The sequence below is a fragment of the Salmo salar genome, chromosome 13 (assembly GCF_965601325.2).
Source record: "Salmo salar chromosome 13, fSalSal1, whole genome shotgun sequence".
Lineage (NCBI taxonomy): Eukaryota > Metazoa > Chordata > Actinopteri > Salmoniformes > Salmonidae > Salmo > Salmo salar.
Genome location: NC_138303.1, coordinates 85,904,363 through 86,048,541, shown reverse-complemented (window position 1 = coordinate 86,048,541; position 144,179 = coordinate 85,904,363). Strand labels below are relative to the sequence as shown.

The window sequence follows — 144,179 nt, the reverse complement described above, 5'->3', positions numbered from 1 at the left end:
GGGCCACGTCGGTGGCACTGTATTATCCTCAAAGGCGGCAAATAAGGTGTTTAGTTTGTCTGGAAGCAAGACGTTGGTGTCTGTGACGTGGCTGGTTTTCCTTTTGTAGTCCGTGATTGTCTGTAGACCTGCCACATACGTCTCGTGTCTGAGCCGTTGAAGTGCGACTCCACTTTGTCTCTATACTGACATTTCGCCAGTTTGTGTAACGGTTGTCGTCGGATTGAGACCAAAACGCAGCGGGTATATGTGTACTCATCTTCTTTTATTATGGAAAGAAGGAAAAAACAAAATAAACACGTACACCAAATGAAACACAACGACGAATAAACATTCCTGTAAGGCCATAAGCTATACATGGAACAATCTCCCACAAACACTAAACCAAACACATACCCATATATAGGACTCTCAATCAGAGGCAACGAGAAAACACCTGCCTCCAATTGAGAGTCCAACCCCAATAAACAAAACATAGAAATACAAAAGACTAGACAGAACATAGAAATACACTAACATAGAACAGTACCCAAAAACCCGGAAATAATAAATCAAACACCCTACTAAATAAACCACCACCCCGAACCACATAAAACAAATACCCTCTGCCATGTCCTGACCAAACTACAATAACAAATAACCCTTATACTGGTCAGGACGTGACAGTCCCCCCCCCTAAAGGTGCAGACCCCGGATGCACCTCATAAATTTTTAAAAAAAAAACAACAAAATAAATCACCCTAAACTAAAGGGAGGGAAGGGAGGGTGGCTGCCGTCACTGACGGCACTTGTGCTACATCCCCCCTCCCCAACCCACCTATACAGGAGGTGGTTCTGGCTCCGGCCTACTGTCCTCCAGAATGCAGACAGACTTGATCAGTTTCGGGCCGTAGGCAGACTCCCCTCGTTCCGGATCGTAGGCAGACCTCTTCCGTTCCACACTGTAGGCAGACTCATTTGATACACAGTTACTCATATTTAGTTCCGGATCATCAACAGACTTACTCAGTTCCGGGTTGCTGATAGACTCCCTTGGTTCCGGGTCATAGTCAGACTCACCCGGTTCTGGGTCGCAGGCAGACCCCTTCGGTTCCGGGTCGCAGGCAGACTCCCTCGGTTCCGGGTCGCAGGCAGACTCCCTCGGTTCCGGGTCGCAGGCAGACTCCCTCGGTTCCGGGTCGCAGGCAGACTCACTCGGTTCCGGGTCGCAGGCAGACTCACTCGGTTCCGGACTGCACACTATTGCCGGATACTCTGGACTGGACACTGTTGCCGGATACTCTGGACTGGACACTGTTGCCGGATACTCTGGACTGGACACTGTTGCCGGATACTCTGGACTGAGCTGACGCACTGGAAGCCTGATGCGTGGTGCTGGTACTGGAGGTATCAGCCTGGGAACACGCACCTCAGGGCTAGTGCGGGGAGCGGGAACAGGCCGAGTCGGACGGACTGGGTTGACGCACTGGAAGCCTGATGCGTGGTGCTGGTACTGGAGGTATCAGCCTGGGAACACGCACCTCAGGGCTAGTGCGGGGAGCGGGAACAGGCCGAGTCGGACTGGGTTGACGCACTGGAAGCCTGATGTGTGGTGCTGGTACTGGAGGTATCAGCCTGGGGACACGCACCTCAGGGCTAGTGCGGGGAGCGGGAACAGGCCGAGTCGGACTGGGTTGACTCACTGGAAGCCTGATGCGTGGTGCTGGTACTGGAGGTATCAGCCTGGGAACACGCACCTCAGGGCTAGTGCGGGGAGCGGGAACAGGACGAGTCGGACTGGGTTGACGCACTGGAAGCCTGATGCGTGGTGCTGGTACTGGAGGTATCAGCCTGGGAACACGCACCTCAGGGCTAGTGCGGGGAGCGGGAACAGGACGAGTCGGACTGGGCTGACGCACTGGAAGCCTGATGCGTGGTGCTGGTACTGGAGGTATCAGCCTGGGAACACGCACCTCAGGGCTAGTGCGGGGAGCGGGAATAGGACGAGTCGGACAGGGCTGACGCACTGGACCGTAGAGGCGTACTGGCGGTCTCGAGTGCAGGACTGACATCCCCCATATTGGCTGGATGCCCACTTTCCCCTGGCAAATGCGGGGCGCTGGTACTGCGCGTACCGGCCTGAAAATACCCGGCCTCGCCACAGCACCCATCACCCCAAAACATGGGACCTGTCCAGTTAGTCTCTGCCCAAAAAAGGTACGGGGAGTTGGCCTGGGGCTCCATATTCACCCAGCCAAACTACCCGTGTGCCCCCCCCAAAAAAATTATTGGGGCTGCCTCTCAGGCTTAAACGCCAGTCGTGTTCCCCTGTAGCGTTCCCTGTCTTCGCTCCACTTCCTCCATGGACCTTCTCCGGCCATAATCTCCTCCCACGTCCACTTCTCACGATCATTCCTCCGTTGCTCCTTCCTCCGCTGCTTGGTCCTTATTTGGTGGGAGATTCTGTAACGGTTGTCGTCGGATTGAGACCAAAACGCAGCGGGTATATGTGTACTCATCTTCTTTTATTATGGAAAGAAGGAAAAAACAAAATAAACACGTACACCAAATGAAACACAACGACGAATAAACATTCCTGTAAGGCCATAAGCTATACATGGAACAATCTCCCACAAACACTAAACCAAACACATACCCATATATAGGACTCTCAATCAGAGGCAACGAGAAAACACCTGCCTCCAATTGAGAGTCCAACCCCAATAAACAAAACATAGAAATACAAAAGACTAGACAGAACATAGAATTACACTAACATAGAACAGTACCCCAAAACCCGGAAATAATAAATCAAACACCCTACTAAATAAACCACCACCCCGAACCACATAAAACAAATACCCTCTGCCACGTCCTGACCAAACTACAATAACAAATAACCCTTATACTGGTCAGGACGTGACAGTTTGATTGCCTAACTACACTGTTTGTATTCGGCCATATTCCCAGACATCTTTCCATGGTTAAATGCGATGGTTCGCGCTTTCAGTTTTGTGCGAATGCCGCCATCTATCCATGGTTTCTGGTTAGGGTAGGTTTTAGTGACCAAGTGAGCAGTCACGATACCATGGAACACCAAAATGTTTGCTCTTCTCTGCTCTTTTGCACCTGACCCCAGCAATCCATTTCCTTATATCTGTACCATATTATTTTCACTAGAGAAGCCCTAAAGACAGTTAAAAGCATAAACTGTCAATATTAAACCAGATAGTAATTCTGTTCCTTCTCCTGGGGTCTTTGTCACTGTGAGAAATGTATTGGGGATAAGTGCTAACAAATCAAATTGGATTGATTGCCTCAGTTTCTATCAGTTCAGGGACCAAATGCTGAAAAACAGTTCAGTGTTAGTCTAGATCCGCTTGGGGGAGTGCTAGCCTAAAACCATTTCAGTGTGATTACAAGCCTATGTGCACTAAGATGAGCTCTCCTTGTCCGAGAACTTATTTTTGGGATGTGATCCTGTCTCTCTCTGTATGCCAGGGTCCGAATTTTTCATCGACAGTACTGTCTGGATTTGTATCTTGTGTAAACTTCGAACATGTGCATATTTTACTAACTGGGCCCGTCCACCAATTCGGTGCCTTTTGAGATGTGTTACTTGGTGAAAGAAAACCTTTGATTTGCACCTAATTTTAACATTCTGTCATAAAGAGCACATGTTCAACTTCATAAAAAGCGTGTTTTCCCATCTAAAGAGGTTAAATTAAAAAAATACTATCGTAAGTGCCTATTAAGTGTAGGGTTCAAGATTTAATCTTAAATCAGCCATAAATCCCCTCGTGACAGGGGAAATGGAAGCTGGCAAGCTTCACATAAAACATTTCTATCCTGTCTATGTGTCACGTTTGACTTGGACTGGTGGATGTGTGGAATCAAGTGCAGGAGACAGAGGTGCTGGAGGTGAGTGTCTTTAATGATCCTACTCACACACACGCCGAAAAGCACAGGGTGCTATACAAAGTTCCAGTAATTGGTTAACTGCGCCCATACAGCACAAACAAAATACACTTTCTAAGGCAAGGAGCGCAGCCCGGTAAATCCTTTCACAAAAAACAAACTATCGATCACACAACGTGGACAATAAACAATCCCGCACAAAATCCCAACTGAAAACACACATTAAATAAGTCCCCACTAATGACATACACAAAACAGGTGCGGAACAGACAGACAAAACTAAACGACACAGAAACAACGATCGGTGGCAGCTAATAGGCCGGCGACGACGACCGGCGAGCGCCGCCCGACCGAGGAGGGGCGCCACTTTCGTTGGATCCTGTGACACTATGGTGTTAGATTCTGGGTTAAACTTGGAATATTGTTAAACTAGAGACATGATACATCAGGAGTAATACTATAGTATATGAGGAGTGATAGAAACTGTTTTTTTTACATCAGAAGTTAATGGTTATCTATAGGAGCCAGATGGCTTTGGAATGTGCTGGGTAGAGGGGAGGCAGTCACGGGAGTGCTATAGGTGATACGGGTGGAGAGCTTTGGATTAGGCATCAAGGGGGTTGAGGTCAGGTCACCTTAATGGAGGAGGAGCGGTTTATTACCCCATCACTTCGTCTTCCTGTCGAACCATAACAGATGTAGGGGTTGGAGAGAAGGAGGAGTGCATCTAAATTGGAGTATATATACACTTGTGTTGGTGGAAACATGTTTTGTCTAATGCAGCTGTATTGATCCTCTGGGAAGGATAAACTTGGTTAAGCTTTCATAGTGTCCGGTGACTTTTTTACTCGGAGAATTAGAACCTAACAATGGGTAAGAAGGTTGGAGTGTCACGCTCGACCCAGTCAGTTTTCCACAACAAATACCTTAAAATGGCCAAGAAGAGTAGAACCAGCTGACCTGCTTTTACATTATGAATTGACTATTAGATGTTGAATGTTTCTTCAGAATTTTAAATTTTTATAATAGTTTCATCTTATTAAAATGAGAGTTCAGTTCACGTTACAGGGTTGACCTTAAAATGAGGTTTTTTTTTAACCTTCAAATGAATCACTAAAACATGAAATAAATAATAATCTTCAGAAATGACTGTCAAATCAATCAAAATAATTAGGACTTTACAATCATGGTGTAAACTTGGAGAATGTTGGAGTTAAGTGGGTTAAAATCTCCCTTGAAGTCACAGAGGGTGCACTTAGAGACTTGTCAAAATGCTGAATTTTGTCAATTTAGCAAGTCATCATTTATATAAAAAAATGGATATATCGAATTCTCCACTCCATTGAATATAACAGGCTTTTAACATTAAATATTGGTGCACTATTTGTACTTAAAATATCAAAAGGATGCCAAAGGCACTCATTTCGTGGAACAACTCAACTATTACAGTGTTTGGATTGTGTCTATTACAGTGTATCCAGATTTGAATCCTGAAGCATGTGGATGTCCATGCATGTCTGATCACTGATTATAGACCAGTCAACATGCTGTGTTACCTGAGCTGTGGAGCAGTGAAATATGATGTATATCAAGGTAATTGTCACACCCTGACCATAGAGAGCCCTTGGTTCTCTATGGTGTAGTAGGTCAGGGCGTGACTAGGGGGTGTTCTAGTTCAATATTTCTATGTTGGTGTTTTGTATGGTTCCCAATTAGAGGCAGCTGGTAATCGTTGCCTCTAATTGGGGATCATATTTAGGTAGCCATTTCGCCCACTTGTGTTTGTGGGATAGTGTTTGTTTTGGTGCTTGTGTCACCATGTAGTCACGTTGTGTTTATTGTTTTGGTTAAGGAAGTTTCACTTTAAATAAATATGTGGAACTCAACAAACGCTGCGCCTTGGTCCGTCTCTTACAACAACCGTGACAGTAATATGTCAAAAATGTACCACTTTTTCAACAAATCCCTTTTAAGTTGAAGATTTAGTGGCATGTAACCTATTCAGCAATGTGACCATATTCATCCGCTCAAAGGAAAAACAAATCTGTTGTCTTATAGAGTTTGCTGTAGAGCAACAGAGGACAGACAGCAGAAGACAGTGGGCCAACCTCATTTCACTCCTACAGAAAGTGAGTCAATGCCTCGATGCCTGTCTGCCACATAAGTTACTGTTCGATTGAACGTTAGAATGGGCAAAACAAGTGACCTAAGCAACTTTGAGTGTGGTATGATCGTCAGTGCCAGGAGCGCCGGTTCCAGTATCTCAGAAACGGCTGGCATCCTAGGCTTTTCACGCACGAGCACGACAGTGTCAAATCACACACATGACTCACCAGTAGAGCTACCCTCATTCTGTTTGAAGGAACACTGACAGAGATTCCCCTGTCTCGGTCACTTTTAGTTTCAATACATCTGTTTTAGTTTCATTTGCTTTCCTTCCCATTTTTGGTAAGCAAGAGAGCACTGACGATACCATGGAACACCAAAACGCTTGCTCTGCTCTTTTGCAATGTACGGACAGTACCTGACCCCAGCAATCCCTTTACTTATATCTCTATCTCCCACTGTACATCTATACCCTGCCATATTATTTGCACTAGAAAAGCCCTAAAGACAGTGTGATTACATACCTGTAGTAGCGGTGATCTATAGTACCAGTCAAAAGTTTGGACACACCTACTCATTCAAGGATTTTTCTTTATTTTTACTATTTTCTACATTGTAGAATAACAGTGAAGACATCAAAATGATAAAATACCACATATGTAGTATCCAAAAAAGTGTTTAACAAATCTAAATATATTTTATATTTCAGCCACCTTTTGCCTTGATGACAGCTTTGCACACTCTTGGCATTCTCTCAACCAGCTTCATGAGGTAGTCACCTGGAATGCATTTCAATTAACCCATCTCAATTGGGTTGAGGTCGGGTGATTGTGGAGACCAGGTCATTTGATACAGCACTCCATCACTCTCCTTGGTCAAATTGCCCTTACACAGCCTGGAGGTGTGTTTTGGGTCATTGTCCTATTGAAAAACCAATGATAGTCCCACTAAGCCCAAACCAGATGCGATGGCGTATCACTGCAGAAGGCTGTGGTAGCCTTTGCTGGTTAAGTGTGCCTTGAATTCTAAATAAATCACAGACAGTGTCACCAGCAAAGCACCCCCACATCATCACACCTCCTCCTCCATGCTTCACGGTGGGAACCACACATGCAGAGATAATTCGTTCACCTACTCTGCGTCTCACAAAGATACGGCGGTTGGAACCAAAAATCTCAAATTTGGACTTGTCAGACCAAAGGACATATTTCCACCATGTCCATTGCTCGTGTTGCTTGGACCAAGCAAGTCTCTACTTCTTATTGGTGTCCTTTAGTAGTGGTTTCTTTGCAGCAATTAGACCATGAAGGCCTGATTCACACAGTCTCCTCTGAACAGTTGATGTTGAGATGTGTCTGTTACTTAAACAAGACAGCTGATAGGAACAAACGCATTAAGAAGGAAATAAATTCCCCAAGTTAAAAAAAAAAAAAATCTTCCTTTTTCGTGGTATCCAATTGGTAGTTACAGTCTTGTCTCATTGTTGCAACTCCCATATGGACTCGGGAGAGGCGAAGGTCGAGAGCCATGCGTCCTCCGAAACACAACCCAACCAAGTAGCACTGCTTCTTGACACAATGCCCACTTAACACGGAAGCCAGCCGCCCCAATGTGTTGGAGGAAACACCATACACCTACTTGGCCACCGTATCACTGCGCCCGGCCCGCCACAGGAGTCGCTAGTGCGCGATGGGACAAGGATATACCTGCCGGCCAAGCCTCTCCCCTAACCCGGACGACACTGGGCCAATTGTGCGTCGCCCCATGGGTCTTCCGGTTGCGGCCAGCCGACAGAACCTGGACTCGAACCCAGAATCTCTAGTGGCACCGCTATCACTGCGATGCAGTGCCTTAGACCACTGCACCACTCAGGAGGCCCAAATTAACTTAAATTCCACACATTAACTTTTAAGGAACACCTGTTAAATGGAATGCATTCCAGGTTACTACCTCGTGATGCTGGTTGTGAGAATGCAAAGAGTGTGCAAAGCTGTCATCAAGGCAAAGGGTGGCTACTTTGAAGAATCTCAAATATAAAATATACTTTGATTTGTTTAACACTTTTTTGGTTACTACATAATTCCATGTGTTATTTCATAGTGTTGATGTCTTCACTATGATTCTACAATGTAGAAAATAATAAAAAAGAAGAAAAAACCTTGAATAAGTTGGTGTGTCCAAACTTTTGACTGATACTGTATGTCTGCCTATATTAGTTACTATGCTGTTACTAAGCAGTAATGTATTACGGTAGTGTTATGTTATGACACCTAATAGGAAATGCACATGCTACTAATGTAGGGCACGAGATGTTTTAACTCAACAGCACTAAACTGTACTCCCGTCTCCCGCCTGGTAATTTTCTCCACAACACAAATATTACAGTGGCGATGAGGTGATTAAGCTTCTTAAACGGACATTGCTTGATGGGAAGAATGTTGCGTGAGTAATTAAACTCAATATAATGATGTAAATCGTCAGTTTTTTCCTACAGTAGCAGGAACAGTGTTCAAGAGCTGCCAAATAGCAAGCCTATGGGAGTCCAGAATAGCGACACTGCCCTCTGGTGGTGATAACTGTCGTTGAACCCATTGAAAATAGACGATCTCAGTGGAGAAATAGTGTAAAAAAAATAAAGATTAAACTTAACAGTGTGCACATTATTACAAATGAGTGCAGATAATGAAAAAAATTCAGAAACTACTGAAATGGAGAAAGTAAAGAATTAGATGACATTTCTGAAAATGAAGGAATACAAGCAATGTGGAAACTGAACAATTAACAGTGAAAATTGCAACCATTGGTCGAGTACCAGAGTTTGAGGCTACAAAAGAGCATTTTGATTCCTATTTAGAGTGTTTTGGGCGTTGGCTGGCTGCAAATGAATTTAACCTGTTAGGGCTAGGGGGCAGTATTTACACGGCCAGATAAAAAACGTACCCGATTTAATCTGGTTATTACTACTGCTCAGAAACTAGAATATGCATATAATTATTGGCTTTGGATAGAAAACACCCTAAAGTTTCTAAAACTGTTTGAATGGTGTCTGTGAATATAACAGAACTCATATGGCAGGCAAAAACCTGAGAAGATTCTGTACAGGAAGTGCCCTCTCTGACCATTCCTTGGGCTTCTTGGCTCTGTTTATTGAAAACTTAGGATCTTTGCTGTAACGTGACACTTCCTACGGCTCCCATAGGCTCTCAGAACCCGGGAAAAAGCTGAATGATGTAATTCCAGCCGCTGGCTAAAAAACTTTAGCGCCTTTGGTAAGTGGTCTATCAGAGGACCATCAGACTGAGGCGCATGCACGGGGCGACACCATGTTTTTATTTTCTCTCTCTTTGTACCAAAACACAATTTCCCGGTCGGAATATTATCGCTTTTTTACAAGAAAAATTGCATAAAAATTGATTTTAAACAGCGGTTGACATGCTTCGAAGTCCAGTAATGGAATATTTAGATTTTTTTTGTCACGAAACGCGTCGGGCGCGTCACCCTTCTTTACCCTTTCGGATAGTGTCTTGAACGCACGAACAAAACGCCGATATTTGGATATAACTATGGATTATTTTGAACCAAACCAACATTTGTTATTGAAGTAGAAGTCCTGGGAGTGCATTCTGACGAAGAACACCAAAGGTAATAACATTTTTCTTATAGTAAATCTGACTTTGGTGAGGGCTAAACTTGCTGGGTGTCTAAATAGCTAGCCCTGTGATGCCGGGCTATCTACTTAGAATATTGCAAAATGTGCTTTCACCAAAAAGCTATTTTAAAATCGGACATAGCGAGTGCATAGAGGAGTTCTGTATCTATAATTCTTAAAATAATTGTTATGTTTTTTGTGAACGTTTATCGTGAGTAATTTAGTAAATTCACCGGAAGTTTGCGGGGGGTATGCTAGTTCTGAACGTCACATGCTAATGTAAAAAGCTGGTTTTTGATATAAATATGAACTTGATTGAACAAAACATGCATGTATTGTATAACATAATGTCCTAAGATTGTCATCTGATGAAGATCATCAAAGGTTAGTGCTGCATTTAGCTGTGGTTTGGGTTTATGTGACATTCTATGCTAGCTTGAAAAATGGGTGTCTGATTATTTCTGGCTGGGTACTCTGCTGACATAATCTAATGTTTTGCTTTCGTTGTAAAGCCTTTTTGAAATCGGACAGTGTGGTTAGATTAACGAGAGTCTTTAAAATGGTGTAAAATAGTCATATGTTTGAGAAATTGAAGTAATAGCATTTCTAAGGTATTTGAATAACGCGCCACGGGATTCCACTGGCTGTTACGTAGGTGGGACGAAATCATCCCACTGGCCCTAGAGAAGTTAGATGAAAAGAAAGCAGATGTATTTCTCAGTGTTTTGGGTCCAAATGAGTATGGATTGCTGGAAGGTCTCATTGAACCAATAAAAGCAGTAGAGTTGACCTTCAGATTCTACCAATGTTACCAGAGTCAAGGGGAAACCGTGGCTGACTACATCCTTGCTTTGAAACAGCTGGCAAGTACATGTGAGTTTGTACAATTTCTTGATGACGCTCTCCAAGTTTGTATGTAGTCTCACAGGTGAAGCATATCACAGACGGCTTCTGTCAGTGAAGAACTTGACTTTCAAGAAAGCCTGTGGTATCGCACTTGGACTCGAGCTTGTCCACAGGGATAGTATTGAGCTATCGGGACATACAGATCATCAGAAAGGAGTTCACAAGGTGACACAGTGACACACGTGAAGGAAAATGCTCACATAAGTCACACTTTTCTCAGTCCCATCCTCAAGGCAACATAAGAGCACAGCAGCCCACATCACAAAAGTCTAAGCCAAGTTGGTACAGATGTGGGGGAGATTATCATCAGCACAGTGCATATCGATTCCAAAATAAAAAGTGCTACAATTTTGGAAATGTTGGACATTTACAGAGAGTATGTAAAGCTCCAAAACTCACAGCAAGAGAACACAAGGTGTCAGACGCAGCACAAGAAGAGGAAGGTACATCTGAAACAGTATTGGAACTGTTCACAGTGTACACAGCTCAATAACAAAAATATGAAATCTATCTCAGCATGGAGTTAGCTGGAAAACCAGTAAAAATGCAGCTGGACACTGGAGCATCTGTATCTTTTGTTCCAGAGTGCCCTCTTCAGCCAACATCCATCCGCCTTTCATAATACACTGGTGACACTATTCCTGTGTTAGGGCAGATCCAGGTACCAGTTGTCGTGACTTTAATACTTTATTTACTCTGATAACTGTTATTTATCTAATCAACTAACTATGTTCAATTGTCACCCGATTGAATTCATCATGTAACAATTAACTCATTAGGATTTGGGGAGCCATGGGGGCTCTTTAAAGGGGGCTCTTTAAAGAGTTAACATCTCCCGAAATAAACTATAAAGGGTCTTTACCTATCACATCCATAAACAGTCAACTTATTAATCATAACCTCGTATCATATCATCATTCTGAACAGTCTTAACATCCTGCATTTGCAAAAACCCCAGCCTTACTTATGATTCAGTACTACAAAAATTGGTTTAATTATTTATTTACTAGCTAACTAAATGGTAACACAGGATAAACATACACACTTAATACATTAGAAACAGGTCCCTAGCGGACTGACACAATATGGCAGCTTGTTACAAAAGAGATGGGGGGGCAGAGAAGGACAGAGATATAATACTTTGGTACATTTTGAAACTACTCTCACAGTAATCGTATACTTTGCACATATACCGCTGCCCGTTTGGAGTAAGAAATCATGAATGTATTTACATGGAAATGCCTTGTTGTTTTTGTGTATTTCTCCTAACCGAGCATTCTTGGAAAGGGGTTGGTTGGGCCTTTCCACGGCACGATTGTAAGGCTCTGATTGTCCAAATGGGGTCCCCACCCGTCTTCTACTGTTGCTCTCCTCTGCCGTTGCCCAGCATCCGGCGACCCATCGTGCAGTCCTGAACAGAACTACAAAGCTCACTACTTCCACTCGCTCTGGAAGAGGATTATTTGAAGATAGGCTAGCCAGCCGTGTCGATGGTTCTCAGTGGGGTGATGAGAGTAGCGTACTACGGTGATTTGAGAAGAGTAGGAGAATGGTCCCACTTAAATTCGCTTTTCTAGATACTTTACTTAGGACAGCTAATCAGCCGTACCAGTGATTGTCTGGGAGGTGACTTCATCGTCTCTACCTCGTGTTGAGATTTCAGAGTTCGAACAACTTTGGATGTGAGCTGCAGCTACACGCCTCTCTGGTCTGATATGTTAATTTTTAACCCATCGTTTTATACAGTTCGTTCAGAAAGGCCTGTTCGTGAGGCTGACACGCTCTCTGACCTCACTCAAGGGGGCGGTGACTACTTACTTGTACAAAGTTATAGAAACAATTTCCTCTTATAGTTTGTAAAATCACATCCTTCTCTTAATAACAAAAACACTTTAAAAAAAAACATTTTTCATGCACAATGCATCGGATGTACACTTCACACACATAGTGTGTATACTTTTCAAGTTACAGTATTTTCTTTATAACACCATTAATGACATCACAAAATTACACCCAAAATGTCATTAGTGGTCTTTGGGTTGGCTCTGACAAATCCCCACGTTCTATGTTAGAAATATTGTTCCAGTGTTCGCTAACGTGTTAGAGTTTTGTCTGGAAAATGTCTGTGAAACAAAGGCACATTCCTGTGTAAATTTGGAGTGGGAGATAGCTGAAAGTTATTGTCCTTGATTTACAACAGGGTGTGAGCTGTCAACCCCTCACCAGCTCCCTTCTCTCCCATCTGCGGGTGAGAGGGGGTCTGGCTGAAGTTATTTATTTCAAAGCTGATCTGACCTATTTGAATCCTTACAGGACAGTCATGACACAGTCCACTATGAGAGAAGGAGTGGATGCTACCGCTTATCATTGTTAAAGGAGAGAAACCAGCTTTGCTAGGCAGAAACCGGGTACAGAAGATCAAGCTGAACTGGGGAGAAATCTTCAGTCTGAGAAATGACAAACCAGTGAGTCAGGCTACACTCACTAACATGCTGGAGAAGCACAAATAACTTTTCAAAGATGCATATGGTGAGATACAAGAAGGAACCAAGCCTATCTTTCACAAACCACGTCCACTTTCCTATGCTCTTAAGGAAGCAGTAGAGAAAGAACTGGAGTACTTACAGAAGAATAACATCATCACGAAAGGGGAGAGTATCGACTGGGCCGCTCCTATCTCTGTAGTCCCAAAGAAATAAAAAGACAGTCAGAATGTGAGGAGACTTCAAGGTCACAGTAAATTGCTGCATACTACCAGAGGAAAATCCACTACTAAACGCTGAAGATCTGTTTGCCACTCTAGCTTGCGGGAAGGTTTTCAGTAAGCTGGACCTGTCTTTCACTTAACAGCAACTGAAGCTGAATCCGGAGTCAGAACAGTATCTGACCATCAATACACACAATGGGCTATTCAGATTCAATCGCTTGGCGTATGGGATCTCGACAGCTCCAGCGATATTCCAACATGCAATGGATCAGATCTTGGATGGATAGACAATGTTGTGTGCTTCATGGACAACATCTTTGTCAGCACCAACCATTGAAAAGCACCTTGTCCTGAACGATTACAGAAAGTTTGTGGCAAACTTGTCCACATTGTTGTAACGGCATTCTGTCACGGTTGTCGTTGGATGAAGGAGCGGACCAAAGCGCAGCGTGTGTATCGTTCCACATTTTCTTTATGAAACTGTGAAACTATGCAATACATACAAATAAACTGAAATAGCAAAACAACAAACCGTGACAAAGAGTTACAACATACACTTACTCAAAAACAATCTCCCACAAACCCAGGTGGGAAAAACAACTACTTAAGTATGATCTCCAATTAGAGACAACGATGACCAGCTGCCTCTAATTGGAGATCATCCCAAAAAAGCCCAACATAGAAATACAAAAACTAGAACATAACATAGAAAATCTAAACTAGAAAAAAAACTGTCACGCCCTAACCTACTCTATCATAGCAAATAACAGCTTTCTATGGTCAGGACGTGACAGCCCCCCCCCCCCCCAAAGGTGCAGACTCCAAATGCCACCTAAAACAACAACAACAAAAAACAAAAAAAAGGGAGGGTTAGGGTGGGTGACTAATGTCGGTGGCGGCTCTGGTGCAGGACAAAGAACCCTCTCATCACGCGGATCCTCCAGCAGAGGAGGCGGCTCCGGTTCGGGGCGAAACCCCCGCTCCGCCCGCTGATCCCTCCGCTTTTGTGTCACCGGACCCTGGATCGTCACTGAAGGACCCGGACCGTGGCTCATACCCGGAGGTTCTGGACTGCAGACCGCTGCTGGAGGTTCTGGACTGCAGACCGCTGCTGGAGACTCCGGATTGCAGACCGCCGTTGGAGGCTCCGGACTGGAGGACGTTGCTGGAGGCTCCGTACTGTGGGCCCTCTCAGGAGGCTCCGTACTGTGGGCCCTCTCAGGAGGCTCCGGACTGTGGGCCCTCTCAGGAGGCTCCGGACTGTGGGCCTTCTCAGGAGGCTCCGGACTGTGGGCCTTCTCAGGAGGCTCCGGACTGTGGGCCCTCTCAGGAGGCTCTGGACTGTGGTCCCTCTCAGGAGGCTCCGGACTGTGGGCCCTCTCAGGAAGCTCTGGACTGTGGGCCCTCTCAGGATGCTCCGGACTGTGGGCCCTCTCAGGAGGTTCCGGACTGTAAACTGTCGCCGGAAGCTCTGGACTGGGAACTGTCGCCGGAAGCTCTAGACTGGGAATGTGCACTGGAGGCCTGATGTGTGGGGCTGGCACAGGTGGCGCCAGACTGGTAACACGCACCTCAGGAGCGTATGGCTGGCACAACCCGTCCTGGCTGGACGCTCAGTGTAGCCCGGCAAATGCGGGGCGCAGGCACAGATCGCACCGGGCTATGAATGCGCACTGGTGACATAGTGCGCACTGGTGATATAGTGCGCATCACAGCATAACTCGGTGCCTGACTGGTCACATGCTCCCTACGGTAAGCACGGGGAGTTAGCTCAGGTCTACAACCTGACTCCGTCAATCTCCGCGTGTGCCCCGCCCCCAATTTGTTTTTGGAGCTGTCTCTCGGGCTTCCGTCGTTGCCGTGCTAGTCCTTATATTGTCGCCGCTCTGTTCTCGCTGCCTCCACCTGCTTCCCCGGCAGGTTTTTGTATCTCTCCAATACTTGCTCCAAGTCCAGTCTATTCTTTCTTCCAACTCCTCCAGAGACCAGGATATCATCTCCTCCCGGGCACGCTGCTTGATCCAGTTGTGGTGGGAGATTCTGTCACGGTTGTCGTAGGATGAAGGAGCGGACCAAAGCGCAGAGTGTGTATCGTTCCACATTTTCTTTGTGAAACTATGCAATACATACAAATAAACTGAAATAACATAACACCAAACTGTGACAAAGAGTTACAACATACACTTACTCAAAAACAATCTCCCACAAACCCAGGTGGGAAAAACAACTACTGAAGTATGATCTCCAATTAGAGACAATGATGACCAGCTGCCTCTAATTGGAGATCATCCCAAAAAAGCCCAACATAGAAATACAAAAACGAGAACATAACATAGAAAATCTAAACTACAAGAAAAAAACTGTCACGCCCTGACCTACTTTACCATAGAAAATAACAGCTTTCTATGGTCAGGACGTGACACATTCACCAACTTGCAGGCCAATACAAAGTGGAATTGGTCTCCACAATGCCAAGAAGCATTCAAGACTCAGAAGCAGCATCTGCTAAATAGCAAGTGGCTTTCCCACTACGACACAGAGATGAAGCTGAGACTCGCGTGTGATGCATCTCCATACGAAGTAAGAGCCGTCATCTCACATGTTCTACCATCAGATTAAGGACACCCTATCACATTTGCATCACGGACTCTGTCACCAAGTGAGAAAAATTTGAGAATAAGTTCACAGATACCTCTACGGAAGGAGGTTCCAACTGCTGACAGATCACAAGCCTCTGTTGGCCGTCCTTGGACCAAAATCAGCCATACCAACCCTAGCTGCACTTCGAATGCAACATTGGGCTCTGATATTGCTAGCCTACGACTACGAGATCGAGTACAGACGATCCAGTGATCATGCAAATAGTAATGCACTATAAAGACTACCATGCAAAAGTGACACAGACACTGAAGATGATAGAGCAGTCTTCCTAATCTCTCTCATTGACCAACTGCCCACATCTGCTTCAGACATAGCAGAGGAAAGAAGTCTTGGACTTAACATTGGCCAGCTGGCCAACCTTCGTAAATGACGATAACCTTTGTCCATTCACCACCTGGCTGTGCTGCTGCTCCAGTTTCAACTGTTCTGCCTGCGGCTATGTAACCCTGACCTGTTCACCGGACGTGCTACCTGTCCCAGACCTGCTGTTTTCAACTCTCTAGAGACAGCAGGAGCGGTAGAGATACTCTCAATGATTGGCTATGAAAAGCCAACTGACATTTAGGACATTTAGCAGCATGTAGGCCACTTTTCACCCTGTGAAGCTGTTCGCAATAAGCCTGCTACTACACTTCTTCATCCATGGTCCTGGGCTGCAACACCATGGGGACGCATCCATGTGGATTACGCCGAGATTGACAAGCAACATTTCCTTGTTGTCGTCGATGTCCATTCCAAGTGGATTGAAGTGTTCCCTGCTCAACTGACCACAGCTGAGAAGACCATCAATCTTCTCAGACACCTGTTCGCATCCTTTGGACTAGTCAAGGAGCTCATCTCGGACAATGGCCCTCCTTTCACATCAAACAATTTAGAAATGTTTCTCAATAACAACGGAGTTAGGCACATCCTGTCACCACCTCACCATCCGGCATCAAACAGAGCAGCGGAGAGAGCCGTGCAAACCTTTAAGAAGGCCTGGACTAGACTCGTCTGTGCCAAACCACCAAAGGCTTCCCCTTTTCTTGTTTACTTACCATAAAACACTACGCACAGTAACGGAACGTACACCAGCTGAACTGTTTATGAAACTCCAACCACGTGCCCTCCTAACATTGTTGAAACCAGACTTGTCAAACACTATGGCAAAGCACCAGCTACAGCAGAAGAAAGCTCATGACAGACACTTAAAGACTGTCAATGATTTCAAAGAGGGAGAGAAGGTGATGATACATGATTTCAGATACCTCAAGCGCCTGTGGAACTCAGGTGTGATCTTGCAACGCAGAGGACCTTTGACTTACCAGGTCCAAGTTGGTCATTGCTATGTCAATGTTCATGGGGATCATCTGCTACTGTCTAACGCCCCAGCAGAGACATGCGGAAAGAACAAGAACAATAATCAACCCCAGGACTATTCTCCTGACTGTGGACGTATGGGAGAGACAGTGTAACGACTGTCATAGAGAGGGGACCAAAACGCAGCGTATTGAGTGCTCATGATAAAATGTATTTTAACACAGAACACTAAAGAAAATAACAAAAGCGAAAACGATCAGCTCACAGTTCTGTCAGGTACATAGACTAAACAGAATACAACTACCCACAAACACAGGTGGAAAAAAACCCTACTTAAGTATGATCTCCAATTAGAGACAACGAGGACCAGCTGCCTCTAATTGGAGATCATCCCCCCAAAAAATAGAAATAGAAAACTAGAACTAAACATAGAAATACAAAACATAGAAAAACACAAAACACCCCCTGTCACGCCCTGAACTACTCTACCATAGAAAATAACATCTTACTATGGTCAGGATGTGACAGGCAGAGCCTGGCCTTCCATCTGAACCTGACCTTCCACCCAAACCTGGCCCACCGCCAGAATTTTGCGAGGAGCGGAGATATCCTGTTCAACAGCGAAGGGCACCTCAAAAGATTGACCTGTGAGCTGAGCTATTTCAGGAGGTAACAAACAGTAAAAACAAACAAACACTTGAATATGTCCTAGATAAAAGGAAAGAAAAACAACATTACCTGGGTTAGTTATTAGGACACAAGTTCCATCTCCTGGGCAAAATATCCCCTGGATTTGGGCTGGGATCTGAAAAGTCTGCTTCACCTAAGTAATTGAGAAATGTTTAAGAATGTATTGTTCAGATATTGCATTAGTATTTCACAAATGTATTTACCTTATTCTCTGGGAGTTGAAAGCTACGGGGGAGGAGTGTAGTATCGGTGATCTTTATCTGTCTATATTAGTTACTATGCTGTTACTTCGCCACCATGGCCTATTTATATCCTTAACTCCCTTATCTTACCTCATTTGCACTCACTGTATATAGACTTTTTCCCCTTTTTTTCTACTGTATTATTGACTGTATGTTTTGTTTATTCCATGTGTAACTGTGTTGTTGTATGTGTCGAACTGCTTTGCTTTATCTTGGCCAGGTCGCAGTTGTAAATGAGAACGTGTTCTCAACTAGCCTACCTGGTTAAATAAAGGTGAAATAAAAAAAGAATAATTACTAACTGGGCCATTCCACCAATTTGATGCCTTTTGATATGTGTAACTTGGTGAAAGAAAACGTTTGATTGCACGGAATTTTAACATTGTCATGAAAAGCATGTTTTTTTTATTAAGTTGAACATGTTTTCCCATCTAGAGAGGTGAAATAAATGAAATACTGCCTATTAAGTGCCAAATAATGTAACAGGGTTGTAGATTGCATGTTAAATCAGACATAAGTCCCCCTGTGACATGGGAAATGGAAGCTTGCAAGCATCACCCCAAAAAATGCAATTGTTAAGTCATTTCTAGCCTGCCTATGGGTAAACAGGTTGGGGTGTTACGCTCAACCAACTCAGTTTTCCACCACAAAAAAAACTTGAACATGGCCAAAAAGATTCAAAAATGAATCACTAATCACATTGAATAAATAATCTTCAGAAATGACCTTGTCCAAGCAACAAAATAAGACTTTACAATCATGGTGGAAACCTGAAGAGTCAGAGGGACATGTACAATTATTCATTTTGGCACTTTAGCAAGTCTTTATTCGTATAAAGAAAATTCTCCATGTGGTCTATATTAAAGGGCACTTCATTTAATATAAACAGACTTAAAATTCAATATCGGTGCACAATTACTTAAAATATGAAAAGGCACTAATTTAGTGGAACAACTCAACTATTACAGTGTTTGGATTGTGTCTATTACAATGTTTCCAGATGTGAATCCTGAAGAATGTGGATGTCCATGCATGTCAGATCACTAATTATAGACTTGTCAACATGCTCTGTAACCTGAGCTGTGGAGCAGTGAAATGTGGTGTTTATCAAGGTAATATATCACCATTTTATACCACTTTTGTAACGACGACGCAGTGAGTCAGGAAGCAGGTGCAGATGGTGCCTTTAATAATAACGAACAGAGTGTAAGGTTCTGTATTTATTATTTTCTTTTTTTTCTCCCAAACCTGCCAACTTTGTTTGGGTCTTTGCGTTTGATGCTCCGGCCTGTGGTCGTGATTGCCTCCCAGTCCTCTGCTGTGAACTCTGCGTTGTTGAAGGCATACAGTGCAGGACCTGGTCACAGACAACTACAGTCAGTTATTCATACACATTAGGACCTGCTGACAGACAAGACAACAGTCAGATATTCATATACTGTAATGTTCTGTATATATTTTCTTCGTCAACCTTGTGTTCTGTGTCTTTCATTTTTGTTCATTGATTTCACCTGTGTTAGTTACTCACCTGGTCTCTTCAGCTCCTTATTTAGTTCAGTTCATTCTATTTGTGCCTTTGTGAGGTATTGTTTGTTTTGACTCTAAGCCTTTTCCTAGCTTGTTTGTGAGAACCAGTTATAGCCTTTGATTCCTGCCTGTTTGCCTACCTGTGTATGACCCTTGCCTGCGACCATGAAACCTGCCTTCTGCGAAGGCGAAATAAAACACCTGCCGTGCTCGAATCTACACCTTTTTCTCCCTGAGTATTCATTACACAGTTACAAAACAAGAGAAGCTTCTGGACATGAAAACAGAACCAAGGTAGGTACGGTAACATAACAGTACTTTTGTTTAGAGAAAAAAACAAGCAATTGATCAGCAACAACTTATCGTGAACGTAAAGACCTTTGTTCACACAGACACACGCACACTTTAGACCACTCTGGCGTACTTTCCCACCACAGCAGATCTTTTCTTTTGTCAGCCAATTGTCCAGCAACAATGTAGAGAAATCTGAGAGGGAAAAAAGATCAGGCAAGGTTTAAAGGGGTTAATGATATATCATAATCTTGCAACTCATGTTCTGTCGACTCCCGGGGGAATTTTTCGTTTTCATGTGTGTAAAGACGCAGCGAGTCAGTAAGCCTGGTGCAGATGGTGAGTTTAATAACAAACAGAGTTAGAAAACAAGAAAAACGTCTGGACATGAAAACAGAACCAATACTGCCTGAGGTTGGTGAGGGCTATATGAAGGGAGAGTAATCATGGTGGTGATGAACTCCAGGTGTGCTTAACGATGGGGAGCAGGTGTAGTCAATGATGGTTGCCAGGCGTGCGCAATATGGGTTGCCAGGACCGGTGGTTAGTAGACCGGCGACGTCGAGCACCAGAGAGAGGGAGCACAATACCCCACCCTGACATGCGGTTTCAGCCGCAGGACGGCGCCGGCCAGGAGGACGGCCGCGAGGAGCGGTTGGTTGGCGGGGATGGAAATCCCGGATGATATTGGGGTCCAGGATGTCCGCCAACGGGACCCAAGAGTGCTCCTCAGGACCGTACCCCTCCCAGTCCACCAGTTACTGGATCCGACCCCCAAAATGGCAGGACTTCAGGAGGGACCTAACAGCATAGGCGGGGCTTCCCTCAATGTCCAGGGGAGGTGGAGGGATGTCGTGGGGGGCGGAATCAGCCAAGGGACCAGGAACCACCGGACTGAGGGGAAAAAATGAAAAGATCATGAGATCCGGTAGTTTGTGGGGAGTTCTAAATGATGGGTTACCTCATTGACCCTCCGGAGGACCTTGAAGGGCCCCACAAACCGGGGGTTCAGATTCCGGCAGGGCAGGTGGAGCGGGAGGTTCCTGGTGGAGAGCCAGATGCGATCACCAGGATGGAACACGGGAGCCTCACAGCAGTGGCGGTCCACCTGATCCTTCTGACAGCGGAGGGCAAACTGGAGCCTCATGTGGGCAGCGTTCCACACCTTTGCACGCCTGAAACACTCGTCAACTGCTAGGGTCCTCGGTCTGAGCCAGGGCTGGCTAATATCCCAGGACGCACTGGAAGGGAGTCAGCCTAGTGGAGGAGTGATGGAGTTCTGGGCACATACCGCCCAGGGAAGGAACCAGGCCCACTCCACCTGCCGGTCCTGGCAGTGACTCAGATGTGAGGCTGACCATGGCCCCCCAGCTTCTCCATAAAGGCTTTCCAAAACAGCAAAGTGAATTGGAGACCATGGTCGGAAACAATATTCTCCGGAAGGCCATAGTGCCAGAGGACCTGCTGGAATAGTGCCTCGGCAACCTGGAGAGCGGTAGGTAGACCAGAGAGCGGGATAAAACAGCAAGATTTGGAGAATGTCAACAACAATCAGAATAGTGGTAAAACCATCATAAAGGGGGGAGATCCGTTACAAAGTCTGTAGACAGATGTGACCAAGACCGCTGAGGTACGGGAAGGGGAAGTAGTTTACCTGCTGGAGAGTGCCGGGGAGATTTGGATTGTGTACATACCGAACATGAGTTGACATAGTGGGCAAAGTCCTGCGCCAAGGTGGGCCACCAGTACATATCGGAGAGGGATTGGATGGTGCTGGTGATACTTGGGTGTCCAGCAGCAAGGGATGTGTGTGCCCAGGTCAACAGCCAATCTCTCACCCTGTGGGGACGTAGATGCACTCGAGGGCATGAGCGGGTTCCCTCCAGAGCCTGGCAGATGTCCACAGCTACCTCCCAAAACACGGGGAAAATGATACGGGAGGACCGCTTGATAGGGGTAAAAAAACAGGGTGTAGGAAAAGAGGTCCTCTGGCATCCTGGTCCCCAGGCGGTGATTCTCATCTTTGATCAGGAGATGGTGGGGTTACGGAGTTGGAGCCACGGTAGGCCAAGCATGACTTTGTGTACAGGTGCGGTGATGAAGGAGGGAAGGCTTTCCTGGTGCTTGGGTCCCATGGTAAGGGTAAGTGGTGCTGTGACGTGAGTAATTGTGCAGGATCCCAATGGTCGCATATCCAGCTGGTGCCCCTCGTGACCGCAATAGGAACAGAACCCTAGCTGTCTCCAGCAATGCCGCTGGGAGGTGTGTAGCTCCTTGGGTTCAGGCTCTGCCTCAAGACAGCCAAAGGAGGGAGTTGAGTTGTGAGGTGGACACCGATGCCCCCGAAGAAGGTTATCCAGACAGATGGCCATCGCGATGAGAGCGTCCAAGGATATGTTGTCATCCTGACATGCCAACTCCATCTGGTCCTCTTCATGCAGTCCACTGCAGAATAGAGTGTGGAGTGCCGGTTCATGCCATCCGCTGGAGGCTGCCACAGTCCGAAAGGTGAGGGCGTACTCCGCAGCGGTCTGAGCACCTTGGTGGAGTTGGAAAAGTCGCTCACCTTCCTCTCTGGAGGATGGTCGAAAACCACCTTGAACAGAGCCATGAACCTCTCGTAGGAACCCAGCTCCTCCTCTCTCCCAGATGGCCGAAGCCCACTCCAACGCCTGTCCGGTCAGCAGGGAAAAGACCGTGGCAACCGAGGACCTCTCGGTGGTGGGGGCTCCTGTCTGAGAGGTGAAATAGAGGGAGCACTGGAGTAGGAAGCCACGACATTTTGATAGAGTACCATCATACTTCTCCGGAAGGGACAGTTGGGCATCACGGACCCGGGAGGACGGCTGGGTAGGATGGGGGACTGGCTCACTGACGACCCGTGGTAGGAGGCCATCCATCAGAGGTATGGAGAACCTCGCTGCTGGTGTCGAGGCAGTGGAGAATGCAGACAACCTCCTTCATGGTCGTACCCAGTAGAGCCAGCTGGTCATGGTGTTGGTGGAGAAGATGACCCTGTTATGATATGAGTAATCAGGGTGGTGATAAAGTCCAGGTGTGCTTAACGATAGGGAGCAGGTGTACGCAATATGGGTTCGAGTGCCGGAGGGAGGGAGCAGGAGTAGGCGTGACAACTTTTTCAAAACATACCTTTTAAGTTGAAGATATAGTGGAATGTAACCTCTTCAGCAATGTGATCATATTCATCCTCTCAAAGGAAAGACAAATCTCTTATCTTTTAGAGTTTGCTGTAGAGCAACAGAGGACAGACAGCAGGACGACAGTGAGCCGACCTCATTTGACCAGGGATTTCAGTGTTTGGATTGGACTCCCCCTTAGTTCTTCAGAGGATCGCTGGATCTTTCACAGCCATGGAGACAGAGACTGCACAGGAAGCACTATTAATATACTGTAAGGGCATGAATAAAACTTTCGGTAAAGTTTTAGAAGCTCTTACACAGTAGATATTCTAGTTTGAAAAGTGCACCATATTCTACGCTATTACAGTTTATTGTTGAGATGCCATCGAATAAAGTATGTAGGCTGTCTTATTTACATTGGTTTCATCACTCACACAAGTCTTTAAATGCTGTGACACCCTGTGAAGATTGGGCCTGGGAGTGTTTAGGATACTGTAAACTTTGTGTCGTTTGATTGGTCAATGGTGGTTGGTTTTGGGTTGAAAGGTTACACCTTCAGATGTTAGAAATGGAATTAAATGCCTTTGTTCTCTCTCTTATCCTGTATCCAGTCCATGGGGGAAGGTTGTATGATCAGTTCTAATTTAATAGGCTTGTAGGCCTCCCGCCTAGTAAGCATCACTTTGTTCATGCTTTGTCCTTTAAGTTAATGCTTTGTAACTTAAGCTTTATTCCTTGTAGGTGAATCCATTCATTGTACAATGTGAATTAAATATCCACCTTTGGTGTAGACAATTCTCAGACGAATTCTTGCTAGTCAACATCAAGCATGATGCTTGCTTGTATATTTTAATTATCTTTATGGAGTCAGAAACATTTATTACCAGTCGCATGTGAGGTATTTATAATATCGTATATACACATGTCAAATATTACTGTGCACTACAAGTACATTTATGACCAAGCAGTAAGCATTCATACAGTATAATTATTATCTGAATATTGTCTCATGGCTTACAAACCAATTGGGTGGACCATACCCAAGGAATCATAGAATATACAGTTGAAGTCGGAAGTTTACATACACCTTAGCCAAATACATTTAATCCTAGTATAAATCCCCTGTCTAATGTCAGTTAGGATCACCTTATCTTAAGAATGTGAAATGTCAGAATAATTGTCACGTCCTGACCAGTATAGGGGTTATTTGTTATTGTAGTTTGGTCAGGACGTGGCAGGGGGTGTTTGTTTTATGTGGTTCAGGGTGTGTTTTGTGTATGTGTTTAGGTAGAGGGGTATTTGATTTATTAGTCCGGGGTTTGTTAGTCATTGTTCTATGTTAGTATATTTCTATGTTCTATCTAGTCTTTTGTAGTTCTATGTTTAGTTAATTGGGGTTGGACCTTCAATTGGAGGCAGCTGGTTATTGTTGCCTCTGATTGAGGGTCCTATAATTAGGAGTTTGTTTTTCATGGGATTTTGTGGGAGATTGTTCTTGTTTAGCTGTTTGCCTGACAAGACTGTCAAGTTCGTTTTTGTTTTGTATACGTTTATGTGTTTTCCTTCTTCACCAAATAAAAAAAGATGAGTGTACATTTTCCCGCTGCGTCTTGGTCTCTACCCTACGACACCCGTGACAATAATAGTCGAGAAAATGCTTTATTTCAGCTTTTATTTCTTTCATCACATTCCCAGTGGGTCAAAAGTTTACATACACTCAATTAGTATTTGGCAGAATTGCCTTTAAATTGTTTAACTTGGGTCAAACATTTCAGGTAGCCTTCCACAAGCTTCCCACAATAAGTTGGGTGAATTTTGTCCCATTCCTCCTGACAGAGTTGGTGTAACAGGGTCAGGTTTGTAGGCCTCCTTGCTCGCACATGCTTTTTCAGTTCTGCCCACAAATTTTCTATAGGATTAAGGTCAGGGCTTTGTGATGGCCACTCCAATACCTTGACTTTGTTGTCCTTAAGCCATTTTGCCACAACTTTGGAAGTATGCTTGGGGTCATTGTCGATTTGGAAGACCCATTTGCGACCAAGTTTTAACTTCCTGACTGATGACTTGAGATGTTGCATCATATCCACATAATTTTCCTTGCTCATGACGCCATCTATTTTGTGATGTGCACCAGTCCCTCCTGCAGCAAAGCACGCCCACAACATGATGCTGCCACCCCCGTGCTTCATGGTTGGGATGGTGTTCTTCGGCTTGCAAGCCTCCATATTTTTCCTCCAAACATAACGATGGTCATTATAGCCAAACAGTTCTATTTTTGTTTCATCAGACCAGAGGACATTTCTCCAAAAAGTACGATCTTTGTCCCCATATGCAGTTGCAAATCGTAGTCTGGCTTTTTTATGGCAGTTTTGGAGCAGTGGCTTCTTCCTTGCTGAGCGGCCTTTCAGGTTGTCGATATAGGACTTGTTTTACTGTGGATATAGATACTTTTGTACCTGTTTCCTCCAGCATCTTCACAAGGTCCTTTGCTGTTGTTCTGGGATTGATTTGCACTTTTTGCACCAAAGCACGTTCATCTCTAGGAGACAGAACACATCTCCTTCCTGAGCGGTATGACAGCTGCGTGGTCCCATGGTGTTTATACTTGCGTACTATTGTTTGTACAGATGAATGTTGTACTTTCAGGCATTAGGAAATTGCTCGCAAGGATGAACCAGATTTGTGGAGGTCTACAGTTTTTTTGAGGTCTTGGCTGATTTCTTTTGATTTTCCTATGTCAAGCAAAGAGGCACTGAGTTTGAAGGTAGGCCTTGAAATACATCCACAGGTACACCTCCAATTGACTCAAATGATGTCAATTAGCCTATCAGAAGCTTCTAAAGCCATGACATCATTTTCTGGAATTTTCCAAGCTGTTTAAAGGCACAGTCAATTTAGTGTATGTAAACTTCTGACCCACTGGAATTGTGATACAGTGAAATAATCTGTCTATAAACAATTGTTGGAAAAATGACTTGTGTCATGCACAAAGTAGATGTCCTAACCGACTTGCCAAGACTATAGTTTGTTAACAAGAAATTTGTGGAGTGGTTGAAAAAACAGTTTTAATGACTCCAACCTAAGTGTATGTAAACTTCCGACTTCAACTGTAGCCCAAGATGCTGACAAGACAGGGGACACACAAGGACAGAACAGGACACACAATGGCAAGGCAGACCATTACTTCATAGTGACTCCATGTGGTTTGTCCTTAAGTCCCTGTTTATGCAGATGTTGTTTGTCAGGGTCCACGTGGAAGGAAAGGTCAGCAAGTTTAAACCACCCCTCGTCTCTTTCCAAAACATTTTTCCATTGTTACAGACACTGTGGGGGTTGGACCCATAGAGGTGTTCCGTTTAATCCCATGGTTGAACCCTATAAAAGGACTAGTGTCCATCCATCCTGTCACAGTTCCTGGAACCGCTTGGAGTCGTGATCATCCTCTCTGAGTTGTGTAAGTTTGAGTGTTAACCTCAGTCTCCCTCCACAAGAAGATGCAGGACTTCGCCTTCGCTGCCCTCTCCATTTGGCTGTGTCTGGGTGCCACCGCCCTGGCAGAGTCCCACGGCCCACAACACTGCAGTAAGGATTATCTGCTTTATATCTACTTGTAGTAGTTCATGTTTGCTGTGCACTATGTGGAAAACTGCTATTACTTGTATGACTATTTCTGTAATATTGTCAAGGTTCGTAGATTTGACAGTCTCTAACTAAAATTATACCTATATGTCTACACATCTTTGAGTTTTTATATCTATCTAAATGCCGTTTTTGTCTTTTAGCATCACCTAATATGACTGGGGTCCTGACTGTGGTGAGTTGTCCATTATCAATGTCCAGTTTCATGTAAGGACACCGTGTGGCTATATTTCCATTATTTCAAAACCAAACCAGACTCTCAGCTCAGGCAATCCTGTTTTAGTCCACTGATGTTTTTGTAGGTACAGAATTGAGTCATACTCATCTCTCTCTCTCTCTCTTTATATCTTCCTCGCTCTTCCTCTCTTGATAAAACAGATGGCCCTTACAGGAGGTGAAATCAAGGCAACTGGACATTACAGCTACGACTCTACGGACAAGAAGCTACGTTTCACTGAAAGTGAGATGCACCTCAACAAGACTGAGCATCTGGAGGACTACCTGATGCTGTTTGAAGAGGTAACACTGAGAACTAACAGAAATACACACTTATAAGACAACATTTCAGTTGAGTCCAACCCAATTGTAATGCAGAATAGCTGCTTTATAACATCAAAGTATACATGTATAACACACTTGTTACTATGGTTATGACACAGCATCGTCATAACCGAGTCTTCCTCCATCTCTACCGTCTCTCTCAGGGGGTCTTCTATGACATTGACATGAAGAACCAGTCCTGTAAGAAGATGTCTCTGCACTCTCATGCTCACGCTCTTGAACTCCCCGCTGGTGCAGCCCATCAGGTTGAGCTGTTTTTGGGGAGTGACACTGTTCAGGAGGAGAACATCAAAGTGAACATATGGATGGGATCCGTGGCAGAGACTAAGGGTAATTATGATATGCATTAGGAGTCAGACTGTCAATGTGATTTTCATTAATGAAGTAATACATGATGGTTTATATACTGTATATGGTTTATATAGCAAGGCTATTGAGGTGTATCAAAGCATTCGCATACAGTTTATGTCAGTCCTAATGTCTGTCTGTCTATCTATCTGATCTCCAGGCCAGTATTCTGTGTTAACTACTGTGGGAGAATGTCTACCACTCAGTACTTTCTACTCAACTGACTCCATCACACTCCTCTTCAGGTGTGTGACATACGTTTAACTTGCTTAAAGCAGTGGTAAGGTCACTGACATGTATGTAAAGTATGCTGCTACCATATTGCCCTATTACAGTACTAGTTTTATTTGAAGATTGTAGATTTTGTTCTACACTGTATATTTAACTGATTGTGCTTACGGTGTAGGTTCTTGCATGCCCCGAAATCTTCATGTGATTTCTCTTTTTCTTACAGCAATTCTGAAGTGGTCACTGAGGTGAAGGCCCCTGAAATGTTCACTCTGCCGTCTTTCTGTGAGGCTGTGGAGCTGGAGGAGACTCCAAAGGGCCAGAAGAATGACTTCTTCAATATTTTCAACACTGTCTGATACAGTGGCACCAGGACCTCCAGCCCCAACCAACCAAGAGCCTGGCAAGCTAATCCACCTAGATGTTTCTCTCACTCTAATGACTACATTTGAGTGTTTTATTACGATCTTTCCTCTTCTATTAGATAAGATCTGTATTATAATTTACTTTCTTTGTTGATTCCCCTTTGAAGACATTGCATAAAAGATGGATCAGATGTAAAAAGGAAAGTTAATTTTAAGTTGTCATGTTAATGTAATCTCTACGTTTGAACAGGATAGATGGGCATATAACGTTTGTACCTTACACTATTAATCTGTCACTTTAAGTTGCTAATGCGTAAGAGATCTGCATAGGCAAATAAGATAATAAAAACTCCAAATCTTTTCCAGTCTCCAAATGTATTTTTTTTATTAGCCAAGTCATCTTCAACATCTTCCTCAAACATACATAAGAATATATCTTAATCTCTAGCTGAAACTAATTGCAGCACCATAGCGTCTAGCTCCTGTAGCCCAGATTAGCTAAACTCTAGTCTCATTAATTAGTCATGCCTTTGATCCAGAACAATAGTCTCACTGTCTTTGTCTGTCAGTATTTCTGGGGTTAGGTTTACATAAAATTAATTTCACAGACATGGCCACTTGTGGCCTGTTGTAAATGGGGTTTGAAATAACTTTTAAACTATTTCTGGTTAACAGAGAGGGATGTGATACCTGAAAAAGCAATGAAGTCATTAAACACAAAACAAGCAGAGAGACAGAGAGTGAACCCTATCTGGGGTGAGTTGCTGAGCATGAGGCCAGCTGCTGTCCTTGGTGCTGCAGCTGCCAGGGCTGGGACAGTGTGACTGACTGGGACCCTCCTCCAAACATGCTGAAATGTGTAGGCCTACTAGCCCATTTCAGCACCACCACATGGGGGCCACTGCATGGCAGCAGTTGCAGCAGTGGGGGACTAGTCCGTCTATGAAATTAAACTGTCATAGCAACGCTATGAATCAGGCCTACCTAATTTATTCCTGGAGGAGAGAACATTATTTTGTTTTCTGTAACATTCAGTGCGTGGACTTGATTGCATATATGGCCGTGGACCTAGGCAAGTCACAGGTAGTCTGGCACTGCTTTTCCATTGACAGAAAAATAATAATAGGCTGTGAGTGTTGAGTTGGGTCATGTGTCGATCGCCCCTTTGCCGCTAGCCCATCGGTGCAAGTCTAGACCATGAGTAACAGGCATCATTGAATGCACTTTCAGATAAGGAACATGCTTGTTGTAAATGAATTACAGTAAATAGGCCGAATGTGCGTAAAAACCTGGGACATCGGCTTGCTTTTCGGATGAACGATACATTTTAACTGGCTATTACTTTGAAATTGGTCACACGGTGACTATTTCACATTGAACCATGGCGATTGCACACCTTGCTACAGAATACGTTTTCTCCAACTTTTTATTGAAGGATCCAACACAGTCGAAGTACAAAGGAGTGCGTCTGGAGCTGGCGTTAGACAAAATTGTAACTTTCATCGCGGTTGGTCTCCCTTTGTTACTTATTTCCCTCGCGTTTGCCCAGGAGGTGTCAGTAGGTGAGTTGAATTACTGATAGACTATCAGAACACAGGCTAAAATGTTAAACTTGGTCGAATAAAAGCATCTGGGTCAAACATAGAAATTGATAAAATAGCATTATCTGTAGAATTGAGCGCACACACTACATCAGAGCAGACTATTGGTTCTCGGCGGACAAACGCTGTCTTTCTGTGTTTAGTTCGAGCAGTCCATTGCAGTCAAGCACTGTAGGCCTAAACAATAAAACACTGCTTCAATGATTTCAGTGCCAAGATTTACACTAAAGGATTCTTGCATTCTCATCAGATGATCTCGCAAACATGTCTAATCCCTGGGTCGTTCTTTGTCTGCTTCATAGAGCCAATAAATGCAATTCAGACCACCACCATCTATCAAAGGAAAACAGGCTATTTCACTGAAATGTGTCGCCCCAGATTAACCTATCCAATATTGTTAAATGTTGATATTGTTAAAACAGCTGTGTTGCTTGTCCCTCAAAATGTAGTCTTAGTTACATTTTAGCCTTCTTGTCCTGTATGTTGTTCGAGAGCAGGCCAACCTGCGTGAAGCAACAGTTAGTTTGTAGCTCTTTGAAAATGACTCAACCTTGTAAACTAATCCACACGATCCCACACCCCTCCTTTCACTGCTTTTCATATTTTATCCTTTCTCTAAAAATATTTATACTGAATAAAGTGACAGAGGTTGCAGGTAGATAAACAGGTTTGTGAGTGAAGATATAGCCTGATTAGATTAATAAAATCACATGTGAAAATAATTTATGTCTAATGCTGAGTTACAGGCTAATTCTCACTTGGCAGTGTGTCTATATCAGCCATAGAGATCCACTATGTTCCGTTTGATTCTGTAGTATCAGTCCTGTAAACACTCCCTGCTCTCATCTATTCTTCTGCAGACTACAGATGTATTATGTGTACATGACAGTTTGGGCAGGGGTCCATGGGGTTCGGGGTGGCAGGGACTTTTTCTGTGCTTTCCCTAGGCCATCCCAACAACATGTTTCACCAAAGAAACTGATTTGCGCTGTGGATGTGTGATCCAAACATATGTGTGAAATAACATAGATAATATACTTATTATCAAGAATGAAAGCGTTTCAGTTAGTATTTAAAGGGTTACGCATCAAGCAAATAACTAGGATACAGTGGAAATCAATTTATTTTTACCATCCAACCTCTGCACTATGGGACAACAACAACCACATAAATAACTGGAGGGGACAGTTACTGACAGAAACTCATAGAGTTAGCCTGTGGGACACAAAGGGCTTCAGTAAGCTTTTGGGTGGAAGGGTCTTTGCTTAGTAAGATCATGCCAGGGAAGGCCTGAAATATGTTCTCAGCTTGATCAACCTCCTCCACTGGAAACTGTACACTGCCCACCACCAACTGAGAAAGTAGATAACAGCTAGAGCCCACACTGGTCCTATTTCAAATCAAATCAAAGTGTATTTGTCACGTGCGCTGAATACAACAGGTGGAGAACTTACAGTGAAATGCTTACTTACAAGCTCTAGCCAATAGTGCAAAAAAGGTATTTCCTGTGTCTTCTTCACTCAACATTAGGCTGTGTACACTAGTCTTTCTATTCTGTAGTGGCCCATTCTAACCCTGTCCTCCAATCCCTTTATGTCGGAATGCAGGTACCCAGATCAGCTGTTTTGTCTCTACAAACTTCTCGCGGCGACAAGACTCCTTCTGCTGGGCAGCGGTGCAGGAGCAGCAACCCAGCATTGTTGGAGTCAAGGGCGCGCCCCTGTGGCTGCACAAGGTACAGACCCTCCTCAGTTATCCAAGACCAATATGGGGACGTGCCCTGTGTCCCAATTCTCCTACCTTTCTCAAAGTGTGCATTTGTCCTCTTCTCCTCTTGCACAACTCACAAGTGTTTACTTACTATAGGGAAGAACGTAGAGAATTGGGACACAAAGGTGGACTGTGTGGATTCAACATACAAAAAGCCATAATGTACTGTAGCATTGTGGGTCAGTGGTCGGAGCGAAGGGGAGCTTCAGTCAGTATGAGTGAGATTGATCTGTTAATGTGGCCCTAACAGTTATGGCTGCATGGGAAGTGTTTGATTAACGCTTTTCACTGGTAATCTCAACGCAGCATCACATTTGGAATATTTATGATTGCGGTACCCACCTGAACTCTCAGGAGCAGGGCTGAAATCAGGCCACACTGTCAAGTAGAGTCAACACTCTTCATCTACATTAAAGCCCTGTTACCATAGCCTCTACAATTATAATTATGCAGCCTCTTCTCAGACGACTGGGAGAGATACTTAGAGGGTTTCTTGATGAGATGAATAATATCTCCATATGCAGGTTTAATAATATTCCAATCAAATCTAATTTTATTTGTCACATGCGCCAAATACCACAGGTACAGGCCTTACAGTGAAATTAACCAACAATGCAGTTTTAAGAAAAATAAGTGTTAAGAAAGTATTTACTAAATAAACAGAAGTTTAAAAAAAAGAATAAATACATAAATAAAATAGCAACAATAAATAACAGTAACGAGGCTATATATAGAATAATTGAGGTAATATGTTGGTAGAGGTAAAGTGACTATGCATAGATAATAAACATAGAGAAGCAGTGCTGTGCGGTAAAAGAAAGAACAGTCTATGACTAGGGTGGCAGTTTTTGGCAATTTTTAGGTCCTTCTTATAATAATATCGCCATAATGCATGTCATTATGTTATAATCTGTCCTTGTAGTCGAGGAATTACAATCACCACCGGTGAGGAGAATTTAACATCTAAATTGGAGTGACATTGTTCAAAACTTTCCCAAACGTTGAGTCACAACATTCATCATAGTTCCAGGTGTATTAATTTGGTTTACTTCTGTGGCTCATAGCAATGTGGGTCACACCAATCTTCTGTATTTTCTACAGTCAGTTCAGGTGGATTTGTCATCTTTCTGGTTCTCATTTTGAAATGAGTCATGCAATTCTTGTTTTCTTTTTGGTTCCCTCTCTCACCCTCTTTTATTCCCCTCTGCCCTCCTCCTCCAGTTCTTCCCCTACATCCTCCTGTTGTTGGCCATCCTCATGTACATCCCTGCTCTGTTCTGGCGCTCTGTTCTGGCGCATCCCTGCTCTGTTCCACCTCTCCTCTGACCTCAACTTCATCATGGAAGAGCTGGACCGCTCCTATTAGCGAGCCATCAGACTGGCCAAGAGCCTGGCCTCATTTATAGACACCAAAGATGTCTCTGACGACCCCCCCAGGTAAACACTGCAGTGAGACCTTGATCACTTCCAGCCTCCATCAACTTTAGATTACTTAGGTTAACCTGTTGGGGATAGGGGGCAGTATTTGCACGGCCGGATAAAAAACGTACCCGATTTAATCTGGTTACTACTCCTGCCCAGTAACTAGAATATGCATATAATTGTTTGATTTGGATAGAAAACACCCTAAAGTTTCTAAAACTGTTTGAATGGTGTCTGTGAGTATAACAGAACTCATTTGGCAGGCCAAAACCTGAGAAGATTCCAAACAGGAAGCGCTCTCTCTGACTATTTCTTGGCCTTCTTGATCATCTCTAACCAAAAAATCGGACATAGCGATTGCATAAAGGAGGTCTGTATCTATAATTCTTAAAATAATTGTTATGTTTTTTGTGAACGTTTATCGTGAGTAATTTAGTAAATTCACCGGAAGTGTTTGGTAAAAAGCTGTTTTTTGATATAAATATGAAGGTTAATCTGGGGCGACACATTTCAGTGAAATAGCCTGTTTTCCTTTGATAGATGGTGGTGGTCTGAATTGCATTTATTGGCTCTATGAAGCAGACAAAGAACGACCCAGGGATTAGACATGTTTGCGAGATCATCTGAGCTGCTAAGAGAGGGAGGTGGTGAGGCCTTTGACACCATGTGTCTGCTGCAGACTCTGGGCCAGGCGAAAACAGATGTGGTGGACGGGAAAAAATCCACTTCATACCAGGACAACAACGTCTCCATCCTGGGATCAAACCCGGGTCTGTAATGACGCCTCAAGCACTGCTATGCATTGCCTTAGACCGCTGTGCCACCCGGGAGGCCCATTTAAAGTCCATTTAAAGTTAGATTTGATTTAGTCCTATTCTTTAATCTGGAGTTTTTTGAGATGGAGACGTGATTCCAACATATCAATTATTAATTTGTAGACAAACTGGAATGAATGCCAGACTAAGTCAGTACCACAGATGGAACTATCCAAGCAGAAGATAAATATCCTTCAAATGTTAATATTCGGTTGCGTTGACAACCAAACACAATTCAATATCACCGTGAAATATCATAAATAGCCTATTAACTTGTTGACAAGTTAACAAATTGTCACAAGTATCTTCGTCTTCTGACGATAATGCGAAATCGTCATCGGAAAAGGTAGACCAATACGCAGCAGGTGTGCAGTTGTTCATTTTGAACATTTAATGAAATCAACACGAATACAAAACCAACAAACAAGAAAACGAACGATAAACTGACAGTCTGCAAAGCATAGGCTCAACACAGAACAATCACCCACAAATCACACACACAAACACACCCTAATATATGGGACTCTCAATCAAAGGCAGATAGACAACACCTGCCTTCAACTGAGAGTCCCAACCCCAATTAACCAAACATAGAAACACACACACCAGACTAACCATAGAATACAAACACATAGACCATCAACCAAAAACCCGGAAATACTAAATCAAACACCCTTTACACAAACACACCACCCCGAACCACATAAAACAAATACCCTCTGCCACGTCCTGACCAAACTACAAAAACAATTAACCTTATACTGGCCAGGACGTGACAGTACCCCCCCCTTAAAGGTGCTACCCCAGAAGCACCTTAACAAAAAATAACCCCAAGCAACACCAAAAAAAATTCCCCTTTTCTAAAGGGAGGGAAGGGAGGGTGGCTGCCGTCAACGACGGCACTGTGCTACACCCCCCCTCCCCAACCCACCTATTTCTGGAGGTGGCTCCGGCTCAGGCCGTTCCAGGCTGTCGGGGCAGTCTGGCAGCTCGGGACAGTCTGGGCAGTCTGGCAGCTCGGGACAGTCTGGCAACTCGGGGCAGTCTGGCAACTCGGGGCAGTCTGGGCAGTCTGGCAACTCGGGACAGTCTGGGCAGTCTGGCAACTCGGGACAGTCTGGGCAGTCTGGCAACTCGGGGCAGTCTGGCAACTCGGGACAGTCTGGGCAGTCTGGCAACTCGGGACAGTCTGGGCAGTCTGGCCACTCCGGCAGTTCAGGGCAGTCTGGCCACTCCGGCAGTTCAGGGCAGTCTGGCCACTCCGGCAGTTCAGGGCAGTCTGGCCACTCCGGCAGTTCAGCGGCAGTCTGGCCACTCCGGCAGTTCAGCGCAGTCTGGCCACTCCGGCAGTTCAGCGCAGTCTGGCCACTCCGGCAGTTCAGCGCAGTCTGGCCACTCCGGCAGTTCAGCGCAGTCTGGCCACTCCGGCAGTTCAGCGCAGTCTGGCCACTCCGGCAGTTCAGCGCAATCTGACCTCTCTGGCGACTGTTGACTGGCGGGCAGCTCTGACGACTGTTGACTGGCGGGCAGCTCTGACGACTGTTGACTGGCGGACAGCTCTGACGACTGTTGACTGGCGGGCAGCTCTGACGACTGTTGACTGGCGGGCAGCTCTGATGACGACTGTTGACTGGCGGGCAGCTCTGATGACGACTGTTGACTGGCGGGCAGCTCTGGTGACTGTTGACTGGCGTGGCTGGGTTGACGCACTTGTAGCCTGGTGCGTGGTGCTGGTACTGGGCTTACCAGATTATAAACACGCACCTCCAGGCTAGTGCGGGGAGCGGGAACAGGACGAGTCGGACTGGGTTGACGCACTTCCGGGTCCGCACGAGAGACAGGAGCTGGAAACCCAGGGCTATGGAGGCGCACAGTCGGTCTAGATCTTACCTCCTGCACAACCCGCCTTGGCTGGATGGAACTAGTAGCCCTGTACGAGCGGGGTGCTCGTACAGGGCAGACTGGGCTGTGCAGGGGCCTGATGGTAGCCGTGCGTAGAGCGGGAGTTGGGTAGCCTGGTCCTCGGAGGCGTACCGGCGACCAGATGCGCTGCGCAGGTATCCTCCTACCAGGCTGGATGCCCGCTCTAGCACGGCACCTGCGAGGGGCTGGAATAACGCGCACCGGACTGTGGGTGCGTATGGGTGAGATAGTGCGCTCCTCAGCGAAACATAGCGCTCTCCACCCCATACGCTCCTCCATATAACCACGGGTAGCTGGCTTCCGGCTCTTCTTACGCCTAGCCAAACTACCCGTGTGCCCCCCCCAAAAAAATTATTGGGGGTGCCTCTCGTGCTTCTCCCTCAGCGCGTCCATGGCCTCGTACCTACGCCTCTCTGCCTTGGCTGCCTCAATTTCCCACTGCGGGCGGCGATAATCCTCAGCCTGGTGCCAAGGTCCGGCCCCGTCCAGAACTTCCTCCCAGGTCCACTTCTCCCGCCAGTCCAACTCGAATTCCCTCTGCTCCTTCCTCTGCTGCTTGGTCCTTGAGTGGTGGGTGATTCTGTCACAAGTATCTTCGTCTTCTGACGATAATGCAAAATCGTCATCGGAAAAGGTAGACCAATACGCAGCAGGTGTGCAGTTGTTCATTTTGAACATTTAATGAAATCAACACGAATACAAAACCAACAAACAAGAAAACGAACGATAAACTGACAGTCTGCAAAGCATAGGCTCAACACAGAACAATCACCCACAAATCACACACACAAACACACCCTAATATATGGGACTCTCAATCAAAGGCAGATAGACAACACCTGCCTTCAACTGAGAGTCCCAACCCCAATTAACCAAACATAGAAACACACACACCAGACTAACCATAGAATACAAACACATAGACCATCAACCAAAAACCCGGAAATTTCTAAATCAAACACCCTTTACACAAACACACCACCCCGAACCACATAAAACAAATACCCTCTGCCACGTCCTGACCAAACTACAAAAACAATTAACCTTATACTGGCCAGGACGTGACACAAATTATATGTTTGATTCACATCTCCAGCTCAACCAAAAAAAGGGTAAATAATGGGATTAAGCCAGTGGCTCAGATGGAACTATCCAAGCAGTAGATACATCCCCTTTAAATGTTCATATTTGGTTGCATTGTCAATCAAACACAATTCAATATTACTTTTGTAATACAGTAAATAGTAGATAGGCGGAGGCAGTAAATAGCCTGCATATTCAAGATAGCATGCATAGGTCGTCGCAGGTCTGTGGAGATCTTCACAACTGCTGTAATAATCTCTGCAGATTGTTGAAAGGCATCCAACGGGGGAAAATAAATGCAGAGGGGTTTGTTTCATGGTGTGAGTGTGGTACATACAGGAACTCAAGTCCTTTTGTTCTTCCGATCTGGAATACCTCCCCATCAAATGCCGATCTCATTACCTCGCAAGATAATTTTCTTCGGTCATCGTCACTGCCGTGTATATTGCCCCCCAAGCCAACACTGTGACAGCTCTCAAGGAACCACAATGGACTATGTGCAAATTGGATACCGCATATGCTGAGGCTGCATATGTTGTAGCTGGGGACATTAATAAAATAAATCAGAGGAATACTACCAAAATTCTATCAACACATCTCCTGTGCGAAACGCACAACACTGACCCTGGATCATTGCTATTCTCTCTTCCAGGATGGCTACAAGGCCCACCCCCACCCTCCCTTCGGCAAATCAGATCACGCCTCCGTTCTGCTCCTCCCCACATATAGTCAGAAACTTAAACAGGAAGCTCCCATGGTAAGGACTGTTCAACGTTGGTTTGACCAATCGGAATCTATGCTTCAAGATTGTTTTGATCATGCCGGATGGGAAATGTTCCAGGTCACCTCTTTGAATAGTATCGACGTAAACAAAATCAAAAACCGTGGATAGATGGCAGCATTTGTGGAGACCAGTGAGCTGACCAGTGAGCTGAGATAAGGCGGGGCTTTACCTAGCAAAGATGTATAGATGACCTGGAGCCAGTGGGTTTGGCGACGAATATGAAGCGAGGGCCAGCCAACGAGAGCATACAGGTCGCAGTGGTGGGTAGTATATGGGGCTTTGGTGACAAAGCGGATGGCACTGTGATAGACTGCATCCAATTTGCTGAGTAGAGTGTTGGAGGCTATTTTATAAATGACATCGCCGAAGTCAAGGATCAGTAGGATAGTCAGTTTTACGAGGGTATGTTTGGCAGCATGAGTGAAGTATGCTTTGTTGTGAAATAGGAAGCCGATTCTAGATTTATTTTTGGATTAGAGACATTTATGTGAGTCTGGAAGGAGAGTTTACAGTCTAACCAGACACATAGGGATTTGTAATTGTCCACATATTCTAAGACAGAACCGTCCAGAGTAGTGATGCTGGATGGGCGGGCAGGTGCGGGAAGCGATCATTTTGAAGAGCATGCATTTAGTTTTACTTGCAATTAAGAGCAGTTGGAGGCCACGGAAGGAGAGTTGTATGGCATTGAAGCTCGTCTGGAGGTTAGTTAGCCCAGTGTTTAAAGAAGGGCCAGAAGTATACAGAATGGTGTCGTCTGCGTAGAGGTGGATCAGAGAATCACCAGCAGCAAGAGCAACATCATTGATGTATACAGAGAAAAGACTCGCCTGAGAATTGAACCCTGTGGCACCCCCATAGAAACTGCCAGAGGTCCAGACAACAGGCCCTCCAATTTGAAACACTGAACTCTGTCTGAGAAGTAGTTGGTGAACCAGGCGAGGCAGTCATTTAAGAAACCAAGGCTGTTGAGTCTGCCGGTAAGAATGTGATGATTGACAGAGTCGAAAGCCTTGGCCAGGTCGATGAATACGGCTGCACAGTATTGTCTTTTATCGACGGCGGTTATGATATCGTTTAGGACCTTGAGCGTGGCTGAGGTGCACCCATGACCAGCTCGGAAAGCGGAGAAGGTACGGTGGGATTCGAAATGGTCGATGATCTGTTAACTTGGCTTTCGAAAACCTTAGAAAGGCAGGGTAGGATAGATAGGTCTGTAACAGTTTGGGTCTAGAGTGTCTCCCCTTTGAAGAGGGGGGATGACCGCGGCAGCTTTCCAATCTTTAGGAATCTCAGACGATACGAAAGAGAGGTTGAACAGGCTAGTATTAGGGGTTGCAAAAATTGCAGCGGATAATTTTAGAAAGAGAGGGTCCAGATTGTCTAGCCCAGCTGATTTGTAGGGGTCCAGATTTTGCAACTCTTTCAGAACATCAGCTATCTGGATTTGGGTGAAGGAGAAATGGGGGAGGTTTGGGCAAGTTGCTGTGGGGGGTGCAGGGCTGTTGACCGGGGTAGGGGTAGCCAGGTGGAAAGCATGGCCAGCCATAGATAAATGCTTATTGAAATTCTCAATTATCGTGGATTTATTGTGGTGACAGTGTTTCCTAGACTCGGTGCAGTGGGCAGCTGGGAGGAGGTGCTCTTATTCTGGGAGTTTGTGCTACAGGATGCAATTTTATGTTTGAAAAAGCTAGCCTTTGCTTTCCTAACTGCCTGTGTATATTGGTTCCAAACTTCCCTGAAAAGTTGCATATCGCGGGGGCTATTCGATACTAATGCAGTACGCCACAGGATTTTTTTTGTGCTGGCCATGGGCAGTCAGGTCTGGAGTGCACCAAGGGCTATATCTGTTCCTGGTTCAACATTTTTTGAATGGGGCATGCTTATTTAAGATGGTGAGGAAAGCACTTTTAAAGAATAGCCAGACATCCTCTACTGACGGAATGAGGTCAATATCCTTCCAGGATACCCGGGCCAGGTTGATTAGAAAGGCCTGCTCGCTGAAGTGTTTTAGGGAGCGTTTGACAGTGATGAGGGGTGGTCGTTTGACCGCAGACCCATTACGGACACAGGCAATGAGGTAGTGATCGCTGAGATCCTGGTTGAAGACAGCAGAGGTGTATTTAGAAGGCAGGTTGGTCAGGATGATATCTATGAGGGTGCCCGTGTTTACGGATTTGGGGTTGTACCTGGTAGGTTCCATGATAATTTGTGTGAGATTGAGGGCATCTAGCTTAGATTGTAGGACGGCCGGGGTGGTAAGCATGTCCCAGTTTAGGTCACCTAACAGTACGAGCTCTGAAGATAGATGGGGGGCAATCAATTCACATATGGTGTCCAGGGCACAGCTGGGGGCAGAGGGTGGTCTATAACAAGCGGCAACGGTGAGAGACTTGTTTCTGGAAAGGTGGATTTTTAGAAGTAGAAGCTCGAATTGTTTGGGCACAGACCTGGATGCACCATTGAGAGCATCCAGTCAGCATCCAGGCTCTCCAAAGGGTAGTGCGGTATGCCCTTTACATCACCGGGGGTACACTGCCTGCTCTCCAGGACGTCTACAGCACCCAGTGTCATAGGAAGGCCAAGAAGATCATCAAGGACCTCAGCCACCCGAGCCACAGGCTGTTCAACCCACTACCATCTAGAAGGCTGAGACAGTACAGGTGGGACCGAGAGACTGAGAAATCGCCAAGACATCAGACTGTTAAACAATCACCACTAGCCAGCCTCCGCCCAGTACCATGCCCTGAACCTTAGTCACTTTTGTAGCCGGCTACCACCCGGTACTTTAGCCTGCACCTTAGAGACTGCTGCCCTATGTACATAGAGTCATTGAACACTGGTCACTTTAATAATAATGTTTACATACTGTTTTACCCACTTTATATGTTTTTACAGTGGCGATTTTAGCATGTAAATCTTGGTGGGACAAAATAAAAAAATGGATGCATGCCAGCAAAGCCACTACACAACACTAAACAATATATGAATTGCACTATAACGGTGACAAACCAACAGCAGAGTCCCAACAGCAGTCCAAACACCTTACCACTGCTACACCTGGCTATCAGTGGAGCCTTGTCTGGCAGCAAAACAGTTCATTCAGCCTCATTTACTGCCTTTTAAAAAATATAGTTGATATGGCTGACTTCTTTAAACAAATGTGGTTTCTACTGACAATAGAGATGTACAAACTATGGCATAAGGGGACGACGAGCGGATAAGAGGCAATCCGTAACTTTGATTAAGACAATGAGTGAGCTGGGACGGACATATTCAATATAACTATTTGTTCAGCACTTTTGAAATGTACAGAGACAGAATTCAGAACATGGTTCGTTCTTACAGTATTCTCCCTGTACACCAAGTCAGAACCAGCTTGCCGTGCGGTAGCAGAGAAAACAGTTTATGACTAGGGTGGCTGGAGTCTTTGACAATTTTATGGGCCCTCCCCTGACACCGCGTGATTTAGAGGTCCTGGATGGCAGGAAGCTTGGTCCCGGTGATGTACTGGGCCGTACGTATTACCCTCTGTAGTGCCTTGTGGTCAGAGGCCGAGCAGTTGCTATACCAGGCAGTGATGCAACCCGTCAGTATGCTCTCGACGGTGCAGCTGTAAAACCTTTTGAGGATCTGAGGACCCATGACAAATCTTTTCAGTCTCCTGAGGGGGAATAGGTTTTGTTGTGCCCTCTTCACAACTGTCTTGATGTGCATGGACCAAGTTAATTTGTTGGTGATGTGGACACCAAGGAACTTGAAGCTCTCAACCTGCTCCACTACAGCACCGTCGATGAGAATGGGGGCGTGCTCGGTCCTCTTTTTCCTGTTGTCCACAATCATCTCCTTTGTCTTGATCACGCTAAGGGAGAGGTTGTTGTCCTTGCACCACACGGCCAGGTCTCTGACCTCCTCCCTATAGGCTGTCTCATCGTTGTCGGTGATCAGGCCTACCATTGTTGTGTCATCAGCAAACTTAATGATGGTGTTGGAGTTGTGCCTGGCCGTGCAGTCATAAGTGAACAGGGCGTACAGGAGGGGGACTGAGCACACACCCCTGAGGGGCCCCCGTGTTGAGGATCAGCGTGGTGGATGTGTTGTTACCTACCCTTACCACCTGTGGGTAGTCTAGGATCCAGTTGCAGAGAGAGGTGTTTAGTCCCAGGGTCCTTAGCTTAGTGATGAGCTTTGAGGGTGCTATGGTGTTGAACGCTGAGCTGTAGTCAATGAATAGCATTCTCACATAGGTGTTCCTTTTGTCCAGGTGGGAAAGGGTAGTGTGGAGTGCAATAGACATTGCAGCATCTGTGGATCTGTTGGTGCGGTATGCAAATTGAAGTGGATCTAGGGTTTCTGGGATAATGGTGTTGATGTGAGCCATGACCGGCCTTTCAAAGCATTTCATGGCTACAGACGTGAGTGCTACGGGTCGGTAGTAATTTAGGCAGGTTACCTTAGTGTTCTTGGGCACAGGGACTATGGTGGTCTGCTTGAAACATGTTGGTATTACAGACTCAGACAGGGACAGGTTGAAAATGTCAGTGAAGACACTTACCAGTTGGTCAGCGCATGCTCGGAGTATACGTCCTGGTAATCCGTCTGGCCCAGCGGCCTTGTGAATGTTGACTTGTTTAATAACCTGTTGGGGCTAGGGGGCAGTATTTGCACGGCCGGATAAAAAACGTACCCGATTTAATCTGGTTACTACTCCTGCCCAGTAACTAGAATATGCATATAATTAGTAGATTTGGATAGAAAACACTCTAAAGTTTCTAAAACTGTTTGAATGGTGTCTGTGAGTATAACAGAACTCATATGGCAGGCCAAAACCTGAGAAGATTCCATGCAGGAAGTGGAAATCTGATTTGTGGAATCACCTTCAACACTTTGCCTATGAAACACACCGTGAGTTAGGATTCATTTAGCTTCCACTAGATGTCAACAGTCTTTACAAAGTGGTTTGAGTCTTCTCCGGTAGAAACTGACCGAACGAGAGGCCTGGAAATTTGGTCATGGGGAAGGGCCATTACTACTATGACTCGGGCGCCCGTGGGTACCCTCTCCTTCCGAAACGTTTAGTAAGACAATGCAATCGTCCGCCTTGAATATTATTGAAGCTCTGATTGAAAAAGGCCCTAAAGATTTATGTTATACAACGTTTGACATGTTTGAACGAACGTAAATATATATTTTTTGCACATTCATGATGACAAGTCCCGCGCGCCTCGTACATTATGAGTAGCCTTTGGAACGCGCTAACAAGAAGGAGGTATTGGGATATAAATTATTAACTTTTTCGAACAAAACTACATTTGTTGTGGACTTGGGATTCCTGGAAGTGCCTTCTGATGAAGATAATCAAAGGTAAGGGGATATTTACAATAGTATATTTGATTTTAGATGGTTCCAAGATGGCGCTAACCTGTATCGCCTAGCCTATTTTTCTAAGCATAGCACCTCGTTTATTGCAAAGTGTGATTTCCCAGTAAAGTTATTTTTAAATCTGGCAATGCGGTTGCATTCACGAGATGTTAATCTATAATTCTTTGAATGACAATATTAGATTTAAACAATGTTTTCGAATAGTAATTTTGTAAATTGTAGCGCTAATTCACCGGAAGCATTTGAGGGAAAATATTTTCTGAACATCACGCGCCGATGTAAAATGCTGTTTTTATATATAAATATGAACTTTATCGAACAAAAGAATGCATGTATTGTGTAACATGATGTCCTAGGAGTGTCATCTGATGAAGATTGTCAAAGGTTAGTGCATAATTTTAGCTGGTTTTCTGCTTTTGGTGACGCCTGTCTTTGTATTGAAAATAGCTGTGTGTAATGTTTTGTCAATGTACTGTCCTAACATAATCTAACTTTATGCTTTTGCCGTAAAGCCTCTTTGAAATCGGACAACGTGGTTAGATTGAGGTGTTTATCTTTCAAAGGGTGTAAAATAGTTGATTGTTTGAGAAATTGAAATTATTAGATTTTTGCTATCTTGTCAAGCAATCCCGTTACCGGGATGAGAACGGGAAGGGGTCCCATAGAGGTTAAAGGTCTTACTCACATCGGCTGCGGAGAGCGTGATCACATAGTCATACGGACCAGCTGATACTCTCATGCATGTTTCAGTGTTACTTGCTTCGATGCGAGCATAGAAGTTATGTAGCTCGTCTGGTAGGCTCGTGTCACTGCCACATCCGACGAGCGTCGGAGCCGGTGTAGTACGATTCGATCTTAGTCCTGTATTGAAGCTTTGCCTGTTTGATGGTTCGTTGGAGGGCATAGCGGGATTTCTTATAAGCTTCTGGGTTAGAGTCCCGCTCCTAGAAAGCGGCAGCTCTGCCCTTTAGCTCGGTGCGAATGTTGCCTGTAATCCATGGCTTCTGGTTGGGGTATGTACGTAGTCACTGTTAGGACGATGCACTTATTGATAAAGCCAGTGACTGATGTGGTGTACTCCTCAATGCCACTGGAAAAATCCCAGAACATATTACAGTCTGTGCTAGCGAAACAGTCCTGTAGTTTAACATCTGCTTCATCTGACCACTTTTTTTATAGGCCGAGTCACTGGTGCTTTTTTTGCTTGGAAGCAGGAATCAGGAGGATAGAGTTATAGTCAGATTTGCCAAATGGAGGGTGAGGGAGAGCTTTGTACGTGTCTCTGTGTGTGGAGTAAAGGTGGTCTATAATTTTTTTCCCTCTGGTTGCACATTTAACATGCTGATAGAAATTCGGTAAAGCTGATTTAAGTTTCCCTGCATTAGTCACCGGCCACCAGCAGCATCGCCTCTGGGTGGGCGTTTTCCTATTTGCTTATGGCGGAATACAGCTCATTGAGTTCGGTTTTAGTCCCAACTTCGCTCTGTGGTGGTATGTAGACAGCTACGAAAAATACAGATGAAAACTCTCAAGGTAGATAGTGTGGTCTACAGCTTATCATGAGATGCTCTACCTCAGGCGAGCAAAACTTTGAGTCTTTCTTAGATATCGTGCACCAGCTGTTGTTTACATAAATGCATAGGCCCCCGCCTGTGTCTTACCAGAGGCTGCTGTTCTGTCTTGCTGGAGTGTATAACCCGCCAGTGTATGTTCTTAATGTCTTTGTTCAGCCACGACTCTGTGAAACATACGATATTACAGTTTTTAATGTCCCATTGGTAGGATATACATGCTTTCAGTTCGTCACATTTTCACATTTTTATTTTCCACTGATCCTCACATTGGAAGTTTCCTTCTCCAGCGACTCACGGGGATCGGGGCCTGGTCGGGTGTCTGCAGTATATCCCTCACGGCCGACTCATTGAAGAACTCCTCGTCCAATTTGAGGTTAGTAATGCCAGTTCTGATGTCCAGAAGCTTTTTTCGGTCATAAGAGACAGTAGCAGCAACATTATTTACAAAACAAGTTACGAAAACGCGAAAAAACAAACAAAATACCATGATTGGTTGGGAGCCGATAAGACGGCAGCCCTACCCTCCGGCGCCATCCTGTTGACAACTCTCTGAGTTTACGAACTCTGGCACTCCAGATTGAATTTACGAATACACCCGTAGTATAAACCAGAATTTAGTCTTGAAATCTTTGGTTATTTAGTACATGGCCTCACATGTGAATCCTTAAAGAGATGGGTGGGGCTAAGGCTTAAGAGGGTGTAAATGATGCTGAATTGGTGTAGACAAAGCGCTCTCCAGTAGGTTTACCAAAACAACCTCAAAAATGAGGTTACAATTTTATCAACTTTCAAAGCAGAATTACTTTCCCATTGTTCCTCAACTGTACAGTCGTGTCCAAAAGTTTTGAGAATGACACAAATATTAATTTCCACAAAGTTTGCTGCTTCAGTGTCATTAGATATTTTCGTCAGATGTTACTATGGAATACTGAAGTATAATTACAAGCATTTCATAAGTGTCAATGGCTTTTATTGACAATTACATGAAGTTGATGCAAAGAGTCAATATTTACAGTGTTGACCCTTCTTTTTCAAAACCTTTGTAATCTGCCCTGGCATGCTGTCAATTAACTTCTGGGCCACATCCTGACTGATGGCAGCCCATTCTTGCATAATCAATGCTTGGAGTTTGTCAGAATTTGTGGGTTTTTGTTTGTCCACCCAACCTGAGGATTGACCACAAGTTCTCAATGGGTTTAAGGTCTGGTGAGTTTCCTGGCCATGGACCCAAAATATCGATGTTTGGTTCCCCGAGCCATTTAGTTATCACTTTTGCCTTATGGCAAGGTGCTCCATCATGCTGGAAAAGGCATTGTTCATCACCAAACTGTTCCTGGATGGTTGGGAGAAGTTGCTCTCGGAGGATGTGTTGGTACCATTCTTTATTCATGGCTGTGTTCTTAGGCAAAATTGTGAGTGAACCCACTCCCTTGGCTGAGAAGCAACCCCACACATGAATGGTCTCAGGATGCTTTACTGTTGGCATGACACAGGACTGATGGTAGCGCTCACCTTGTCTTCTCCGGACAAGCTTTTTTCCGGATGCCCCAAACAATCGGAAAGGAGATTCATCAGAGAAAATGACTTTACCCCAGTCCTCAGCAGTCCAATCCCTGTACCTTTTGCAGAATATCAGTCTGTCCCTGATGTTTTTCCTGGACAGAAGTGGCTTCTTTGCTGCCCTTCTTGACACCATGCCATCCTCCAAAAGTCTTTGCCTCACTGTGCGTGCAGATGCACTCCCACCTGTCTGCTGCCATTCCTGAGCAAGCTCTGTACTGGTGGTGCCCCGATCCCGCAGCTGAATCAACTTTAGGAGACGGTCCTGGCGCTTGCTGGACTTTTTTGGGCACCCTGAATCCTTCTTCACAACAATTGAGTTGTGTCATTCTCAAAACTTTTGGCCACAACTGTAGTGTATGATATACCATTTTCTAGCTCCGAGTCTACTTTTATCCAAAAACACAATTTCGCTACATAAGATCGAGCCGGTTGGTCACATATGTTGATATGCTTCAGTTTGCTGCCATGTTACTGGTTTCACATTTGTCTCCAACGATCATAAGGTAAAATAGATCTAAAACAATTAGCATTTTTATTTATAATCCCTTTATCCAAACGGCTTACTCATTTACTTAGCTCTTATCAATAGCTTAGCCTCTTATCAACGTGTAAATTACAGTGCATGGAGAATGTCATTTTTATTAGAAAGAATAAAATAGATGTTCCACTTGGAACAGACAGGTTGCTTGACCTTATTCATCACACGTAAAGATGGTGGAATTATGAGGGTATTAGGTCAAGGTCAGAATACGGCATATCCATAGACACCTCCGCCACACCTTCATTTCTTTGATATCCACCTCCAACGAATAGTGGGTGAATAGCATGCTATTCTCATGCTTAAATTCAAGATCAGAATACACTGTGGAAGACCAGGGGGTTGGGTCAAAATGTTTACACAGATCAGACACAGACAGAGTAGGATTAACTCAGTTTCAAAGGGGTTTATTAAAATAATAGTTCAAAAGAAAAGAATTGGTCTCTCCCATGAGACCCTCTCCGGGGCACAGTCTTCTAGGCTCCGGGTCTTGCTGTATCCTGTGGGGATCAAAAACTGAACTCACTCCTGTTACCTCTGCAACCGTCCTCGCCTCGTGATGTATACGCCGTCTGTCACCAGGCCTCGACAAGTCTGCCTCTGATCGCTGACCTGCTGTACGCCACCCCCCCCCCTAGCTCTGTCAGGGAGGGGGCTGTCATCAGTGCGACGTATGTCTCCCTTCTCGATAGGGCATCCGCGTTTCCATGCTTCGCCCCTGACCTGTGCACCACAGAAAAAGAGAAGCGTTGAAGGGACAAGAACCACCTGGTGACCCGATCGTTTGTGTCCCTTCCCCTGGCCATCCAGACCAGGGGAGCATGGTCCATGACCAGGATGAAGTGGGTACCTAACAGGTAATACTTGAGTGTCTAGACACCGTTAGACACTTTCTCAACAATAGAGTATTTTTTCTATCTGGGTATCAGCTTTCGGCTGATGTACATGATGGGGTGCTCCTCCCCATCGTGTACCTGGGACAGAATGGCCCCTAGTCCCATATCACATGCATCCATCTGGACCAACATTGGCACGTGGAAATCGGGCGTTACGAGAATCGGATGGGAGCACAGCGCTTCCTTCAGGCGCCTGAACGCCGCTTCTGTCTCATCCGTCCATTTTCGGGAGGCGGGCCCTAGTTAGATCGGTGAGGGGGGAAGCTATAGCCGCAAAGTTGAGGATAAACTGGCTATAGTATCCTGCCAGTCCCAGGAAGGACTTGACCCGTGTCTTGATGCATGGAATGGGCCAGTCACGTACCGCGTGAACCTTCCACCTCCTTGAACCCTAGTTTGCATTTCTTTGGGTTCGCGGTCAACCCGGCTTGCCACCGCCTGGAGGCGTGTCAGGTGCTCTTCCCAACCTTGGCTGTGGATGATGATATCATCCAAATAGGCCGCTGCGTACTGCTGATGGGGTCGAAGTTCTTGGTTCATCAGTCGCTGGAATGTGGGCGGGGCTCTCTGGAGACCGAACGGGAGCACCCGGTACTGATACAATCCGTCTGGTGTCGAAAACGCTGTCTTCTCCCGGGAGGAGGCTGCCAACGGTACCTGCCAATATCCTTTGGTTAGGTCAAGGGTGCTGATGCACCGGGACTTTCCCAATCGGTCGATGACCTCGTCCACCCTCGGCATGGGGTAGGCGTCGAACAAGCTTATGTCGTTCACATCCCGGAAATCATTACAGAAGCGGAGGCTACCGTCTGGTTTGGGCACCAGCACTATGGGGCTGCACCATGCACTGTGGGACTCTTCAACGACCCCCATCCTCAGCATAGCCTCCAATTCCTGTTTCACGGCCTTCCTTCGGGCCTCCGGAATCCGATATGGCCTCTTTCGTACCATTTCCCCAGGCCGGGTACGGTTGTGGTGTTCAATGAGGGTCGTGCGGCCCGGCTTCTCAGAGAACACCGCCGTGTTCCAATCGACGAGCTCCCTGAGCTCTTGCTTCTGGGCCGGGTCGAGGTCCTCATTGCTCGGGACCACCACTGGTACGGTTGGCGTCCTGGGACCCGACCATAACACGGCCAAGGCTGTCCTCTTGTGCCACTTCTTCAACAGGTTCACGTGGTAAATCTGTTGGGGTTTCCGTCTCCCCGGTTGCCATACGCGGTAATTAACGTGGAATGGCCTCGGGATACCGGGTGGCATAGTCTACTATTACTAGGATGTACCGGTGTCCTCGTGCTGTTTTTACCAGGGGTCCCACTATGTCCATGGCGATGCGTTCAAAGGGCACCCCGATGATCAGTAGGGGACCAGTGGGTTTTGAAAGTGGGCCTTTTGGGCAGTCATTTGACACTCCGGGCAGCTGCGACAGTGGTCTTCCATGGCTCTCATCTCGGGCCAGTGGAACCGGGTGGCGATCCGTTCCCGGGTCCTCTCCATTCCCAGGTGTGCCCCCAACAGGTGGGTGTGGGCCAGCTGAAGAACGGTTCCCATGTACCGTCGGGGCAGCAACAATACCTCTCGAAGTTCCCCCTGTTGGTGTGACACCTGATAAAAAAAGGTTATTCTTGATTTGGAAATGGGGGTATCGCCAGTCACTCACCCCCGGAAGTAGCTGTCCATCCACCACTATCACTTGGGCTGCGGCGGCTTTCAAGTTGGGATCCTCCCACTGGGCTGTCCCGAATTGTCCCCTCAGTTGGCCCCCAGCGGGTGTCTCGACTGGCCCCTCGAAATCGAGGGGGAGGCTGGGCTCTTTCTCCAGTGGTTCCCCAGGGGGGGACGGGTTCCGGCACCCCCTCCGACTCCGGACCCGTAGATACAGGTTGGTCAACCGTTTGCTTCCGGGCCGCACAGGCGATGGGTCATCCTCGCTCTCGTCTTCGGCCGGCTTGTACCTTCTTCCTCAGCTCGTACCCCCAAAGGGCTGCGTACAGCGGACAATCTCGTCCCACTACGAGAGGTACCGGCAACTCTGGTACTGCACCCACCATCATCTGGCAGCTCCCTTGTGGCGTCACGATGTTGGCCCATACGGTTGGATACCGCTTTGTGTCCCCGTGAACACAGGAAATGGACATCTCCCTACCTCGTTCGGTCTCCTGGTTCAGCAGGCTCCAGGTTACGAGGGTAACCATACTGCCGGAGTCTAATAGAGCTTCCGTGTCATGCCCGTCAACCTTCACCGGGACCATGGGTGCAGTTGATTCGTGGGGTGCTCAACAGGAGTGCCCAATAGTTCACTGCGTGACCCACCTCGTCTCCGGGGCTTGCTGATGGCATCGACTCCTCTCGAGCCGGGAAATTCCAAGCAATGTGCCCCCGGGCGCCACACTCAAAACACCTCCTTTGGTCTCCATCTTGCTGGGGTCATTGGTGGCGGGTCGGCCCTACCCCAGCCGTCTCTCCAGGGGTTTGCTGTCCTTTGGCCCTGCCGACTGTCGGTTCGGGGTACACAGCAGTGGGACTGTCCTTCCGACTCCTCGAACGGGACGCCGACTCGGCCCGACTCCCACTCAGCAAGGCCTGAGTGTTCTGCTTCCAGGAGGCCTCCAAGGTCTGGGGTGCGAATAGACTCATGCCCTCTTCATGTCGTGGGGGAGTGCCCGTAGGAAGCGATCCAGGACCACTTTGTCTAGGATGGAGAGGGTGGATACGTTGGTTAGGAGCCATCCCCTGGTGACGCGCAATAGGTCGCTCATCTGGGCTCGGGGGGATGCGTCGGGTACAAACCTCCAGTTGTGGAAGAGTTGAACCCGATGGGCCAGGCTGTACCCGTAGCGGCTGAGTATCTCCCGTTTGAGTCTGTCGTAGTTAGCCGCCTGTTCATCGTTCAGGTCCCAAAACACCTTTTGGGCATTCCCAGAGAGGAACGGGGCCAGCAGACTGGCCCACTTCTGTCTTGGCCATCCTTCCCATAGTGCTGTCCGTTCAAACGTACAGAGGTAGGTATCGATGTCGTCATCTTCTGTTAGCTTGATTAAAAACTGGTTTGGATGTGATTCAGTAGACACTCCTCCTTGTAGCTTCCTGATTTCCTCAATGAGGCGGCCATTTTGTAGCCGCTGTTCCTCCAGCGTTCATTCCTGAACTGCCTGTTGGACTTGTTGGGCCTGGATGAACTGAGCTATCAACTCGTCCATGCTGATGCTGCGTAAACGTCAACCCTGATCTGACCACGTAATCAGAATGTCCGCATTCTCCACCACTTGTGGCAGACCAGGGGGTTGGGTCAAAACATTTACACAGATCAGACACGGACAGAGCAGGATAAGTTCAGTTTCAAAGGTGTTTATTAAAATAATAGTTCAAAAGAAAAGGTATCCCCCATGAGACCCTCTCCGGGATACAGTCTTCTGGGCTCCGGGTCTTGCTGCATCCTGTGGGGATCAAAACCTGAACTCACTCCTGTTACCTCTGCAACCGTCCCCAACTATACGGGACTCCTTTCTTCCCCCAGTCTCTTCTCTGTGTGCTGCCCTTCTGGCAGCTTTATGGGACTTGTACAGCTGGTGAGCAATCAGCCCTTGATTACTCACCAACTCCCAATCAGCCCCAATTAGTCCCGGCCGGAGAGTCCGTCGAGACCTGGCACATCCAGCAGACGGAGCTATCGCCTCGTGATGTATACTCCGTCTGTCACCAGGCCTCGACATGTCTCCCCCTGGTGGCTGACCTGCTGTACGTCACAACACGTAGAGAGAAAAGTGCATAAAAAGGGAATTACATTACATTTCCGCACACTTACCTTGGATCTGAATTCGCCCGTGGTGAATTAGCACCAATTGAATTGGGCCTATATATCCAAATAAAGATGAAGGAAAATTCATCTCTGCTGAACAAAAACATCTGAAAATTCTGGAGCCTTATTTTGACGGTAAACTATAACAATAGCCTAATTGTCAACCCAAAATTATTGACAATCACTGGATTAGGTTGCATATCAAAATATCTTGAATCATGCATTCCTGTTTGGACATGTTAGATGTAACAACTTGTTTATTGAATACCATCTCAATAGTATTTTACACTTCTTATTAAGCATTGTGGATTACTTAATAAGATGATTACTCATTTATCTATTGCGTGACGCCGCTATGTTTATTGTTGTTGGTGTCACGGATCCCTCCGGAACTTATCACGCACACCTGTCCCCTATTCCCACTGATTAGAATTTGTTTTTATGTGCCCTTTGGTTTCCATTGGGGGGGCGATTATTGTTACAATGTCCGTTGGTGCGTGTGAGTACCTGTGCTGTGTGTTTTGGGCTTTCGTGCCCTTGTGGACTGCTCAGATGATTACAGGTCTCGTCCTGTGTGTTAATCATTGTGCGCGTGTTATTTATTCAAGGTACTCCTCGCTCTTTTGTTTGGGTTTCAACCCTGTGTGTTTGTTTGGTCTTCATCCCCGTGCCTTTACACGGCACGCCGTCATTTGGGCTAAATAAAAAAAACACCAGCGTGACAGTTGGGCTGGTGCCACCAGTGGAAAACAGTCTGGATCGCTGCATGTAATGCTAAGTACATTTTGTTCCCCTACCATCCACCATGCTATATCTGCTATGTAAAGACTCCTCTGTATCCTTAGTGCACCGCGTGGGCCCAGGCAGCAGCCTGTTGTATATACAGAGTTATACAAGTTATTATTGTTGGATCCCAGATAAAGGCTCCAGCCATAGGGTCATGGTGAAGACGTGTGTTAAGAGACTGAAGATGATTCAAATGAAACCCCAGACTAACATGTTTCTCTATGAAGACAACAGAACAAAACATTTTGTATTGCATAAACACTGGAGGGCTGGCTACTACCGAGAGACAACCAAGCACACACTACCAGACTGTGCTTTTCTGATGAGTGGTGACATCGTTCATACAGGAGATATTTTCAGAGCACATTCTGTTAGTTGACATGCATTTGTCTGATATGGTTCATTGTCATTATTTTCATGGTTTCTTAATAAATAAAATGCTTTTATCAGATGACTGATCATTGTTTTACTTGGAGACTAAATACTGTAATGTGTCAGAGGATGCAGAGAATGATCAATCTTTACTTTATTAAATCACATTTATATTTGACATTTATTAGAACAGAATACATCTTCAACATAAAGTGGAAAAATTAACATTTTACTGTATTTGTGACGTATAACAAAAACAATTTCTCCTTTAAATCGATGTATTCTTAAAAATAATTACTGAACCACTTGAATGATCATAATATACTTGCAGCTAAGCACAAGCTCAACATGAAATATACATTTAGCATTTCTAATTTGAATCAAATAGCATTTAGAATTTTTTGGGGGGGGGCATTTCTAAAAGAACTGGATGCAATAATCAACCGTTTGTTTTCTATCAGTGCCCAATGGAAACATATGCAGGCTGTCTTGAATCAATTAATATACATTTCTATTTTGCACAGAAGCTTTGATGCCATGTCCAGTACCTCTGTTTCATTCTCACACTTGAACATTTTGTTGGGAATGTTTGGTAAGGGGTGGTAGTTTGGGTATTGAGTGGTCTTGGCGTCGACTCCCAGCTGTTTCAGTTTGCTCACAATGCTGGGTAGAGTGTGTAACTTGGGACTGTAGTCAGACACCCGCTCAGCCAGGATGGAGATGGAAATGTTGCTGGAATATTGTCCATGTCTTCTGTACTCGGCTGCTATGAGAGCCTTCTCCACGGCCTGATGTACCTTGAACAGAGTCCACTCTGTGGCCCTGCCTCCTGTGTCGTTGTGAGCAGCAGCTAGATCACACTGTCCCTGACTGAGCCAGCGCTGAGCCTCTGCTCTATTGGGTTGTGGTACATTTCCATGATATGTATAGAAGTTGTATCTGGTATTGTGGCCCCTTGCTCTGAAGAACCTCTCTCTGTCACGCCGGTGGCGATGAGCTTCCTGGTTCCACTGTTTGTAGAAGTTTCGGAAATTTGTGTTCCATTGCGGGGATGATTGGTTCCCCGTCCTGCTGTTACCAAGATCCTCAATTCTGTTTTGCAGATACTTGAATGCCTCTGTGGCAAGTTGCAGACAGTCTGGATTTTTGTCTGGGTGCCACCTCAACCAGAGGCGCTTGATGGCCTTGTGTCTCTCTTCTGCAGACAGAGTCCAGATCTCTGCCAGACAATCCTCAATGTCCTTTTCAGCTTCTTCCAAAGACTGTGGCAAGACCCTTGTTGATGATGACCGTGGAACAGATTCTGCCAGTTGTACCAGTTCCATGCAAGTTACTCCAGTGGAAGAAGGCTTCTTTTCCCGTTTAAATTGGTACAGATCAAGGGCACTGACTAAGATTACTTTATCTTTCCCAATTTGTATTTTGTATCTGTGGGCACTCTGTCCTGATTGGCCTGTTGGTACACACAGCTGTTCCACTATAAATGCATAACACCAATGCTCCTCCTCTGCCGTCTTCTTATAGCCAACGTATTCCCCAACTTCATAGTTGTTGAGGTAGCTCATGTCCAGGGTGTCGTGCCACTCTTCAGGAATAGGACTTCCTGGTTCTGGCGGTACTTTCAGGGATTCTTCGGTATTGGTGCTACCAGTATCGGCACTGTTATGGATACCGTTCTGCTCCAGAGCCATCTTGACATCCTCCATGCTATCACACGAGAGAAGGTGTCCCAGAACTAGCAGGAGGTTTGAGCAGAGAATGTTATTGAGAAGGACATTAATCTCGTAAGTCAGTCTCATGATGACCTCACTCTTCACTTTGTGGGCTGTGTCGTCGTTGTGTTTCAGGTAGAAGGTGCAACCTTGCTGGCCCTTTTTGACATACAGCTGTGTGGCAGCAGTGGTGCCACTCAGTAGCTCCTGGCCAAGCCAAAGCACCGTTTCAAGGCTCTTGCAGCAGGTGATCTCAATGCTGCCAAAGATTGTCTCACACATGGTGGCAGCGTCGCCTTGTGATACCTGGCCCTCTTTCTGCTGTCTAATGAGACAAACCAGACCATGCCTGAAAGGAGCAGAGGACAGATGTGCCTGAAACCATCCACTGAACTCGCAGCCCTCCCCGTACTCACACAGTTGCATGTTCGATTCCACCATGTTCTCTACTACAGTGTGGGAGAGCATTTTGGGTCGTATCTCCAGGGGCAACAATTGCAGCATTTTATGATGCCCATACCTGTCGAACCCTAAATGGCAGTTGCTCAGTTTCTCCAGGAGTTTCAAGTCTTTAAGAGCACCCTCCAATCTTCTACCCTGGAAGACTGTGTCGTTGAAATACAGAGAGTCTGAAGGGTACAGTCTGCCATCTGTTGATGGTAGATACAAAGCCTTGGGAAGTTCTGAGGTCAACTGATTTTCTTCCAAATTCCTAATCAGACAAAAAAGCTGCTCTACAGCACATTTCACAGTTTCCTCCTGATTTGGTTGAAGGGTTTGCTTGTCGGTGGAATCTGCATGGATTTCTTGTAGCACGTTGCAGTACTGCTCTGCAGTAGGCTCGTCTTCGACGCCAATTTTCTTGAAGAATTCTGCATACCTAACATCCTTTGGAGGAATGCAATACAAATATGGCCTAAACTTCACGTCGTGAGGCAGTACCAGAGCTGTTTTCTTGGTCTTTACAAGAGTAGAATCTTCTTCCACCAGCACCACAGGGAGGTCAGACAACAGCTTGGGGTCAAACTCTATTGTTTGTAGATAGGTGTAAGATGTCCGGAACACTTCAGCTCGTGTTCCAACCAAGTCAGGAGTTTGGCATGGTGACTGACAGATGTTTCTGAGGTTCTCTATCACACGTTCCGGAGGAGGCTGTTCAACAGCGCCTGCTTCTCTCATCATTGTTATATGCTTTTCAATACACATTCTTAAGTGCAGTATTGGCATGGTTGTCCAAATCAGGGACTTGTGGAGATCTTTTCCAAGCAAACAACCTCTGATTGAAACTACAGTCCTCTCTCCAGCAAATGACTGGTGGTAGCTGCACAATCTCTTTTGAATTTCCACAGGAAAAACAAACTTAATGTCAGAAATAATTTTGAGAAAGTTTGGTGCTAGCTTTTCGACATCCCTTTTCAAAATAGTTTCAAACAATGTAGACGACTTTAGTTTCAGCTCTTGGAGGCTGGCAGTGACTTTGGCATCCAATTCAATTTTATGAGCAAACTCAATTATCTCCTCATCTGACACAGTGCACTTCATTTCAAGTTCTTCAAGCAGTTTCCTTGCTTGAACCTTATGAGATATGATCCCTCCATCTGGGAATATTTTCCAGAAGCTTTCTGGCACAAATCTCTCTTGCGGCAGCATGACTTCGTACAACTTCTCATTCTTATCAAAGTAGTAAGAGGCCATCTGCAGATTCCCATGGATGTTCCGAATGAATTTCACATTTTTCATTGTAGAGATGATTTTTTCATGGTACTTGTAGTTGGGTTTTAATTGTAGCAACAACAACAGTTGGACAGAGAGAATAATGTGGTTCTCGTTTAGCTTGTGTAGGAAAGGCAGAATAAACTGTACATAGTACTCCAAATCACTTAAGATTTTAATGCTCAGGTTTTCTGACAAGCTCTCATTTTCACAGTTATATTTGAGGAAGATGTTGTTGTCATCTGCCATGTACAAATCTGGAAAGCTTTCCTTGAACTCTGTTTTGAGGATGAATACATTTTGTTGTCCATCAATCCGCTGCCGTCTACCCTGTATGGTTTCAAATAATGGCAATGACTTGAGCTTTCTCTGGTAGCCATGTCTGTTTTTAGATGAGCACATCCCAGACTGCAGAAACTGTAGTAGTTTAATCAACTCATCACTAGACAGATGGCAAAACTCTGAATGTTCCAGCTGGTGGACTTGGTCTAACACAGCACTGCCGTCACTTGTCTTCAAGAGCTCAGGGAGTAGATGTTGATACAGCAGTTGGACCAAATGTCTGAAGAATTTAATGTTTATTTTCATGAGACCAAGTTTCAGGAGGATAGATGACATGTCTTCTTTTGATTCAACGTCAATCACACTGGACATCTTCCTCATTGTTTGGAGAACATGTTTGTTGTTTAGTCTTGGGCACACAACTGGCAAAATAGGGCAGTCAGAGAACAACTCCTTGATGGCCCTAAGAGCCTGATTATCACCTTCACCCTTCTTAGCTGCTAATTTGACTTGACCATCAAAGAATTTCCAAAGCGCTTTCAGCCATAAGTGCATCGTCTTGTCTGGTACATGTAAACTGCAGTGTGGATCAGTTTCACAGTTTTGAAGGAGTTGCAGAAGTATAGGTTTCAAATACTTAGCTGTGACTGGAATTGTCAATTTCTCAAGAAAGTTCCCATCTTCTAGAACCTCAACATGTTTGAAGTTGGTTTTGTAATCAGCAAAATCCTCTTGATGTCCATGGAACATTCTGTAAAATGTTGACAGAAGCTTGGGAGACTCAGGATCGAACACTCTGAGAATCTGATCTTGAGTGAGAAGGAGTGGAAGTCCACTGACTGATGTGGAATGTTTTTTGTTAGCAGCTATTTGAAGTTCGCTCTCTGAACTGGAAGTGTTCTTGCTAAGTACAACATCTTTGATACAGTACTCCAAGAGCTTGGAGCATCTATTTTTGTCTCTGATCAAAGTCTGCCCAATGGGTAGAGGTAAACCCCTTTCAGTTTGAGTTGGATCATTCAGTGGTTTCTTCCTCAGGTAGTTTCCCACCGTCAAAGGACTGACTCTTTCCACATCAACTCCAGCTGTTTTGAAGCAGGTCCATATTTCTGTCATCTTTGTTGATGAAGGAACCAACTGCATTCCAATATCTTCTAAAATAGAAATTAAGATGCTGTTCTCCATGCTTGTTAAATGAGGTGTGTCAGTTGGTTCTGTCTTTCTCACACTTGACCAGTCAACAGTGTACTCATTTACATTTGTCAGGTGTGTCATTGACTGGGGTTGGACTTGACAAGTTGATCTGCGTAGTACCGGAACAACACAGAGTTCTTTTTCATTGACTGACCTGTACACTTCATTAATCATTTCATGCCAATCTTGGCCAATGTCTTTGGTAATTGTGGGGAAGAAGGACAAGTAGGAGCTGTCCAGGACAGAATTAATAAGATGTATGGCAATGGGTTTCACTTTCTTTAGGTTGCAGATGTAATTCAGAAGGCCAGCATACAGTGGGGCAATGATGTTCCGTTTCAGAGACTCATTCCAATCAGTCTTCAAACTTTTCCCATCCTCTTTCCAGAGTGCCCGTCTGGAAGAATCTACCTGAAAGTGTCCGTTTACATGGACTGGAAGTCCAGTTTTACCAGGCAAGGGCAGGGAGCAGAACACTTGTCCACTGAAGTCATCCTGTTTAGAATGAGAGCTTACACATGCTGCCAAAGATGCCTGGGGAACTCTGCCAGTCTCTCCTTTCATATCAGTGTTTCCTTTAAAGGACCCAAACTGCTCTGCAATGATCCACTGGCTTTGCCTTTCATCAGATGATGAAATCTTGACATTGTAAATGGCTTCATGTGGTGTTGTTGGTCCATCAGACAACAGGGACTGTTGTACGTGGTTTTGAAAATAAACCTTTTCTGCAAGACTCTTCTCAGAAATACTTTTTTCAATCGAGAAAGTGATTCTGAGCGTTCCTGTGTTTGTGTTGATTTCATGGAACTGTATTTTCCTGATGTTCTTCAAGAAGAGAATCAATCCCTCGGGGTCTTCACGGAGAGCTGAAGACAGTTCATCAATATCTCTGTCATTGACGACATTGTTTGATATCTTTGAGGTTTTTGCCATGGCACACGTCCTGATAGGCAACCTAAACATGGTGCCTTTTTCAAGAGAGAATTCATTTGGGAGAAATGTATTGTAAACATCCATGAAGGTGTTCTTCAATTCGTTCTTCAGAGTGTACTTGCGGCCAGGTGATTCTCGTGATCCACCTTCAACATACTTCAGATTGGGATCAGATATGCAGAGCCATTTGTCACCGGTTAGGATCGAAGGACAGTCAGTCAGGTGGTAGACTGAGTTAAATCCAAGTCCATATTTTCCAGTTTTCCCTGGAATGTTGTGCTTTCCACCTTCTCCCAGCTGTTGAATGCCTCTCAGATCAGCTTCAGAAAATACCTGGTTGTTGTACACACACAGTGCAGGGCCTTGCAGAGGATGCCATCTCTCTCCAAATGTTCTTTCCGTGCTGTGATTTCTTTTGTCCAAAACAAAGTGAATTTCTGTGGCCTCTGCATCATCAGCATTTTGTATGAGCTCCTTCAGGATGTCCTTCTTTGAGGGATAAGCTGCAATTATGTTTTTAATGCGGACGGTCAGTTCCTCATGTTGTCCGAACTCTTCGGCAAATGGTGAGAAGTTCTCTACTGAATGCTTTTGCAGTGTGTGGTGTCTTGTTGTGTTCACCCCAAAATAAAGTGCAATGGCACGAGATATATTTTTATGGCATAAAGTGACATCTTCTGACACTTCCATCCAGGGGCTGTCATTAAAATAGAGCTGGTTAGATGGCTTCAAAACACCACTTCCATCAGGTATGAGACAGTCATCTTGGTTTTCATCAGGTATGAGACCATCATTTTGGTTTTCATCTTTGGCCTTATATAATCCCCTTAGGATTATTGTCAGGCAAGTTTCTAGATCATTATTGGAAAGTGGGTTGATTCCATAGGCTTGGCTAAGTTTCTGCAGTACACCATGGAACTGTTCTGGTGTGAATTGCTTTTGGATGCCTAGACATTTCCAGAGCTCTTTGAAACTGGACAAGGCAGGTGGAAGGACATAAAGATACGGTTTAGTCTCAAAATTCTCAATTTTTGCCACAGATTTTACATCCACAAATCTGTCTTCAACCAGGATAAATGGGAATGAGTGTGCCCTCTCAAAAATGGCTGAGGATTCCTTCTCATCATGCAGCCATTCACTCAGAAATCTGTAGCATTCAAGGGCGATGTTGAAAAGCATCGGTTTGTCAAATGTTTCTGTGTGCTTGGATGCTTCCTGCAGCTGCTGAAGCACTGTCTCAAGTGAAGGGCTTTCACAAAGTCCCAGTATGCGTAGCACTGCATCATCACTGTGTATTTTCAAATTTGAAGAGTCTACCACAGACTGTGTCATGTCAACTAGATGGCGACATCGGTCACTGTAAATGTCAGTAGGCTTTTGAAGCCTGACTGCTCCATCTTTACCTTCCCATGTATTCACTGGAGCACATGCTGGAATGAACTCTATGTTTCTCAGAGTCTCCCAGTGAGGCGAGGCTTCATCCTGTAAGGAGTCCCTCATCAGCTCCAGGATGCACTGAAGATGCTTGTATGCTTTCCCTTTTTCTTTTTGCCAAATGCTGGCAATGGTCTCTGCTCTCTCTGTGATGTCCTCCAAAGGGAGCTGGTTACTCAGCATCCCCAGTTCTGACAGACGTTGAATCCTTTTAGAGGAACAGAAGTCATTTTTGGTCCCCCCAAGGAACCGTCCTTCCTCTTGCTCAAACAAGCATGCTACTTTTCCAGGGGGATTCACAAGTTTTTTGATGAACTGGAGTTGTCCACTTTTCTTTGTAGGAATGCATGGGTAGCTCCTCAGTAGATTGTCAATGGCATCGTTATTCAGGTCAATAGCATGCAGCACAAGAGCGTTCCTACTCTTCTGGTCCATAGTGCTCAGGTTGTTGAATACCACATTTTGGTAAAATGTTTCCCAATCAAATGTTCTCTGATTTAGAATCGTATCAAAGCCGGTCTGTATGAAGCTCTGTCTCACCCACGATGGCAGTGGGACAACATGATAAGATGTGTTTGGATATCTTTGACAAACCTTCATTGCAAGCTCTCCTACAGCTTTGTCCTCTTGAATTGTTGGGTCCAGAAATCTGGCATTGCACATTGAGCACCAGTTGTTCCCATCACTGAAGAGCTCCAGAGCTTTGCCAGAGAAGTGCTGAGTGATGGCGAAGTAAAATTCATCAACCAGGGGTTTGAAAGTCTTGCTCACATTCTTTTCATTGGGCCAAAAGGTGTAGTACTGGTAACGTTGAAGGTCTCCATTTTTTGACATATTCTTCAACACTAGTAGTGTAGTGACATATGCAGTTGTAACAGCATCCTGCAGGAGAGCTCTATTCCAGTCATATTTCACTCCACTCTCCCACAGACCTCTCCGATTAGAGGTTACAGCAAAGGATCCATTCAGGTTCACCGGGAGCCCTGTGGCAACAGAGAGGGGGAGGAAGCTGAAAGCCTGGCCAACTAGTTTGGTGTCTCCTGGGACCCATTTCCCAGTCTGTGGTTCTTTGTTTAATGGTACAGCAACACCTCCTATTGGCAAGGAGAACACAGTATGCTTGTTGTCTGTCTGGACCATTTGTAAAGAATTTTGTGTCCCAAAGCAATTGTACAGAAGCCAAAACTGGACATCAGATCCATCACAATGTTGTTGAGTTAGTTCAGCTATGTTGGCTCTATGGCAGTCAATGACCTCTTGGCATTTCGCATAATGCTTCATCAGAGATTTCAGAGCATCATTCTGCATCGTTCCTGGAGGAGTGTCCTCTGGAATCTTGATTGTGCTCACAACTTTTCTGGTGGCAGTGAAGAGCGTCTCAATTTGGTCGTCTTGAGGAGGAGTGGAAGCATCGCTCGGGAGGTTTTGAAGAGATACCGTCTTGATGTTCTTCAGAAAGAGGAGATGAGTTTGTGAGTTGACCAGTTTCTGTTGAAATTTCACTATGTCATCGCTGTCATACACATTTCCACTGATTTGTGACTTGACAGCCTCCTCTCGTGTCCGGAAAGGTAGTTTAATGAGCGTTCCCTGGAAGAATTTCTGAGTGCTCTTTTTTGAAAGATTGCAATCAAAAATGCGTTCATATGGTCTGAATTGTCCAGGAAACCTGTGCAAAAGCTGCTCCCGAGATACGTCCAGTTTGATTCCAGCATTTGCTTTGTTTTGTATGTGCTTTTGCAAGTGTGTAACATTTGGGTCAAGTATCAGAAGCCCCTTGCCACTGAGGATTGAAGGAATATCAGTCACATGGTACACAGCATTAAATCCAAGCCCAAACTTCCCTATTTTTTCAACCTTGTTTTCCTTTGAGGCAGATCCGAGTTTGACAATGTTTTTCCAGTCATCCTCAGTGAAGAGCTCATCGTTGAAGGCCCAGAGACATGGTCCCTGACAGAGGGACATGCCTTGGTCTATGAGGCTGTCCGCTGGGTCTTTGTGGTCTCTGAAATCCACCATGAACTTACAGGTGTTTGCTCCAGCATCTTCTGCATTCTGAATGAGCTCTTTGAAGATGTCATTCTCTTCGTCATACTCCTTCAGGATGTTCTTGATCCTCAGAGTTATGGGTTCTGACTGCCCACACTGCTCTATTCCAATAAACTCTGGACGCAGGATCCGGGTGCTGAGGAACGGGATGTTCAGCCACTCTGCCGTCGCCGGTGAAATCTCCTCATGGATGACATGAATCTCCTCCTGGTTGTGCTGTATATCCTCCAGACTGATTCTGCTTATGTCACAAAACACTGTCTTGGACAACGGTTGCAGGGTGAATCTCTGACTCCCTGCCATGACCGGCACAGGGATATTGACCCCGACGGTCTCCTTCTCTCTCCACATCCAGTTCAGAATGGCTATTGACACTTTCAGCTCTGAGGGTTCGCCAAATGGTTGGGACCTTTCTTCAATGGTCCGTTTGATGTCATGAAGGATGTCCTCTATTTCTGTTTTTGACAGTGATGTCTTCACTCCAAACTCTGTCAGCAAGGTGTTGTATGGAAGAAATTCATCTGTCACCCTCTCAATGTACGAGCTCAGATCCAAATCAGGTGGGTAGGTCAAGACTACATCACGAGGAAAAACAAAATGGTTGTGGATCCACAGCCAAGGTATGCATCCCTTCTTCATCACTTCCCTGACCGCAGGAATGTGATTTTGCATATATTTGTAAATGCTATGCAGCTTGGTTTTAAACTCCACATCTTTATCTGGATCTGTCATTGCCTGGGCCACAGCTGCCAGCAATGTCACATTCTCCATAACCTTCTCAGCAGGAGGGAGGCGAAACAGACCCAGTTTGCTGCTTACTTTCTGACTGAATTCTCCAGTAAGAGGCATGACATGCCCTACAATGCTTTTGTACTCCGAATGTCGTATCTCCTCTGGCTTGTAGAAACTTTTCCGCTTGTTCTTTTCTTTCGTGATGCAAGGATTCTCACAAGGGACCCACTGCAGCTGTGAGAGGTGATGCAGCTGCTGATGAGAGAACTGGGAAAGCAGGTCATTGTCATTCAATAGTCTTCGAAGTGCTTCTGCTTTTTTGAAAGCCCTTTGTGAGTGAACACGTGATTTCTCAATATGGGTGGCAATATGCAACACGTTGTCTGCTGAGACTTCAATTTCCTTTGTCTGCAATCCAATACGTGTTAAGCCGTCAAGCATCTCTGGAGTCTGGGTGAACACAGCTGGAGGAAAAAAATCTTTTTCAAAAAGGACTTGGAAGGTTTTATTGTTTGGATCGAAAATACTGGAAGTCTTCTTCAATTCTCCATCTACTTCGATGAAGCTCAAATCCTTACATTTTCTGTACAAGGTCCCATTCTGTGAGAAGAGGATACGGCCATGCTGTAAAATCCAGGTCATGATTCTCTCAGTCTCGTGTTTCTTGAAAGACTTCCTCTCAACTCCATCAACCAAATAAATGGCCGCCTGGGCGGTATCCAGGAGATCAACCTTGAGCAACAATAGGAGCCTGCGATCAGCCTCAGTTACACACCGGACAATGGAATCCAGCATGGGGAGCTCTGTGGGGAGAGCTGGGGTGGAACTCAGAACCACTGCCTGTTTGGATTGGGCGGCAACGTATTCTCCGGCCATTGATTGGAAGAGAGGCATCTTTGAGAGCAGATCTCGCTTCTGGACTTTGAGAGAATCCAGAGTAGATAGGTAGGCTTTGAGTTCCTCTTTCTCATGGTGAGGAGCAGACCTGATTCCACTGATGACCTGACTGGCATCTAAGTTCATGAACACCTGTAGAATGTTCTGAGGCGATGGTGGTAGTACATACGAGTCAAGATCTTGGTGTTTCAGGCACTCATCTCTGTTCACCACTGTTCCCCCAACATTCTTTATCACTTTCTCAATTTTGTCTGGTAAGATGCTTTTCCGAAAAATTATGGTTGGATTCTGTTGTAGTCTTGCAAGTTTGACTGAATGGCTAGTATCGTGAAGAGGCTCGATGGGTATCAGTGGCATACCTTCAAAACATCTCAGATATCTCCAGTGAGTGTTGAGATATTTCCAGAACTCTCTGAGCCACCTCAAGGGTGGGTGCTGGCCACTCCCTACCTTCCAGGTGACATGACCACCTGTCTGTTCCCAGTCCTTTGGGAGACTCTTCTTGGCAAATGTAGCCACGATGTCAGCATCCACATTGAATACTTTGAATCTCTCTAAAATTACAGAGATATGGCAATAATAACCATGTAAAAAACATGCAGGTATTTGCAATTCTATATGATATTCAAAACCTTTCAGAATTTGTACAATATATTAACTTACTTGTTTTAGCTAGTTGCCTCAAATGGTGGATGCTAGTGTCGCTGAGATCATCCGGCAGAAACAGGGCTTCGCAACCTGGCAGCAGCACTCTGAACGATGAGAAGACTTACTTGTAAATTGTTAAATGAAAAAAAGGTATGGATTATCCATATGAAAAATACTGCACTGTATATTTAGATTATTAAGAATTTACCTTGGAAATGAATCATTGTCAATGAGAGCAATGTCCTTCTCTTCATTTGTGAAGGTCTTGAAAGTCCCGTCGCTGAGAGGCAGCATCTTCAGATCCCTGAGGTTGTGATATTTCTCATCACTCAAGATGAACTGCAGCAGAGACCGTTTGTCATCGTTGGAGAGGTTGGACACGGCATTTCTGCGGAGAACACTCCTTACAAGAGCTGGAGTCACCCATTTCAAAGTGTCACGGTTTGGGAAGGCCAGCTGGACAGCTCTGGAGACATGATCTGGGAAGGTGACAAGCTTTTCTCCTCCTGCAATCAAGGTCCTGGTCACGGCAGCCATAATTTCAGATGCCTTGGGGTCATTGGATGGACACACAGACTCGGTAGGAGAAACAAACTGCCTTTCGTCTTCAGCTAGAGAGAAGACAGCAGTGTTCTGTCTAAATAGACGTTGTAGAATGTCCTCAGCAATCCCATGCCATTTGTCTTTGGTCTGACTGAGGTCTGGCCAGATCTTGTACACAGCTGAGACGGGGAGTGTGGAGGTCTTGGCTAGGTTGGTGGCATCCTGCAGCATCAGGAGGTATGTGTGAGGGAGGACCTCCTTCACCAGCAGCTCGTTCCACATTGCAGCTTCATCATACTTCTGGTCTTCCTCCTGCCACTTGATGTGTCTTCTGTTGTCAGCGAGGCCGAAGCAGGCGTTCACATGGACCGGGAGTCCAGTCTTGTTGGAGTCGTTGTTAGGAAGGGGCAGGAAGCAGCTCAGTCTGCCCTCAGTCAGGACGTTCTCCTGGCCACACGGAAACGCCAAGTCAACATGAGGGCGGAAACTTAGCTTCTTGGCAAGTGAATCTAGCTTTGGTATATTTCCATCTTTCATGCAACATGTTGTCACAAGCCACCTGGTCTTTGTCTCCTTCTTGTTGTTGGAGGTAGAGGTGATGGTTTTGAAGCAGGTTGAGCCCGTGACATTTGACTCACTCCTGGACTTCAGATCTGGACCAGCTGTGGGACTGGAGGAGGTCACTGAGAACCGGGTGTTGACAGATCCTTTCGTGTTAATGTGCTGCAAAGAGACTAATGACACGTTCCTCAGGAACAGAGGGATTATGTCTGCATCTGCAATGAAGCTGTCGAAAAGCTGAACTACTTTGTGGTAGTCATACAGGTTATCTGAGATCTCTGAGGCCTCACTGCGCAGAGGAAACCTAAAGAGTGTCCCTTTAAAATGCTGCTCCTCGTGGATGATGTCCTTCCATCTCTGGCCACTGACTAGTTTGACAACATCTCTGAATGGTTGGAACTGATCCTGCAGATTCAGGAGAGTTTTCTTGTCTTCCTCATCCTCCAGAGACCACCGGAAGCCTCTATCCTCCTCAAACAGCTTTTCCTGGGCGTCCAGGAAGCCAAGGTACTTGGAACTGAATATGGATGGTACATCTAGAAATGATCAGATGACAGAGCATGAATGAAATGCTGTAATCTTCCAGTGTATTATATAGATTTCCACACTATGAGGTTGGAATAATACTATGAAATTGTGAAAATTATAATTCCCTTTAAGTGTAAGAGCTGTTTGAAAAGACCACCTGAATTTTCAGCCTATTTTTCTGGGATGGAGTTTTGGCCTGCCTGGTGACATCACCAGTTGTAAATTAGTTAATAGACCAACAAGAAAGAGTTCCAAAACTCTGCCAATAACAACTAGTTTTACGTTTTCCCCTCCCCACTCAGACTGTCTTAGCAAAATTCTTGCTTGAGAAATTGCTCTTTGCTAAGAAGCTAGTTTTGTTTATTTTTGACCATTTAAATTGAAAACAGTCACAGTGAGGTACTTAATTGTTACCCAGAAATGATAATGAGATAAAAACATCTGCATTTGACATTTAATAAAAGCTGGCTATAAAGGAACATTTTAATTTAGCAATGGGCGGTATGGCTATATTTCCGTTATACCGGGATACAGTGGGAAGAAAAAGTATGTGAACCCTTTAGAATTACCTGGATTTCTGCATAAATTGGTATCTGATCTTCATCAAAGTCACAACAATAGACAAACCCAGTCTGCTTAAACTAATAACGCACAAACAATTATCATTTCATGTCATGTCTTTATTGAACACACTGTGTAAACATTCACAGTGCAGGTTGGAAAAAGTATGTGAACCCTTGGATTTAATAACATGAAATGGCGCCGACAGAGATGGACGCCTCGCTTCGAGTCTTTTATGTATTATTTCTTACATTTGTTGGATTCGGGCTAAACTTTGAACATTGCAATATTAAAGACATGATAGATCAGATAAATAGTATGTAAAGGAGAGATCTGTAGAAAGACAGAGTGGCTGTGGAATGTGCTGGGTGAACGGGAGAGAGATCACAGAATTGCTATAGGGGAAGCGGATGGACATCTGTGGATTAGGCGAAGGAGGGGTTGAGGTTAGGTCAGATCCCCTGAAGGGAGTAATAAGGGTTTAGGATCCTGTTACCCTCTTCCTGTCGAACCATAAGATGTAAGGATCGGAGAGAAGGAGGAGTGTCCAAAGTGGGGTATATATACTTGTGATGGTGAGAACATGTTTTTGTCTGAATTACAGCTGTAACGACCCTTTGGGAAAAATTAAACTTGGTTAAGCTTCTCTAGTGTCCATGAGGTATTTACTCTGAAAAATGAGAGCCTAACACATTGTTACCCCAGGAAATCTTAAGTCTTATTACATACAGCCGGGAAGAACTATTGGATATAAGAGCAATGTCAATTTACCAACATTACGACCAGGAATACGACTTTCCCAAAGCGGACAATGGACCTAATCCCAGAAGCCAACCCAAAACAACAGCGCCGCAGAAGGGGAAGATGGAGCGGCCTCCGTAGACATGCACATCGCCCACCGCTCCAGAGTATACTACTCGCCAATGTCCAGTCTCTTGACAACAAGGTAGATAAAATTAGAGCAAGGGTTGCCTTCCAGAGAGACATCAGAGATTGTAACATTCTCTGTTTCACGGAAACATGGCTCTCTCGGGATATCGTGTCGGAATCGGTTCAGCCATGGGGCTTCTCCATGCATCGCGCCAACAGAGATAAACTCCTCTCTGGGAAGAGGAAGGGCGGGGGTGTATGCTTCATGATTAACGACTCATGGTGTAATTGTGATAACATACAGGAACTCAAGTCCTTCTGCTCACCGACCTAGAATTTCTTACAATCAAATGCCGGCCATATTATCTCCCAAGAGAATTCTCGTCAGTTATCCTCACAGCTGTGTACATTCCCCCTCAAGCAGACACCACGACGGCCCTCAAGGAACTTCACTGGTCTATGTAAACTGGAAACCATATATCCTGAGGCTGCATTTATTGTAGCTGGGGATTTAAACAAAGCAAATTTGAGAACAAGGCTACAGAAATTCTAATCAGCATATTGATTGCACTACTGTTTCTAGAAAATCCAAGATGGCGTAGCAGTCAGATGTCTTTGTCCTCATATTGTCCCGTGTATATATCTTTTTTCTTCGCATATCTTTTTTATATATGTTTCCTAAACTTCAATATACTCTACTGCAACCTGCCTCACCCAAGTATTTTTCATTACTTTAGAACCGGGATCCTCCAACAGAAGCTAGCCAGCTAACTAGCTAGTAGTCAGCTAACCACTGCTAGCGGTCATCAGCTAACCTCTACCTCGGAAATCTCTCGCCAGTTTGCACAACGCGATTCAAACCAGAGCATACCGGACTTATTTTCTCTCCATATCCCAGGATTCCTATCGCAAGCTCTGAACCTTTTCACCTGGTTCATCGCAGCTAGCTAGCTGCAATCCGAATTGCTACTCCTGGCTAACGTCTCTGTCCCAAAGCAAGCACCAATTAGCCTGGAGACAGCCCATGCTAGGCCCATCTCCTGGCTAGCTGAAGAGGTCCATCAGCCACTCCTTGGGCTACAATACCTACTTTGGACCCCTTTTACTACACAAAGCCCTGTTAATCCATCACGACTGGACTACCGACATAACCTGCCCGAGGGTTCTTTTTGCAACAGACCCCTCCATCGCGACGTCCCCTGAATGCCCATCTGCTAGCCTGCTATCCACGGCCCGCTAGCTGTCTAGAGCATACAGTGAGGGAAAAAAGTATTTGAGCCACTGCTGATTTTGTACGTTTGCCCACTGACAAAGAAATGATCAGCCTATAATTTTAATGGTAGGTTTATTTGAACAGTGAGAGACAGAATAACAACAACAAAAAATCCAGAAAAACGCATGTCAAAAATGTTATAAATTGATTTGCATTTTAATGAGGGAAATAAGTATTTGCCCCCTCTCAATCAGAAAGATTTCTGGCTCCCAGGTGTCTTTTATACAGGTAACGAGCTGAGATTAGGAGCACACTCTTAAAGGGAGTGCTCCTAATCTCAGTTTGTTACCTGTATAAAAGACACCTGTCCACAGAAGCAATCAATCAATCAGATTCCAAACTCTCCACCATGGCCAAGACCAAAGAGCTCTCCAAGGATGTCAGGGACAAGATTGTAGACCTACACAAGGCTGGAATGGGCTACAAGACCATCGCCAAGCAGCTTGGTGAGAAGGTGACAACAGTTGGTGCGTTTATTCGCAAATGGAAGAAACACAAAATAACTGTCAATATCCCTCGGCCTAGGGCTCCATGCAAGATCTCACCTCGTGGAGTTGCAATGATCATGAGAACGATGAGGAATCAGCCCAGAACTACACGGGAGGATCTTGTCAATGATCTCAAGGCAGCTGGGACCATAATCACCAAGAAAACAATTGGTAACACACTACACCGTGAAGGACTGAAATCCTGCAGCACCCGCAAGGTCCCCCTGCTCAAGAAAGCACATAAACATGCCCGTCTGAAGTTTGCCAATGAACATCTGAATGATTCAGAGGACAACTGGGTGAAAGTGTTGTGGTCAGATGAGACCAAAATGGAGCACTTTGGCATCAACTCAACTCGTCGTGTTTGGAGGAGGAGGAATGCTGCCTATGACCACAAGAACACCATCCCCACCGTCAAACATGGATGGAGGTGGAAACATTATGCTTTGGGGGTGTTTTTCTGCTATGGGGACAGGACAACTTCACTGCATCAAAGGGACGATGGACGGGGCCATGTACCGTCACATCTTGGATGAAAACCTCCTTCCCTCAGACAGGGCATTGAAAATGGGTCGTGGATGGGTATTCCAGCATGACAATGACCCAGAACACACGGCCAAGGCAACAAAGGAGTGGCTCAAGAAGAAGCACATTAAGGTCCTGGAGTGACCTAGCCAGTCTCCAGACCTTAATTCCATAGAAAATCTGTGGAGGGAGCTGAAGGTTCGAGTTGCCAAACGTCAGCCTCGAAACCTTAACTTCTCTAGGGCCGGCGGGACGAAATCATCCCACCTATGTAACAGCTAGTGGAATCCTGTGGCGCGTTATTGAAATACCTTAGAAATGCTATTACTTCAATTTCTCAAACATATGACTATTTTACACCATTTTAAAGACAAGACTCTCGTTAATCTAACCACACTGTCCGATTTCAAAAAGGCTTTACAACGAAAGCAAAACATTAGATTATGTCAGCAGAGTACCCAGCCAGAAATAATCAGACACCCATTTTTCAAGCTAGCATATAATGTCACAAAAACCCAGAAGACAGCTAAATGCAGCACTAACCTTTGATGATCTTCATCAGATGACACACCTAGGACATTATGTTATACAATACATGCATGTTTTGTTCAATCAAGTTCATATTTATATCAAAAACCAGCTTTTTACATTAGCATGTGACGTTCAGAACTAGCATACCCCCCGCAAACTTCCGGTGAATTTACTAAATTACTCACGATAAACGTTCACAAAAAACATAACAATTATTTTAAGAATTATAGATACAGATACAGAACTCCTCTATGCACTCGATATGTCCGATTTTAAAATAGCTTTTCGGTGAAAGCACATTTTGCAATATTCTAAGTAGATAGCCCGGCATCACAGGGCTAGCTATTTAGACACCCAGCAAGTTTAGCACTCACCAAAGTCAGATTTACTATAAGAAACATGTTATTACCTTTGGTGTTCTTCGTCAGAATGCACTCCCAGGACTTCTACTTCAATAACAAATGTTGGTTTGGTCCCAAATAATCCATTGTTATATCCAAATAGCGGCGTTTTGTTCGTGCGTTCAAGACAGTATCCGAAAGGGTAAAGAAGGGTGACGAGCATGGCGCAATTCGTGACAAATTTCTAAATATTCCATTACCGTACTTCGAAGCATGTCAACCGCTGTTTAAAATCAATTTTTATGCCATTTTTCTCGTAAAAAAGCGATAATATTCCGACCGGGAATCTGCATTTAGGTAAACAGACGAAAGAAAATAAAGCATGGGGTCGACTCGGGCACGCGCCTAAGCCCATTGTCCTCTGATCGGCCACTTGCCAAAAGCGTAAATGTGTTTCAGCCTGGGGCCGCCTCGATATCATTCAGCTTTTTCCCGGGCTCTGAGAGCCTATGGGAGCCGTAGGAAGTGTCACGTTACAGCAAAGATCCTCAGTCTTCAATAAAAAGAGCCAAGATGAACAACAACTTGTCAGACAGGCCACTTCCTGTTTGGAATCTTCTCAGGTTTTTGCCTGCCATATGAGTTCTGTTATACTCACAGACACCATTCAAACAGTTTTAGAAACTTTAGGGTGTTTTCTATCCAAAGCCAATAATTATATGCATATTCTAGTTACTGGGCAGGAGTAGTAACCAGATTAAATCGGGTACATTTGTTATCCGGCCGTGTCAATACTGCCCCCTACCCCCAACAGGTTAATGACTTGGAGAAGATCTGCAAAGAGGAGTGGGACAAAATCCCTCCTGAGATGTGTGCAAACCTGGTGGCCAACTACAAGAAACATCTGACCTCTGATTGCCAACAAGGGTTTTTCCACCAAGTACTAAGTCATGTTTTGCAGAGGGGTCAAATACTTATTTTCCTCATTAAAATGCAAATCAATTTATAATTTTTTTTGACATGCGTTTTTCTGGATTTTTTTGTTGTTATTCTGTCTCTCACTGTTCAAATAAACCTACCATTAAAATTATAGGCTGATCATTTCTTTGTCAGTGGGCAAACGTACAAAATCAGCAGGGGATCAAATACTTTTTCCCCCCTCACTGCACATATTCTCATTCACCCATGTCGTGTCTTTAGTATCATTAAAGGTGAAGACAGTTATTTTATCAAATCAATTCTCTGTAATTATCATTACCTGATTAAACTAATCATGTACATTTAACTAGGAAGTTGGGGCACCACGGAAAATGTTCAGATTAAAGTTATAATCTTCAGAATATAACTCTTCAGATATTTTAATATCTGATCAATTAGTCTTCTATTAATGAATTATTATTACCTTCGTCAGTCTCATCTGAACGTCGTAAATTGTTGGTTATCTGCACGAACCCAGCCTTCACTATAAATCATCCATACACCAATTGGCTCAATTATTTATTTACTAACTAATTAAACAATTACAGAATATACAATACATAATAACATTATACCATCCTAGTGGACTAAACAAAAACAGTTTGGTTATAACACAATAGATTCAGAGAAGAGACGGGGTTTAGGAAGGAAGTGTCACGGTCGTTGTAATAGATGGACCAAGGCGCAGCGGGTACGTGAATGCTCATTTTTATTAATCCAAAACAAACACGAAAAAAACGATAAACGGACGACAAAACAGTCTTGTAGGCAACACAAGAAACAATCTCCCACAAACCCCAAAACAAACATACTCCTAATTATAGGACCTTCAATCAGAGGCAACGATAGACAGCTGCCTCCAACTGAAGGCCCCAACACCAATTAGCAAAACATAGAAATACAAATGACTAGACAGAACATAGAAATAAACTAACATAGAACAATAACCAAAAACCCCGCAATACATAAATTACATAAATCTAACACCCCTCTACATACACAACCACCCTGAACCATATAAAACAAATACCCCCACCACGTCCTGACCAAACTCAAATAACAAATAACCCCTTTACTGGTCAGGACGTGACAGGAAGGCTAAGGAACATGGGTCTCTATTGGACCTGGGAAGCTATTCTTACATAAATACATATGCCACTAACGATAGCTCATTCGGAAAAGCAATGCATTGTATTTACGTGAAGCTGGCTTCGATTGTTGAGTTGGTGATGTGAGGCTCTGGTTTGCCCAGTCTATGTCGCCATGTTCTTTGTGAAATCTTCTGGGTCGTCGTGTGAGAGGTTCACGTGGTCTGAGAGGTTCATCTCACTCTGGAGATTCGTCCACGTCAGTCAGTGTTCTCGTATTAGATTTGCTACCTTTCCAGCTGCAGCCTGTTAGGCTGTCATCTAGGACTCACTTCTTCTTGAGTGATCAATAGTTCAGAGTTCATACCATTTCATGTGTAGAGCAAGCTCCCACATTTCCTGGCCTGTATTGTTGACATTAGAATTAGCCCTTTTAAACGTGAGGACAAATCCTTGCGGTATTCGGAACTTGAGTGACTTTTTGTTATGTAGAGTGGATATTCAACTACTCGCCACCACAGCTCACGCTGGGGTTTGCTTAGTTCAATGTGAATTGGGTCACTGGGGCTCTTATAGAAATGTAGAAAAGGGATTGGTTCATAATTCCCAAACAATGCCTATTCACTTGGGTGTGGCTACTGACTTAGTTAAACTTTACAGGGAAGACTATTTTCTCATTTTAAAGTTATCACATCATTTCGCAAATAGTTTAATCTTTACTCATTCATGTTATACAATAATTAGATGCAAACCTCATAACTGAGGGACCTGTATGAACAGAGTTTGGGTAATGTAGCTGTATTGTCTTTCATGAGGTCACAAACATGAAACAAAATGGATCGGGGTCATAGCTGGCTTCTCCAACGACCATTTACACATTCTCCAAAATAGGAGTATTGTTCAATTCTCAAATTCTAGGACGTAGTAGAATTGGGAGGGAGAATCACTTTCTCTTACTGTGAAACACTCTCAATTGCATGGTCAGGGAGGGTCTCTGTGGTATTTACGACGTGGTTGTAAGGTCGTAAAACTGCCCGTAAAAAAATGTAGTTGTTAGATATTACTGCACTGTCGGAACTAGAAGCACAAGCATTTCGCTACACTCGCATTAACATCTGCTAACCATGTGTATGTTACTAATACAATTTGATTTGAACAGGTTGACCCTCCTTTGGCAGCAATAACCTCAACCAAACGTTTTCTGTAGTTGCAGATCAGACCTGCAAAAAGAACAGGAGGAATATAGGACCATTCCTCTTTACAAAACTGTTTCAGTTCACAATATTCTTGGGATGTCTGGTGTGAACTGCTCGAGGTCATGCCACAGCATCTCAAATTGGGTTGAGGTCAGGATTCTGTCTGGGCCACTCCAGAAGGTGTATTTTCTTCTGTTCAAGCCATTCTGTTGTTGATTTACTTCTGTCTTTTGGGTTGTTGTCCTGTTGCATCACCCAACTTCTGTTGAGCTTCAATTGGCGGACAGACAGCCTTACATTCTGCTGTAAAATGTCTTGATAAACTTGGGAATTCATTTTTCCGTCGATGATAGCAAGCTGTCCAGGCCCTGAGGCAGCAAAGCAGCCCCAAACCATGATGCTCCCTCCACCATACTTTAGAGTTGGGATGAGGTTGATGTTGGTGTGCTGTGCCTTTTTTCTCCACACATAGTGTTGTGTGTTCCTTCCGATCAACCCAACTTTAGTTTAATCTGTACATATAATATTTTGCCAGAAGCGCTGTGGAACATCCAGGTGCTCTTTTGCGAACTTCAGATGTGCAGCAATGTTTTTTTTTGGACAGCAGTGGCTTCTTCCATGGTGTCCTCCCATGAACACCATTCTTGTTTAATGTATTGCAGACTCGTCAACAGAGATGTTAGCATGTTCCAGAGATTTCTGTAAGTCTTTAGCTGACACTCTAGGATTCTTCTTAACCTCATTGAGCATTCTGCGCTGTGCTCTTGCAGTTATCTTTGCAGGACGGCCATTCCTAGGGAGAGTAGCAACAGTGTTGAAATTTCTCCATTTATAGAGAATTTATCTTACCGTGGACTGACTCTTAGAGATACTTTTGTTACCCTTTCCAGCTTTATGCAAGGCAACAATTCTTAATCTTAGGTTATTTTGACATCTCTTTGTTCGAGGCATGGTTCACGTCAGGCAATGCTTCTGGTGAATAGCAAACTCAAATTTTGTGAGTTTTTTTATGGGGCAGGGCAGCTCAAACCAAAATCTCCAATCTCGTCTCATTGATTCGACTCCAGGTTAGTTGACTCATGACTCCAATTAGCTTTTGGAGAAGTCATTAGCCTAGTGCTTCACATAATTTAAACATTCACAGTGTAGGTTGGAAAAAGTATGTATTCAATATAGACAATAAAAATACAATAATTGGTGTGTTATTAGTTTAAGCACACTGTGTTGGTCTATTGTTGTGACTTAGATGAAGATCAGATCAAATTCTATGTCAAATTTATGTAGAAATCCAGGTAATTCCAAAGGGTTCACATACTTTTTCTTGTCACTGTAGATCCATGCGCTGTGTTATGGATTTTAGCATATCAACCACACCTTGTGAAATATAGTAGCTATTGCATGCTCATTGTTTGATTTTTTGTTGTGATAAAAATACTTCGGGGTTCACCTGTTATGTGGTAGACAGAGTTGAATCCGATCCCAAACCTGCCAACTTTGTTTGGGTCTTTGCGTTTGATGCTCCGGCCTGTGGTCGTGATTCCCTCCCAGTCCTCTGCTGTGAACTCTGCGTTGTTGAAGGCATACAGTGCAGGACCTGGTCACAGACACAACTACAGTCAGTTATTCATACACATTAGGACCTGCTGACAGACAAGACAACAGTCAGATATTCATATACTGTAATGTTCTGTATATATACTGCTCAAAAAAATAAAGGGAACACTTAAACAACACTATGTAACTCCAAGTCAATCACACTTCTATGAAATCAAACTGTCCACTTAGGAAGCAACACTGATTGACAATAAATGTCACATGCTGTTGTGCAAATGGAATAGACAACAGGTGGAAATTATAGGCAATTAGCAAGACACCCCCAATAAAGGAGTGGTTCTGCAGGTGGGGACCACAGACCACTTCTCAGTTCCTATGCTTCCTGGCTGATGTTTTAGTCACTTTTGAATGCTGGCGGTGCTTTCACTCTAGTGGTAGCATGAGACGGAGTCTACAACCCACACAAGTGGCTCAGGTAGTGAAACTCATCCAGGATGGCACATCAATGCGAGCTGTGGCAAGAAGGTTTGCTGTGTCTGTCAGCGTAGTGTCCAGAGCATGGAGGCGCTACCAGGAGACAGGCCAGTACATCAGGAGACGTGGAAGAGGCCGTAGGAGGGCAACAACCCAGCAGCAGGACCGCTACCTCCGCCTTTGTGCAAGGAGGAGCAGGAGAAGCACTGCCAGAGCCCCGCAAAATGACCTCCAGCAGGCCACAAATGTGCATGTCTGCTCAAACGGTCAGAAACAGACTCCATGAGGGTGGTATGAGGGCCCGACGTCCACAGGTGGAGGTTGTGCTTACAGCCCAACACCGTGCAGGACGTTTGGCATTTGCCAGAGAACAGCAAGATTGTCAAATTCGCCACTGGCGCCCTGTGCTCTTCACAGATGAAAGCAGGTTCACACTGAGCGCGTGACAGACGTGACAGAGTCTGGAGACGCCGTGGAGAACGTTCTGCTGCCTGCAACATCCTCCAGCATGACCGGTTTGGCGGTGGGTCAGTCATGGTGTGGGGTGGCATTTCTTTGGGGGGCCGCACAGCCCTCCATGTGCTCGCCAGAGGTAGCCTGACTGCCATTAAGTACCGAGATGAGATCCTCAGACCCCTTGTGAGACCATATGCTGGTGCGGTTGGCCCTGGGTTTCTCCTAATGCAAGACAATGCTAGACCTCATGTGGCTGGAGTGTGTCAGCAGTTCCTGCAAGAGGAAGGCATTGATGCTATGGACTGGCCCGCCCGTTCCCCAGACCTGAATCCAATTGAGCACATCTGGGACATCATGTCTCGCTCCATCCACCAACGCCACGTTGCACCACAGACTGTCCAGGAGTTGGCGGATGCTTTAGTCCAGGTCTGGGTGGAGATCCCTCAGGAGACCATCCGCCACCTCATCAGGAGCATGCCCAGGCATTGTAGGGAGGTCATACACGCACGTGGAGGCCACACACACTACTGAGCCCAATTTTGACTTGTTTTAAGGACATTACATCAAAGTTGGATCAGCCTGTAGTGTGGTTTTCCACTTTAATTTTGAGTGTAACTCCAAATCCAGACCTCCATGGGTTGATAAATTGGATTTCCATTGATTATTTTTGTGTGATTTTGTTGTCAGCACATTCAACTATGTAAAGAAAAAAGTATTTAATAAGATTATTTCTTTCATTCAGATCTAGGATGTGTTGTTTAAGTGTTCCCTTTATTTTTTTGAGCAGTATATTTTCTTCGTCAACCTTGTGTTCTGTTTCTTTGTGTTCTTGAACGTAGCCCTGTCTTTCATTTTTGTTCATTGATTTCACCTGTGTTAGTTACTCACCTGGTCTCATCAGCTCCTTATTTAGTTCAATTCATTCGGTTTGTGCCTTTGTGAGGCATTGTTCGTTTTGACTTTATTAAGCCTTTTCCTAGCTCATTTGTGAGAACCAGTTAGCCTTCAGTCCTTGTTTTGATTCACCTGCCTGTTTGCCTACCTGTGTATGACCATTGCCTGCCTACGACCACGATTCCTGCCTTCTGCGAAGGCAAAAAAAACACCTGCCGCGCTCTGCACGTGAATCTACACCTTGTTCTCCCTGAGTATTCAATACATATACATTACGACCTGCTGACAGACACGACAACAGTCAGTTATTCATACAGCACAGGACCTGCTCACGGAGACAACAGTCAGTTCATTCAGTAGTTTGTCCCTCTTTCAACACTTTTGCACCAATACTTTTTATTCAACCAAATCAAAAGTGGCGCGAAACCGCTACGCCAGATTGAAAAGTACTGGGGCAAGTGCCAGGTTTACACATTACATTGTTGGGAGCATATAAAGTGTGGTACTTTTTTTTGCTAATGCCAGCTTGCCACACATTTGCTGGCAGCCCTGTGTGAGCCAGAGAGAGAATGTTTCCTGATGCTCAGAGCAAGTGACCACTTATATTTCTGCATTCCAGCATGATGATTAAAATTCTAAATCAGAGCGCTATACTACAAATGAGATTTGACGAGTTAGCGAGATAACTTTGGTCCACTCTGAGTTCAACTCAGGATAACCAGTGGTTCAACTTTTAGCCAGGTACATTTCTATGGCAACAAATCCTTCAGAACTAACCTGCTCCAAGGCAGGTTAACTAAGGGCTAACTCCATTTATCCTGAATGAAGGACCATTGAAATCCCATTCCCTCCCTCTCGCAAGGATTGTCATCATCCCCTTCATTTGACGAAGACGACTGACAAAATATTGTTAAAAAAATAGTCATGTTAAAATACCTATCACATAACACATTTAGTAATGACAGAACGCATTTGAAACTTCAGCACAGTATTACTTTTGGATGAATTAATACAATTACTTTATTGATAGGAGTGTGAAAAAAGGTGCTCGTGCATTGATAAGCACACCAAAGCTAACAAAAAAAGACAGCATTAACAATACGTAATAAAAGAAAGGCACTTCTAACAGTCTATTTCACACCATAGCATGCTGAATCTTCAAGATAACTTTTTTCATTTTGATTTCAACACAAATGAAAGTGGCACTGACTCACCCATGAATTGATGTTTCAGCATTGTCTCAATTTAGAGTTTGGCATTCGACTAGCCACGTGCGACATGAACGAGCAGTTACTGCCCAGGCTTGAGTAAGCGACGGGTACACAATCAATATCCACCTTCATAACATGGATGAAGCTGGATAGTTTTAAAAACCCTGAGTAGATCTAGCTTGCATAGTAGTATACACATTAATCTGGGCATGTTGCCCTGCTGTTAATCTGATGTGGTAGAAAACCCTTACTACATTTGCTGCCTAGCAGTCAGCATGCAATGAGACCAAGTCAGCCTCAGACAAATAGCTTCTCCTGTATTTTATTAATTTCTGATGTATTCATTAGTGTTGTAGTGTAATGTTGAAGTAAAATGGACATTTCATAAACCACTGTTAAAGATAAAATTCAGCATGTTGGCTGTCTAATCAACAGTGAGCCCTTGTAATGTAAGGTTCAATTTCAAGTAATTTATTTTGGGTCGTTCCATATGATTTCAATCACTTTCTGACTGCATCCCTTGTGATTTTAAAGAAATCTTTCATACATACAGTGCATTTGGAAAGTATTCAGACCCCTTACCTTTTTCCACAATTTGTTACATTACAACCTTATTCTAAAATGGATGAACAAAAAAAATATTCCTCAATCTACACAATACCCGACAATGACAAAGAGAAAACAGGTTTAGACATTTTTGCTAATGTATTAAAAATAAAACAGAAATACCTTATTTACATAAGTATTCAGACCCTTTGCTATGACACTCAAAATTAAGCTCAGGTGCATCCAGTTTCCATTGATCATCCATGTTTCTACAACTTGATTCCACTTGTGGTAAATTCAATTGATTGGACATGATTTGGAAAGGCACACACCTGTCTATGTAAGTTGACAGTCCATGTCAGAGCAAAACCAAGCTATGAGGTGGAAGGAATTGTCCGTAGAGCTCCAAGACAGGATTGTGTCGAGGCACAGATCTGGGGAAGGGAACCAAAACATTTCTGCAGCATTGAAGGTCCCCAAGAACACAGTGGCCTCCACATCATTCTTAAATAGAAGAAGTTTGGAACTACCAAGACTCTTCCTAGAGCTGGAATCCTGCCCAAACTGAGCAATCGGGGCAGAACGGCCTTGGTCAGGGAGTCACTCAAGGATCACTCTGACAGATCTCCAGAGTTCCTCTGTGGAGATGGTTGTCATTCTGGAAGGTTCTCCCATCTTTACAGCACTCAACCAATCAGGCCTTTATGGTAGAGTGGACAGACGAAAGCCACTCCTCAGTAAATGGCACATGACAGCCCGCTTGGAGTTTGCCAAAAGGCATCTAAAGGACTGTCAGACCATGAGAAACAAGATTCTCTGGTCTGATGAAACCAAGATTGAACTCTTTGGCCTGAATGCCAAGCGTCAAGTCTGGTGGAAATCTGGCACCATCCCTACGGTAAAGCATGGTGGTGGCAGCATCATGCTGTGGGGATGTTTTTCAGCGGCAGGGACTGGGAGACTAGTCAGGAGCGAGGAAAAGACAAAAGGAGCAAAGTTGCAGACACTTGTAATATTTTTAATTTCTATTAATAAATATTTGTATCTACACTGACTCAATTTATTCCTGACACTTGTTATTTACATGTCTGTTCATAGACACTTATTGCATTGTGATTTACTTTCAGAAGCAAGATAAATGTTTGTGCTGAAAACACTGTCATTTCTTCATCTCAATACAAGGTGTTTCACGTGCTGGCAATGTAGATGTGTGGCTTTCTTCTACTTGTGTGGTATAGTTCAATCTAAATTCATGTACACAAGACATCATAGAATCAGGTTTAATTTTATTAAGATGAAAACGGTACATTTTAGTAATTTGGCTCACAGTGCATACAAATAACTGAGTCTATATGCATCCATCAAGGCGTGCGTGAGCATTCCAAATAAAGGCCTATTCTACATGATTTGCTGGCCTTGGGTTGAGTTGTCCTCGCCTAACTATGTCTTCCTGCCATGGCACACGTCCAGGGGGGAGAGGAAGAAGTCCCTAAGCTTGTTTCTTGTTTCACTTGCAAGCCGTGTCGCCCTTGGAGATTGTTGTCACCTGCCACAACCCTTCTCCACTCTCCAGGTTGGTAGTTGCCATAAGGGAGGTGCGTGTCATCAAAAGCGGGAGGCAATTATCTTGTGTTCGGCTCATGAGCTTCATCCGTGGAGGACAAGACCTTGTGGGCCACACATGCATCACAATGTCATTAGCCTTTTCAGGTGTACACTCAATTGGACAGCCAAGAATCCTCATCCTCGCAGCCATGATACTGAATGCATTCTCTATGACTCTCCGACAACAAGAGTGGCAGTAGTTGTAGGTATGCCCAGGTTCACTGAGATGGACACCTGTGATAAATAAATAAATAAAACAGATCTGATCCCTACACAAGCTCAAGGGGAACCTGGGAGGGCAGGTCTTCCGGAGCTGATGTAAAATCCATGAGTCCCAAAAACTTTTCTGTTGCAGCCACAATAACATCTAGTTCCTTTGACTTCTTTGAGACTTGTGCTGTACAGTTTATAACTGTGGCAATGAATGCAACAAAATCCATATTTTTAACACACAGGGTATCTTTTGTCTCAATTATTTTAACCTGTTAGGGCTAGGGGGCAGTATTGACACGGCTGGATAAAAAACGTACCCGATTTAATCTGGTTACTACTCCTGCCCAGTAACTAGAATATGCATATAATTATTGGCTTTGGATAGAAACACCCTAAAGTTTCTAAAACTGTTTGAATGGTGTCTGTGAGTATAACAAAACTCATATGGCAGGCAAAAACCTGAGAAGATTTCATGCAGGAAGTGGCCTGTCTGACAAGGTGTCGTTCTTCTTGCCTCTGTTTATTGAAGACTGAGGATCTCTGCTATAACGTGACACTTCCTACGGCTCCCATAGGCTCTCAGAAGGCGGCAAAAAGCTGAATCGTGGCTTTGCAGGCTCTGGCTGAAAAAAAGTAGCGCGTTTGGGTAGTGGCTGGTTACAGTACTGTGAGACTCAGGCGCGTGCCTGCGTCGACCGAATGCTTTGTTTTCTTTCCTCTGTTTACCTAAACGCAGATTCCCGGTCGGAATATTATTGCTTTTTTACAAGAAAAATGGCATAAAAATGGATTTTAAACAGCGGTTGACATGCTTCGAAGTACGGTAATGGAATATTTAGAATTTTTTTGTCACGAATTGCGCCATGCTCGTCACCCTTATTTACCCTTTCGGATAGTGTCTTGAACGCACGAACAAAACGCGGCTGTTTGGATATAACGATGGATTATTTTGGACCAAACCAACATTTGTTATTGAAGTAGCAGTCCTGGGAGTGCATTCTGACGAAGAACATCAAAGGTAATCAAACTTTTGTAATAGTAAATCTGACTTTGGTCAGGGCTAAACTTGGTGGGTGTCTAAATAGCTAGCCGTGATGGCTGGGCTATCTACTGAGAATATTGCAAAATGTGCTTTCACCGAAAAGCTATTTTAAAATCGGACACCTCGATTGCACAAAGGAGTTCTGTATCTATAATTCTTAAAATAATTGTTATGTTTTTTGTGAACGTTTATCGTGAGTAATTTAGTAAATTCACCGGAGGTTTGCGGGGGGTATGCTAGTTCTGAACGTCACATGCTAATGTAAAAAGCTGGTTTTTGATATAAATATGAACCTGATTGAACAAAACATGCATGTATTGTATAACATAATGTCCTAGGGTTGTCATCTGATGAAGATCATCAAAGGTTAGTGCTGCATTTAGCTGTCTTCTGGGTTTTTGTGACATTATATGCTAGCTTGAAAAATGGGTGTCTGATTATTTCTGGCTGGGTACTCTGCTGACATAATCTAATGTTTTGCTTTCGTTGTAAAGCCTTTTTGAAATCGGACAGTGTGGTTAGATTAACGAGAGTCTTGTCTTTAAAATGGTGTAAAATAGTCATATGTTTGGGTTAACCTCTCTGGGCTACGATTTTTATCCAGCCGTGTCATCACTGCCCCCTAGCCCTAACAGGTTAATCGCCTCCACATAGGAGATTCGATTGACTGCTCTAACTTGCCACCTCAATTTCCTTCACCCATACAGGGCACTCTAGGAACTCAGGATCAGGATCCCTACCACAATTGCAACACAGTCATCATTCTACACACCTTTCTTCAGTATACTCTGTTCGTCTGCACACACTTGAAACATGGCCAAATCCTTTACAATTCTTACACTGCAGGGGTTTGGGGACGAAAGTTCTTACAGCATATCTTGCAAAACCAAGCTTCACATCCATAGGTATTGTCGTGGATATATTCGCTCAATCCTATTTCTCAGATACCGGAACTTGTGAATTGAAATAGAGTTTGTAACAAAGTAACAAGCCGAGCTGGCCCATGGACCAACTGCCGAACTCATTCTCAGTCCACTCCTTTTATACAGTTTCATGCTTATACACGTTTCATAGTCCCTCCACTTTATGCTAATAACCATATCCCCTCGGCTTTACTCCACCATTGTTTCCAAATCTAAGTTATTTCCTCTGGTTTCTGCTCCCCTCTAGTTCCTTGGATCAATTATATTGGTGGCGCGCCTATACATTATTTCCAAGAAAATAATAAGTACAGATTAATATAGGCAATTATAAGATTCCTACATGCCATTATCGGACTATAATATTACTATGGGCCATTATAGGATTAAGTACAGATAACTATAGTCCATTATAGAATTATACCAATAAATACACTTAATCCCAGGATTACACATAGTGCCTTTGCTTACCCCCTTTAGTGCTATGTAGCCTTTTAACAAGGAACACATTCTCTTAACAGAAAACACCCATAGTATTTGCTCTTTATCAAAAAACAAACAGGAGCGACAGACTTTCTTATTTTTCTCCATTCGCCCAGCGGGTCAGACGCTGGGCACCAATCACACCACGAATTCAATTCAGGTAATCAACCTGAACACCTGTTGTCACCCCTGAGATGACTCCTTTGACGGGTGCTCTACTCCAATGTTCAAAACACAAAACTTCTGTTGTCCGGATTCTTTTGAGGCCCAGTGCAATCTTCCTCTACTCTTCAGAAATACAATTAATCAAAATAAGACCACTCCTGGTCACTTTGACAGACTCCACTTTCCAAGTACACACGTCACCATTTTCCACACCTCAAACAGGTTTCTCATATGCATCCTTACTCAACAAACGCATCTCAACAAGAAGCAATTCTTTATTATTTACACATTTCGTCCACTCCAATTTTAGACAATTTCCTTTTTCTTATAGTTTTCAATATTACTGTTGTCCATTCAAACATTCGTCTCCACCAAATTTACACGACGCGCTGATAAATTCGAACTCAGCATCCACTTCCGCCATCTTCCCCTCCCAGTCAAGTTTCTCTCTGCGTACACAATTGTATTCTCCTGCCCGTCTGTTCCTTGTCTGGGTGTGTCGTCACTTCCTTGTTTGGTCATAGATGGCTATTACTAACTCATTGCCCTCTACTGTCCCGGGGTAATACCGCTGCTTTCCCATTTTTTTAGTTTCTTCATTATTCAAGCTAATGCCTTTTTAGGGAGCATGTGAGCACACTCAATCGGTTCGGCTCGCCGGAAGCCAGAGGCTCAGAGCACCGTGAGCCTCACAGAGAGAGCTACCACAACCACTGTTATTTCACGCTAGACTAACTTCTTGCTAGTTATTTATCATCCCATCCGATTACGTAGTACATGTCTTGACAGCAATAAACTGAGAAGCTAGCTAACTAGGCTAATTGAGGCTAGCCATAATGTTACTGCGCTTCTCACCATCCTACAGTTAGCCTACAAATAACTCAGATTATAGCCTAAATAGCAGCCTACCTGTTGGCTTTTGGTCGTTGTAGCCTTTCTTTTCATTCTGTCATTTTAATTCCATCTTCTATTGATTAGATATACCCTAACTTTCTTGCTACACAAGCATAGCAGCAATGCAATTGTCTCTCGCTTAGCCCTTCTTTCCAAAACACTTGCGCTGTTTCTGACCAACTCTCTCGCTATCTCTAACAGAACGATCTTCTTAACCCTAACCAGTCAAGCTTCAAGACGGGTCACTCAACTGAGACTGCTCTTCTCTGTGTAACGGAGGCTCTCTGACTCTCTCTCTCCTCATCCTCCTAGATCTATCCACTGCCTCCGACACCGTGAACCAGCAGATCCTCCTCTCCAAACCCCACACACCAAAAAGAGTAATTCATTATGCCACCGCTGGTCTCTTGGCCCTCCCCCCCTACGGAAGGGCAGATCCCACTCTTCCCAGTTCAAGCTGTTCTCTGTCTGGGCACCCCAATGTTGGAACCAGCTTCCCCCTGAATCCAGGACAGCAGAGTCCCTGCCCATCTTCCGAATACATCCGAAACCCTACCTCTTCAAAGAGTATTGTTAGGGTTTGACCAACTATTTGTTAGCATAACCTATATAAAATAACAGAGCAGCTATGCTATAATATTAAGTATATAAACTATAGATAATTGATTACTGCTATATGTTAAGAGGAAGTGGCTCATGTGATGGTGGGTCATGTGGAAAGAATACTGATGCTTTAAAACAGGGTTTTGCAAGAGCTTTTTGCTGAACAACAGCAATAACAGGATATGGGTGTAAGGGTTTTAGAGAACTGTGCATTGTGCAGTCACAAGTTGAGACATCCGCCAGGAAGCTGGAGTGCGTCTAGAGGTTGGGACCAACCGGCACGCCAACGATATGCTGGAATAAGTCTAAACCATATTCTAGCCTCTCCTATGACAGGCCCTCAGGGAGAGGGAACTAAGTCTGTCCAGTATTTAAGGAAGAACTTGTAATGTCATTCCAGTTCTCTGTCTGCCCTGCGTGGTGTTTCAGGGAGCCCGTATATTTGTTATTGAAGTAGCAGTCCTGGGAGTGCATTCTGACGAAGAACACCAAAGGTAATCAAACTTTTCTAATAGTAAATCGGAGTTTGGTCAGGGCTAAACTTGGTCGGTGTCTAAATGGCTAGCCGTGATGGCTGGGCTATCTACTGAGAATATTGCAAAATGTGCTTTCACCGAAAAGCTATTTTAAAATCGGACATATCGAGTGCATAGAGGAGTTCTGTATCTATAATTCTTAAAATAATTATGTTTTTTGTGAACGTTTATCGTGAGTAATTTAGTAAATTCACCGGATGTTTGCGGGGGGTATGCTAGTTCTGAACGTCACATGCTAATGTAAAAAAGCTGGTTTTTGATATAAATATGAACTTGATTGAACAAAACATGCATGCATTGTATAACATAATGTCCTAGGGTTGTCATCTGATGAAGATCATCAAAGGTTAGTGCTGCATTTAGCTGTGGTTTTGTTTTTTGTGACATTATATGCTAGCTTGAAAAATGGGTGTCTGATTATTTCTGGCTGGGTACTCTGCTGACATAATCTAATGTTTTGCTTTCGCTGTAAAGCCTTTTTGAAATCGGACAGTGTGGTTAGATTAACGAGAGTCTTGTCTTTAAAATGCTGTAAAATAGTCATATGTTTGAAAAATGTAAGTTTTCGGATTTTAGAGGAGTTTGTATTTCGCGCCACGCCCATCATTGGATATTGGAGCAGGTGTTCCGCTAGCAGAACGTCTAGATGTAAGAGGTTTTTAAGATGAATGCACTCTGGATAAGGGCGTCTGCAAAATAACTAAAATAATAGAATAGACATTCCCATTCAAGTTGACATTCGACGGTGGGTGGACCGGTTGCCATCTTTCTGATAGTAATTGGAAGTTAAAGTTTTAATTCAATTTAAATGTTAATGGTGTACTAGCTGAACTACAGGGATCTGAAGGGATAGGTATTTTCTATTAATTCTATTTATATGGATTGAAATGACACCCACCCTGTATTCATAAGTATGCTGTGTCTCAACCGAAGACAGACACAACACAAATATTTTCGAATTATGTTAAATAGAGTCCAAGCTACAACAATTGTGAAAATTTGAAGAATCTTAGTTAACGCGTTTGTAGATTATTGACGTTAAATCTTTAAAAAATGACATTTTTTAAAATGTAAAACTGTTTTGCAAGAAATCGTAGAATAGTTTGACAACCCTGTTTGTAAACTTTCAAACGATATCAAACTCAAACCTTTATATTTTTCAGTGATGAAGACATGGAGGTCTCATGGTAGGGTGGGCTAGGCAAAACAGGTCAACTTTGTTTTGGCATTCAGGTTCAAAAGGTAACTTTCTGACCACTTCCACCATGCACAAACATGTATGAAAGGTTTCATTCAAATCAAAATGGGTGCAGATATGGAATGACCCTCTTCAATCTTCCACAAATATTAAACAACCCTACCTTGGTACTTTCCCAGACCTTCAGTCTTGAGGCTCTGGCTGCCGTAGCATCTCTCATCATGGAGGAACACCACCTTCGATGCCCCGGCATCATCAGCATTCTGGATAAGCTCCTGGTCACAGCACAGATAGGGGTAGGGGTAGGGACGTTTACATAGGTTCCTTTAACTTGGATAGTACATTGGGCTACGGCAAACTTATACAATACAAGATGTTCACACTACTTCTTTAAATGTAGTGGCTTCAATGGCAGAGTGAACAGAGTGAACAGATGACTACATGATTGATTGATTATCAAACTCACTTTTAATATCTGTCCTCCATCAGGGTACCTCTGCAGGATGTCCTTCAGGAAATCAATGAAAGGGGGAGGTCTTGCAGCAAATGAATTTCTAAACAACAATAAGAAGCAAAGAAGTTGGATAGTTTAGTCAAAGACAATCCAGTATGAAGATAGGCTAAAACCGTTTCTCCAAAAGAAATCCCTGATCACACTTGTAGGTGATGTCATGGCGACGTTGGCTAACTAAGCTCATGCGTAGAAACACGTCTTGGGTCTAACGTTCATCGTCTCGTGCAAAACTGTGCATCTGCAGGCCATCAAAGGCATTCCTTTGGTATAAAGTCGTTTTTGGACTAAAATAAAAATGGGTCAGTTTGTCACTTTCACGAGGTTGGAGTAATAACATCTTCAACTTTTAAGACATTGATTTCAAGAAAATGAACAACTAAGGAAGAATTGTTCACTTCTCAAACCCCAAACCCTCGCCTGGTCTGTTTGGTCTGTTTCGCAAGCATTCCAGGAAGTCTTGCAATGTTGCGCCTTTGGGTTTAGAAACTTTGGTTTGGTTTTAACAGTATGGTTGGAAATTAAACCACATTCTTCTCAATCTATACCATCTATCTACTAACAGCAGGAAGAAATTATGTTTAAATTCTATACATTTGCTAAACATAAAACTGACATTTGGTTCCATTTTTATAGATTTTATAGCTTTATATAGAAACAGGAAATTATCCAGTTAATCCCACGATGTATAGTGTTAACAAGGTAAAGCTACAGTATGTATAGTGTTAATCAGGTCAAGCATGTATAGTGTTAGCAAGGTATAGCATCGTGCAGCTATAGGAGAACACACATACGTTCCAAACAACTGGTTAGAATGTTCAACTGATTAAAATGATCTCCTCACCGTGTTTCCCTCTCACTCATCCTTCCACATTGGTAGGATTCTACAAGAACCAATGAATTAGTTAGAATTATGGTTATATGGCTTAGTAGCAAATTTAACTGTACTAATCAGACTGCAAACAAAAATGTCCCTATAGTTTAGAAATGTAGTATTCAAGGATGAAGTAGGCCTAGCCTAGTCTTAATAATGACGTATAATAATCATCATGATAAGAAGACTTTTGTTGTATTTAAGATACATAAATTGATCAATTTACCTCAATCATTTCTTCGTGATCATGGAGTGCGATGGCGTAATCTGAAGCCACCTATGTCATCAGAATAAATATTCTTAGTAGACTAATGGTTGTATGTCCTCTACTGACTCTTCATTATTCTAGTGTTTCAGTTGACCAACATTTCCTCCTCCGGGGAACTGAAACGCCTATTTTATCTTGGTCTGCCCTGCCAGCATAGGAATAACAAAGTTGTTTCGTTTCCTGCCTTGCCAGGTATGAAACAAAACTTTCATTAGGGCGTGACTCATTGTCATCTTCTTCCTCTTTAAATTTGTATTCGCACGTGATTCAAAGGTGTATGAGTGATTGGTGCTGGGCTGACGCCGAAAACAGTGAAGTTGATCAATCTACGTCGAGGGAGGACCTGATTTTTTGTATATGACAATGAAATATTATTATGAATACTGTCAAATGAGTTGCCAGCTTCAATTCTTGCGCATTTTGACAGAAAAAAAGTATATTTCAACACTGTCTGCTGAGGCAAATTTACGAACTGCTGAACTTGGAACCAATCAGAACTCCCGTACATATCCCTAGGGATGAAGGCAGCCAATCGCTTGCTTCTAAAATGTAAACAGCCTCACATTGTGGCCATAGATATATAATCTATAGAAGGGTTTGTAACCTTTTACTCTGGCAATTTGACTGTTAAACTCATAGGGTACGCTAGCAATGGATGCCAGTCCCAATTGGAATGGGAACTACCATCAATGGATTATATTTATATGGTTGGTTGCGGCTGTCGGTTTGCCTGTTGCAGATTTCAAAATACAATTGCGGGGAAAACGTAGCGATTGGAAAGCAAATGCCTACTGCTGGAAACAGAAGAATCAATATAAAAAAATTTAAATCAACAACTCCCAATTTGTAGCTAACAGCAGCACTGTATTTCAAAGCAGATCATCTTGAAATAGGCTATTGCCACGACCAGCGCATTGGCCATAACCATGAGTAGTTTATGGCTTCATCTTCATCAGTAGGTGTGTCAGTGTGCCACCACATTTTATTTAGTAGAGGGTGAGCTTTGTATGCGTCTCTGTGTGTGGAGTAAACGTGATCTAGAGTTTTTTTCACCTCTAGCTGCACAGGTCCCTTACGAAAAAAGATTGCAGTCAGAGTGCAGTATAACTGCAGTACACTGTAGTATAACTGTAGTTAGAGTGCAGTATAACTGCAGTATGCTGCAAATACTGCATCCAAAATAAAAACATTTTTACTGCAGTAATTTTGCAGTGTGACTGCAGTTACCATGCAGTATAACTGCATTTCAACTACAGTACACTGCAGTTATTCTGCAATTACTGTGTCCAAAATACCACAGTCAACTCCAGTTACTGCACTTTCAAAACTGGGGTGACATGCTGGTATAAATAAGGTAAAACGGATTTCAGTTTTCCTGCATTAAAATAACCAGCCACTAGGAGTGCTGCTTCTGGATGAGCATAATTTTTTGCTTATGGCGCTACACAGCTTGTTGAGTGCAGTCTTGAGGAGAACGAAAGATGGCGGAAGCGGATGATGAAGTGGATTCTGAATACAATGGCGGTAGAATCAAGGAGAATTGGAGTATTGTACGGAGCAAAGTAGTGTACAGTGATGAGAATGACCCTTTGTATCTAGTAGGAGTACGGTTTGTTAATGAGGAGCAGCTGAGCAGAGTACCAATCTTGAAGAAACCATTTGAGTTATCCAAACTGGTGGAGAGAGTGCTGGGTAAAGTGAAGGCTGTGAGGATCACGAGAGGCAGGCTTGTTTTGATTTTTTGTGCTTCTACAGATCAGAAGGAACGTGCATTATGTCTTAACGGATTTGATAAGTTTGAAGTGTTGTGTGTGGCTCTTCGGAACAGGGCACCCGTCAAGGGGGTTATATCTGGCGTCTGGTGGATAGTTGATTTTGAAGACATTAAAAAATATTCCTGGAGTGATTGAAGCACGGCGGATGAATCGTGTGGTGAATGGTGAACAAGTGAAGAGTCTATCTGTTCTTTTGTTTTTTTTTATATGGAGTCTCTCCCTACTCAAGTGCAGTTAAGATATATTAACTACATAGTCAGAGCATTTATTCCAAGACCAATGCAGTGTGATCATTGTAAAGCTTTTGGTAATGTAGCATGTGTTTGCAGAAGTGAGAAGCCAGGATGTCGAAGTTGTGGAAAGGATCATATTATGTGTTATAAAAGTGATGAATATGTGACATGTTGCTATTGCTGTGGGAACCATGACTCCATGTCTTCCGCATGCCCCACAAGGGTGAAAGAGAATGATGTGGCCAAAGTCAGGGTTGTACAGACAATTTCATATACAGCAGCTGTGAAAAGGGTTGAGGGTTTGAATGGTGCACCAGAAGAGTCCATGGTAGTGGATAGGCCTACACTGCAGGATGCAGGGGTTGCCTTTCACCAGCAGGATCCTGACATTTCAATGGTAAGAAAGTGCATTTATAGCTATGGCAATTAGTGGCACTGCCAAGGTGGAGAGAAAGTCCAGGAATATAGAAATCATAGTGTTAATGTTGCGACAGTTCGTTTCTGGTATCAGAACAAAATAGTCAGCACATAGTAACTTCTGATTTAGCTGTACTTTAATTAATGCAAACACGTGTGTGGTAAATGGGTTGTTCGTATATACGGTCTCGCTATTTTACCTCGCAGGGCAAAACAGAGAAGAGGGCGTCACATTCTATTGTTCTCTCTTTTATACTTTGACAGAGATAGTTCCCGCTCAATGCTGGCCTGTCAGAGGGAGGAGGAGCGTGGTTTAAACTTGCTCCTCCTGTCGTCGGCGTGCAGGCTGATCCCAGCGTCGTGACGCACTTCCTGTTGCCGGTTGTAGTTCTTCTTGTCTTCAACAGTTGATTTACTCGTAGTTTATATACTTAATTTTGTAGCATAGCTTCCCCGGTATATTATATAAGTTATGCATACAAATAGCCAGTTCAACCCTAACAATAGTGATTGCGGTTCCTGGGGCTGAAAGATTTCTCAGCGAAGGAGTTACATGCAATATTGGCACAAGCTGTATCACCCTCTCAGGTCCTAGAGCCCGAGAAGGAAGATATGGAGAACTAAAAGAAAGAAGAAGTAGGAGTTTTGACAATGTACTATTTTTATTAGGGTGGATTAAGTTAGTTTCACTATTACGTATGGATACATTTATTTATTTGTTTTAAAAAATGTTGGGGGGGGGGGGGGGGGGGGGAGTTCAAATCGCCTAGTTGGTGGCGGCAGTATAGTCTGCCATAAAACCCACAGAAGAAGATGAGTGCGGTAGTGCCAGCATTGGGTTTTGGTGTTAAATAGACAGCTACGAAAAATATAGATAAAATCTCTTAGTAAATAGTATGCTCTACAGCTTATCATCCCTTACAAAAAATGATTGCAGAAACTGTAATAGTGCAGTAATTGCAGTCCACTGTGGTATTTTGGATGCAGTAATTGCAAAATTACTGCAGTAAAAACAAAACGGTTATTCTGGACCCAGTATTTGCAGCATACTGCAGTTATATTGCACAATGACTGCAAAAAATGTTCCTAAGGGATGAAGTATTCAAACTCAGGCGATCAGAACCTCCAGACTTAATTTAGAACCGATAGCGGCCGTTGATGGTCTTTCTTTAAATTACTGTCATTACATTACTATAGCAGCCGTGAACGGCCTTGTTTTTCTAACAATAATATGTGTGTCAATATCGCAAAATTAACTTGCTAACAACCTGTAGTCGTATTCGCGTGTCTGTTGTCATCAACCGGAAACAGAGTATGCTGTCATTTGTCTTTTCAACGGTTTTTAAATTAATTCCTCAAAATGACAGCGTTGAAGCAGACATTGACTTTTCACTGTGAAAGAGGCTTTTATCTATGTTGGTTGGTGATACAGATTCGCACACGTCCTTGCACTTTGAAAAGCAATGATGTCGAGGTGAGTGAAATAAGTAAACCGCAGATATGTGTTTGGTGCTGTCGATGTTTGATGCTGATAGTGAAATTTGGATAATAGCTCAAAGATTAGCAAGTAATGTCATAACTTGGTTGGTACAGGCTCCATCAGCGGTGGAGCTCTTTATGATTGCTCTATATCTCATGGAAATAGTTGGTTTTTAGCTGTATATAGTCACCTAATGACTTGGTTGTTTTGTATTGTATCAACCGATGTAATTTATATGGAAACGGCCGAAGCTGCTTGCTATAGCTAGCTAATGCCCGGTGTACACTAGCAGAAGATGCCGCGCGGTGAACCACCGCTTCCCATTTATTTCCAATGGAAGGAAAGTGGTGGGAGGTGGTGAAAAATAAACTTTATCCAACTTTATGCAAATCACAAGCAGCGACTGCTGGACAATGACCAATCATATCGAGTGGTTCCCATGACGAATTTGACGCTATGCAACCCAACGCAAAGATGGCTGACAAAAATACTAGGATGGAAGCAAATGTAAGTGATTATAACATCATAACAAATCAGTTGAGAAGAATATGTTAGTTAGTGTAGAGACAAACGATTATGCATATTTTTTTTAAATCATAAAGTTAATTTACGAAAATTGCGATTTAGCAAGCTAGCTGACTAGCTAACATTAGCCAGCTAACGTAAACTTTTGTACATCGCCTTGGTCTGTACAATTGACCTTATTTTAGCGCCCCAAAAAAGTAATTCTTCCAGATCAACTGTAATGTCAATACCATTGTAAAGCACAATTTCTCCCCTTTCCAACAAAATTAATGACATGACCTCCACGCTGCCCGTTTCTGCAGAATTCAAGAAGGCAATGAGCTCTGTCGGGTCTTTTTAAAAATGGCGGGTGGGGAAGCGAAACGAATGCGTGATAGTGAGAAGGAGAGCATTCTTTTCACTCGATCTTTCCAACTTATCGCCTCTAAAATGTAAATTAAACACTATAAAGAGTTTATATAACATACCTAGAAACACCATTTTCTCATCTGGACTGACCACCGCAATCTGGAATACATCCGGGTGGCGAGGAGACTGAACCCTCGCCAGGCAAGGTGGGCCATGTTCTTTACCCATTTTGTTTTTACACTGTCCTACAGACCAGGTTCCCAGAACGCTAAGGCAGACGCACTGTCCCGGATTGATGACACAGAGGAGCGGTCCATAGATCACACTCCCATACTTCCGGCCTCTTGCCTGGTGGCACCGGTGGTGTGGGAACTGGACACGGACATCGAGCGGGCATTAAGTATAGAGCCCACTCCCCTCCAGTGTCCAGCTGGGCGTCTGTACATTCCGTCTGCTGTCCACGACCGTTTGATCTATTGAGCCCACACGTCACCCTCCTCTGGTCATCCTGGCATCGGTCGTACAGTGTGCTGTCTTAGTGGGAAGTACTGGTGGTCCACCTTGGCCAAGGACGTGAGGGTTTATGTTTCCTCCTGCTCATTGTGCGCCCAGTGCAAGGCCCCTAGGCACCTGCCCAGAGGGAAGTTACAGCCCTTACTCATTCCACAACGGCCGTGGTCGCACCTATTGGTGGACTTCCTCACAGGGTAACACCATGATCCTGGTCGTTGTGGATCGGTTCTCTAAGTCCTGCCGTCTCTTTCCTTTGCCTGGTCTCCCTATGGCCCTACAGACTGCGGTGGCTCTGTTTACACATGTCTTCCCGGCACTACGGGGTGCCTGAGGATATAGTGTCTGATCGAGGTCCCCAGTTCACCTCCAGGGTCTGGAGGGCATTCATGGAACGTCTGGGGGTCTCGGACAGCCTTACCTCGGGTTTTCACCCCGAGAGTAATGGGCAGTTGGAGAGAGTAAACCAGGATGTGGGTAGGTTTCTGCGGTCTTATTGCCAGGACCGGCCGGGGGAGTGGGCGGCATTCATCCCCTGGGCAGAGATGGCCTAAAACTCGCTCTGCCACTCCTCCACTAACCTCTCCCCCTTCCAGTGCGTACTGGGGTATCAGCCGGTTCTGGCACCTTGGCATCAGAGCCGGATCGAGGCTCCTGCGGTGGACGAATGGTTTAATAAGCACTCGGAGGAGACCTGGGACGCCGCTCATGTGCATCTGCAATGGGCCATGAGGCGTCAGAAGGCGAGCGCCGACCGCCACCACAGTGAGGCCCCAGTGTTCGCACCGGGGGACCGGGTCTGGCTCTCAACCCGAAACCTGCCCCTCCGCCTGCACTGCCAGAAGCTGGGCCCGTGGTTTGTGGGGCCATTCAAAGTCCTGAGGAGACTTAACGAGGTTTGCTGCAGGTTACAGCTTCCCCCGATTACCGTATTAACCCCTCGTTCCATGTGTCGCTCCTCAGGCCGGTGGTGACTGGTCCATTCCAGGAGTCTGAGGTGCGGGAGGTGCGGGAGGTTCCTCCGCCCCCTTTGCTGTTCGAGCCATACTGGACTCGAGGCGTCGGACGGGGGGCCTTCAGTACCTCGTGGAGTGGGAGGGGTACGGTCCGGAGGAGAGATGCTGGGTGCCGGTGGAGGACGTTTTTGACCCTTCGTTGCTGCGGGAGTTCCACCGTCTCCATCCGGATCGCCCTGCGCCTCGTCCTCCGGGTCGTCCCCGAGGTCGGTGTTGACGCGCTGCTGGAGCCGTGCGTCAAGGGGCGATTCTGTCACGACTTCCGTTGAAGTCGGTCCCTCTCCTTGTTCCGGCGGCGTTCGGCGGTCGACGTCACCGGCCTTCTAGCCATCGCCGATCCACTTTTCATTTTCCATTTGTTTTGTCTTTGTTTTACACACCTGGTTTCAATTCCCCAATTACATGTTCATTATTTAACCCTCTGTTTTCCCTATGGTTTTTGTGCGTGATTGTTTTATGTATGTTCGGTCTGTTTTTGTGGGCTCGGTATTTACGACATGTTATTGGAATATTTGAGTAAAGTTACTTGGGTTACTCATCTCTGCTGTCCTGAGCCTGACTCCTCTGCACCAGCTACACCCAGACCACTACACACCTAGACCAAAATCAAAGAAAGAAATGTATAAATACATTTGTAATGCTTATTATTTTGACCATTACAACTGTCAACACAGGAAAAAATACTACAATGCAGCACACACAGACGTTTAGGTAAATTATTAATGAGATACATAAAATTAAACAGGATGGGAATGGCGGTATTAGCAATGCATTCAGCTACAAGTGTTTGTGCCAGACAATACTAAACTAGAGCTAGCAGTCAGGATTTATGAAATGATATCAGGAAAGGGTAACAAAATATGTAGTCAACATGTAATTAGTTTATGATAAAACAGGTTCAATCAAACAATCACTTTATTCACTGTGTTTAGGGATAGTGTTCTGGGTGTTTACTTTTGATAAATGCCTGTCAAACAGACAGCCTCTTAAGTAACTGTGCCATTTGGGTCAGTCAGGATCCTTTACAGCAGTGCATGTCTTTCCCTGTCAGTGTGGAGACAGTTGTAGACACAATGGACCATCCATCCAACTCACTCATGCAAAGTTATTTTTAAAAAAGCAGTATGACTCAACACATGTTAGACCATCACTGATTACTGATGTCTCCTCTATCTGAGCATTGATGTTGGCACCTGCAGAAAACAGAGACAACAGAGGGAGGATTCAAGATTGTTTTACTGGGAAGGCACTTTTAAAGGAGTATTAATCTATTCCCACTGTTGGTCATTGAATCCAGAATGTTTTTTCTTCTTCTATTTGTTATGGAAAAGCAAGTTTGTCCCTTTTGCATCAACTCAATAAGATCATGAGCTTAAACCTATATATGAATATAATCATATCACTTGATCATTTTGTTTCCAAAAGAGAGGTTTTGTATTTTGCCTCAACACTGAGCTTGGACAGTCAATATGGTAGGTAAAATTATGAAATAGAAGCACTAGTTTAATTCAAACCCAGAGAGAGAGACCCATACCTTGTGTTAGGGTTGAACTGGCTATTTGTTTGCATAACTTATATAATATACCGGGGAAGCTATGCTACAATATTAAGTATATAAACTACGGATAAGTCAACTGCTGAAGACAAGAACTACACCCGGCGACAGGAAGTGCGTCACGAGGCTGGGACCAGCCTGCACGCCGACGACAGGAGGAGCAAGTTTAAACCACGCTCCTCCTCCCTCTGACAGGCCAGCATTGAGCGGGAACTATCTCTGTCAGAGTATAAAAGAGAGAACAATAGGATGTGACTTTCTCTTCTCTGTCTGCCCAGCGAGGTGTCACAGAGAGACCGTATACGAACGACATATTTACCATACACGTGTTTGCATTAATTAAAGTACAAATAAATCAGAAGTTACTATGTGCTGACTATTTTGTTCTGATACCAGAAACGAACTGACGCAACTTTAACACTTGTGACAAAAACAGTGTCACCAGGGCAAGTGGTTCGAATGCCTCCTTCCCATTGGCCCCTCTCCAGTTCATGGCATTTGTCAGGAGTTTTGTTAGTGTTCTCCACACATTCTCCTTGGTGGTCATTCCTCCAGCCAGTCCAAAAGATGTGATCTGAAAGACAACAGACTGGTATGTCACAGAGATTATAATGATTTTAGAGTACTGCTTCAGAACAGGGTTATTCATCAGAGGGGGTAAAGCACCATGATCACCAAGGTGATGTTAAACCCAGGGCTGGAATTTCAAGGTGGAACTGCATTCTGGGTCAGATTGAACATGGCTTGGTTTGGGTGAATTGCTTTCAACACTACATTTAATTATTTAATTTTGCACACTGGTCTAGGTTAGTGTCTGCTTTGCAGACGAGACTGAGAGAGACAGACACTCAGTATGTGCTGCTGGTTGTAACAACATTTGTAATTACTCATTCACAGAAACTAGGAAGAGTCTCAGCAACAGGTCAAGGCAGTGAGACGAGGGTTGTCGGGTATAGGCACAGCTCTGACATGTAGCTAGCTACAGGACTTACTAGGAGAGAGAAGACGTTGTTGAAATGACTACTGAATTAGGTCAGTGTATATTGTGGCCAATGGTTATCCTTCATTAAGCAGCATGACAGAATCATTTCACCGCTTGTTATCTGTTATTTCAAGTTGTGCAAAATTTACAGAAATCTGCCTTTTTCGTTCTGCTTTCTTCACTTAGAATATCGGAAAACAAGCATTATCAAGGTAGGCGGGTAAAAGGGAGGGTGTTGCCGAACTGGGTGCATTTATTGTTACTAGTGCAGCTACAGTAGCTAGCCACACAGTCTCTGTTGAGTGTAATTTGTGTTCTTGGTCAAATCATTACAACTGTTAGTTGAGTGACTTGATAAATGTAATGCTGTAGCCAGCTAATGTTACCTAGCGGCTGTGCACGTGACAACTACAATCTCTAGCTAGCATTTGAAGCTAGCTAGCTAAGTAACTACTTGATATTGTATTGTGTGTCTAGCTTGCTAACCATTTATACACAGGCTACTTACTTATAGGCTACTAGCTAGTCATGTGAGGATGTGCTTGCTTGATAGGTACTTGAATTGTGCGTGCTCTGTGTATGGACCGCAGATGTGTAGCACTGCAGTGTGTATGTTTGAAGACTTTCTGTGTCCAAGGGGGGCAAGAGCTGGGAGAGTTCAAGGTGACTGGACAGGGCCCGTCACGGGGAGCAAACTGCTGCACACACACAGCCATTGAGCTATCGACAACACTCCCTATTGTACAGACATCACTGGTAAGACGGGGAGGGAGATGCGAGACACAGGTGGAGAAGGAAGTTTGAGATGGGGTCTGAGACTTGGACTTTCTAAGTCTTTTTTTACTGTTTCTGTTTCTCTACCTGCCTATGAATCTGGAGACACTGGAGCAGAACCACCATGAGTATGTCAAGGTAAGACAGTCTGAACCAGACAAAACTGGTTCACACAGGCTAGACTAGTCTAGATCATCTTACAAAACCTTAGTAGACTAAAACATCTAACTCTACAAAGTTACATTCCCATCAGTCCTCTCCTCTCTGCGTCAGGAACACCGATTGGACAGGAAGTGTCACATGGTCCAGCGTGACGACAGCTGGTGGGGAATGAAGTCACTACTGTGAGAAAGGGGGCAGAGCGTGTGTTTCCCAATGTGCTCTGTTACAGGTTACAGCCTTCAGGTATATAACGTGTGTGTGTGTGCGCGAGGTGAGGAGGCAGACTGTGTCTTACCCTCTGTCCTCTGAAGGGGTTAGCGTGTGAGGGCTCTAACCTGCTGCTTCTGAGGCTGCTCCCTCTGAGGAAGAACGTCCTGGAAAACATGATCTTTCTCTCCTTTGGCCCAACCTCCACATATGTGAGTGTGTGCTTGCATGTGTGTGGAGTGTATATGTCAGTTGTTTTAGTCTGCCCTACTCATAAGTGTGTGTGTGTGGTTTATCTGGGATCAGAAGGACTGTTGTCCCAGTTTACAGTAAACCGGCCTACAACAGAGAAACCTGGGACATACAGGGCACCACTGCTCCTGCCATCTCTATCCCCTGTGTGATGTCATATCCTGTTCCTGTTTAAGCTGAGTGCAGATGGGTTCTCCCGTCAACATGAGCGTCCTGCTGCTCACTGTGTGTACCCACACAGGTACACACGCATACACACTTATGAGTGTTCCCCTATTTACATGTTTGTGTGTTGTGTCTAGGTGAGGGATGATATGCCAGGGTTTGAGAAGAAGCGTCTGGTGAGGGATGAGGACATGCAGATGAACTCCAAGTTCCTAAACCTTAACCTTTACCCCCTACTTTCACCCTAGCCCCTTGCTTTTATTTTTAAACCACAACCCCTACGTTTCCAACATAACCTGACGTTTGTGTTACAGGAGTTGTTACAGGAGTTATTCCTTGTACCTGCTGCAGCGCCATGATGGCCGACTTCTTGCAGTTCCTGTTACTAGGAAAACTGAGTATTACATTTCCTTACATTCCTTACATTACAACGGAACGATTTGATTAGTGTAATGTTAGCTAGTTAGCTACATAGTTGTCTTTGCATCAAGGATAAAAGTGTAGCTAAAGGTGTAGGTGTAGCTTTGAGAAACTAACTTTGAGAAACTAACAAGGTTAGCTAGCCAGCTAGCCAGCTGTATTCGTTCATTCGCGCCATTTTCCAAACGTCGTCAACATCACATCACCACAGCCAATGCTAGTTAGCCAACTTTACCAACTATCGGTACTGTAGAAACTAAATACACTACAACGGAACGATTTGATTAGTGTAACATTAGCTAGCTACATAGTTGTCTTTGTATCAAGATAAAGGTAAACGCAGCCACTGCTAGCTAGCCAACTCTACCAGCTACCAGCTAGCAGTACTGTATCATTTTTAGTCAATAAGATTTTTGCAACGTAAGCTTTCGAGTTGTGTAGCCCACTTGTGTAGCTAGCAGGCCTGACTTTGTGTTAGCTAGACAACGTTTAATTACTTCTGCGTTATGAAAGGAACTAGACATGGACACAAATGATCCATTGGTAGTTTGTTGTAACCAAGTATTGGTGCTAACCGTGTGTTATTGGATGCTAGCATGCTAGTTAGCTACGGCGTCAAAAGACACGGTGCACTGGGTGGGTTTCACGGAAGAATACTGTACCAAGTTATCTAACTGAATAAACTAAGTTTGAGCATATTCCTGGAAACATTCAACCACTGTAGTTTACATCAATTATAATTTCTAAGTGGAAGTTGGAATAGTTATATTTGAGTGTTTCAGCGAATGGTGCTTCCCCAGCTCTCTCGCATCCCCAGTTGTTTAGTTAATTTTCATTCCAATCTCCTTTGCATTAGCGTAGCCTCTCCTGTAGCCTGTCAACTATGTGTCTGTCTATCCCTGCACTCTCCTCTCTGCACAGGCCACACAAACGCTTCACACCGCGTGGCCGCTGCCACTCTAACCTGGTGGTCCCAGCGCACACGACCCACGTGGAGTTCCAGGTCTCCGGCAGCCTCTGGAACTGCCGGTCTGCGGCCAACAAGGCAGAGTTCATCTCAGCCTATGCTACCCTCCAGTCCCTCGAATTCTTGGCGCTGACGGAAACATGGATTACCACAGAAAACAATGCTACTCCTACTGCTCTCTCCTCGTCTGACCAAATGTTCTCGCATACCCCGAGAGCATCTGGTCAGCGGGGTGGCGGGACTGGAATCCTCATCTCTCCCAAGTGGACATTCTCTCTTTCTCCCCTGACCCATCTGTCTATCTCCTCCTTTGAATTCCATGCTGTCACAATCACTAGCCCATTCAAGCTTAACATCCTTATCATTTATCGCCCTCCAGATTCCCTTGGAGAGTTCATCAATGAGCTTGACGCCTTGATAAGTTCCTTTCCTGAGGATGGCTCACCCCTCACAATTCTGGGTGACTTTAACCTCCCTACGTCTACCTTTGACTCATTTCTCTCTGCCTCCTTCTTTCCACTCCTCTCCTCTTTTGGCCTCACCCTCTCACCATCCAGCCTACTTACAAAGCAGGCAATACGCTTGACCTCATCTTTACTAGATGCTGTTCTTTACCAATCTCACTGCTAAAGCTGCTAAAGCCACTTTCTACCACTCTAAATTCCAAGCATCTGCCTCTAACCCTAGGAAGCTCTTTGCCACCTTCTCCTCCCTCCTGAATCCTCCTCCCCCCCCCCCCCCCCCCCCTACCTCTCTGCGGACGACTTTGTCAACCATTTTGAAAAGAAGGTTGACGACATCCGATCCTCATTTGTTAAGTCAAACGACACCGCTGGTCCTGCTCACATTGCCCTACCCTATGCTTTGACCTCTTTCTCCCCTCTCTCTGCAGATGAAATCTTGCGACTTGTGACAGCCGGCCGCCCAACAACCTGCCCGCTTGACCCTATCCCCTCCTCTCTTCTCCAGACCATATCCAGAGACCTTCTCCCTTACCTCACCTCGCTCATCAACTCATCCTTGACCTCTGGCTATGTCCCTTCTGTCTTCAAGAGAGCGAGAGTTGCACCCCTTCTCAAAAAACCCACACTCGATCCCTCCGATGTCAACAACTACAGACCAGTATCCCTTCTTTCTTTCCTCTCCAAAACTCTTGAGCGTGCCGTCCTTGGCCAGCTCTCTTGCTATCTCTCTCAGAATGACCTTCTTCATCCAAATCAGTCAGGTTTCAAGACTGGTCATTCAACTGAGACTGCTCTTCCCTGTGTCACGGAGGCTCTCCGCACTGCTAAAGCTAACTCTCTCTCCTCTGCTCTCATCCTTCTAGACCTATCTGCTGCCTTTGATACTGTGAACCATCAGATCCTCCTCTCCACCCTCTCTGAGTTGGGCATCTCCGGGCGCGGCTCAGTCTTGGATTGCGTCCTACCTGACAGGTCGCTCCTACCAGGTGGCATGGCGAGAATCCGTCTCTGCACCACGTGCTCTCACCACTGGTGTCCCCCAGGGCTCAGTTCTAGGCCCTCTCCTATTCTCGCTATACACCAAGTCACTTGGCTCTGTCATATCCTCACATGGTCTCTCCTATCATTGCTACGCAGACGACACACAATTAATCTTCTCCTTTCCCCCTTCTGATAACCAGCTGGCGAATCGCATCTCTGCATGTCTGGCAGACATATCAGTGTGGATGACGGATCACCACCTCAAGCTGAACCTCGGCAAGACGGAGCTGCTCTTTTTCCCGGAGAAGGACTGCCCGTTCCATGATCTCGCCATCACGGTTGACAACTCCATTGTGTCCTCCTCCCAGAGTGCTAAGAGCCTTGGCGTGACCCTGGACAACACCCTGCCGTTCTCCGCTAACATCAAGGCGGTGACCCGATCCTGTAGGTTCATGCTCTACAACATTCGCAGAGTACGACCCTGCCTCACACAGGAAGCGGCGCAGGTCCTAATATTAATAACCCCAAGAAAATGTTTGTATACAATGCAAGGGTAAGGAGCCACAGGTCAAGGAGGGAGTGTCGCGAATGAGCCTGGTCAATATGACCTGATGAATCCTTCAGCCTGCTGACAGGACTCTGGTAACACTGAAACAAGGAAGAATAAGAAGAAGCTTAAGAAGGACAAGAAGAACACCCAACCACAAGCAGTTAGAGAGCAGCATAAACACAGGGAGGTGATGGGTGCGAGTAGACTGTATGAAGATGTCCCTCTGCTGGAGGGCGGAGGTTCATTTTATATGGCAACACCCCTGTTGAACTCAGGCCCTGGGTCAGAGCTGGTGGAGCTGCCGAATGGGCCATGAACAGATGACACTGTGGATTGCCATAACATATAAAGGAAACAATGTGTTACAAAATTCTGTGTAGATATCACGTGTAAAGGAGACATTGTGTTATGTAACTTTGCTTAAATGTCATGTGCAAGGGGGAGGATGTGTTGTGTGGCTGTAGTCAAGGGCTTGGACAAAATGTATAAATACCAATGTAAAAGATAGGAAAAGAGCAGAAGCTGATTGATGTATTAGAAGAGTGAAGACTGGGGCAAGGTGAGCATCGTGCTTCATTACTATTGTTAGAAGCAACTGTGGAGTGCAATTGCTATAAAAGAAAATCGATAAAATCCATCAGCTGTAAAGCTGGGGAACCAAAAAGAGAAGTGTTACTGGTTTTCATTTACTAGTCAATTTATTTGTTGAATAATGTGTTAAGAAGTAAAGTAACATTATAACAACTATAGGCTTAGGGGGTTCACCTTAGGTGCCCTCCTGCCAGACCATATTGTGGGCTCGAGCAGGAAACCAAAGGGGAGCTTGAGGGTAACTGTCGAAGGTACATTAATGGAGTACTGGGAGTCTAGCCTATAGGGCCTTTGTCTACCCAGACAAAGTGCTGAACCCCTGCCTTCAGCTAGAGGATTTAGTTGAAACCCTATACCTGGGACTTAGCGAGCATGACTCACCTGTGAGGGTGCTGTCCGGTCAATTAGAAAGGAAGGACCAGCCGCTAGCAGGAGTGTCTGAGATTATGCTGCGCTTGTAAAAAATAGTGTAACCCCGTTGTGGAACGTAACCTCCGTGCACAGTGAGAATGAAGTAGTAAGAGCCGCGCCACTAATGAAAATAGTACAGAGCGGACTATAAATAAATATTGGATTGCTCATTGGTGTTATACACAAACATAGCCCTCGCTGACGTATTGTATACCATGTTGTCACGTCCTGACCAGCAGAGGGCGTAATTGTGTTAGTCTTGGTCAGGATGTGGCAGGTGGTTTGTGTTTGTTAAATGTTTGTGTTGTTGATTGGAACTTCCAATTGAAGGCAGGTGTGTTGAGTTGCCTTTGATTGGAAGTCCTATATAGGTGTGTGTGTTTTTCTTTGGGGTTGTGGGTGGTTGTTTTGCACTGCGTTTGTTAGCCTGCAAACTGTTGCTGCAGTCTTGTTTATTGTTGCCTGTGGATGCTTTACTCCTTTTTTGGGTAATTAAATATGAGTATTCACATACCTGCTGCGCCTTGGTTCATTTCTGAAGACAGCCGTTACAGAACCACCCACCAAACCAGGACCAAGCAGCAGAAGAGGAGGAAGCCACAGGAGAAGAAAAGGGAGGAATGGACATGGGAGGACGTCCTGGACGGCAAGGGAGCCTACACCTGGGAAGAGATCCTGGCTGGAAGGGATCGCCTCCCATGGGAACAGGTGGAGGCACTCAGGAGAGTGGAGGCAGCTGGACAGAGGAACCAACGGGAACGTTATGCTGGAACACGGTTGGCTAGGAAACCCGAGAGGCACCCCCAATAAAAAAAATTGGGGGGGCACACGGGTAGCTTGGCCAGGCCAGGGAAGAGCCGTAAGCCAGCTACCCGTGACTACAGGGAGGTGCGTATGAGGTGGAGGGCGCCATGTTACGCTGAGGTACGCACCATCTCGCCTATACGGACGCACAGCCCAGTTCGCCCAGTACCAGCGCCCCGCAGGTGCCAGGGCAAGGTGAGCATCGAGCCGGAAGGGGTGAGGCCAACCCTGCAATCAAGACCGCCAGCGTGCCTTTTCGGTCCGGTGTTTCCCGCTAGACGCACTAGCATGGAGTTGCGTGTCTCCAGGCTGGCACGTCCAATACCAGCCCCACGCATCAGGAGTCTAGTGTGTCAGCCCAGCCTCGCCAGTCGTAAGTCGCCAGAGCCGCCCGCCAGTCGTAAGTCGCCAGAGCCGCCCGCCAGTCAGGAGCCGCCAGAGCCGCCCGCCAGTCAGGAGCCGCCAGAGCCGCCCGCCAGTCAGGAGCCGCCAGAGCCGCCCGCCAGTCAGGAGCCGCCAGAGCCGCCCGCCAGTCAGGAGCCGCCAGAGCCGCCCGCCAGTCAGGAGCCGCCAGAGCCGCCCGCCAGTCAGGAGCCGCCAGAGCCGCCCGCCCAGTCAGGAGCCGCCAGAGCCGCCCGCCAGTCAGGAGCCGCCAGAGCCGCCCGCCAGTCAGGAGCCGCCAGAGCCGCCCGGAACTGCCAGAGTGGCCAGACTGCCCGGAACTGCCAGAGTGGCCAGACTGCCCGGAACTGCCAGAGTGGCCAGACTGCCCGGAACTGCCAGAGTGGCCAGACTGCCCGGAACTGCCAGAGTGGCCAGACTGCCCGGAACTGCCAGAGTGGCCAGACTGCCCGGAACTGCCAGAGTGGCCAGACTGCCCGGAACTGCCAGAGTGGCCAGACTGCCCGGCCCGAGTGGCCCGCATGCCTTCCGACCCAGCCCGAGTGGTCCGTCTGCCAGGGTCAGCCCGAGTGGCCCGTCTGCCCGGCGCAGCTATCGGCGCCACCAAAGTGGGCGACGCCGAAGGTGGAGCGAGGTCCACGTCCTGCACCAGAGCCACCTCCAGGATAGGTGGGTTGGGCAGGGAGGGTGTAGCACAGTGCCGTCGGTGACGGCAGCCACCCTCCCTTCCCTCCCTTATTGTTTAGGGGTTATTGTTTGTTGGGGTATTGGGGATTTTCTTGTGTTTTCTTTTTTTAGGTGCATCCCGGGGTCTGCACCTTGAGGGGGGGGGGTACTGTCACGTCCTGACCAGCAGAGGGCGTAATTGTGTTAGTCTTGGTCAGGATGTGGCAGGTGGTTTGTGTTTGTTAAATGTTTGTGTTGTTGATTGGGACTTCCAATTGAAGGCAGGTGTGTTGAGTTGCCTTTGATTGGAAGTCCTATATAGGTGTGTGTTTTTCTTTGGGGTTGTGGGTGGTTGTTTTGCACTGCGTTTGTTAGCCTGCAAACTGTTGCTGCAGTCTTGTTTATTGTTTCCTGTGGATGCTTTACTCCTTTTTTGGGTAATTAAATATGAGTATTCACATACCTGCTGCGCCTTGGTTCATTTCTGAAGACAGCCGTTACACATGTACATATCTACATCAACTACCTTGAACTTCTGCACATTGATCTGGTGCTGGTACTCCCTGTATATAGCTCCATCCTTGTGTATTTTATTCCTCTTCTGTTACTATTTATTATTTTTTAACTGCATCGTTGAGAAGAGATCGTAAGCAAGCCTATCACAGTGAAGTCTACACCAGTTGTATTTGCCGCATGTGACAATTACATTTGATTGGATTTGACTCAAACTGGAGCAAGAGAGAGACACAGCATAAACTGAAACTGGAAGAGAGAGGAGAGGAGGAGAGACAGCATGAACTTCAACTGTAAGAGAGAGAGGAGAGACAGCCGTCATTGACACAACTGGGACAGAACGTGAGCTATGGGAAATACAGAAAATGTACGTCCAGCTGGGAATCAAGAAGGTTCTCATCCCATCCACGCTGTGTTTGCGTCCCGAATGGCACCCTATTCCCTTTGTAGTGCACTACTTTTGTGCACTTGCCAAAAGTAGGGCACTACATAGGGAATAGGGTACCATTTGGGAAGCATACATTGTAACTTCTACCAGAAGACAGTATCCTACCAGCAGACAGTATCCTACCAGCAGACAGTTGCCCATCCACTCTGTCAGGTAGACTCAGCTCCTCAGGCCGGCACTGGAGTGTGTCTCAGTGTGTTCTGCTATGGAGATGACCTCCACTGAATACACCTAAAGGAATAAAAAGGGGTTTAATGCACCTACAATGTAGAACAGAACACAAACCAAAACAGCAGAAGTTAATACACCTACAGGAGTAAACAGGGGTTTAATACACCTACAACACAGAACAGAACAACAGAGGAGTTTCATATACCTAGCGCACAGTGTTCTAACGTACATTGTCCACTAGATTGAGGTATAGGCATTGTACTGTCCAAGTGAACACAAGGCTCAAAAGAAAAGTTCACTTCTATCCACTAATTCAGTTAATAAAATATCCTAAATATTGTTATATTGCAGGGAGGATGTGACACAGTGACCCTGTTCACATTAATAATAATATATTATAATCATGGATGGGCCAGGCGGGCACAGAAGAGACTGGTGTCTCCGCTGCCAGAGCCCAGGTCCATGACCACCTTCCCCCTGAGGGGGGCGCTGTTGGTCATGGTGACCTGGCGGTACGCCTCCATCCTCACACGATCACTCAGCATCTCCAGGTGAAGCCTATGGGTCAGCAGAAACACAGACAACAATATTAACACATTTACATTACAGTCTATGTTCCAAAATGCAACTCTATTTTCTTAATACTGCACTATAGGGAATAGGGTGCTATTTGGGACGCATATGGCCCTGGTCAAAAGTAGTGCACTACATAGGTAATAGGGTGTAATTTGGGATGTAGCCATAGTCCTTTTCTACCTTGTAGAAATAAATAGGTACATATTGTTCTCTAGGAGAGAGAGAGACCAGGAGAAGCCAAACTAGTGTCCCATAGTTGCCAATGTACTCTTTAGCCTGCTAGGGGTCCTCTGAATTGTCCTCCTCCACCTCATTCAAACTGGTCATGGCTAGAAAGGGTACATCTTTTGTCAAATTCATCTAAAAAGTATATTTTTTTGTGTGTATTTTAGCTAACCCTAACCCTTTTCCTAACCTTAACCCAATTCTCTTAACCTGCTACATTAATTATCCTAACCTGCAGAGTAAGTTCTCCTAATCTACTATGAAATCTGACTAAAGCGGTAGCCTTTCTAAACAAAACCATTCACACCTTGTTCACCATGTTTCAGGTAACTGTCCTTCACAGCTGGCTGCAGGTAACCAGATGAAAGGAAGCAACAGAGACCTAGCTCCGCCCACCACCAGTCAGCTGATGTCTTGGTGTGGACCAGCAGCCCGTCTCTAGCACTGAAACTCAGCCGAGGATAGAGACAGACATACAGTTTATACACATCTGGGATATTGATGATTATAGTATGACATGCCTTCTAAAGCACTACAAGTGTTTGATATGGTCCATTAAAGCCACACCCTCAACGAGTGAGGGGGTTTTAAAAAGAGCAAATGCATCCAATTACATTTTCACATTCTTTATGATACATCTGTAGTTCTCAAGAAAATACTTTCAATGAGAGTAACATAAAAATGTGTATTCTTTGTTTTGTTATATGGGGGGGAAGGTTAATTAGGACATAGGCAAACAGACTATCCAGGTTACACTTCCACACTCCATTCCCCCAGGGGGCAGCAGAAACCTTGTCGAGATGCTAAGCCTGGTTGATAAGCAAATCAGCTGCTGCCAATGAGGGTGAATCGTCAGTCAGTGTCACAGCTTGAAAGCTGTGAGGCTGATGGGTTGTTTGGTGACCATGAGGTCATTCATTTGGTTTTGATCTTGAGTTTATTTATGCTTTTTTGTAGTTTCATTGTTTATATATATTTATTTTGGTCATCTTTGAAGAACTAATATTCCGCTTGATCTGGCCGACAAGATGTCAAGAGAGACAGAGCTGGTCCTGGACCTAAGGTAAGATTGCTGTCTCCCTGGGCACATGTGTATCCAACAGTCCTCAAATACTGATTTCTCACATAAATGCACATATTCATTCAGATTACAGACCATGTAACTATGCCTAGGACTCCTAGAATAACCAAGTGCAACAATATCCGTAGGCTAGTTATAGGTTTCGTAACAGTTTTGTATTTTGTGGCAGGATCAATGGCAGAAGAGGAAGCAAGACATCCCACTTCCTCTTTTTCCTGGTTCATATACGGTCAATGAACTAAGTAGACCAGACCCAGCTGCTATTGCATTGGTGCTTACAGGAGAGCCACCCCTTAAGCTGACTAAAACTGTGACAATTTCTTTCAATGGTAAACAACTCTACTACACTACTTGATAAAATCAATCAGAAAGTTTGGTCGCTACCGCAGCTCGTGAAGTCAGTCAAGCTAATAAACTCCTCGGGTGGAGTTGTCATCTTTATCCCCCTGATGCATCCTGATAGATTCATAAACTTTCTAACAATCAAAACTGTTGGCTGTTTCCACAGATCTATTATTGGTTTGCTTAAGGGTCATGTGGCTCAGTTGGTAGCGCATGGTGATTGCAAAGCCAGGATTGTGGCACCAGTATGAAAAATGTATGCACTCACTACTGTAAGTCGCACTGGATAAGAGTGTCGGCTAAACTACATAAATGTACAGTTAGCAAGTCTCCTGCAGAGATCTAACGGTAACAAAAAGTGGTATGAAATTTTTATTTACTATAGCCTACTCGCCGAACAGCCAGCTGTGGTTATTTCCGGTTCTCTATTTGGCTGCGTTCAAGTGCTCATTGGAAAGTTATTTCCTCTCACTCTAACGGCAATGAAAAGGGATAACACTTTTTATAAAAATGTATTTGTAGATTTAAAAAAATAATAATAATCACTTGCAATGTGACTGCAAACATGATCCAAAATACTGTACAACAACAAATAAGAAAAATGTCGTATTCTTTGTCTTAAAATCTAGCAACATGTTTGGCTGGAAGACATCACTTTTTACCAGCAAAAAAATGCATTTCAAAGACTTTGAGAAATTCTCTCCTGTCACCATATTGGTTGTTAAAGGTCCAATGAAAGGCCATTTATCTCAATATCAAATCATTTCTGGGTAACAATTAAGTACATTACTGTGATTATTTTTTTTACCATTTTAATTTAAAACAAACAAATAGCTTCTTAGCAAAGAGCAATTTCTCAAGCAAGTATTTAGCTGGAACTGTCTAGGAGTGGTCTGAGTGGGGAGCGGAAAACTAAACTAGCTGTTATTGGCAAATAGGTTTGGAACTTTCTTATTGGTCTATTAATTCATTTGCAGCATGGAGATGTCAACAGGCAGGCCAAAACTCCATCCCACCTAAACAGGATAACATTTCAGGTGGTCTTTTTAAACAGATCTTATACTAAAAGGACATAACCATATTTTCACAATATTATTCCAAACTCGGTGTAAATATATATAAAACACAGGGAAATCAAATTTGACTGCACTGAGCCTTTAACAGGGTCTTGAATCAGCATGACACAGGCTGAACTAGAAAAACCAACAGTTTTGGAGTCATGGCTAGATTCAACCATATCGTGGAAGATCTGCGTTATAATGCAATTTAGATTTCCGATTGAGCCACATTTACTGTGAATGCAGTCTCCGCAAATGCAGGAACATTGCCTTTAAATGTCAATCGCGCTATTGCACTGATCTTCCATAATACAGATTTCATCTAGGCCATACTCTTCCAAAGGCACAGTGGCTGAGAAATGGGACTTATGTCTTGCTGGATGCAGGCCTCAGGCCTTATTGATAACAGATGCATGAAGTTACTTTGACATTATCCTGAGATATCAAACATGAAGCAAGCTCCCCCCACTACACACAAACCCTTCTCACTCACACACACACCATACAAACCCAGGAGTGGGTTTACTGAGCAGTTTTTTGGCATTCCTTTACTTCGAACTACAGTACCCTACAGCATATATTCCCTGTTATACACACAGGGCCTAGATGTGGCAGTATAGCTTCACTGGACTCTAGTGCCTTAAGGCTTGGCTGGTATTCAATCCATAGCATTGTAGCGCGCTTAACATTTGAAGGTAATTTGAGTTGATTGAGCTGACATCTGCAGCGTATAATGTGAATGCGATCACAGCAAACGCGGAAACATTGCCTGAAAAAGGCACATTATTGTTGACAGCGCACTACATCCAGCCTCGGATTGAATCCCAGCCTAAGCCACAGGAAGGACAGTCACTCACTCTTCATCTTCATTGTCCAAATCATTCCACAGCACTTGCGGAAGCAGACTTTGCAGCATTTAACGGTGACCATGACAACAGTGAGAACTATAGTAAGTAGCAGAGCGAACACGTCCAGACTGTGGTACTGGATCCAGTTCAGGTCGTGAGCAGCGGGTCTCAGGTGGTTGGCTCCTCCGTGGCGCATCACGAACTCTGTCCAGAACACGGCTAGGTCCAGCGGCTCAATGGGACGGTCCTTATGCACCGTTGACAGCTTTAGCATCTTCTCCTTGTAACTGAGGAGGAAGGATAGAGAACATGAGGAATGCATCAAGGTTTGCCATCTCCTCATAGACAACTCATGGCTGCTAATACTGTACCAGTGAAGGAAGTGGGTTCCTCTAACGAGGAACTACGACTGTCACCTCCAATAATGGATTGCTGACCATATATTTGTACTGAAACTCAATGTGTGTGGATTTCAAGTTAGGATTTGGTCTCTGTACTGTTTGCACTGCTTCTTGAGTTGACAGTATAAAGACATTTCCATCTAAAAGGACGCATGACCACCAACATGTGAAGTTCATAGGAGCATGTCAAATGAAAGCTAAGCGTACATTTTTTTTTTATCAAGGCATATATACATTTTTCGACCATTTTCCATCCAAATACTTAGGAATAAGAAAACACTTATTTCTGGTCAAACAGATGGAAAAAGGGTCTTAGACATCATCTACCAGAAAAAGTCTTAAAAGGTACTAGAAAAACACAATGTTGAATTAAAGAACCCTGCCAATATCAACAATTATGAGTGGGTTGGGGGGCTAGGGTCAGTCTGTTATATCTGGAGTATTTCTCCTGTCTTATCCGGTGTCCTGTGTGAATTTAAGTATGCTCCCTCTAATTCCCTCTTTCTTTCTTTCTCTCTCTCAGAGGACCTGAGCCCTAGGACCATGCCTCAGGACTACCTGGCATGATGACTCTTTGTTTTCCCCAGTCCACCTGGCCGTGCTGCTGCTCCAGTTTCAGCTGTTCTGCCTTTGACTATTGAACCCTGACCTGTTCACTGTGATTACTATTATTTGACCATGCTGGTCATTTATGAACATTTGAACATCTTGGCCATGTTCTGTTATAATCTCCACCCGGCACAGCCAGAAGAGGACTGGCCACCCCTCATAGCCTGGTTCCTCTCTAGGTTTTGGCCTTTCTAGGGAGTTTTTCCTAGCCACCGTGCTTCTTTCTACACCTGCATTGCTTGCTGTTTGGGGTTTTAGACTGGGTTTCTGTACAGCACTTTGATATATCAGCTGATGTAAGAAGGGCTATATAAATACATTTGATTTGATGATTTCATTTGAGAAATTATTGGTCTTCTGTTCGTTTAACAAACATTGCCTTGTGCCTTAATTCCGTTACCAAAAACCTCATGAGGGAGGATAATGAATTCATAGAAGTAATAAGTAAAGGTAGACTTACCAATTAGTTCGTGTTTTTAGTGGTATCAACTTTTTATGAATAATTAAGTGATTAAAACTCGTAATTCTGTTCCCAAATCACTAACGGAATTACAGAAAAAAATCTAACGGAATTACTTCAATTGAATTGGCTACCATGCAAAATCATAGTAGTCACAAACCACAGTTGGGTCACCTGCTACTGTCCTCCCTTCCACTGGCATACTTTGTTCAGCTCATAAATGTTTTCTTTCTGTCGTCTGATGGTTAAAGCAACACTGTGAAAACAGTCTGGACAACCGCCCGCACTCTCTCTTCTCTCTCTCCAGTTAATGTCTCCTCTCTTACTGGACTTTGAAAAGTAGTTGAAATTTGGTCAGTCGGCCCTGGCCTGACAAAATCTGAACCAATCATGGACCTCTATGTTTTACAAGTTTGGACATCACAGTAGAGTACAGTACAGTACACTAGAGGGAGATTTTACCGTAATTCTGTTACCAAACATTGCATCTGCAAAGTTCTTCCAGTAAATGTGCCTTTGTGAAATTTTCTGTGTAAATTGTTCAAAGTAATCCTTGTGCATAGAGTTGTATGGTTTGTTAACCTTTTAAATCAATGGTTATCATTTGGCATACATTTTAAAGTAAAAAATCTGAATTAAAGCGTAATTCCGTTACCATGGAATTACCTTTAACATGATGTCCTTGTAACATTATTACGTCCTAGCATCATGTTATCATGATGTCTGACCTCTTGTCATTGATGACCTTGTTGAGGGCTTCCACCAGTTTGTCTGAGGTGACGTCGAACACACTGAGCACCTCCCCTACTCCCCTCACTGCCATGCGGTGTACGTTGTCATCCTGGTCACCAAACAATGGCAGCATCACCATGGGAACGCCATTACAGATCCCCTCGTAAATACCGTGGGTTCCTCCGTGGGTGATGAAGGCCTTGACCTTGGGGTGGCCTAGAACATTCACCACGAGGGTGTTGACATCAAAATAAAGGAGAAGATTAAGTATTTATCTTGCAACATAAACAACAGTAGTGTGTTGGGTTCACTGAGAATAGTGCCCTTCTGTAACTTCCCCTAGATGGTTTATTATAAATACATAACACTATAACTGATTAGAGATTAAACCAACCCAGCAAATCATTCTGAGGAAGCCACTTCATCACTCTGACGTTGGCTGGAGCATTTTCAGGCACCACCCCTGTGTACCTCCACACAACCTGAAACACAGAGACAACAGTTTATTTAGCATACCTTGCTAATACACTACCAAGCAATGCAAACAGATGTGGAATTAACCCCATAACAGGTGTCTTTTTGGATCAATAATTGATCAAGAATACCAATAGGCGTGATCAGATCCTCTGCCCTATTACGGCATATAATGCACAGTCATATGCAAATCCATAAAACCTTAACATGACTACTTGCAATGTCATTATTTTCGTCACAATCCATCAATGGCTGAATTGTGTTCTTTTTCTTTGTACATGCACCAAGCTTCCAATGGCGGGACCCAAGCAACAGGCTAAATGAAAAAGACCCAAATAAAGCGTATGTAAAAAAAAGTGTCCTCGGGTTTTCACCTGCCAAATCAGTTGTTATACTCAGACATAATTTTAACAGTTTTAGAAACTTTAGAGTTTTCTATCCAACACTACCACGCATATGCATATCCTAGCTTCTGGGCCTGCGTAGCAGGTTGTTTACTTTGGGCACCTCAGTCATCCAAACTTCCGAATACTGCCCCCATATCCCTAACAAGTTAAAGGTTTTGTAAGTTGTAACAGGCCTCATTCAGCAGTCTAGAGATTAACCTAGAGACACCAAAACAATGTTTAGAGAAGCTTGGAGATTATACCACATGTAAGGGACAAAGAGCTGATTTACCTAACTCTGTACAGACCAAAGGAATTTCCAGAGTTAGCAATCCCTGACACGGTGTATGATAACTCTGACTCGTACGTCTAATGGTTATTGTAGATGTTAGCTACAGAGGGAGTTTACAGTATGTAAAAGAGCTTTATAAAAAGGCAAAGAGAGCAACAAATTGACCTACGTGAACTCAAAACGGAGCCCTCTACTTTATGATAGAGAATGCAGGGATGTGTACTGAACCTGTACCCATTATAAAACAAAATGATCTATGGTCAAATGCATCTAAAGGTTTTAATGATGGCAGCTGCATTCATATAGATTTTATCAACATAGTCTAGAACCAGTAAGAACATAGATTGAATGATCTGCTTTGTACTATTAAGCAAGAGGCCTGACCTATTTCTATAGAAGAAACCCCTTTTTATATTCGGCATCTTAATTAACTAACACATCAATATGCTTTTTGAAAGTCACCTTACCGTCTACACTATTACAACTTCAATCATTAGAAAAATTGTTGTACACTCTAGAAAACAACATATACTTAGTTTTACACGTATTCAATAATAATTTAAGATCAATAAAGATTTTATGCAAATAATGAAAGCATAATGTACTTCAGATAGAGTACACAACTGTATCGTTGGCATGCAGGTGCAGGTAAAACTTTATTATTATTATATTTATATATTTCTGACAAAACAATATTATTAATGTATACAATATAATTGTTTATTAGACATTCTAACATAACAGAATATCGAGATAATAAAAAAATGTATATGCAACACTTGAACAACTGTGATCCCCCTTGCTTTATAGGTATGCTCTGCTAGTCCTAAATCCAGACATAATCCATACATATGTGATTGTTATAAAGGGTCTACGTTGTGGGGGAACAAATATATGTGTTCCTGGCAGGGTGAGCTTTCAAAAATGGGGTCAAAATAAATATGCTAGAAGCGATAGAAACAAGGATATATTTCCCAGAAACTAAGTGTATATCATTGGTAACTCACGTTATCATGGTTCAATGATTGGATGTTCTATTCTGTGGACTGAGAATAAAAATACTTTGCACAACACACACATTTAGATTATTTTAGAGTTGTAAAACTACATGTAATTTACCAAAGTTAGTGTAATTGTCTGTAGTTCTTGAAATGAGAGAAAATAAAAGGACATCTAGAGAAAATATTGTAATTTATACATGAAAAACTTTAAAAAAAAATCTATATATTTATTTGTTAAGCTGTTTTCTAGTGACATTTTTTTTGGATACATCCATAACAATGAGCTAACGAGGCACGATTTCACCTGGCATAGAAAATGTGCTCACCCGTCAGTACACTGTTGTTTAGAGGAGCTAGCCAACAACACAGCTAACACAATCACTTCAAACTGAAGCTGGAAAGACTGCAAACTAGGTGCACTTCGTTTTAAATTTTTTCAATTTACGTTGATGCCAGCTGATTAATGATTTCGACTGGCTGAGAAACGCTGCCCAAAAAAATAAAAAAAGGAGAGCCGCACACTCTAGGAGCTCAGATGCAAAAATGTTGTTTCGACAGATAAGCTGTCTTCATCAGGGTATAATGACAAACACTGCAGGGTGACTCGCATGCATGCATGCATGCATGCATGCATATATATATCCATCACTCTCCTTCTTGGTCAAATAGCCCTTACACAGCCTGGAGGTGTGATGGGTCATTGTCCTGTTGAAAAACAAATGATAGTCTCACTAAGCGAAAACCAGATGGGATGGCGTATCACTGCAGAATGCTATGGTAGCCATGCTGGTTAAGTGTGCCTTGAATTCTAAATAAATCACTGACCATGTCACCAGCAAAGCACCATCACACCATCTCCATGCTTCACGGTGGGAAGCACATATGCGGAGATCAGCTACTCTGCAAGACCCGGCAGCTGAAACCAAAAATCTCAAATTTGGACTCATCAGACCAAAGGACAGATTTCCACCCGTCTACTGTCCATTGCTCGTGTTTCTTGGCCCAAGCAAGTGTCGTCTTATTGGTGTCGTTTAGTAGTGATTTCTTTGCAGCAATTTGACCATGAAGGCCTGATTCACACAGTCTCCAATGAACAGTTGATTTTGAGATGTCTGCAACTTGAACTTTGAAGCATTTATTTGGACTGCAATCTGAGGTGCAGTTAACTCTGCAGCAGAGGTAACTCTGGGTCTTCCTTTCCTGTGGCAGTCCTCACGAGAGCCAGTTTCATCATAGCGCTTGAAGAAACATTCAAAGTTCTTGACATTTTCTGGATTGACTGACCTTCATATCTTAAAGTAATGATGGACTTTCGTTTCCCTTTGCTTATTTGAGCTGTTCTTGCCATAATATGGACTTGGTCTTTTAACAAATAGGGCTATCTTCTGTATACCCTCCTACCTTGCCAAAACACAACTGATTGGCTCAAATGCATTAAGAAGTAAAGAAATTCCACAAATTACCTTTACAGCGCACGCCTACTAATTGAAATGCATTCCAGGTCACTACCTCATGAAGCTGGTTGAGAGAATGCCAAGAGTGTGCAAAGCTATCATCAAGGCAAAGGGTGGCTACTTTGAAGAATCTCAAAAACAAATCAAACTATATTTTATAACGCTTTTTTTGTTTACTGTGTTATTTCATAGTGTTGATGTTTTCACTGTTATTCTACAATGTAGAAAATTGTAAAAAAATAAATAAAGAAAAACCCTGGAATGAGTAGGTGTCCAAACTTTTGACTGGTAATGTAAGTGCTTTACTATATTTGGACCCTAAAAAGAATGGGGATCCCTAATAAATATAAAGGGCACCTATTGGTAGATCGGTCAAAAAAAAAAAAAGACAGTGAATATCTCTTTGAACATGGTGAAGTTATTAATTGCACTTTGGATGGTGTATCAATACACCCGGTCACTACAAAGATACAGGCGTCCTTGCTAACTCGGTTGCCAGAGAGGAAGGAAACCGCTCAGATTTCACCATGAGGCCAATGGTGACTTTAAAACAGTTGCAGAGTTTAATGGCTGTGATAGGAGAAAACTGAGGATGGATCAACAACATTGTAGTTACTCCACAAAACTAGCCAAATTGACAGAGTGAAAAGAACAAAGTCTGTGCAGAATAAAAATGTTCCAAAACATGCATCCTGTATGCATCAAGGCACTAAAGTAATACTGCAAAACATGTGGCAAAGCAATTACATTTTTGTCCTGATTACAAAGTGTTATGTTTGGGGAAAATACAATACAATGCTTAGTACCACTCTCGATATTTTCAAGCATACTGTTGGCTGCATCATGTTATATGTATGCTTGTGTTGGAATCGGCTAAACTTTGATAATTATGATAGGAAATGAAAGAGACTGGGTTATGTCAGAAGTTAATGGTTTTCTGAAGAAAAACAATGGACATCTATGGATTAGATGAAGGAATGTGTTGAGGTCAGGAGGTGAGGACAGATTCTCTTAAGGCAGTAATAAAGGTTTGTCATTCTGTTACCCTCTTTATTAGCTTCCTGTGGAGCCATAAACTGTAAGGATTGGAGGAGGAGTGTTTTAAGTAGGATGTATATAACTGTGAAGAAATAAATGTTTTTCTGTCTGATTACAGCTGTACAGAACCTTTAGGATGAATTAAACTTGGTTAAAGCTTCTCTAGTGTCCATGAGTTATTTACTCTGAAAAATAAGACCCTAACACTTGTAATCAATAAGGACTGGGGAGTTTTTCAGGTTAAAAAATAAACGGAATGGAATTTAAGCACAGGCAAAAACCTGGTTGTTTGCTTTCCACCAGACACTAGGAGATGAATTCACCTTTCAGCAGGACAATAACCGAAAACAAAAAGGCCAATTCTACACTAGTTGCTTACCAAGAAGGCAGTGAATGTCATCCACATGTATTGATCACATTTTTACAAATACTGTAGAAATTTGTTTAAAAGCTGTATCTGTACCCATTGGATGCAGTGGCAACATCCAGGAAAGCCAAAGTTTTACAAAATTATTTTAAAAAAGGGCCTAAAATAGTGTAAGATATCATACAAAAGATTTAGCTGTGATTTATGTGGATGTTTAAAATATGTGTTGGTCTGATGTGATTTAATAAGGAGCATCCAGATGCTGCACTTGATGAATTTATGAAATTGTTTCTTCAATTATTGATAAACATGCACCTGTTAAGAAACTGACTGGTAAAACTCTTAAGGCTCCATAGATTGAGGAATTGAAGAACTGTATGGTTGAAAGAGATGGGGCAAAAGGAGTGGCTAATCTGACTGTCTGATTTACTGCAGATTGAGGAATTATGTGACTAAACTCAACAAAAAGAATAAAGTATATTATGAAGTCAAGATCAATGATATAAAGAATGATGGAAAAATTTATAGAGTACTTTAAATGAAATTATGGGCAGAAAGACATTCAACTCCATCTTTCATCGAATCAGATGGCTTATTCATCACAAAATCATTTTGATGTTGCCAATTCTTTTAATGATTACTTCATTGGCAGAGTGGGCAAACTTAGGCAGGACATACCAACAATAAGCCATCGTACTCATGTATCATTTTATTTTATTTTTTTAAATCATTGCAAGTTTGAATGTGGGAGGTGGAAAAATTGTTAACGATCAATAATGAGAAAACTCCTGGCATTGACAGCTTCGATGGAAAGCTACTGAGGATGGTAGCTGACTCTATAGCTACTCTTATGTCTTATCTTAATCTTTAAGCCTAGAAGAAATTATTTGACCTTAGGCCTGGAGGGAAGCCAAAGTCATTCCGCTACCAAAGAGTGGTAAAGCGGCCTTTACTGGTTCTAACAGCAGACCTATCAGCTTGCTGCTAGCTCCTAGCAAACTTTTGACCAAATATACTGCTCAAAAAAATAAAGGGAACACTTAAACAACACATCCTAGATTTGAATGAAAGAAATAATCTTATTAAATACTTTTTTCTTTACATAGTTGAATGTGCTGATAACAAAATCACACAAAAATAATCAATGGAAATCCAATTTATCAACCCATGGAGGTCTGGATTTGGAGTCACACTCAAAATTAAAGTGGAAAACCACACTACAGGCTGATCCAACTTTGATGTAATGTCCTTAAAACAAGTCAAAATGAGGCTCAGTAGTGTGTGTGGCCTCCACGTGCCTGTATGACCTCCCTACAACGCCTGGGCATGCTCCTGATGAGGTGGCGGATGGTCTCCTGAGGGATCTCCTCCCAGACTTGGACTAAAGCATCTGCCAACTCCTGGACAGTCTGTGGTGCAACGTGGCATTGGTGGATGGAGCGAGACATGATGTCCCAGATGTGCTCAATTGGATTCAGGTCTGGGGAACGGGCGGGCCAGTCCATAGCATCAATGCCTTCCTCTTGCAGGAACTGCTGACACACTCCAGCCACATGAGGTCTAGCATTGTCTTGCATTACGAGGAACCCAGGGCCAACCGCACCAGCATATGGTTTCACAAGGGGTCTGAGGATCTCATCTCGGTACCTAATGGCAGTCAGGCTACCTCTGGCGAGCACATGGAGGGCTGTGCGGCCCCCCAAAGAAATGCCACCCCACACCATGACTGACCCACCGCCAAACCGGTCATGCTGGAGGATGTTGCAGGCAGTAGAACGTTCTCCACGGCGTCTCCAGACTCTGTCACGTCTGTCACGTGCTCAGTGTGAACCTGCTTTCATCTGTGAAGAGCACATGGCGCCAGTGGCGAATTTGCCAGTCTTGGTGTTCTCTGGCAAATGCCAAACGTCCTGCACGGTGTTGGGCTGTAAGCACAACCCCCATCTGTGGACGTCGGGCCCTCATACCACCCTCATGGAGTGTTTCTGACCGTTTGAGCAGACACATGCACATTGTGGCCTGCTAGAGGTCATTTTGCAGGGCTCTGGCAGTGCTTCTCCTGCTCCTCCTTGCACAAAGGCGGAGGTAGCGGTCCTGCTGCTGGGTTGTTGCCCTCCTACGGCCTCCTCCACGTCTCCTGATGTACTGGCCTGTCTCCTGGTAGCGCCTCCATGCTCTGGACACTACGCTGACAGACACAGCAAACCTTCTTGCCACAGCTCGCATTGTTGTGCCATCCTGGATGAGCTGCACTACCTGAGCCACTTGTGTGAGTTGTAGACTCCGTCTCATGCTACCACTATATTGAAAGCACCGCCAGCATTCAAAAGTGACCCAAACATCAGCCAGGAAGCATAGGAACTGAGAAGTAGTCTGTGGTCCCCACCTGCAGAACCACTCCTTTATTGGGGGTGTCTTGCTAATTGCCTATAATTTCCACCTGTTGTCTATTCCATTTGCACAACAGCATGTGAAATTTATTGTCAATCAGTGTTGCTTCCTAGGTGGACAGTTTGAATTCACAGAAGTGTGATTGACTTGGAGTTACATTGTGTTGTTTAAGTGTTCCCTTTATTTTTTTAAGCAGTGTACAATGCTACTTCTCTGTAAATAAATTAACAACAGACTTTCAGCATGCTTATAGAGAAGGGCACTCAACATGTACTGCACTGACACAAATTACTGATTGGTTGAAATAAATTGTGGGAGCTGTACTGTTAGCTCTCTAGGCCCTCTAATCTTTTCTATTTTTACCAATGACCTGCCACTGGCATTAACTTCTTTGGGGACGGGGGGCAGTATTGAGTAGCTTGGATGAATAAGGTGCCCAGAGTAAACTGCCTGCTACTCAGGCCCAGAAGCTAGAATATGCATATAATTAGTAGATTTGGATAGAAGAGACTCTAAAGTTTACAAAACTGATAAAATAATGTCTGAGTATAACAGAACTCATATAGCAGGCAAAAACCTGAGAAAAGTCCAACCAGGAAGTGGGAAATCTGAGGTTTGTAGTTTTTTTAAGTGATTGCCTATCCAATATACTGTGTCTATAGGGTCAGATTGCACTTCCTAAGGCTTCCACTAGATGTCAACAGTCTTTAGAATGTTGTTTCAGGCTTCTACTGTGAAAGGGGAGCGAAAAAGAGCTGTTTGAACCAGGGGTCTGGCTGAAAGCCTTGAGTTGTTTATCGCGCACAGCCGTGAGCGTGAGCTCCGTTCCCTTTCCTTTCTAAAGACAAAGGAATTGTCCGGTTGGAATATTATTGAAGACTTATAATAAAAACATCCTAAAGATTGATTATATACATCGTTTTACATGTTTCTACGAACTATAATGGAACTTTTTTGACTTTTCGTCTGGACTTTGAGTGCGCCTTGTGCATTTGGATTACTGGACTAAACGTGCGAACAAAAAGGAGGTATTTGGACATAAAAATGAACTTTATCGAACAAAACGAACATTAATTGTCTAACATGGAGACCTGGGAGTGCCATCAGATGAAGATCATGAAAGTGATTAATTGTAATGCAATTGCTGACTTTTTTGACACCTCTCCTTGGTTGGAAAATGGCTGTATGGTTTTCCGTGGTGTCATGACATTGGCCTCTGAGTACAGGGAGGACAGTTGACCCCCTCCCCCCCTTTTGCACCATCCCCCAACCTACCTTCCCCCACCCAGTCCCTGTGTGAAGGAGTGGTAAAATTCCAGGAGAGTCTCTGGCCACATGGCCCATAGAGAGACACAGGAAATTCTTCCAACTCACAGAATTGGGGAGCCAAGCGACATTTGTGTTCTGGAGAAGGTATGGAAGATTGGTGAAGAATCCAGCTACGAACTGGTCCGCTTGGTACAATTTTGTGATACTCAGAAGAGACAATATAGCCATATTACCATAAAACTGTTTATATAATAGCCTCAGCTTGAGACTTGCATCATAATGGTTGTATAAAATGTATTAATAAGGATAAAGCTATTTGTAATACATTGAAATGCTATGTACTGATGTTAATGTGATAGAATTGGATTTCTGTACCAAGCTTCACTCAGCCATCGGCATGCCCCCAAGGGACACAGACAGGACCAGGCGTCATTTGACAAGCCTGTTCAAGGGTCACTATAAAACTATACCCTGAGCTACATTTCTCCAGACCAGGCCTCCACTCCATGGCCAATAGGTTTTACCATCCAATTCCTCTACTGAAAGTGAACTATACCACGTGGTTAACTTTTAGACTATTGATACCGACAGAATAAGAACAAGTCTTTGATATTAATTATTAGTCTGCAGCTAAGTAAATTATATCATTGAACGCGAAGACCAACAAAACATCCATTCTATAACGACATTAATGAATGTCGCTTTCAAAGATCCATTCTAACCGAGAGAGAGAGAGAGAGAGAGAGAGAGAGACTCTCCATCAGAACGACGCTCCAACAAGGATCCCGACGACACACTGAGCGTAAATATATATTGATTGCAATTGTTCCCAAATGAGTGAGCGTTCAATTGTCAATTGTTAATATTAATGAACTCTGTGTACCTCCTCAGCTGACCGTTTATGACCCATTGTCTAACAGACCAGCCATGCCTGTTAGCCATTAGGGCACATTACTCTACCAATCCTTTGTGACGATAATTACTGTTTGTATGTTTTCTGTTAATTACTTAGTGTAGTAAATAAATGATTTTAAGACAATTGATGTATGGATGATTTTAGTAAAGACTGGGTTCATGCAGATACAACAATTTACGACGTTTGGAATGAGACTGAACACGAGGTAAAATACACCATTTAAACCAGAAGATAATCGGCCTATATTATAATATAGGAAAGTTATATTAGGAAAATTATAACTTTGTAATCTGAATATTTTCCTTGGTGCCCCGATCTCCTAGTTAATTACAATTAAACGATTAATCAGTTTAATCGCGTGATAATAATTACAGGGAGTTAATTGATAAACATGTCTTCAGTTTAATGGTACCCCAAATACACGACAGTGGCTAGGCACTGACCTAACATAATCGCATGGTGTGCTTTTGCCGTAAAGCCTTTTTGAAATCTGACACAGCGGTTGCATTAAGGAGAAGTTTATCTTTAATCGTATGTTAAACACTTGTTTGTATCTTTCATCAATGTTTATGAGTATTTCTGTAATTTGATGTGGCTCTGCACTTTTAACGGATGTTTGAGACAATGCATTTCTGAACATAACGCGGCAATTTCAAATGAGGTTTTTGGACATAAAGATGAACTTTATTGAACAAAACACACATTTATTGTCTAACATGGAGTCCTGGGAGTGCCATCCGGTGAAGATCATCAAAGGTTAGTGATTCATTCTAATGCTATTTCTGTCTTTTGTGACACCCCTCTTTCTTTGGAAAATGGCTGTATGGTTTTCTGTGGCTAGGCGCCGACCTAACATAATCGCATGGTGTGCTTTTGCCGTAAAGTCTTTTTGAAATCAGACACTGTGGCTGGATTAACGAGAAGTTTATCCTTAAATATGTTGTATGTTTGAGGAATTTTAATTATGAGATTTCTGTTGTTTGAATTTGGCGCCCTGCAATTTCACTGGCTGTTGGCGAGGTAGCGTCCCACATATCCCAGAGAGGTTAAACAAAGCATGTGTGTCCATGTATGCTAATGATTCAACCATATACGCATCAGCAGCCACAGCTAATGAAATAAATGAAACCCTTAAAGAGTTAAGTCTGTTTTGGTTGTATTTGGTACAAATCATTCCCGAAGTTCTAGACCTCAGCTGAATCTGGTAATGAATGGTGTGGCTGCTGAACAAGTTGAGACTAAATGACTTGGTGTCATCTTAGATTGTAAACTGTCGTGGTGAAAACATATAGATTCAATGGTTGTAAAGATGGGGAGAGGTCTGTCCGTAATAAAGAGATGCTCTGCTTTTTGACACCACAATCCACAAAGCAAGTCCTGCAGGCTCTAGTTTTATCTTGATTATTGTCAAGTCATATGGTCAAGTACTGTGAAGAAAGACCTAATTAAGCTGCAGCTGGCCCAGAGCAGAGCGGCACATCTTGCTCTTCATTGTAATCAGAGGGCTAATATTAATACTATGTGTGCCAGTCTGTCTTGGCTAAGAGTTGAGGGAAGACTGACTGCGTCACTTGTTTTTTTATAAGAAATGTGTTGGAAATTCCAGATTGTCTGCATAGTCAACTTACACACAGTACTGACAACACTTACCCCACCAGACATGCCACCAGATGTCTTTTCAGTCCCCAGGTCCAGAACAATTTCAAGGAAACGTACAGTCTTATACAGAGCCATGAGGTCATGGAGCTCCCTTCCATCTTATATAGCACAAGTGAACAGCAAACCTGGTTTCAAAACACTAATAAAGCAACACCTCATGGCACATTCCTCTCCCCCATGTGACCTACTTGTCAGTATAAACACACAACATGTATGTGTAACTGATAAATGCATGCACACACACTAAATGTCAATGTTTTAAATGTATGTCAAGTCTTTTGTCTGTAATGTCTTTCATTATATGTTGGACCCCAGTAAGACTAGCTGTCGCCATGGCGCCGGCTAATGGGGATCCTAATAAAGCAAATAAAATGTTCCTGAGTGGTCGAGTTATATTTTTTACTTAAATCTGCTCGGCAAAACTAGCAATGATTTAACAACCAATTTGACAGAGCTTGAAGAATTTTGAAAAGAACAATGGGCAAATATTGAACAATCCAGGTATGCAAAGCTCTTAGAGACTTACCCAAAAAGACCCTGTAATCGCTGCCAAAGGTGATTCTGAAATGTATTGACTCAGGGGTGTGAATACTTAGATAAATTAGATATTTCTGTCTTTAATTTTCAATAAATTAGCTAACATTTCTAAAACTTGATTTCACTGTCATTATGGGGTATTGTGTGTAGATGGCTAAGAAAAAATATATTTTGAATTCAGGCTGTAAAACAAAAATGTGGAATAAGTCAAGGGGTATGAATACTTTATGAAGGCACTACAGATATTCTAAACAAAGTGTTTTGATAACTTTCAAGTGTAACAGTTTAATGTACAATAAATCCTCCTAATGCCTCGGGCCTTCTGCTCCTGATATGGTAAAGGGGTTTCCATAACACTGCTGAACAATAAATCCACCAGGTTTTGTAAGTAGCCTGTGAATTGAATTAAAATGTTATCACTCAATAAACATACAGCGAGGAAAAATTACTTTTCTATAGTTTGGAAGTAATTATACAAATAAAGTGACTAAGTACAGAATAGATTCTGGCCAGTGATGTTGACGTCGTTCCTTTGCAACCAGGTGTGTTACGTTACATTGCTGAATGCTTGCTGACACGTATTTGTAGCATGTTCGCTAAAAAGACTGGTACTCAGGCTAGACAAATACCATCCTTCATTTATTTTTGCCCTAGAAAATACACAATATACTTTTATGAGAACAGGCATGTTGTTTTAGCACTAGTAGCAGACGAAGCCCCCGAATGCTAGCTAACTACCCTTGCCATTGATCATAACTCCGAGTTCCATTACAGTAAAGGCAGAATGCCGCCTGGGCCAGAGTCATCAAGAGAAAGCCCAAATAACCTTCCTGTTCTCAAAAAAGTAGCTAGCTACATAACTTGCAAAGCCAGGTAAGTTATATCTTTATCCTAATTTAAATGAATTAGCTAACGTTCGCTAATAGGGAGTTTAACTAGCCAGTTCAAGATGAAACCTTATCGATAGCAAGCTGACTGTTACATCCCATCAAATTGTACTGTCAGGTGCAACTATGCACATTTTTCTCTATGACATTACACATAAGGGAGATGATATGTATTTAGCTAGTTACACCACAGTATCATAGCTAGCTACTCACCACACACGTCACAGTCATCTTGTCGTATGTAATCCATTCCTTGCAATATTGTTGAATGCATTAGAAGTTTGAAAGTGTGCATGCGTTCCGGACATGACATGTCCACAACACATGGCAGCTGGGGGCGGACCACACCTTGTTGTCTCTGGGCAATTGGACATCATTGGCAAAAGTGGGCATGTAAGTAATCTATACCCAACCCATCCATACCCGTTGTTACGCACTGACTTCCAAATCTCATTTTGGACGAGACTCACTTTATGACCAAAATTATCCTCTTTACACATTGTAGTAAATTTTGACACTAGAATGAATGTTCCAGATTCCTATCGATGCCCCATAGGCCATTTATAATCAGGGACGTTGGTTCTAGGAGGCAGTTCCCCTTTAAATGGTGGAAGCCCTCAATGGAAATGTCTACAACAGAACAAGTTATTTCCATCTAGAGTTATTTTCTCTCTATGATTGACACTTAAGACTGAAACGGCAGTATGTTTTGCCAATATAATTTTAAACATCTAACAACAATTAATTAGATGCATAAGTAATTCAATCAACATTGAACATTTAACAGAAAACAATACATTCGATTTAAAGGTTTTTAAAATCAGGTTAAAAATCATGTTTTTTACTATTTTGTTATGCAAATAAAAATATTAAAATTAATTTAATAGAAGGTTAATCAAAATGATCACTACTGTGCATGGTTCTTCCTTTATTGCAACTTTTTCGGTATGTTTCAGTAGTGACACATTTAGTGGGGTGGTAAGGAATTCAGGTAAATATTTCAAATATGCAATACAAAGTGTGAGTAGTATATATGTCTACCTGACGTACTGTATGTTGGAAGATGTGTGCTGAAAGTTTGGGAGACCCCCAATTTACACCACTTCTGTAGAACGACAGTGCACTACTTTTGGCCAGTTCTGGTCAAAAGTCATGCAGTATGTAGAAAATAGGGTACCATTTGGGATGTATTTGCGGTGTCCTTACCCTCTGAGGGATCCTGCTGAAGGCATCAAAGAACTGCTTGGCTCTCTCCTCTGGCATCTGGGAGACCAAAGAGCCCAGGGTGAAGACCACGAAGCCATCCTCTCCTGACTCATCCACAAACTCCTGCAGGTCCTGAAGAGGCATGGGGGGAATGGTTAGTTAACAAGGACATTTAGCATCTTAGTCATCAAGCAGATGCGCTTATCCAATGACTTAGTCATTGCATTCAACTACAGTGGCAAGAAAAACTATGTGAACCCTTTGGAATTACCTGGATTTCTGCATAAATTAGTCATAAAATTTGATGTGATCTTCAGCTTAGTCACAACAATAGACAAACACAATGTGCTTAAACTAATAACACACAAATAATTGTATTTTTATTGTCTATATTGAATACATAATTTAAACATTCACAGTGTAGGTTGGAAAAAGTATGTGAACCCCTAGGCAAATTACTTTTCCAAAAGCTAATTGGAGTCAGGAGTCAGCTAACCTGGAGTCCAATCAATGAGGCGATATTGGAAATGTTGGATAGAGCTGCCCTATAAAAAACACTGACAAAATTTGAGTTTGCTATTCACCAGAAGCATTGCCTGACGTGAACCATGCCTCGAACAAAATATCTCAGAAGACCTAAGATTAAGAATTGTTGACTTGCATAAAGCTGGAAAGTGTTACAACAGTATCTCTAAAAGCCTTGATGTTCATCAGTCCACGGTAAGACAAATTGTCTATAAATGGAGAAAGTTCAGCACTGTAGCTACTCTCCCTAGGAGTGGCCGTCCTGCAAAGATGACTGAGCACAGCTCAGAATGCTCAATGAGGTTAAGAAGATTCATTGAGTGTCAGCTAAAGACTTACAGAAATCTCTGGAACATGTTAACATCTCTGTTGATGAGTTTACGATACGTAAAACACTAAACAAGAATGGTGTTCATGGGAGGACACCACGGAAGAAGCCACTGCTGTCCAAAAAAAACATTGCTTCACATCTGAAGTTCGCAAAAGAGCACCTGGATGTTCCACAGCGCTTCTGGCAAAATATTCTGTTGACAGATTAAACTAAAGTTGGGTTGATCGGAAGGAACACACAACACTATGTGTGGAGAAAAAAGGCACAGCACACCAACATCAACCTCATCCCAACTGTAAAGTATGGTGGAGGGAGCATCATGGTTTGGGGCTGCTTTGCTGCCTCAGGGCCTGGACAGCTTGCTATCATCGACGGAAAAATGAATTCCCAAGTTTATCAAGACATTTTGCAGGAGAATGTAAGGCTATCTGTCCGCCAATTGAAGCTCAACAGAAGTTGGGTGATGCAACAGGACAACAACCCAAAAGACAGAAGTAAATCAACAACAGAATGAGAGACAATACAGCCACATTACCATGGCGCTGTTTAAATAATAGCCTCAGTTGTGAGACTTACATCTAATGGTTGTATAAAAATGAATGAATAAGAATAAAGCAATTGGGAATATGTTGGGATGCTTGTAAGATGTTAATGTGAGAGAATTGTATTTCTGTTTAAAGTTTCACCAAGTCATTGGCACGCCCCCATGAACAGACGGGACCTGGCGTCATGAGACAGCCCTTTTCTGTTATTCCGAATATAACCCCCACCCAGGGTTTCTATCACCAGACCAGCTTACCTTGATAACGAGAGGGCCAAGGTTTGACCATGCAGTCCTCTTTCTGAACTTTAACCATACCACGTGGTTAAACTCTTAGACTATCGATACCGACAGAATAATAACAAGTCTTTGATATGAATTACTAGTCTGCAGCTAGGAATTCGGTATCATTGAACGCGAAGACCGACGAAACATCTGTCCTATAACGACGTTAATGAATGTCACTTTGAAATATCCATTCTAACCGAGAGAGAGAGAGAGAACGCGAGGACAAACTCTCCAACAGAACAAACTTTTCAATAAAGATCCCGACGACACACTGATCGTAAATATATATATATTGATTGCAATTGTTTCCGAATGAGTGAGTGTTCATGTGCAAAGGATATGCATTTAAATTGTTAGAATTATCAACTCTTATCACCCTTTTGTCTAACAAGCCGCCATGCCGGTTTAGCCCACTAGGGCACATTCCTTTATCATTTCTTTGTAACGATATCTACTGTTTGTTATGCATTTCTGTGAATTTCTTAGTTAGTAAATAAATTATTTTAAGACAATTGATGTATGGATGACTCATAGTGAAGACTGGGTTCGTGCAGATAACCAACAATTTACGACGTTTGGAATGAGACTGACGAGGTAAACGAATACATCATTAATCAGAAGACTCATAGATCAGATATTATGATATCTGAAAGTTATATTAGGAAAATTATAACTTTATAATCTGAATATTTTCCTTGGTGCCCCGACTTCCTAGTTAATTACAGTTGTGCGATTAATCAGTCTAATCGCGTAATAATAATTACAGAGAGTTATTTGATAAATATGTCTTCAGTTTTAATGATGCCAAAGACACGACATGACATTGGACAATATGTCTTAACTTCCATACATCAGCGTTACAACAGTAGTTGGTCTAGTAAAACATTGGCTGAAGAAGAGTGAGGTTATGAAAGGAGGCCATGCTTTGAAAGCACACCCTGTAGTCATACAAGATAAAGGCATACTAAACCCTAACCCCCAACCCTACAGAAATATCCCTGCAGAGTAGTTTCCCTTCCTGAGATTTGTAGGGTTGGAAGAACACAATAGGGCCCCTCAGTTCCTCTGTTAGATTATAATGGCCACAGTCCAGGAGGAAAGAACTGCTGTTCCTGGCTCAGGTTTCATTGGCTGCACAGAGCCAGTGTCCCACATGACACCCCATTCCCTATATAGTGCACTACTTTTGACTAGAGCATATGGACCCAGTCAAAAGTTGTGCACTATATCGGGAAAATTGTGCCATTTGGGATACAACCAGAATGTTTAGAGAAGAGCAAGGAATACTCTCCCAACACTAATGTTAAGCAATACTTCTTTCTACAAAATATGAAGAACCACACCAATGCTTTCCCTGCACATCTGCTTTGTCGTTTTTGCCTTCTCCAAGCTCAATGATTGGGTTAGAAAAACACATCTCAATTAAACTAGAACTGTTTTCAGAAACTCCATTTGAAAGTGTAATTATGCAACATTTCTATTGGTGCATTGATTCCTTTACGCCTTAAAACATTGTCAGGATAACTTAAGTTTGGCATGATTCCTATAGCACTCTGGCATCCCAAGTGGCGCAGTGGTCTAAGACACTGCACTGCATCTCAGTGCAAGAGGCGTCACTGCAGTACCTGTTTCAAATCCAGGCTGCATCACATCTGGCCATGATTGGGAGTCCCATAGGGTGGTGAATAATTGGCCCAGCATTGTCTGGGTTTGGCTGGGGTAGACTGTCATTGTAAATAAGAATTTGTTCTTAACTTACTTGCCTAGTTAAATAAAGGTTAAATTAACAAAATACATTATCAATAGGGGAGAGTGGGGTAAGGTGAGCCATTTCTCAGATTCAGCATCACTCTGTCAAGGGAAATATACTATTCTTTCTAACAAATATATCTATGTTGTGTATATCGGGAAATAATCAGAATTAATGTAAACATTACAAATGTTAAAACATAGCTTGTCCAAGAAAGGTGGTAAGTTGAACCGCAGGACGGGGTAAGTTAAGTTGCCCACAAATTTCTGTACCGAATGAAATATTATCACTACCTTTCCCAAACACAACATCGCAATCACAAATGCTTTTTTGTCTTTTAATCATTTTAAGCATCTATTAATACAGGCTTAACACCTAACAAACACTTTGCACCTTTTTGACCACTTTTAACATAGGTCTGTTACCTCATATCCCAGCAATAATGCCTTGTATTATGCCTGGGAAGAAAACACATCAATTTGTTCAACCTGCCATTGGCTCAACCATTGGCTCAACTTACCCCAAGTTACAAGGATGTACTTTCATGCTAGGTCTATAAGCTCCTCACATTGAAGCTTATAGAGATCCCAACTGATGTATAAAACAATCTTAAAATAATCTACTTTGGTTTAGATACAGGCATCATGAAACCTCTAACACAATAAATTCAATTGGCTTGGGGAAAATTCTTTTTTTTTTACTTAACTTGCTTACCACTTTTTCCATGTGGTTTCTTCCTTCAGATTCATTAAATGATAACCTCTTTCCTAAATATTTGGTAAAATGATTAATTTTGAGTGTGTGTTTGAGGGGAAAAGGGTGGCTCAACTTACTCCACTCTCCCCAACGCATGATACTCAGAATAGACAGGAAAGTTGCTGGTTCTCTAGTCTACACTATGTTTCGAGATCGGTTAACAGATTTCAAGGCTAATTAGGTTGGAATGCATGTTGTATAACGTGAGGAGGAGCTGAACATGGTAGATAAACATTGAGCTATGTCGAGTCAGTCCTCATGGAGGAAACACAGATCAGGTTACAGCCGGTCGCTAATTGAGTGTCTGACAACCCCCCAACACTCTGACAGTCTCTTTAAGAACAAAAAAAAAAGTGATTCAGAGAACACGTTAGAACATAAAGATCTTGAAAAGGGATATTGTCCCAAATAAGAATTTGATATCTTGAAATATGTAAACAAGTTGAAAGTTTGCTGTATTTTATCCAGAGGAATCATTGCTGTGGTCCAACTGCCACTGCAGTGAATCTATCCCTTAAAGGAGAATTCTACCCTAAAACTGTACTTAGTTATTTCTTTAATTAGTCCATTGTTGATATAGTTCCAAAATGTTTTGCATGTCAGCAATCACATTTTCAAGAGATATAACTTTCAAAATACAGAAATACAGCTGGTCTGAGGCATTTAACGTCATATGATGCAAAACGCGCATACCGGCTGTATTTCTGTATTATGAAAGTTATATCTCTTGAAAATGTGATTGCTGACATGCAAAACATTTTGGAACTATATCAACAATGGACTAATGAAACAAATACCAAAATAGTTTTTGGGTGGAGTTTTCTTTTAAGGTTTCTGGACCTGGATCCATACAACATATAAGGTGCACAACTCCGCACAGTGGAAGTTTCTGCACAGTTGTTGGTTTTAAAACATTTTTACAAGAGACTCACCGGTGGCAGTGGAGCTCTTTTACCACAGTTGATGCCTCCTATGTTGACCATGTTGGGCATCCTGGGTTTGGGATATTCAAAGGAGTAGTCATACCTCAGCAGCCAGATAGCACCGTCACCCAGCAGCTCCCTGTATGTTATGTCCTTCTCCAGATACCTACTGGTCAGCTTGTCAAACCTGGCAAACATTAATGTACACAGGTAGCTCTCCAGACTGTACATCATCATGTTCTTCAACCTCCCTAGGAAGTCCATGTCGTCAGTGTTGCCTGAGTGGAAGCGTGGTACATAGGAGGGGGGAGTGGGGCACTGGGCAGCCCTGTCATCCAGCCCACAGGGGATCCCCCTCAGGAAGTACACTGCTGGGATGTTAAAGGAGTCAGCAATGATGGATCCACAGGGTAGGAAGGGATCCGTCAACATCAGCTGGAACCCTTCTCCTCTGAGGTGCTGCATCAGGGGTTCATCATACAGCAGACCCTCACAGCCTTTCACCTGCATGCTGGTGAAGTCAACCAGACGCTGCACGTTCACAAATATATCCATTACCTCCGGCATCTTGAGAAACACACCGTCCTTCAGTTTGTTGACGCTCTCGTCCAGCTGGGCCTTGCTGTAAGGGACCCTAAAAGTCTCAGTCCTGTAGTAGTCAGAGCCCTGGATGAGGATGGATGTCTCAGGGACCAGCACCACCATCTCATGTCCCCTGGCCGACAGCTCCTTCACCAGCAGCTTCATGCTCAGCCAGTGGCTCCCATCTACAGGCATCACCAAGACCTTGTCCCCCTGGACGGTCCCCGGACACAGGGCCAGGCAGTACAGCAGGGCCAGCAGACCCTGTCCCAGACACTGCCCCATCTTCTGCCCCATCTTCAGCCCCGTCCTCAGCCCCAGCACAGGAACATTCTCCCCCCAACTCATGCCTCTCTGCCTTTCAGCTCAATAATGCGAGCTGTTGTGAGAAGGACACTACCTCCCTGAGATCTGGCACTGAGTGCTACTTAGAGGGGGCTGGACCTCAGAGTAAACTGTGGGTGGGTGGGTTGGTGAGTGTCTCCCTGCTCGTTCTCGGTCTGCCTCTGCGGGCAGGCTGTTATATAATCCCAGTCAGTCCTTCCTGTGGTTTATCTGTTGGCTGAATGGTTCATGATTCCTTAAGGTCAACTGAGAGAGGTATAGGATTGGCTCGCCAGTAATCTCTTGTGACAACCTTAACAGTGGGTTAGCTGAGTTGGTTCTAGGTGCCAAGATTAGCTAGCTAGTGACATATAATGCAATAGTTTTTAAAGCAAAACTGTACCAGAAATACTTATGATCAGTTGGATTTTTTTTTAACAAGTACTGAAACAAGAAAAGTAAACATGGATAATTTAAATGGGCTGTTTTCTTGTTCGAAGTGTTTTCTTATTTCTACAAAATAAACTATTTAATAATTTCCCATTGAGCAGCATGACATTGAAAAAAAAGTCATGTGAAAGGTCATTACAGAGCATGTAAGTCAAAGTTAACCCTTACCATGGGAGGAGTCATGGTGGTATTCTAATCCTAAAGCTCAGAGTATTACCTCATGTTTCGTGAGGAATCTAGATCATTAACTTCAGCTCCTCCCCTTTCCCCTCCCACTCAAAACACTGACATACTTTTCACACACTTTCTCAAACACACATACACACACTCAAAAAGACCAGTGGCGTGCGAAGGCAGCTGTCTTGGGAAACAAACACTCACACGTCCAGTCCGGGGGAGATAACATCTAACATATGATATATAGAGCGGTATTTCACCTACGGTTAAAGCTAATATTACTATTGACAAACCACCTTTATCACAGTGACACAAATACATTACATTTGTCCTCCTATTTTAATGAAGAATAAAATATTGGTTTCCTTGAAAATCAACAAAGATACATCAGCATTGAAAGAATGCTGAGTGTTACGCAATCAACAATATTTGAATTACAGTACATATTACAATACAATACAGTATACAGTGCTAATCAACTATTTTAAAGGTGAAGAACTGTAATCAATAATAACACTGTTATCCTGAGTAGAGTCCCACCCACAGACTGAGCCTCTCTACTCCACGTTCTATTTACTCCCTGAACAGGAACTGTTGAGGTGATCAACTAACTCACTGTGATGGTTTCTAATGACGGAAGCTAAATATAAAAATTACTTTCAGTGCCCATCATTCTGGACATGATCAGACAGTTTACTGTTTGTTGTTACCATGTTTGTTTGTGTATCTGGAGTATAAGGGCTCTACAGTGTAAACAACTAGCTGAGGAATACAGCCAGGCCCCCAGGGACACTACAACAGTCAGTATAGCCAATGGCCATCTGTTTTCACTGAGATGATGGTTCTTCAACAGAGTAAAGAGAGACCACACAGAACACCCAATTAACCAACAGTCTAATTCAGAACACACATCTGTCCATGCCCTGAGGCCAGGCTGGAGATTCTATTCTAGACGGTTTTAAAGGTTGGGCCTCTGTCTGTTTTTTTTTTCCTAATGTGTGTACACAAACAGAAATAGATGATTGAGAAGAAGCGAAGAGGGCTAGAAGTATGGCTCATCTGATCAATAGACTGTGAATATGTCCCAAATGGCACCCTATTCCCTATATAGTGCACTACTTTTGACCAGAGCCCTATAGGGAATAGGGTGCCATTTAGGACACAAACTGTCACCCTCTGCAATAGTCCTACACAGCATTATATTAACTGGCCTTTTTTATAGTGACAAAAAATAATCAGTTCAGACTATTGTCTTATTGACCTTAGGGCTCAATTCAATCCTTACCTCGGAAGTTCAGCGCGATTGAAATTGAAAGGTCATTTCCAATTGTGCCGACCTATGCAGCATTTACAGTGAATGCAGTCTACGTGAATGCGGGAACATTGCAATCGTGCTGAACTTCTGCGATACGGATTGAATAGAGCCCTTGGTTACATGCACTGAATAAGATGCCGCTCTGGATAAATGACAAATGTAAAATGTCTTTAGCTTATAGCTACCTCTGGCAGTTCATTTGGCTCCTCAAAGTTCATTCCTCCGATCATCACCATATTAGGCATCAGAGGCCTGGGGAACTCGAAGGTAAAGTCGTTGCGCTCCAGCCACAGTGATGCCTTCTTCATCAGCTCTGGGATGGTGGTCTCTCTGCCCAGGATCTCTGAGGCGATGACGTTGACATCAGAGTACAGGTACCTGCAGGACAAGGGTTTGAGGTCAGAGCAGTCATACTCAATAGGCGGACCGCGGACTGGATCTAGACCCAAAACGGGGTCAAAACGGACCGTGGGTCCTAACAAAAAATATATACAGTTTAGGGAAGGGAATTTGGTCTGGAAATGTTTCCTTCGCTCCATAGCATAATGTGTAGAACTGCAGGAAACTAGCAATAAAACTGCAATTTTTTTATCTGCCAACAAGAGGGGTGTGAACAGTTTGGGATCGCATGGGTTGCGAGGAGCAGGTTTGTTACTACACTGATGAATGCCAATATCCATCTGGACCTTTGCCACCTAGGAAATTTGTCTGACCAGACCTTCTGAAATGGTATTTGAGTACCCCTGTTTTAGGGTTAGGGTTGACATCAGAGTACAGGTACCTGCAAGCCAGGGGGCGGAGCAATGCCCAAAGAAAGTTGACGCTCCTCTGCCTCAGGGTCATGTGATCAGTGAAGTGAGTAAAGCGTCCAGGGGTGTAGGAGGGGGGGCTGGGGCACTGGGAGGCCTCAAGGTCCGTTCCACAAGGCAGGCCATTCTGAATGTAGATGGCAGGCAGGGAGAGGAGTGCTCCTACAATCACACCCAATGGCTCAAAGGGGTCAGTCAGTATGGCATCAAACGCCTGCTCCCTCAGAGTCTGCATCATGTCCTGGTTGGATAGCAGGCTGTCACAATTGTTACGGGTGTAGTTCCTGAGAACCGTCAGGGTCTGGTAGTAGCTCCACATCCTGCTGATGTCGTTGGAGGTGTCGGAGGCCATGATGGTGTCCAGGTTGGCCCTCTGAATGGTCTGGAGCTGGGTCCGGGTGTAGGGCACGGGGTAGGTCAGTGTGATGGTGTGTTCCGATGGACCCAGAGAGCCACTTACCTCTGGAATCACCACCACCACCTGGTTTCCGCGGCGACCCAGCTCCTCCACCAATGGTTTCATGCCCGTCCAATGGCTGCCGTCGGCTGGGATCACCAGGAGTTTACCGGCCCGGCAGGACACCACCAGACACAGAGAGAGGACCAGGCCTGCTGCTGCTCCCCTCAGCCATACCCCTCCTCCAGCCATAACACAGCAGTACAGTACAGTCACACTGTAGGATAGACAGAACAGTAAACACAATTAGAGTAACAGAACTGTGCTTCCTAGCAGAGAACCAAGTGTTTAAATAGAAAAGGGTGTGTCCTTATCAGGGGCTGGCCTGATTCAACCGGCTGAAATCAAGACTTCACCACTAAACAAGCAAAACGTTGCTTGACAGTTGTTCATTTCATTGGTCATAGTGCCAAACAACAATGAGCTGTGCATTCAGAAATGTGTTCACTACAACCGGGTGTCATGCTGTCAAATGGGAGCTGATGCAGGGTTTGTAAAGGGATCTGTCTGCACCAAGATGCAACGTCATACTCATTCTGTGCTATAGCATGCTGCACTACTAGACCTATAGCCGTGCTGCACTACTAGACCTATATACGTGCTGCACTACTAGACCTATAGTCGTGCTGCACTACTAGACCTATAGTCGTGCTGCACTACTAGACCTATAGTCGTGCTGCACTACTAGACCTATAGTCATGCTGCACTACTAGACCTATAGTCATGCTGCACTACTAGACCTATAGTCATGCTGCACTACTAGACCTATAGTCATGCTGCACTACTAGACCTATAGTCGTGCTGCACTACTAGACCTATAGTCGTGCTGCACTACTAGACCTATAGTCGTGCTGCACTACTAGACCTATAGTCATGCTGCACTACTAGACCTATAGTCATGCTGCACTACTAGACCTATAGTCATGCTGTACGTGAGAGAAAAGGCAACATCCAACTGGGCAGAAACTGGTTGAATCAAGTGTTTCAAAGGAATTTCTCAACATATTGTGACGTGGAATCAAAGTGGAAAATACAATGGATTTTATTTTAAGTAATGTTAAAAAGAAAAATGCTATTGCAACCTCTTTGCAATAAGGAATTGAGACCAAAAGCATGAAGTTTCAAGTGTTTAATACCAACGACAGCCAGCTGAGGGCATATATTTAGAAAGTTCACAAAACATCTTATACTCTTCCCTCCTTGTAGGTGTCACCTCCCCAGCCATACATTTTATGACCCCAATGAGTTTCCCTCCTTTCCCCTGTGGAATGTCCATGGTCCTCTCTTTGTTTAGCCAGATGTCAGAATCACACCCTGTCCATCTTCTGTTCTGGGCCTGACCCTGCTCTCTGATCCTGGGCAATTTCCTCTTCTCTGATTAGGTTCATCTTTCTAAATGAGCATATACACAGTTTCATGGCCTAAACTCACAGTAATCATTCAATAAACAGGATACAAACTAACTACAGTTTAACTTGAACCATGTTACATTTTGACAGAATCCATCAGTCCCCCCTATTAAACCATAAACGCTTCTTATTGTTTACTATCACCAAACAATCATTCAACTGCCGGCTCTAAACTTACTTCTTTTGGTTTTCTCCAGACCTGAGAATGTGATAGAAACAGACTTGATAGATATAGAAAAGACTAGAAGACACAAAACAAAAAAACACTTGAGTTAAAACAATCCTAAATTCTACTGATTATCATAAGCATCTATGTAGATACATGTATGAACTAAATCTCTGACCACAGCTTGAGGGACCCAACTGACAAAATCTCTTGCTACCCCTGAACCCTATACCCACTGATATGCTTTTCTGCTCAGGTCCACAAAAAGTAGGGCTCTAAATATCCCCATAATGCTTTTCCTCAGTCTTCCATCAAGGGCTACAGGATCACAAGAGATGTTTTTCAGCCACGTCCTCCTCACTGCATTCACCTCCTAAAGCTGCCCTAAAGACGCAAGCCGTAGCCTGAATCAATTTCACCTCCTCTTGTGGAAAATCCGCACTATAGATGCGTTTCAACAACAAAGCTTTACGATATGGAATCCTAACAATGCCATCACAGCTACCCCCGTAACTGCCAACACTGCCAACACTGCCCATGCTGCATATTCCAACATCCACCTTGTTTGATCAATAGTCCAATACCATGCTGTTCCTACAGCACCTTCCACAACCTTAAGTCTCTTTTGTTATTACTCCCAATGTAACATCAGTAAGTATTGTTACAGCTTTAACTCTGTCACTGTCAGTAACTTTCGTCACCGGCTTTACCGTTAGATCTATGATTGAGTTTGTGATATTCCCTGCCTTTTTTCCAGTCCTCTCCTAATCTTTTCCTGACCAGCTTATCTATTGCCTCCTTATGTTGTGCTACAGTAGGGACTGGCGGGTAGTAATTACCATTACTCAGATCTGGATCACATCTCTCATCCCACAGCATACCCACCCCCCTGTGAAAGCCCTAATTGTTTTTCCGCAAACCCTCTACAAATTTCTGTTACCGTGTCTTGGTCCCAGTTCTCTGGGAGGTATGTCAATGGATTATCTGCCCTTTGATATGGAGGAGAGAGCAGTGGGGTTGAGAGAGTGTCCAGTTCTACATATCTCTGGGTCACATGCTTCCTGATCGTCCCCTGCAACAGATGGGCTGCCACCACTACTGAAGCTTTTCCCCTGGGAATACAGCTTCCTGTATACATGGGTCTGTGGCAACCCTCTCAATTGTTGTTCCCTCATCAGTAAAACCGTCTCCATATGTGGCTTTTAAAGTCTGAAATTGTAAAACTATTTCAGCAACGGTTATGATCACCCTGCTAGAGTCCTCCATGTTGAGCTTATGCTCATAGTAGTACTTCCACTCTACACAGACCACTGTCTTTCCCACACTACGCACCATTCCCTGTATAACTCTACACAGTGGAGTGGTATCATTCTCTAATGAGTCTATCACCCATTTTCTTAATTTATAGGCGAGGCATCCCTCCGCTTCTGTCACAATTATTCCTCAATTTCCTGTCCCAGTAAAGACTATGGCCTTGGTTTTCGGGATACCCTGGAGTGGGCTTACATGGGTTACCCCCACATCCGACACCAACACTCCATAGGAATGTCTTGTACTTCCACCACTCTGCCAGAAGACATTGGTGTATATTTGTCTCATGAACTAAATTACGGCCTAACCGAGCCTGTAAATAAGCCTTCATCTGCTCATATCCCTCGCTTTCCTCATGCCGTTTAACGACAAGGACTATTTGGTCATTATACTCTCTTCGCATAATATTGTCCAGGGTCTGATTGCCACAACAAGCTATTTCTCCCCAGGTCCTTGGTCTCTCACAATCTAAAATCTTCCTTGACCATTTCATTCCTGTTGGTGTTGGGTAATACGGAGTGACAGGTATGTAAAACCTCTTGCTCCGATATACTGTAATTCCCTCTCTTTCCTTTCTGTAGCTTCACCTGGCTTGAAGTCCTGTGTCGTAGAACTCTCAGAAGTTTTGTCCTCTGCCCACACTAACTTGAAAGTTAGACTCCAGTTAAAAAGACTCCAGTTAAAAGAACAGCAGTTACTGTCGCACACAATGCCAAGTTGAGGGAGGGGCGAGAATGTAATTTAATTCCTCAAACTATCTGTCCATTGCATTCTTTCCAAATTCCTGTTTGTAAGAGAACCATCCCCTTATCAGAACATCCGACGTCTAGGACACTAGACCTATTTTCAAATGGAGCCACCCATATTACCGTGCCCTTATGATTAGTTACGCTCGCGGCTTCAGCAACTTTGGATGTTACCCTCTCCCAATGAACCCGAGTGTCTTCGTATCGAGCTACCCACTCTATATAAAGTGTTATTTGATCTTCTCCCCTTGGAGTGGTAGTGATTTATGGCAGCCGCAAAAAAACACAACCCTGACTAAAAATGTCCCTAGGCCCCAGATTATTGCTCTTTTACAGAGTGATCTACACTCCTTTTCCATCATCACCTATATCAAAACTTGCTCTAGCCTCTCCATCTTGCTCGGCCTCTGCCAAGTCAGTAGGTTTTGGTGCAGCTTTCACCTGGGACACATGGATCTAGGCCTTCCTTCCCGACACTTTCACTGCTGTGTCAGTCACTAGTAGGACAGTGTGGGGTCTGGTCCACCTGGGCTGAAAGGTACCTGGTTGATGAACCTTCAAGCACACGTAGTCTCCCGGCTCTAGTGAGTGTGCTTTCCAATCCTGAGGGAGTCTACGGTGGGTCTCTTTCACCTGGGAAGATACACACTGCAACGCATGGGTCATTTCCTGACAATATGACAACATAGACTCTCCCAGTATGGCCAAATCACTCATTTGTGATGTGAATAACAGCACCCGGTACTCCCATCGGTCTCCCACTTACCCCTTCATGTGGCATGAGTCCTATGGTGGCGTTGGAATCGTATCCAACCTAACAAACTCTGAGTCATATGTTCCTTAATCACACTCTTCAGGAGATGTGATGATATTATTACAGCAAACTTCCCTTCCGTTAGGCAGCCTGTTTTCATGGGGTTTTGTGGGTGGTTGTTTTCCGTTTTAGTCTTTGTACCTGACGGGACTGTGTTGGTCATTTTTGTTAATTTGCAAAGTGTTTTCATTAAGCACTTCAGACGCCGCATTTTGGTCTCCTTTAGACGACCCCTATTACAAGTTCCCATACTAAAATCCCAGGCTCACTACCGTTAAAAAGTTTGGACTCACTTAGAAATGTCCTTGTTTTTGAAAGAAAAGCACATTTTTTTCTCCATTAAAACCTGTTGGGGCTAGGGGGCAGTATTTGCACAGCCGGATAAAAAAAACGTACCCGATTTAAACTGGTTACTACTCTTGCCCAGAAACGAGAATATGCATATAATTAGTCGATTTGGACAGAAAACACTCTAAAGTTTCTAAAACTGTTTGAATGGTGTCTGTGAGTATAACATAACTCATAGGGCAGGCCAAAACCTGAGAAGATTCCATACAGGAAGTGCCCTGTCTGACAATTTGTTGTCCTTCTGTTGCATCTCTATCAAAAATACAGCATCTCTGCTGTAACGTGACATTTTCTAAGGCTTCCATTGGCTCTCAGAATCCGCCAGAAAGTGGAATGGGGTGTCTGCTGTCTCTGGGCAAAGAACAGCAGCGGAGTTTGCAAGTGGTCAGCCTGGGGACAGTGAGACTGAGATGCGCGTTCACGAGACTACTCCATTTTTTTCTTTCAGCCTTTGAATGAATACAACATTGCCGGTTGGAATATTATCGCTATTTTACGAGAAAAATCGCATAAAAATTGATTTTAAACAGCATTTGACATGCTTCTAAGTACGGTAATGGAATATTTTGACATTTTCGCACGTTACCCTTCAGATAGTGACCTGAACGCACGAACAAAACGGAGGTATTTGAATATAACTATGGATTATTTGGAACCAAAACAACATTTGTTGTTGAAGTAGAAGTCCTGGGAGTGCATTCTGACGAAGAACAGCAAAGGTAATCCAATTTTTCTAATAGTAATTCTGAGTTTAGTGAGCCCCAAACTTGGCGGGTGTCAAATTAGCTAGCCGTGATGGCCGAGCTATGTACTCAGAATATTGCAAAATGTGCTTTCGCCGAAAAGCTATTTTAAAATCTGACACCGCAATTGCATAAAGGAGTTCTGTATCTATAATTCTTTAAATAATTGTCATGTATTTTGTCAACGTTTATCATGAGTAATTTAGTAAATTCACCGGAAGTTTTTGGTGGGTATGCTAGTTCTGAACATCACATGCTAATGTAAAAAGCAGTTTTTTGATATAAATACGAACTTGATTGAACAAAACATGCATGTATTGTATAACATAATGTCCTAGGAGTGTCATCTGATGAAGATCATCAAAGGTTAGTGCTGCATTTAGCTGTGTTTTTGTTTTTTGTGACATAAATGCTTGCTTTGAAAATGGCTGTGTGATTATTTTTGTCAGGGTACTCTCCTGACATAATCTAATGTTTTGCTTTCGCTGTAAAGCCTTTTTGAAATCAGACAATGTGGTTAGATAAAGGAGAGTCTTTAAAATGCAGGGTTCCCCAACTTTTGGGCCGGGTGTTTTTTTTGGCCTGTAAGACTGTAAAAACACCAGGAAATCTGCTCCAAGATATTTTAATTTTGGAAATCTGTTCCCAAGTTTTCCCATACATAAAAGAGACACGTGATAAAAGCAAGGTTTACAATTATTGTTTTAGTCAAATATTATATCTGTTTGAGCTTCTTGCAGTCTACAAATTATTTGTAATTATGTTCCGGCCCCCCAACCATCCACTCAAGGAAGAATTGGCCCGTGGCTGAATCTAGTTGATGATATCTGAACACAGGAGGTTGGTGGCACCTTAATTGGGGAGAATGGGCTCGTGGTAATGGCTGGAGCGGAATAGGAGGAATGGTATCAAATACATCAAACACATGGTTTCCATTCGCTCTGTTCCAGATATTATTATGAGCCGTCCTCCCCTCAGCAGCCTCCACTGTCCCTGAACTAATGTAACAGTATTTATTCAATCTTAAAATAAGTAACACATCCATGGAATGGACACATTGAGGTTACTGTAACTACAAATGTCTTATTTAATCATAGAAATCGTGCATGTTCAAGGAAGCATTGATATTTTCACCATTGCTATAATAATCTGTGCAGAATCTCAATGAAACCTCAACTACAATCCAGGTCATTTGGTTATGCTATTTAATAAATCACAGTGATAACACATTAAGTTGTTTGTATAAATACAAAATATCTGACATTGTTTTCCCATTTGAATTTTGTTTTGCTTTTAAATGGTTGAAAGTGTAGTGATAACACATTGGGAATTCAACAAACTTCTGGCTGGCTAGGTGGAAATCTCATTGATCAATGTCTCAACCAAATATTATAATGTCCACGTTGAACTGCCGTGGTGTGCATAGTGGAATGTTTCAGCCAGACCATCTCTGTACCCAAAACTAATATCACAAACCTTTGGTTGTGTGGCAATAAACACATTTATATTCAGATCTATCAGGCTGGCAGTAACAGCAGACGGTTATCTGTTATTAGTAATAAAGCAATTAGTGGAAGTGCTAGCAAGCTGATTGGTGATTAATCTACCTGATCAGAACACTACCTCAGCCCAGCCCACTTACAATATAACAAATACATAATATATGCCATTTTATCAGACATTTTTCTGCAAAAAAACTTAGTCATGTATGCATTCATTTTACATATGGGTGGCGCCGGGAATTGAACCAACAATCCTGACGTTCTAAATGCCATGCTCTATTGTACAGAGTGATTAACCAGCTTTCCATTACTTTGACTAATGTCAGATAACAGAGTGAGTCTGATGTTATTGCCAGTGACTCTGCACCCAGACCAGAGCAGAGCCCTCTGGTTCAGAAGTGAAGCGGTTTGAATGAATGGGAGCTGCTGTGTAAACCAAGGTCTGGCCATGATGACTTGACAATATTTCAGTGTGAAAAAGAAAGCTCAATCTCCAAAACAGTTTGGTACATAATGATACAATCACTCACTGTTCCCCTATTGGTAGACTAGATGTGGAGGGGTAAATTCCCTTTTAATTACAGTAATTCCAGAGAGGAATATCCTCACAGAAAAGAATGAGAGAATTGCAGATTTTAAATGGGGGTTCATTTCAGCCTTGATCTGAGAGCCATGTCCCAAACATATCAACAGGGATCTGTAGTTTTCTATCGCTTTCCCTCATTCAATTTCCGATAATTATGTTAACTTAAGTATCTTTATTGAACCCTGGAAAGTTTTAACCTCTATGGGCTAGGTGGGACGCTAGCGTGCCACCCGTGGTGCACTCCATCAACAGCAGGTGCATTTCAAGAGCGGCAAATTTGAATCCAAATAAATGTCAAAATTCAAATTTTTCAAACATACAACTATTTCACACCCTTTGAAAGATAAACATCTCCTTAATCTAACCACGTTTTACGATTTCAAAAAGGTTTTACGGCGAAAGCATAAATTTAGAGTATGTTAGGACAGTACATTTACAAGAGTTGTGTGTAATGTTTTGTCAAGTCAAAGACAGGGTCACCAAAACCATAAAACCAGCTAAAATGATGCACTAACCTTTTACAATCTCCATCAGATGACACTCCTAGGACATTATGTTAGACAATGCATGCATTTTTAGTTCTATCAAGTTCATATTTATATCCAAAAACAGCGTTTTACTATGGCATTGATGTTGAGGAAATCGTTTCCCTCCAATAACCGGCAGTCAAGTCAGCGTCACAAATTAAATAATTAAAATTAGAAAACATTGGTAAAATATTATATTGTCATTTAAAGAATTATAGATTTACATCTCTTGAACGCAATCAACTTGCCAGATTTAAAAATAACCTTACTGGGAAATCACACTTTGCAATAATCTGAACACTGCGCCCAGAAAAATACGCGTTGCGATACAGACTAGACGTCATGTTGGGGAGATCTAAAATCGAAAATACTATGTAAATAATCCATTACCTTTGATTCTCTTCATCAGATGTCACTTCCAGGTATCACAGGTCCATAACGAATGTAGTTTTGTTCAAAAAAGCTCATCATTTATGTCCAAAAATCTCCGTCTTGTTAGCACATGATCTAAGCCAGCCGGACTTCTCGTCATGAACGAGGGGAAAAAATATATTTACGTTCGTTCAAACATGTCAAACGTTGTATAGCATAAATCATTAGGGCCTTTTTTAACCAGAACATGAATAATATTCAAGGTGGACGACTGCATACTCTTTTATAACGTATTGGAACGAGGGTACCCAACATGAACTCGCGCGCCAGGTGTCTAATGG

General features: G+C 43.8%; 3 protein-coding genes, 2 long non-coding RNA genes and 1 pseudogene across 9 annotated transcripts; 4 read left to right on the top strand and 2 right to left on the bottom strand.

The window, feature by feature from the left end:
• The first annotated feature begins 26,533 nt into the window (after window positions 1-26,533).
• epd2 (Ependymin-2) lies at window positions 26,534-28,624 on the top strand. The gene is given in 6 exon segments (NM_001140867.1): window positions 26,534-26,697; window positions 26,898-26,929; window positions 27,133-27,273; window positions 27,459-27,645; window positions 27,824-27,908; window positions 28,118-28,624. Coding segments are annotated over 6 exon segments (666 nt in total). The 5' UTR covers window positions 26,534-26,609; the 3' UTR covers window positions 28,251-28,624.
• A 1,013-nt stretch (window positions 28,625-29,637) lies between these two features.
• On the top strand, window positions 29,638-33,827 carry LOC106568038 (pannexin-1-like; annotated as a pseudogene).
• Window positions 33,828-52,459: 18,632 nt separating this feature from the next.
• Window positions 52,460-88,321, bottom strand: LOC106568039 (sacsin). Of its 2 annotated transcripts, XM_045692279.2 has the most exons (8): window positions 88,047-88,320; window positions 87,791-87,830; window positions 86,902-86,989; window positions 86,599-86,710; window positions 75,089-75,235; window positions 64,367-65,798; window positions 64,174-64,262; window positions 52,460-64,064 (listed from the first exon to the last, which is right to left on the bottom strand). In XM_045692279.2, the coding sequence occupies exons 2-8, from the start codon at window positions 87,808-87,810 to the stop codon at window positions 53,059-53,061; spliced, it is 12,894 nt and encodes a 4,297-aa protein (XP_045548235.1). In that variant the 5' UTR covers window positions 87,811-87,830; window positions 88,047-88,320; the 3' UTR covers window positions 52,460-53,058. The 2 variants fall into 2 exon arrangements, with proteins under 2 accessions (XP_045548235.1, XP_013993518.2); XM_014138043.3 differs by lacking the exons at window positions 52,460-64,064; window positions 64,174-64,262; window positions 64,367-65,798 and adding an exon at window positions 71,580-74,434 and having other exon boundaries at window positions 88,047-88,321.
• A 2,954-nt stretch (window positions 88,322-91,275) lies between these two features.
• On the top strand, window positions 91,276-103,384 carry LOC145860077 (uncharacterized). Its single transcript, XR_014380172.1, has 2 exons — window positions 91,276-96,979; window positions 97,116-103,384. It is a non-coding gene; the product is annotated as an uncharacterized LOC145860077 (long non-coding RNA).
• Window positions 103,385-107,523: 4,139 nt separating this feature from the next.
• LOC123726087 (uncharacterized) lies at window positions 107,524-111,354 on the top strand. Its single transcript, XR_006758368.2, has 2 exons — window positions 107,524-107,741; window positions 110,932-111,354. It is a non-coding gene; the product is annotated as an uncharacterized LOC123726087 (long non-coding RNA).
• On the bottom strand, window positions 108,598-135,558 carry LOC106567841 (UDP-glucuronosyltransferase). 4 transcript variants are annotated; one of them, XM_014137637.3, is made up of 6 exons: window positions 134,824-135,558; window positions 131,210-131,414; window positions 126,087-126,218; window positions 112,604-112,691; window positions 112,206-112,425; window positions 108,598-110,294 (listed from the first exon to the last, which is right to left on the bottom strand). In XM_014137637.3, exons 1-6 carry the CDS (start codon window positions 135,504-135,506, stop codon window positions 110,009-110,011), a joined length of 1,614 nt encoding a protein of 537 aa, XP_013993112.1. In that variant the 5' UTR covers window positions 135,507-135,558; the 3' UTR covers window positions 108,598-110,008. The 4 variants fall into 4 exon arrangements, with proteins under 4 accessions (XP_013993112.1, XP_013993110.1, XP_013993113.1 ...); XM_014137635.3 differs by lacking the exon at window positions 131,210-131,414 and adding an exon at window positions 134,234-134,426 and having other exon boundaries at window positions 134,830-135,557; XM_014137638.3 differs by having other exon boundaries at window positions 131,210-131,635; window positions 135,063-135,553.
• Window positions 135,559-144,179: the final 8,621 nt, after the last annotated feature.

Excerpts from the sequence above, each read along its gene's own strand:
- LOC106568039 (XM_045692279.2), bottom strand. The coding sequence starts at position 87,810 with ATGAGTGAGAGGGAAACACG. Across the intron at positions 86,711-86,901 it reads ATGGAGGACAGATATTAAAA|GAGCTTATCCAGAATGCTGA; the intron begins GTGAGTTTGATA and ends TGCTGTGACCAG. Across the intron at positions 64,263-64,366 it reads GACAATGATTCATTTCCAAG|AGTGCTGCTGCCAGGTTGCG; the intron begins GTAAATTCTTAA and ends CTCATCGTTCAG.
- LOC106567841 (XM_014137634.3), bottom strand. The coding sequence starts at position 132,130 with ATGAGTTGGGGGGAGAATGTTCCTGTGCTGGGGCTGAGGACGGGGCTG. Across the intron at positions 112,692-126,086 it reads TCAGCAGGATCCCTCAGAGG|GTTGTGTGGAGGTACACAGG; the intron begins GTAAGGACACCG and ends TCTGTGTTTCAG. Across the intron at positions 112,426-112,603 it reads TCCTCAGAATGATTTGCTGG|GCCACCCCAAGGTCAAGGCC; the intron begins GTTGGTTTAATC and ends TGAATGTTCTAG.